Source organism: Schistocerca americana, chromosome 1, assembly GCF_021461395.2.
Source record: "Schistocerca americana isolate TAMUIC-IGC-003095 chromosome 1, iqSchAmer2.1, whole genome shotgun sequence".
Taxonomy (NCBI): domain Eukaryota; kingdom Metazoa; phylum Arthropoda; class Insecta; order Orthoptera; family Acrididae; genus Schistocerca; species Schistocerca americana.
In genome coordinates, this window is record NC_060119.1 from 1,031,142,612 (window position 1) to 1,031,286,790 (window position 144,179).

Consider the following 144,179-nt stretch of genomic DNA (forward strand, 5'->3'; position numbering starts at 1 on the left):
AAAGCAACATTTTTTCTTAATGGTGAAGTGAACAAACACAATGTGCGAATCTGGGCGGTAGAGAATCCTCATGCATTCATGCAGCAAATTCGCAATTCACCAAAAGTTAACGTGTTTTGTGCAATCTCACGGTTTAAAGTTTACGGCCCCTTTTTCTTCTGCGAAAAAATCGTTACAGGACACGTGTATCTGGACATGCTGGAAAATTGGCTCATGCCACAACTGGAGACCGGCAGCGCCGACTTCATCTTTCAACAGGATGGTGCTCCACCGCACTTCCATCATGATGTTCGGCATTTCTTTAACAGGAGATTGGATAACCGATGGATCGGTCGTGGTGGAGATCATGATCAGCAATTCAAGTCATGGCCTCCACGCTCTCCTGACTTAACCCCATGCGATTTCTTTCTGTGGGGTTATGTGAAAGATTCAGTGTTTAAACCTCCTCTACCAAGAAACGTGCCAGAACTGCGAGCTCGCATCAACGATGCTTTCGAACTCACTGATGGGGACATGCTGCGCCGAGTGTGGGAGGAACTTGATTATCGGCTTGATGTCTGCTGAATCACTAAAGGGGCACATATCGAACATTTGTGAATGCCTAAAAAAAACTTTTTGAGTTTTTGTATGTGTGTGGAAAGCATTGTGAAAATATCTCAAATAATAAAGTTATTGTAGAGCTGTGATATCGCTTCAATTATTTGTAATAACCCTGTATAGGCTGTAACACCCTTGTAGGCTGTGTCCAGGTACATTTATGAATCTCTTTGCATTGAAAAAATCCATTCCTTATCTTCAGACTGTACTGTCAACATATTTCTATTAGCCCCTCTCCATTATCATTCACAATATGTTCCCCAAATTTACCTACAACTTTGCTAGCATACTGCTCACCCTCCCGTCCACTCTAATAAAAGATACAGCTTCTTCCTATTGCTAATGCCATCTAGGAGGTTTGTCAGATCGTTAAAGAAATTATTTTTCTCAGTGCCAGTAACATTATTTGTGGATGCATATACTGCAATGATTGCTACACTGTATATCCTTTTAGTTTCATATCCACATGTATCAGACATTCATTCACACAGTTACTAATGCAGCATTTTTTATGTACTGCAGTGGATATCCCCTTGTTTGCCCAACACTCTTTGTTCACTCCACTGTAAATACTTACCTTTTTTTGTTTCTGTTAGTGCTAGTATGTCTACAGTGTTCCAGTGGATTACCTTGGATACTAACTGACCTAGCTTGATACAAGTAAGTCGATTACTGTCATATTTACCTAATGGCCCATGTTGTTGCCGCCCACATAACCTCAAGAACGGAGCCTGCTAGGATGCCTACACTTTGTTTGGAATTTGGAAACCCACGCTCAGGAAATGACACAGTGTTCACGAAACAATTAGTTGTATACACCTAACTGACAAATTATTACAATTCATCTCATTTGTGTATAACAGAAGCTAACCACCAACTGTCAAATAATCTATATTAATCAAGTCTTCAGATCAAATTGTAATTCATGTAAACATTATTTTTCATAAATAATTTTAATTTTTGTTTATGCATAAAATGAAGTATTAAAAACTGAAAGTTAAATTAAAATTACATTAATTAAAAACCAAAGTTGTTATTTTTCATTGAGCAAAAATCTGAGTGTGAATACCTGACACAAAACTTTATACACACATCAAAAAAGGTTTTGCATCTCCCCGGTTCCCAGAACTCCTGAAGATAGATGTTGACTGTGGATACTGTATCACAGAGACAGTCCCTTGACTGTCACTAAACCTGCCCAAAGATTGTAAACAACAATGCATGAGCAGTGCCTATTAGATGGAGGGGATCTGACAGCTGATCAGTTCCAGTCATTCCATCAGGAAGGAGGTATACGGCTCATGTTGTCTGTAGTTCAACCATGCCTAGATGGTCAAAACTGCTGCAGTTCGATCACATCTGCATTGTTACTTTGTGCCAGGAAGGGCTCTCAACAAGGGAAGTGTCCAAGCATCTCAGAGTGAACCAAAGCGATGTTGTTCAGACACGGAGGAAATACAGAGAGACAGGAACTGTTGATGACATGCCTCACCCAAGCCGCCCAAGGGCTACTACTACAGTGGATGACTGCTACCTACAGATTATGGCTCGTAGGAACCCTGACAGCAACATCACCATGTTGAATAATGCTTTTCGTGTAGCCATAGGATGTCGTGTTGTGACTCAAACTGTGCGCAACAGGCTGCATGATGTGCACCTTCACTCCCGATGTCCATGGCAAGATCCATCTTTGCAACCAAGATGACATGCAGTGTGGTACAGGTGGTCCCAAAAACATGCCAAATGGAATGCTCAGTATTGGCATCGTGTTCTTTTCACTGATGAGTGTGGCATATGCCTTTAATCAGACGATCATTGAAGACGTGTTTGGAGGCAACCTGGTCAGACTGAATGCCTTGACACACTGTCCAGTGAGTGCAGCAAGGTGAAGATTCCCTGCTGTTTTGGGGTGGCATTAAGTGGGGCCAACACAACACCGCTGGTGGTCATGGAAGGTGCTGTAACAGCTGTGTGATACGTGAATGCCATCCTCTTACCAGTAGTGCAACCATATTGGCAGCATATTGACAAGGCATTCGTCTTCATGGATGACAATTCGCACCCCCATCATGCACATCTTTTAAATGACTTCCTGCAGGATAATGATAGTAACAGCTGTGCAATACGTGAATGCCATCCTCTTACCAGTAGTGCAACCATATTGGCAGCATATTGCCAAGGCATTCGTCTTCATGGATGACAATTCGCACCCCCATCATGCACATCTTTTGAATGACCTCCTTCAGGATAATGATATTGCTCGACTAGAGTAGCCAAAATGTTTTCCAGACATGAACCCTATCAAACATGCATGGAGTAGATTGAAAAGGGCTGTTTATGGATGACGTGACCCACCAACCACTCTGAGGGATCTACGTGCGGAGTGGGACAATCTGGGCCAACAGTGCCTTAATGAACTTGTGGATAGTATACCATGATGAATAAAGGCACGCATCAATGCAAGAGGACGTGCTACTGGGTATTAGAGGTACCGGTGTGTACAGTAACAATCTGGACCACCACCTCTGAAGGTCTCACTGTATGGTGGTACAACATGCAATGTGTTTTTTCATGAGCAATAAAAAGGGCAGAAATTATGTTTATGTTGATCTATATTCCAATTTTCTGTACAGGTTCTAGAACTCTTGGAACCAAGGTGATGGAAAACTTTTTTTGACGTGTGTAGTCAAAATGGACAAGTATGCAAAATGCCACAGAATCTCCAGGAATGGAGTCACTCTAAGGAATATCGTAATTATTTTCATGTGAGATATTATAACACAACCTGCATGAGCAGTGATGCTGGGCAATTTTAGAGATGCATTGATTACAATACTGGAAGAAGAGCAGTTAAGCTGATTTGGCAGTAGCATGAATGTGGTGTATGGAGAAAAGTTAGGGTTCGACCAGATTACAGCCAAGCATCCCAAATCACTGAAGGATTTTGGAGAAGCTTGAAGTATGAGAGTTGTCCTATTATCCAGAGTTTCATACTTGTAATTGTATGAAATAAATTAAATGCAATGAAATGTCATTTGTGATTTTTGGCTCTTTGACCAAGGCTCTTTGTTTATACAGATCATGTAACAATAACAGGGGGTGCAGGTAATTGCAAATTCATTATTAAATGAATCCAGATATGAACCCTATCAAGCATGCATGGGGTAGATTGAAAAGGGCTGTTTATGGACGATGGACCCACCAACCACTCTGAGGGATCTACGTGAGGAGTGGGACAATCTGAACCAACAGTGCCTTGATGAACTTGTGGATAGTATCTCCAGGAATGGAGTCACTGTAAGGAATATCACAATTATTTTCATGTGAGATATTATAACACAACCTGCATGAGCAGTGATGCTGGCACTTTTAGAGATGCATTGATTACAATACTGGAAGAAGAGCAGTTAAGCTGATTTGGCAGTAGCATGAATTAGGTGTATGGAGAAAAGTTAGGGCTCGACCAGATTACAGCCAAGCATTGTTGAAAAGACTACTGAAATTATGCCACCCTTTGAATGCTATGAAAAGCCTCAAATTAATCGCTCTGTGGAATGTGTTAATGCAGAACTAGGAGAAGCCTCAGGAGATGGCACATACAGGTGTAATTGGTGTTCCATCCCTCACTCAGTTACATTGTAGCATAGTTACAGTATGACTGCTTTTGGTAACAGGATATTTACACATCTAATTTATCAGAAGCATCCGGTCTGATTAAAGTAGTATATATATTATCCTAGTGGGATGACCTCTCTCTTTTCTTTTCTTTTTTAGTAAACTGATGTGAAAGATGAGCTGTGAAAGAAACACTGCTACTGACAAAACCAAGTAGTGCTGTTTGAACAAAGCCATGGGTTTCCTAGCAATATACTCCACAGCTACACTGTATTTACTTTGTCACAATTAGCTTCAAGCCGAAAGCCTCATTAGTGCTATTCAGCAATCAGACAGGGACATATGTTTAATGTCATCTGCCTTGTGTAGTGCCACATAGTGCAGTAACTGCTTATTTCTGGCCTGAACAAGCAAGAGCATTTGATAAAGGAGCTCTGACCTTTAAACTCAACCTTTGCATGCATAGCCCAGATGAGAGCTGAACAGGTTTTAATTTCACAAAGAAGAAGTATATGATAACCATACATTAAATGAAAAACACTATTTGTGGTCCAGTTCGATCAGTTAAAATGGTGTTACTACCTAGATAAATTAATCAAGAAAATCATTTCAGTAGGGTCTGTTCTCAAAAGCATCTCTCATTCTACTGACATAAAGACAAGGGAGTTGTCCTATTTTCCTGAGTTTCGTTCTTGTAATTGTATGAAATAAATCAAATGCAATGAAATGAAATCAACATAAACTGTTCAAATGTGTTGAACTTGCAAGGTAATGAATATACAGTGACAGTTGAATAATTATGCTAGGAAAGTACTAATTTTCCATGAACACACTGCCTACTCGTCTAGGGTTCCAAGTGGAGTTATTTATCCTGGTAAAGAGATATTCAGCAAGCTACAAGCTAATATTAACCAAGGAATTTGGGATCCCTACCATTTCAAAAGAAAACTTTAAATATACATTATTTGCTACTACTAAAAATTATTTTATTTTCTAGACTGAATAGTTCTGTTAGCTACACGGAAAGTAGCAATGTCCATTGTAAAGCTGCAGGGCAAGTACAGTAGCATGAACAGGCCTCAGAAGTTACAGCTATAGGTAACTATTATCTCTGAAAAACATCAATTAAATAATTAAATATTAAGCTATGAACAGAATATAAACTATTTAATATAACTGAGAAACCAGTAGCTATTTTTATGCAAGTGGTTTCCTTTTAATATACTTGGTTGCATTTAGTTGGTGCATACAAGATATTAATGAAATGAAAGCGGTATAGTGGTGGAAAAATCATAATTGTGGTATACAGATTAGAGTGATTGTTTTCATTAATATATACCGTCACTTGCACAACATCCATGAAGATTCACCTTCTTGATGAGATCTACAGAATATGGTGAATGAAAGAATCAACACCAAGCATTTGACATTAGTGAGCACTCTTTCTTACCATTGTGACTGTTGTTTGCAGCTGTCATTACTTTGTGCCATCAACTCCAGCTTTGTGAAATGAGTGTATTTTGTAAAACCACATTTTTTTTTCAATTTCAGATAATACATGCTTTATTTTTTCAGCTTTTGGAAACTTTATAATTGATGGGAATGGAAAACCTGAGAGTTTGCCAACAGAAACATTAGAAAAACTGTTTGGATTTAATGCAGGCTATACAAATCATGAAGAAGTTAGCACCCACATGCGAAGAAGTCTCCTTTCTAGCGCATGGAGTGTAGCTGTGGTTTCACGGCTATTCCAAGGTCTCAAATTATTCTTCCAATCAGGAAATAATATGCAGCAAGAGAAGAATAATTGTTGAAACTGGTTACTAGAGAAAAAACAATAATTGTTAACAATAAGACACCACTGAACTTTTTGTTAAAATTTGAGGGTATAATACATTGGTAGATAACACAATGGCAAGACCACATTGTGGTGACGCATCGCACCTCTAATTGACTTTACAAAGAGTGTAAACTGTAAATAATCCCCCACTGATAAAGAACTATCAGAATTTACTTTAGTCTTATTATCCTCCTTTTATCTCTTCTCCGATTGTTTCTCCATTTCACATCTCCTTTTATCTTTAATTTTCTTTAAGGTCCTCTGCCTGCCTCTTCTTCTTTTGTTTTTTTGATTTCATCTTGGTATACCTTTCAGCTGAATTAAACCATAGAAACTCCACGTAGGAATATGAACAATGCAGGAAAAGATAGATTCTACTTATTGCGAAGAAGACACTTTAAGTTGCAATCAGACACAATTAAAAGACGCTTACACAAAGCTTTTGGCAACAGCCTTCATCAGCAAAAGAAATACAGAGAAGCATGCACCATTCATACAAACAAGCACATGCACATGAATGCCAACTCCAACAGCTGTCTGGTCTCTTAAAAGTGTAGTTAGTCAGTAACCCAACCTCCAGGAATCAAATAACTTGATAACCAGAAATTTTAGCCATTGAACTTTGCTAATAAATCATCATAAAATTACAATGCTTCTTCACTGAACATTCACATTGTTTCAGTATGATTTTATTCCCAATGATAGCAACAACAGTGAAAAGCAACAACACAAGTAATTTAAAAGTCCTTTGATGAAATATTATATGCTCTGCAATGCAAAGTCAGTATAAAATTAACACTCTTACAGGGAGGATCTTATTATTAGTAGGTAGGAGTAATACTGATTATGTCTAACAGCCAAAGTGCAATGTTGCTGCATGAGAAATTTTAAAAGAATCACTGATTTTGTGTCTCATTATGTATAAAATTTCAGCAAAGAAGTTTTGAATTGTGTTGGCTTTTATTTGTTTTTGTTGTTGCTGTGAATAAAATTATACTGAATTTGTTCTTTAACAAGGGTATTAGGAATGATAATATGGACAATTATGATGGATAGTCCTTATTATGTGGGATTGAAGTATTTTATTGAATGTAAGTTGAAATTTAACAATTGAATGTTTTTAACAGTTGTGTACAATTGTGAGTGGTTTCCACACAAATACATAAGTGATTTTCAAGTAAATTGTAAATGATGAGATCATGAATGTAAATGAAGAAAATCTGAGACTCATTTTTTACAGAATTGCCTTTTAATTAGTTCCTTTTTTGATTAATGAACTCATTCTGCTTTGCCTCTAAGCTTAAAATTACCAATGAATACCCATTGAGATACAAGTTACTATATTTACTACTGGTACTCCTTATTATTTACTTGTTCCTCAAAAATAATATTAAGAGAGAACAAAAATTTACCAACAATATGCAGTATGAAAAACAGAAAATAGATGCTCATCAAAAGTTTATAAAAATTGTTTTCATTTAAAAATAATTTGCTATTTCTCTATGCATCTGGTCTCTTAGTATATGTATAGCTACAAATTTTCATTCATTTTTCCCCATCTGTAGAATATTCACAATCTACAGTACCAGTATACTGTGCATTGTGACTGGAATGGAACGTGAAGATCTGTTGTAGAATTTAAATAATAAGTGCAAATAATTGTAATTCTTCTATGTTACTCATTGTATTCTTTTTTTCCCTTTAATGAAATCTTGTTGATTTACAATAGCACAAAAAACTTTTATAATTCTCTTTCTTTCATTTTACTCAAATCTATTCTATATTCCAGACATATGATGGGAAAGGCAAAATTTAAAGTATGAAAAATCATTTGCGCTGCCCACAGTCTAGATATAATAAAAATTTGGTAAAGTCACAGTAACTGATCCATAACATCAAGGTCATTCATTCCATGGTTGTACCTTCTGACAATTTCAGGCCTTCAGATTTCAGTACATTTTCCATTTTTATCATCCCACCTTCCCACACAATCCTCATTCTGCATGGTAAAATTCTATCACAACAACTTTCTGTCAATCCATTTTAGAATGAAATCAGTATTCAGAATCCTACATATTCCCTATATGCCCTAGGTTCCATCTTCGACTCTTTGTCAGAAGTAAATGGGAAATTTCCAAAAGAAATTTTAAGAGGTGGATTCCCAAAGTAATTTATTCTTACGGTTACAACAGTGCATATTTTCTTCATACTCTCTTACAGAAGTTCATGATGACAGAAGGACCTAAGCGATTCAAGTCAAGATGAGCATGCCAGCAGTTTTGCTGAACCCATGACTGAATTGTGTTTGCACTGGCACTGTTGTGCTGAATGTTGAACTGTCACCAAGAAGCTCTTTCATCAGGATCACAGACTGGTTATTTTCAATATATGCATGCAAGGCAAAGCCCTGATGTGCTCCAGTCCAAACAGTGTTGGCTACTGAGATGGGGTCACCGATGGAACAAAGGGAGACAATGCGCAACTGCATCTCTCCACCACCACCCTATCAGTTGTCCCTCGAAACTGCTTAGTCAGTTCTGCTACACCCTTTATTTTAATAATGCTGCCTTAATACAAAAGAAAATCAGAGGCTGTCCCTGCTTTTTTCACACAAAATGATATCCAGAATTCTCCAAGGACAAGGTTTTCCATTTACACATTACTTAACATTTAATTTTCTATGAAACTGAATCTCCTGTTCATCAATACAAAATTACGCTCCCAGCTAAAACTACAATCACCTTGTTCCAGCTGTGTCATATATTAGACCCAACTTCTAACTGGTCTTTCCAAGTTATTTAATAAATGTGAATTATTTATCAGCTGAAAAAAATGCCTTGACACATTCATATTGAATGCATGTATCTCACCCATATTTATTATCCCAATACATCCTCGGGTAGGGTAGGTTTGTAGCACTAATCATTATAAATGCCAAATAAAGTTTTTATTTCCTCAGCATGTGTATGATTGAATGACCTCAATTTTTTCTGATTATCATACATAGAATGTTTAAAAAAAGTCCCACATATTCATATAGAAGATAAATCTGGCCCCTGTTGAGATATTGCTCATTGTGCGATGAATTACCAGCATTATTGGACAATGTTGCCCTTGCAGAAAGACTGTGTCTGTGCTTAATGCCTGGTACCTCACCACCCCTTTTTCTACAGATTGTGTGACAGTACATCACTGCAACATTTGATGAATGAGGTGACCATACTACCATGGTATTCATTCATCAATCCTGATCCTTTGGATTTATGGATATGGGGTGATTAAAAGTCATTCACTTATGCAGAAGCCATCAACAATGTGCAGAGGTTATAGCCACATATAACCATTGCATGTAAGAAATCCAAATGGATCCAGGTGATTCTCGAAAAGTACATGATTCACTGGGAAGAGGGCTGAATAGTGTGTCATGATGCATGATAACCACACATGGCACTGCCTGAAGTGTCTGCTTCTACATGACAAACAGATGGGAATTAAAGGACAGACTGGCTCATATGTCCACAGGTACTGGTTTCCAGACATATCATTACAGGAATTTTTCTTCTAGGTTTGATCATTACTACTTCCTGTAGGAATAAGTGATACTTTTATTTAAACAGCATGTATCAACAGTTGTGTGCTGAGATATATAGTAATATGCTGCACTAAAAGTGCAGTGAGCAGTGGAACCATCTAATATTCGCTTTTCTCATAAGCTGATACTTGATTTGGAACTGCCCTGAGTGTGTTACACATTATGATATGGTTTTAGTAGGTTTGTTTTACAGACATGGGTTACTAGGAAGACTGATGCAAAGAGAGCTGAATTCACGGAAATGAGGTTTATGAGAGTGTATGCTGAGAGAGAGAACAGAGTGGTAAGACGTGAAGTAGGACTGAAAGAAACAGTAAATGGTCAAGTTAACTGATATCAAGAAAAGTCACTATGATACACACAAAGAAAATCTCACAAAATAAGGAAGAGAGTTCATGGTCATGATACATGAATTGGGTTGGCAGTCACTAAAAGAAAGACTTTTTTTTTGTGGCAGGATCTTCTTGTGACATTTTGTCACCAACTTTCTCCCCTGACTGTGAAAATATTCTGCTGGCGCCAGCCTACATAGGGAGAAATGATTGTCATGATAAAATACAAGAAATCAGATCTTGCACAGAAAGATTTAAGTACTCATTTTTCCTGCATGCTGTTTGGCAGTGGAATAGTAGAGAAATAATTTGAAGGGACTTTGATGGACCCTCTGCCAGGCACTTAACGGTGAATTGCAAAGTAATCATGTAAATGTAGTTGAAGAGGACAGGTAGCCACATGCCAGACTGACTCCAAGGAAAGAGAAGAATTGGAAACCAAAAAAGTGGAGGACTGATGCTGGAACAAGCCTATCCAAAAAAAAAGTTTCAAATTAGTCCAATTTATGTTACTTTCACTATGTTAAATTTAGCTTGACAATGCCCAAACAGTTTATAGTGCTTTAATACAAATTAATTATTAATGGAGTTTCTAACAGCTCTGTCACTTTGTTAGGTATCTTGAATTGATCCACATGCATCAAGGTTTTCCTACAGGATGAAAGCTTTGGAATATTGTGAAAAAACTGTATTTGTCAGTTCAATGACTAAAATTTATCTATAAATCAGATTTACAAATCTTTTTACAGCTCACCAGTGAACTATCAATAAAGTTGGCACTTGCTGATTACTACTAATGCTAGTATTTTTTGTGTTAATTACATAAATTTCCTCAATTAGTTTTCCTCCACAATCTGCGACAAAGTAAGTATTTTAACATTAGAGTCATTGTAAAATTCTGATTAGTATTACTCCAGTGCTACCTTACTGGACTGAATTTTCACCTTATATTTATCTGTAATATTACCTTCAGCCTTTAGCATTACACACCTCAGAAATAGTTTTCTTCTTCAACACAAGCAAGGTATGAAGAACTCGACCCATATTTAAGAGTAGTTGTAGTTCAAATTCTGATCCAGTCATAGAGATTTAGGTTTTCTGTTCTCCCTCCTATTTTTATGTAAACGTGGCCAATTTCCTTCTCCATCCTTGTTCTACCTGCGTCTGAGCTCTATGTCTAATGATCTCATCACAAACAGAAAGTTAAAATATTCATCAAGTTAGCATACATTACATCCAAGTTATTATTCTTTTTCAAGTTAACAAGCATTACACCTAATTCTGGAGTAGCATTGACAGTCGAAGCCTTCTTATCTTCACAAGTTCTGAATGGTGTAGTATTTCAACTGTATTTGAATATTTCCTGTTATTCGTTTCGACTTGCGTTATATTTTTTTCTCTTTTGGTACTAGCCCAATTACATATTGTTCGACAAAACTGAAAGACAAGATTTATAATATTTACAAGGGATACATGATATAAACTAATAAGTTACTTATATCTTTTTTATTAGCACATGTGCTCAAATTGTTTTAGGATCTAAAACTAAGTAAAACCAAACATGTTGTTAATAACCATTATTTCTGTTCAAAACACAATATTTAATAGCTTCTCAATGTACTCCTGGTGTGCTTTTGTTTCACTTATCAATTTGGCTCACAGTAAAAACTTATACTCACATTTCAAAGACTGTGATTCAAATTCCATTTCTTAATGTAATAATGTAATTGGATAGATAAAAAGTCTACACACACGTATAACGGTACCTGGAGTTTCCTTTGTCTGGTATTGAACTTTTCAAGCTTTCAGAGTCATTAACACCTTCTTCTGACAGAGGGGTTGAGGGTGAAGGAAGAAGAGTGAAGGAAATGGACTCCTGAGGTTTAGGAAATGGGGAGGGTTTGGAAAAGTCACCCAGAACCCAGGATCAGGGTGGACTTACCTGACAGGATGAGAAGGGAAGACTAATTGTTCCAGACTGCACAGGATGAGATTTGAAAATCTGAGAGTTTTAACATGGAAGATGGGGCATGTATGAGTTAATAAAAGTGGAAAGCAAAGTTCATTGTATGTAGCAGAGGAAGGGGGCAGGAGTGGGGGGGAGGGGGGGGGGGGAATAGATTGGTCAGAAAATAAAAGATATAGATAACTAAAAGACAGTGGAGGCATGGATTAGGACATGTTATAACATCAGTTCCCACCTGCATAGTTCTGAGAAACTGGCATCTGTGGGAAGATGCCAGATGACCCATGTGCTAAAACAAGCATCAAGGTAGTGACTGTCATGTTGAAGAGCCTATACAGTATAATATTGTGTGTTGCCAAGGTACATCCTGTGCCTATGGCTATTCATCCTAACTGATAATTTGATGGCAATCATCCCAATGTAAAAGGCCAACCAGTGTTTACTTAACAGCTGGTGCATGACGTGTAATTTCACAGGTGGCTCTCCCTTTGATAGTATATTTTTGCCAATCACAAGGCTGGTATAGGTTGTGGTAGGAGGGTGCACAGGGAAAATCTTATAGCACAGTCGTTCAGAAGGGTAGGATCCATAAGGTAGGAAAATGGGTGCAGAAGGAGCATAGGATATACCTGTTCAAGAAAGCAGATAGAGATTTGCTTGATGCCTTCCTAAAAGACAGTCTCCACACCTTCCAAATTAACAATGTAAGTATAGACCAGATATGGCATAAATTCAAAGAAATTGTATCAAAGAAATTGAGAAATTTATACCGAATAAATTAACAAATGATGGAGATGACTCTCCTGGAATTCAAAACTGGTCAGAACACTGTTGCAGAAACAATGAAAAAAGCATACCAAATTTAAATGAATGCAAAATCCCCAAGACTGGTGATCTTTTACAGAAGCTTGAAATTCAGCACAGACTTCAACGCAAGATGCTTATAACCGTTTCCACAAAAAAAACTTTGTCTTGCAATCTGGCATAAAATCCAAAGAAATTCTGGTCATATGAAAAGTATCTAATGGGAAGGCAGAGTTAATGTGTTCTCTTTGTGATAGCAATAGGAATACTATAGGTGACAGTGCTGCTAAAGCAGAATTATTAAATTTAGCCTTCTGAAATTCCTTCACCAAAGAAGACAAAAGAAAATCTCCCACAGTTTGAATCAAGAACAGCTGCCAAAATGAGTAATTTAGAAGTAGGTTCCCTTGGAGAAGTGAAGCACACTAAATTACTTAATGAAAACAAGTCTTCTGGTCTAGAGATTGTGTACCAATTAGGTTCCTTTCAGAGAACACTGATGCAATAGCACCATATTACACATGCGAAGTTGCAGAGTTCACACCAATGTTTAAGTAAGGCAATAGGAGTAATCCACTAAATCACAGCCCCATATCATTAACATTGATGTGCAGAAGGGTTTTGGGACATTTATTGTGTTCAAACATTATGAATTACCTCAAAGAGGATGGTCTGTTGACACAAAGTCAACAAGGATTTAGAAAACATCGCTCTTGTGAAACACAACTAGATCTTTACTCACACAAAATTTTATGTGCTATCGACAAGGGACTGCAAATTGAATCCGTATTTCTAGATTTCCACATGGCTTCTGACACCATAACTTGCAAGCTGCTTATTATCAAATTGTATGATTATGGAATATCATTTCAGTTATGTGACTGGATTCGTGATTTCACATCAGAGTGTGATTTCCAGAGTAGCCATGTAGATGCAGGAGATCTGACAAGGATGATGATTGGGAGGGCAATGAGAAGCTATTCCAGGTGTGGTGGGCAAAATATAGGACAGAATTGATCTCATTTCAGGGCATAAATTTAAGAAGTCATGGGCTTATTGAAGTAGCATCTCAAATTTTATTTTTTTAAATGCCAGGACCTTAATAATGTGTGCAGTAAGCCAAGTGGAAAAAAATAACAGATTAAAAAATAGCTGAGCAGGCCTAAAAAGTTGAAACTCCTATGCTAGGTATTTGTTCAATAATTTAGTTGCGTGTCTATGTGTTATATCATTCTTTATCACATGAATCAGATTTAGTGTTTGTAAAATAAAGGGAAGTCAACCACTCACCTGTAGCTAACTGATGTGTCGCACATAGAAACATGCAACAGAAAACTGCATTTACGTTAGCTTTTGAGCTCTTAGTCTTTCTCTAGCAGAAGTACACACATGCAGGCACCCATGTGTACACACCCGCAGCTGCAGATTTGTATGCTCAGCTGTCTGTGTGATTGTGTTTGTGAATGTGTGTACTTTTACCAGAGAAAGTGCAAGAGCTCAAAAGCTAGTGTAACTACTGTTTTCTGTTGCATGTTCCTTCATGCCAAGCATCAGTCAGCTGTACATGAGTGGTTGCCTTTCCTTTATTTTGCACATTATTCCAGCCAAGAATTTCCATTGTTGTTAAACATTACATATTCCTTTTCTAGATACTTACCACATTAACATTCTCTGAAATTCATATTCGTATCCCATCAACAGTGTTTATGATCTATGTAGTCCATTTGTAAACACTGTAAGAACTACTTCTACAGGTGATATTTGCATGTCCTTTTTTTAAAAAAAATCACTGTGGGTTTTAATTTGATCAAAGCCAGTGTGAAAGATATTAGGTAATGGTATCACAGATGCTCTTATCTTGTATCATGCCATGTAACAATTAGTCAAGCTCGACAGCTCGATGTAGGAACTTGTTTGTCATATGTAGCACACTGTGTGGGAGCAGTCTGCAATTTAAGACACAAAAATCACTAAAAATTCTGGTGAGACAAAGTAGTTTTGGTAAATAGTAAAGTCAAACAGTGGGAAATCCAGGATGGAATATAACAGTATTATGAAAAGTATAGTTGTTACTCACCATATAGTGGAGATGCTGAGTCACAGATAGGCACAATAAAAAGACTGTAGGAAAGTGAGTTCCCAGTGAACAAGACCTTTGTCAAAAATAGACAACACACACACACACACACACACACACACACACATCTGCAGCTCACTCATAACACGACCACAGTCTCTGGCAGCTGAATCCACACTAAAGTCACCGCTATTTGGTAAATAGTAACTTAGAGAAGATTGTTTGAAACTAGAACTGTACTACTAAAAGAAGACTCATGCTAGAGGATAGTTCACAGTAAGTGAGGAAGACAGAAGATAAGTAATTGATGTACATTCATACCCAACTGCATCAATTAATTTATATGATAAAGTAATAATAAAAGGTCAGTCTAAGCATGAATGCCAGATGTTAGTTATAATATAAACAAAAGTACTATTCACTTCAATAAATGTCATACAAGTGAAATATAAACAATGACTAGGCACAAAATCAAAGAAACTGAACTGAACCATTAATAACGAATCAAAGTAAAATTCAGCAACCCAAGCACAAATACTTAATTATCAAAATAAAAAGTTGTGATTCTTGGTGTATGAAAATTCATATAATGTGGGTTGAAACAGTTAGAAATGGCTGGCCATCTACAATGTCACATCAGGTGAAATGCATCAGTCTACAAAGAAGACTGCTTGCTGAACATTGTCCCATCCTAGAACATTGTTTTGGTGTATGAGACTCATACCAGATGAGGCTAAAAGGGAATACTGAACATGTATAAAGGAGAGCATGTTTAGTCACAGGTTTGTTTGACATATGGGAGATTGATATGATAAATGCTGAAAATCCTGAATTTGGCGCTCTTTTAAGATAGATGGCAATTACATCACAAAAGCTTACTTACCAAACTCTAAGGAACAGTATTAAATGAAGAATTACAGGATTATATATTTGTGCAGTACAACAATATTGATAGAGAAACACCATTAGGAAATATAGTTTTTTATATTTAATATGTTCCTGGCAGTTTACACAGGTGTACTACACAGAGACATATAACACAAAATATGTAGCATTGATATAGTACATAGAGTATGTATAATAGGCACAGAGGCATATACACACAAACTCTCTGCTGATACACATAACTAATATTTAGTTCACCAAATCCCAACACCTCCCCTTGAACAAATATTATTATGTGCTTATAACATTACACTATCTCAAAGCACTATGCCTGAAACTTTATGTTTTTAAACCATACAGTTTTAATGATTTCTGGAATTTGTCTTTGCTAAGACACTTGATAATAAATCACAAAGCATTTCCTCTGTACACGAATAGTTTATATTATATCCTCCTGTTTTAGGTGGTACGTAATAAAATGGTGCCTAGTATGTATGTGCTTGGATTGAACACTTGTTATATTGTTCTGAGTTAACTTCATAGCTCCCTTTTCATCGGCTCAATACTCATATGTGGCTCACTTGTTGTATGGTGAAAGACAAAGGCATATAATCAGCGTCAACAATACTCAAAGCCTCTGTTGTTTGGTTCTTCTAAGATTAGGGTAAATACCCTAATCTTACATGTGTGCGGGCGCACATCAAGAGTCGTGGCACCCATCTAGCAGATAATTGGCGATCCTCCATGACCATTTTGTGCACTTTTGCAATGATTTCTGGAGTAGTGACACATCTTGGCCAAACACTGTGTGGATTGTCATCTAAGCTCTCACGACCAAATTTAAATTCATTTGTCCATTTGGCAACAGATGAATATGAAAGAGCAGTCCCCCAGTGTACTCTGGAAATCGGCATGAATGTCATTTGCTTTCTTACTTTTCTTTAGGAACTACTTAGTCACTGCTCGAATCATGATTTATTCCATCTTCACAAATCACTACACAGGAACTACAGAGCCACATCATCACCACAGCTCTCTTTCAAGAGCACTGATGTGGCATGTGTTTAGAGGCAACAGTCCAATGAATATCATGTGAACAACTCATTGCACTAGCACTGACCTCTCGTGGTGATTCCGAGAACTTTTCAAACCATCCTCGTAATATGTTTTTGCCCATTAACTAGTTACATATTGTCATCCTCATATACAATAGAGTCCATGCATATACTTAATTTTGACTGGTGTGTGTGTGTGGCATGAAATTATTTTTATTTCTCATGTTGTATGTATGGTTAAAATGCTTCTCCTCAAATAAATTTTGTGTGCTGTGTAGGAAGATTATAACTTCACAGATGTAGGAAGTAACTGTTGCTAAGAAAGCAATGCAGGAATGTACAGGTGACTACTGGTTCAGCGTTTCTGTGTCACTTCTAACCGGATTTTCTTGTGTGAAATTTTGCAGACTATCCTCTTTGCCTGGCATACATGTTCTTATGTTAGAATCACTCTCTCAGTATGCTCTCTATAAGCATTTGTAGACCAGTTAAGTTGCTCTTCAACAGTTGTTTAGTGGCATTTGACAGGGAATTGTATGAGAAAATTACTAATAAAAACAAGTCAATTTGTATAGCAGTGCTTCTCCTGTTAATTAACTGATGAGTCCTCAGAATCTGAATGACAGATATTGCAAATCATCTTGCAGTAGCACCATCTGAATATGGACTATGTATCTTGAAGGATAAAGGGGTTTTACATGGCTCCCACAGTTGGCTGTCATCATCATCTGTTGTAGAGTTATCAGTTCTCTCACCTCCTTTCAGCCTTGTTTCCTAAATCAACGTATTCTAAAGGCACACACATTTACAAATGTTCACTTTGTTCAACATTACATATATTGCCTGTTTCCATAATATCTACATCCACTCCACTGATAGGAGATACATAAAAAAAGAATGAGAAGATTAATAGAAAAGAAAAGGTAGCAGAAAGAAGAATGGTAAAATGAATAACTAGCAAAATGTCAAATGTGAGGAAAGTTAAAACAACAGGAAAAAATAAAAGTGATGTGTAGTGGCTCAGAAAAGTGGAAGCTGAAGTTAAAAAAGTAAAAGAAATTGAGGATCAAGCTATATGCCTCTACCGGTATGTTTTGATGGGGGCACCAGCATTGGGTACTTCAACAAATCTATGAAGAAGCAAGCACAACTACAGTTCCACTGTGGCAACAATTCTCATCTACAGGATCTTTCAACTGCTCGGACCATTGCCTATACTGACACCTTATGTATTTGTACATGTTACTGTAAGACTTGTCCCAGTGTGACACTGTTTTGAATCATCAGTGGGACATGATGTGAAAGGTATTCACCCCAAATCTTAACAACACTGAATAGACTGCCATACTACTTTCAAATAAAAAACCTTTGAAAAGTTCTGGAACCTGCAGGATAGAATGTACAAATAAACATAAAAAGATTAGCTGATCAACTTGCAGTGTAAGTGGCATCCTGCTTTAAATGAGTAAATGTTAAAAAGTTCTAAGATCAATTGAGCATAGTCATTATTATTCTTATCAATTTTGTTGATTAAATGAAGTGTTGAAACTACATCATTCATTAATCTAGGCATCATAATCTGCACATGAACTCAAATATACCAGAATATTTCAGGGACACTTTCCACCTGTACAATTTAGGAAAGCTGATTTTGGTAGGAAGGATACAGGTGGCACAGGCTGTGAAGCAGCCAGTGAAGTGAAGAATGTAGCGTTGGGCAGTGTGTTCAGCAACTGGGTGATCCAGCTGTCTCTTGTTCACAGTTGGTTGGTGGTGATGCCCAGATAGAATGCAGCACAATGGTTGCAGCTTAGTTTGTACACCACACTGTTTTCATAGGTAGCCCTGCCATTGATGGACAGGAGACAGCTGTGTCTGGGCTAAAGTAGATGCTAGTGTGAGTATGTGTGGGGCAGGTCTTGTGTCTAGGTCTACTGCAGCAATATGAACCATAATGCAAGGGGTTGAGAGCAGGGGTGGAGTAGGAATGGACAAGGATATTGTGTAGGTTCAGCTGGTGGCAGAGTACTACTGTTGGCGTGGTGGGCAGGATAGCGGGCAAGATATTCCTCATTTCAGGGCATGATGAGGGGTAGTCAAAATCCTGTTGGAGAATGTGATTCAGTTGCTGTAGTCATGGGTGGTATTGAGCCATAAGGGGAGTGGTCCTTTGTGGACAGATAGTGGGAATGTGGGAGACAGTAGGTGATTGGAGAGACTAGGCACAAGAGATCTGTTTCTGTAAAAGGTTAGGAGGCTAATTTCAGTCTGTGAAGGCCTCAATGAGACCTTTGGTACATTTGGAGAGGGACTCCTCCTCACTATAGATGCAATGGCTATGAATGGCTAGGCTGTATGGACATGGGTGGCAGGTGGCAAAGTGGAATTATTGCTGGTGGTTGGTATGTTTGATATGGACAGAAGTACTGATGTGGGTAGCCATCTTTGAGGTGGATGTCAACATCAAGAAAAGCAGCTTGATTGATTGAGGAGGATCTGGTGAAGTGAATGGAGGAGAAGGTGTTGAGGTTCTGGAGGAATGTGGGTACGGTGTCCTCGCCTTTGGCCCAGATAATGAAGATATCAATGTATCTGAACCAGGTGAGGCATTTGGGATTCTGGGTAGTTAGGAAAGATTCCTCTAGATGGCCCATGAATAGGTTGGCATAGGATAGTGCCATGTGGGTGCCAATTGCTGTACCATGGATATGTTTGTGTATGGTGCCTTCAAATGTGAAGTAATTGTGGATGAGGATATATTGGTCATCGTGACAAGGAAAGAGGTTGTAGCCTTTTGGGCATTGGGACAGGTAGTGTTCAATAGTGGCAAGGCCATGGGCATTAGGGATGTTAGTGTGCAGGGAGCTGGCATTAATAGTGATGAGAAAGGCGCTGGGTGGTAAAGGAACAGGAATTTTGGAGTCATGGGAGGAAATGATTGGTGTCTTTGATATAGGAGGGTAGGTTCTGGGTAAGGTGTTGGTCCACAAGAGCAGAGACTCTCTCAGTGGAGGCACCATAACCAGCCACATTAGGACATCCTTAGTGGTTCGGGTTATGGACTTTAGGGAACATGTAGAAGGCAGGAGTGTAGGGACTGGTAGGTATGAGGAGATAATATTCATGGGAGATGTTCTGTGATGGGCCTAGGATTTGAGGAGAGACTGGAGATCCTATTGTTTTTCTGGAATGGGGTCACTGTGGCAGAGTTTTCAGATGTATAAATCTGACAGCTGGTGGACTCTTTCCACAGAGATAAATGGAATGTGATATCAGCTGATATTCATAAGTGTAATGTAACCATTTTCTGATGTACTCTCCCAGTTTGTAATTGGTTTTGGTGATGAAGAATAAAATATTTAAATACTGCATCTACTTATTTTTGACAGTTACTTTACAAAGTACAGGGCTATTACAAATGATTGAAGCGATTTCATAAATTCACTGTAGCTCCATTCATTGACATATGGTCACGACACACTACAGATATGTAGAAAAACTCATAAAGTTTAGTTCGGCTGAAGCCGCACTTCAGGTTTCTGCCGCCAGAGCGCTCGAGAGCGCAATGAAACAAAATGGCGACAGGAGCCGAGAAAGTGTATGTCGTGCTTGAAATGTACTCACATCATTCAGTCATAACAGTGCAACGACACTTCAGGACGAAGTTCAACAAAGATCCACCAACTGCTAACTCCATTCGACAATGGTATGCGCAGTTTAAAGCTTCTGGATGCCTCTGTAAGGGGAAATCAACGGGTCGGCCTGCAGTGAGCGAAGAAACGGTTGAACGCGTGCGGGCAAGTTTCACGCGTAGCCCGCAGAAGTCGACGAATAAAGCAAGCGGGGAGCTAAACGTACCACAGCCGACGGTTTGGAAAATCTTATGGAAAAGGTTAAAGCAGAAGCCTTACCATTTACAATTGCTACAAGCCCTGACACCCGATGACAAAGTCAAACGCTTTGAATTTTCGGCGCGGTTGCAACAGCTCATGGAAGACGATGCGTTCAGTGCGAATCTTGTTTTCAGTGATGAAGCAACATTTTTTCTTAATGGTGAAGTGAACAGACACAATGTGCGAATCTGGGTGGTAGAGAATCCTCATGCATTCGTGCAGCAAATTCGCAATTCACCAAAAGTTAACGTGTTTTGTGCAATCTCACGGTTTAAAGTTTACGGCCCCTTTTTCTTCTGCGAAAAAATCATTACAGGACACGTGTATCTGGACATGCTGGAAAATTGGCTCATGCCACAACTGGAGACCGACAGCACCGACTTCATCTTTCAACAGGATGGTGCTCCACCGCACTTCCATCATGATGTTCGGCATTTCTTAAACAGGAGATTGGAAAACCGATGGATCGGTCGTGGTGGAGATCATGATCAGCAATTCATGTCATGGCCTCCACGCTCTCCCGACTTAACCCCATGCGATTTCTTTCTGTGGGGTTATGTGAAAGATTCAGTCCAGAATGAGATTTTCACTCTGCAGCGGAGTGTGCGCTGATATGAAACTTCCTGGCAGATTAAAACTGTGTGCCCGACCGAGACTCGAACTCGGGACCTTTGCCTTTCGCGGGCAAGTGCTCTACCAACTGAGCTACCGAAGCACGACTCACGCCCGGTACCCACAGCTTTACTTCTGCCAGTACCTCGTCTCCTACCTTCCAAACTTTACAGAAGCTCTCCTGCGAACCATGCAGAACTAGCACTCGTTGCCCGCGAAAGGCAAAGGTCCCGAGTTCGAGTCTCGGTCGGGCACACAGTTTTAATCTGCCAGGAAGTTTCATATCAGCGCACACTCCGCTGCAGAGTGAAAATCTCATTCTGGAAACATCCCCCAGGCTGTGGCTAAGCCATGTCTCCGCAATATCCTTTCTTTCAGGAGTGCTAGTTCTGCATGGTTCGCAGGAGAGCTTCTGTAAAGTTTGGAAGGTAGGAGACGAGGTACTGGCAGAAGTAAAGCTGTGGGTACCGGGCGTGAGTCGTGCTTCGGTAGCTCAGTTGGTAGAGCACTTGCCCGCGAAAGGCAAAGGTCCCGAGTTCGAGTCTCGGTCGGGCACACAGTTTTAATCTGCCAGGAAGTTTCGTTTGAAAGATTCAGTGTTTAAACCTCCTCTACCAAGAAACGTGCCAGAACTGCAAGCTCGCATCAACAATGCTTTCGAACTCATTGATGGGGACATGCTGCGCCGAGTGTGGGAGGAACTTTATTATCAGCTTGATGTCTGCCGAATCAGTAAAGGGGCACATATCAAACATTTGTGAATGCCTAAAAAAACTTTTTGAGTTTTTGTATGTGTGTGCAAAGCATTGTGAAAATATCTCAAATAATAAAGTTATTGTAGAGCTGTGAAATCGCTTCAATCATTTGTAATAACCCTGTACTTATCTTACCATACAGACATAGTCACAATCATCATCTCATCTAAATGGCTACATACATGTAGATATCCTGTTGGAGCTGTGAAGCCTCTAATCATTTCCATTAATAAAACTGTAATCATTTTATACCACTTATTATGTAAATGAAGGTTGAAAATACAATTATTAAAGCATCTTTCTATAAGTTATAAAAGGGTGGTCTGTAGAAAGTTGGACTTACCTCTGCAAGTGGCTGATGGGAAGCAATAAAGCAGGGATACTGCGTTCATTACAATTCTTGAGAATCGCATCTACCACAGATTCAGCTATTTGCTGAGCATTTAGTACAGGTAGGTAACTGTAAAAATTAATGCATGACACAAAAGAAATCTCTAGATCTGTAATTTCACAATTTTAAGGTCAACAAGCAGTCTTATAAATGAAATCTGGAATTTTATCATCTCCCTAAAGAGCACATCACATTTTCTTATGACATTAGCAAATGCATATACATCCCAACTGTGTTGTTTCAATGAATAAATTCAGCTTTGTACAGGAATTTCATAAATACATCATGAAATGGAGAAGCAGATTTTATACACCAGCCTAATAAGTCACATGCCAACAGCCGTGTCTCAGTGGTAACACCAGTTCCCGTCAGATCACCGAAGTTAAGCGCTGTCAGGCTGGGCTAGCACTTAGGTGGGTGACCATCCAGTCTGCCGGGTGCTGTTGGCAAGCAGGGGTGCACTCAGCCCATGTGAGGCAAACTGAGGAGCTATTTGATTGAGAAGTAGCAACTCCGGTCTCAGAAACTGACACATGGCCGGGAGAGTGGTGTGCTGACCACATTCCCCTACATATCCACATCCAGTGATGCCTATGGGCTGAGGATGACACGACAGTTGGTTTGTACCATTGGGCCATCATGGCCTGTTCAGGAGGAGTTTACTTTTTTTTTTTTAATTAGTCACATAGATGCTTTGGCCACTTTATAACAGAAGGAATGTACAATATCCCACATTCACTTTTATATTGAAGCCACTACCACACAGGAAATATGTTAATAAATTAAGTGTTACATATACTATTTTATGCAAGAAGACATCTTAACAGAAGGTGGATGTATGACTTTTTGACTTCTGAAAGCACGCAAGAACAACACGGCTGCCTTTGCTTCTAGATTGTAAAACATGGAGGAGAGCTAAGGAGGCTTTTATCCACCAGTAATTGACAAGTGATTCATAATAATATTAGATTTACAGACATGTAAATCAAACTACAATGAAGTGTACAGGATGAAATATTGAGGAAGAAGAAGCTATTGCTTTATTGCAACATAAAAACTAAACCATAACTCATATGAATCTGTTCAATAGCTCATTCAGCAACAGAATAAAACATACACAAAACAAAGATAAAACATAAATCAGCGACTAAAAATAGTAATCAACTGCACATATCATTACACAGCACATAACACTTCACTTCATCACTCTCCTCCTTAGTTTCAACGAGCTTAGTTTCTGTTGAGCTAGATGTATGTCCAGATTGGGTAAGAAAGGGTCATGCATAGGCTGCTGGTGGTACATTACAGAAAACCTCTGATGTCTGTTGTCGCTGAGCTGTGGTGGGCGATGGAGCAGCTGGAGTGTTTGTTGAGTCTTTGGTGTTTGTAGATCAGTGTGTACTGATGTAGAATGCATGGAAAGCTGATATGAGCCTGTCAACAGTGATGGTGTTTGCTATACCAATCATATCAACTCTGAATGTCTTGTCCTCCCTACTGATGACATGGTAAGGTTGATCGTAGGGTGGCTGCAATGGCTTGTGTACTGTGTCATGTCATGTGAATATATGATGGCACTTCCAAAGCTCATCAAAAACAAAAGGGTGACAGGTCTGCTGATCCCTTCCAGCAATGGGCCATAGTTGCCAGATTTGTGTACGCAGCTTTTGTACGAAATCTGATGGGTCAATGCAGTCATCTCGTACGTTGGCAAAGAACTCAGCAAACAGTGGTGTTGGCTGACTATAAACAAGCTTTGCAGTTGTGGCTTTCAGGTCTTATTTCAACAATGCATGGAGACCCAGTAGGTACAATAGGGATATTTTCAATTTGTGGTGTACATATTCAAATAAACAATTTTTTTGCTGGTTGATGGTAGCTCTTACCTGCTTTGTACCCAGAGGGTGGTGAGTGCTATGAACAGGTATGACTCAAATTGTCTTCCCTGATGTGTTGTAATTCATAGAGGCACACTGAAATAGGTGATCCATCCCTGAAAGGATACAGTCATGACACTTTTGCCAGTAACGTCCGTGATTGGGAACACCTCAGGCCTGTGTGTAAAACAATTGCTGGTTGTAAGGCAGTAGGTGTATAATTCCAATGGTGGCGGAGGTCTTACAAGGCACAGATGAACATGTTCAAATCTATAATTTGGAGGAAGAAATGTGCCAAGAGGTGACCTAATATGCCGACTAATTTTATTTTGTTGCAGGCCACATTTTGTCACACACATTGCTTGCAATTTTTGTTCTTGTGTGGCTAGAGAAAAGTTCGCTTTGCCATGTTGGTTGTGGCTCATACTCCAGGGTGTGACATGTTCATTAAAAAAAAAAAGTAAGCACTAATAATGCACCTTCTGTGATGACAGTCATCCACTTGGTGCGTAACAACTTGGTCAGTTCATCCTTCAGCTTCAGTGAATCACGCAAGAATTTCTTCTCTAGTGCAGCTAGGATGACATGATTATGAACAAACCAAAGGTCATAATTGGTTATGCCAAGAAATTGTCATATATCTTTAATTGTCATAGGCTGTGGGAAATTAAGCATAGTTTCTACTTTCTCTTTGGGGTCTTTATGTCTTACATTGACAGTATAGTCTAGGAACTCTACTTCAGCTGCTCTGAAGATGCACTTCAATGGGTTGATTGGCAGGCCAAGTACATGTAGCTGAGTGAAGATCTATCATGAGCATGACAGCTGTTCTGCCTCTGAGTCTGGCATAACCTGGATGTCATCGATATTCACATAACAAATCTCTAAGTCTCATGTGACTTCATCCATGAACGTTGAAATGTCTGGGCAACATTACAAAGTCCAAAATGCTTTGGAGTAAATTCATATAGTACAAACGATGTGCAGCTGGTGGTCTTAGCAACATTGTCTGGTGTACATAGCATTATACTCCATATAGCACTGCACTTCAAAGATAATTGGCTATAAGTGAGTAAGCAGAAGTGCTGTCATCCTTAACACTCCTCTTCCCCTCCCCCATTGACCATTAGGTTTTAAATTCATTACTTCAGTCTGGCCTCATTACTGCAGCATAGTTTATAGGTCTATGAATCTTTGCGCATAGCGGCTTCCTCTCCCTCTCTTTTTGTCTTGCCTTCCATCATTGCCCCCAATATCATCATGTGTCTGTGCAACATGTCATAAATCTTGCCTAAACTTGGTACATCGTCTCTGGCAAAATATCCTCATCCAACTTCCCATTGTATCTTCCCCTCTATTGGCCTTACTCCTGATTTCATTTTTCTTCCTTCCTTGTGTTTATTTTCTATTAATCTGTTCTACTCCATCGAGCTCATCTCCCCACCCTTCTGCCCCTCCAATGCCAATCTTATGCATCTGTGTGTAGATCTAATAACTCTGAAAAAGAATGCAACTCTGCAAGCTGAACCGCCCAGGATTTTCCAATATTACACTTAAATTATTTCTTTGAGATGTGCCATTTCACTGAGAAAAACTGTTTGAATATGTATAAGTAACACATACAAACAAATGAACAAAACTGAAAGGAAGTATTCCATCTACTCCAAATTTCTCAGTTGAGATAGTTTTTCAGTGAGATATAGCTCCAAACAGTACCAACAGCATTTTAATCGAGTGAAATTATATTACTCCAGAGACCTATGCAGACAGAAGTGATATATGAAAATTTTGTAGCAAGGCTGGGATTTTAACCCAGGTCTCCTGTTCACTAGGGGTGAGCAAGAGGATGTTAATTTTATCTGTGGTATTCAGCCATTTGACAAAAATCAAAAGTTAGTTGCGGAACAGTTTTACATATCACACCCTTCTCATCTATATCCCCTTCTTTCAAAGTAGTAAGGGTATCTCACACACACAGTACTTCCACCTGTCTCCTCCCATCAGTTTCATTTTACATCTGCCTATCACCCCTCTCCATCTTCCACCTGCTCCCTACACCTCACCCACCTCCCCCTCATCTCTGTCCATTTCTTCCTCTCCACATTCTTTGTCTACCCCCTCCTTCCCTTTCCCTCTCTCCATCTCCTCCTCCCCTGTCTCTCTGTCCATCTCTTTCTCACATCTCTCAGGCCCTCTCCTCATCCCCCCTCTCCATGACCATGTCCTCATCCCCATCTCTCTTTCAATATCCACTTCCATCTTTCCTCTTTCCATCTCCTGCTCCCCTCTCTCTGTCCATCACCACCTTTGCCCCCTCCCTCTGTCCATCTCCTCATTCCCCTCTATCTATCCATCCAGTCCTTCCCCTCCCTCCATACTGCTCCTCCTCCCCCTCAGGCTGTCCACCTCCTCCACTCCCCCTCTGTCTTTCCATTTCCTCCTCCTCCTCCACCTCTCTGTCCATCTCCTCCTCCCCAATCTCTCTGTCCATCTTTTCCTTCCCCTCTCTCTGTCCATCTCCTCATCCACCACCCTCCCCCCCCCCCCCATCCTTTGACCACTTCCTATGTCACCCTAATCCCAATGTGAGCCAGACAGTTCTTACCCCCAAAGCGATTCATTCCAGACAATAAGTATTGTGTTTATTAATCCAGTGGCATTGGCAGAGATGAGGAGCACACTTATGTAAAAGATACATCCACTTTTATAATATGTATAGACTAGCTTAGTAGTTCCTGCTGCTTTGCTCACATTTGGGTAGTAATTACATTAAAAATAATTTTAGAAACTTATTATGCCTACTGAAAAATTAATGTATTAATGAACCATTTATTTTTCTGTGGAATTCTGACAAAGTCAATTTGTTGAGGTAACCGTTAAACAGCTTTCTTTGATTTAGTTCACTAATTGCAACACCTTCCAAACTTTTAATGCTAATTAAGGCTTCAAAGTAATGATCTTTTCTGAATGAACTACTTCTGAACAAAACAAGATTCTGGTAGCTGGATTAAAAGGCCTTTGTTAATCATGCAATTTGCATTCTTGTGGTGATATTTCCACAGAAACTTTCATCCCATAACACATATTTCTTTATATCTAACCAACAATCGAAATATGAATTTTCTTAAAAATTTTCATCTCCCATTTCTCCCACTTGGGGGCTTTAATTTCCAAAAACAATGAAACACGTAATTTTTTATTTTTAACAAACATATCAAATACAATTATTCATGGATTTAATTTCGAAAATGTTTTCACAATGAACAATTTTATAAAACTATTTATCCCCTGTTTCACTCCCTTACATGGTTGAATTTCCAAAAGCACTGAAAAACTTTTTTTTATTTTTATTTCTAATTGAGAAATCAAACACCAATTTTCATAGATGTAGCTTTAAAAATTGTTTAGTAGTTCTTTAATAATGATTTACTTTCAAAAAAACATTCACTTACTATTTTACCTACTAAGAGTTGAATTTCCAAAAACAGAGAAAAACTTATGTTTTATATTTCTAACTGAATAGTCACATTAAAATTTTAATGCATTTAGCGTTTAAAAGGCTTACATATGAAAAATTTTCATAAAACATTTCATCCCTTATTTAGCCACCCTGGAGATTGATTTTCCAAAAACACCTTACCTCATGGAGTACTTTTTTTAGTCCTCACACTTGCTACCTGAAATGGTGCCATATTTTTGTCTGAAACATGTACCTGAACCTGCATTAAAATGTGATCAATCACCAACTGCTCATTCACAATACTCACGAAAGACTGGCTGCTAATTACACTACTCTAAGAACTTGCAGATATCAGTATGTATGGTGTGGTGCATAACAATTGATATATGGGATATTAGCTCTTAAACTCTTCTATTTTCAGATATGTTGCATATCCAATAATACATGCAGTTCACTTTGCTTACCAACTATCCCACTGAGTTCTGTTTCAGGGGCTTGCTTCCATGATCTATCTTCGCTGACAAGTAAAGACATTTGTAAGTAGTAACCTATACTAAAATAATGTGAAAATGGCAAATCTAAGAATTACGCATGTGACAAAAATTAAATTTGTCAGAAAATGAGCTTTCAGCCAACAAGGTCTTCGTCAGAGATAGAACATCCACACACGCACACACACACGCACACACACACACACACGCACACGCACACACACTCATGCAAACACACACACGTGACCACAGTCTCTGGCTGCTGAGGTGCCCTCAGCCTCTGTCTAACCTCTCAACTGCATGTAGTTTCCCTACCCTCTCTCCACCTCATCCTTGTATGATTTTACTGGCCACCACTCCTACCCTTCTATCCCTCCTGATCCTCGCCCCAGCCTCCTCCTTACCCCTACAAACCAATCGCTCTTCTTCCATCATGTGCAGCTGCTCGCAGTGTGGCCTCAGCAGTCAGAGACTGTTGTTGTGTGTGTGTGTGTGTGTGTGTGTGTGTATGTGTGTGTGTGTGTGTTTTCTATTTCTGATGAATACCTTGTTGGCTGAAAGCTTGTTTTCTGACTGTCTTTTAGTTGTGCCTATCTGCGACTGAGCATCTCCGCTATATGGGGAGTAGCAACTATCCTTTTCATAACATAGTTACATTACATTCTGGATTTTCCATTATAAAAATTAAATTTATAGCTTGGGTTATGTATAGAGCAGTATATATATGATTAGACACACATAACCATAAATAATCTGTCACAATAAGAATTCATTCCAGTGTGAAGCCCCCAACATGTTGCAATCAGAGACTCCAAACATAGTAGCAAGGAATCTAAGAATAATTTATTTCAGTGTCATGTTCCTCCAAAGAATTTTATGAGGCCACAAAGCATCAACAGTGGTTGCTGAACAGTTGTAACAAACAAGTGACCACAGGTTCTAATCTGTTGATATGTGGCACGTTGAGTTTCCTGATTGAGGAACAGCGTTTTGGGCTCTGAAGGCCTTCCTAATGTAGCATCTACTGTTGTGATCACCATGAATATGTAGGAGTCTAGACTGCATAATTGTATATCACATATGGTGCTGCTTCACTTGTCTTTCAACAATGTAGATTACTAGATTGCTGTTGTCATAGTTTACTTATTAATTCATTTAGCATCCATTTATCATGTACATGATATACGAGATGTGACAATAAAGTAATGAGATTGATGTGGCAAAAAATGTTGCTTACCATTCCAGTCAAGTTTAGTGTTGTCTCCTTCAAAGTAGTTCCCTTCTGATTGCACACACTTTTTCCAGCGCTTCTGCCATTGATGATAACATTTCTGGAACTCATCTTCTGTAATATCCTCCAAGACCATCATAACAGCTTTTTGGACGTCTTGTGTTGTTTGAAAATGGTGTCCCTTGACCGCTGTTTTGACTCTTAGAAAAAAGTCGCACGGAGTGATATCTGGTGAATAAGGTGGCTGTGGTAGTACTGAAATTTTTTTTGAGATTAAAAATTGCTGTACTGACAGAGCAGTATCGGATGGCCCTTCATCATGATACAGAATCCAACAATCAGCAATGTTGGCACGGACACGAAGAACTCTTTTACGAAGTCTTTCTAAAATTTCTCTGTATTAATATTGGTTAACTGTTTGTCCAGGAGGCACCCACTTTTTGTGAACAATTCCCTTGGAATCAAAGAAGCACACATTTCACTTTTGACTTTGACATTCGAGCTTTTTGTGGTCTGAGTGATCCCTTTGAGCACCATTGCGAACTTTGGCATTTTGTCTCCGGATCATAGTGAAAAAACCAACTTTCATCACAAGTGATAACACGGCTCAACAATTCTGGATTGATTTCCATTTGCTCTAACAGATCAGCTGCCACATTTTTCCGTTTCTTGCTGTTGTGGTGTGAGATGTTTGGGGACAATTTTTGCACAAATCTTTCTCACACCAAGATCTTCAGTTATTATTAGATGGACCATTTCTTGATTGATGTTCAGTTCTGTTGCAATCATTTTCACAGATAATCTTTGTTCAGATCATACGAGTTCATGCACCCTGGCCAAGTTGACATCTGTCCGAGAGGTTGATGGTTGTCCACTGCTGTCTTCATCTTCAACATTCGTTCTGCCTTCAGTAAACATTTTATGTCAACAAAAAACTTGAGTTCTTGACATAACCTCCTCTCCAAAGCTCTCCTGAAGCTTATCATAAGTTGTCCTCTCCATTTTTGGGTTACAAGCCCATTTTCAAGCACAAGTAATGTACTTGAAAATGGGATTATAGCCCAAAAAGTAGGTTGTGCCATAACATTAATAATAAAATTGTGAAGCAAGGCAAAAATAGTATTTATTTATTTAATTTGCAATGTTTCATCAAGAAAACCACAGTTGATTTGATTTAAATATTCTAGTTCATTAAGTATTAGAAAACAGAATTTTATGAACATACATATAGACACAAAAGACACATGGCTGAAAACTTAATGACACATCTTGATTTATTTTACCATAATAAGAAATATTGTAGTTAAATTAGTATTATAAAAAAGAATTTCATATGAAACAATGGAAAATCCAAGGTATCCATATATACGGCATAAAATGTACCTAATAACACACATTAATTAACAGGAGTAAAAAGAGCGAAGTTCTATTGAGTAATACTTTGATAATCATAAATTTCTGTGTAGAGAGATAATAACACACATTAATTAACAGGAGTACAATAGTAAGAAGAGCTAAGTTTTATTGAGAAACACTTTGACAATTATAAATTTTGATGCAGAGAGACTATGGGTCAGTACCTACAAATTTGAGCAATATTCAAAATATTCCTTAATGCAGTAGAAGCTGTGGATTAGTAGTAGTTCTTTTAGATCTATTTTAAATTTATTAAATCTGGTATTCTTTTGATCTTATCTGGCAATGCATTGAAGAGAATTTTTCGTTTATGTAGTACACTGCCCTGATATATTGATTTTGTTTGTACATCTCTATGAAAGTCATCCCTATTCTTTATTTCATAATTATGGACAACACTGGTTCAAAGCTGAAAACTTTCCATGAGTTTTAATGAAACAGATAGCAGTACTTTCAAATATAAATGTAAATGGCAGGGTTATGATTGTTAATTCTTTAAAAATACCTCTACATTATTCTTTGCAATGCCATTTATTAATCTGACAGCCTTTTCCTGAAGTTTAAATGACTGTTTTCAAAAGTGGTATTTCCCCTCAGAATAGTATACCATACTACTCATGTAGACTATGCATGTAGGCTGCAACAATATTTGTGCAGTCCTATTATGTAAGACCTGCTTTACATTTTGTTAAGCATTTCTATGTTTTTCTCCTAAAAATCATGATTCTTTTGTTGAATTTGGCTCTTCCCTAATGCAACCTGTACATTGATGCTATTATTTTCCTTATGTGGCTGAAGTTCATCCAAATGATTTTCTTATTATGAACAATTAGACAGTTAAATTTAAACCAACTTTTTGTAACTTCTACTGTTTCGTAAATTTTCTGCTGTAACTCATAACCATTTACTTCATAAAGAGTCAAGTACCATTTGCAAATAACACAGTATATGCAGTTGAAAATTGTTGTGGTAGGTCGGTATGAAAAACCTAAAACAATAAGACAACCATCGAATTTTTTGCAGTCTCTTCATTGCCTTTTTGGTAGCATATCAATCTGCAGTTGTGAAACTGATCTTACTAAGCACTGGACAGTGTTTCCTCAAAAATGGACAAAAAGCCACAATTGTGGTTTTACGTTTTCACATATTTATTATACTCAAGGTCCTTTTGTTTGGACAATGATCAATTTCTTAATTTCACAGAAAAAATAGCACATAAAACAGATTGTCACTCATAGATGAACAAGAGCCCAGTGTCAGAATTTATCAGCTACATCATAATACTATTAAAGCACAGTTTTCAGAACCACTTGCAAGAATGAAAATAGGCCTAACAGATCATCAAAACAAAATGATTGCATGTGATAAGAACACTATTCATATTTGCACGATACATTACAGGAAACAATAATGTCTTGCAGCAGTTACTAAAAGTAAGTCACACAGTTGTATTTCACTCAACACAGTACTTAACAAAAAGTCAATGCACTCAACAAAGAATCGTACCAGTGATAATAGTGGTCCAACCCTCCTTCCAGCAACAACACAATTCAGTCAATGATCTGTCGCGGGGCTCCGCACTTCCCCCACCACCCAGTGCTGCCCTTCCCCCACCACCGGCCGCAGACCGCTCAGAAGCGCCCAGTTGGAGGCTATGGGAGAGGGGTGGAGATTATCAGAGATCAATCATACACCAAGAACACCTGAAGATTGCAAGAAGTCGGCTTGCCGAAATATCGCGCCTTTTGGACTACGCTACCCGGCTGAATACCCGAGAAATTTTCAAGATTTCCGTATGCCAGGAAAACCTCAGATCACACATTTTGATTGATGATGACCAGATTAACCTGTATCCTTAAATTCAGCTGTACAGTCACATTTTGTTTTATCTATGAATATTGGTAAACAGTAGATTCACTTTTGCTGCCATACATGGTGGCACCTTCTACACATATATCAGTATTGTATGATCTGAGGAGATTAACCAGTTGCTGCCTTTCTGTACAGTTATCCCTGAAATTAACTTTGAAATCAAAAAGCACAACTGTTACTCTGAATGATTGTTTAGACAGTTCAAGAGGTTTTCCAGATTATCAGAGAGCATGGTCAAACTGTCAGATGGAGACCTATGCAATTACAATTTTACTTTGTTAGTTTGTATAAGCAATACTAAAAATGATTTTCAATACGTTTGAGATTTTCTATATGGTTGAGATTTTCTATATGTTTGAGATTTTTAAACCTTATTTCCTCACATTTCGCTGCCTCCCTCTATTTCCCTGCAAAACCTAATCATGCAAGTCAGGCTATAGAGGACACGTGTGTTATGAGTTGTGCATGTGTGAAAATGTGTGTTTTTTGTTATTTTGGAGAAAGGATTTTTTGGCTGAAAGCTTACATGTGTATCACTCTTTTCATTGTGCCTATCAGTTAATAGCGACTTTATCTTTTTCATAATGGAATTAGAGAATTATTCAATTCTACATGAAGCAGATATCTTGTCTTATTAATTATTTGAAGTAAAAATTATTGCCTTCTTTTCATCTCTGCCTTGATCTTCAAATCCTGAGTCCTGGACTTCATCTTTCTGTGTTCTTCTGCAATGGTTAGGACCATAAAATATCCTCCATGTGTTGTTTGGAAGCTGTTCTCTGCCTGGTTGTTCTCTGTGACCTGCTGCTTTCCTCTTTTGTCTTCTTTGATGCTTCTTGCCCAGGTGCCCCTTTTTTCCTTGGGGATATTGATTTCAGTGTTGCCTTCAGTTATTTGTGCCACATAAGGCGTATTTACATATTTTTTCAAGCTGTGATCACTGTTTTCATTCACAGTGCACTGGAATTCTCTGTAATCTGCTTCCATTTTATTTGTTCCATCCAGAATTATCAAAGAGTGAAATTAATTTTCTTCAGTGTTTCTAACAACATATTTCCATTGTGCACTTCTTTGACGGATAATGCAAAATATCTTAGCAGAAATGTTAGAATTAATAAACAGGCACAGTTTCATCTATGACTATCCAATAGTAATAAACTCTTATGTCATGATATAAAAACAGTTAAAACTTTCCTGCAATTACCACTATTTATTTTGAAGGAGTTACTGTTCTCACTCTGTCTTAACAGTTCAGGAGTATTTTGTTTACTTATTGAGTTCATAGCAGTTGATGTGTACTAAATTTATGCTGCTTTCACACCATTTTTGGTTTTACGCTTTCTGTGGAATGTTTTAGCACACAACTTTTGCCCATTTATCTGAAGAAGTCAAGTTTTCATAAGTGGATTTCATTGAAGCTCAATTCAACACCATCTTCCATTTTTCTAATGTCAGTTTAGTAATATACACTTTTAGAATCCTGATCCTAAGTTGCTAACCAGACACACATTCACATTCACATTCACATAGCTTCAATATCTCCACTTTCATATTTTATTGTGCACTCTTTTGTTTTTTAGGAGATACATGATGAACTTTCACACAGGCTGCCATCTGGATTTCAAGGTAGCATGTGCACTGATGCACCAAAGAAACTGGTATAGGCATGCATATTCAAATACAGAGATACATAAACAGGCAGAATACAGTGCTGCTATATAAGACAACAAGTATCTGGTGCATTTGTTAGATTTGTTGCAGCTGTTACAATGGCAAGTTATCAAGATGTAAGTGAATTTGAATGTGATGTTATAGTTGGCGCATGAGAGATTGGACACGGAATCTCTGAGGTAGCAATGAAGTGGGGAGTTTCCTGTACGACCATTTCACAAGTGTACTGTGAATATCAGGAATCCAGTAAAACATCAAATCTTTGACATAGCTGTGGCTGGAAAAAGATCCTGCAACAAAACCAACAATGACTGAAGAGAATTGTTCAATGTGACAGAAGTGCAACCCTTCTGCAAAAGCAGATTTCAATCTGCAAAAGCAGATTTCAATGCTGGGCCATCAACAACTGTCAGCATACAAACCATTCAACAAAACATCATCAATATGGGGTTTTGGAGCTGAAGGCCTACTCATGCACCTTTGATGACTGCACAACACAAAGCTTGATGTTCACCTGCACACATCAACACCGACATTGGACTATTGATGACTGGAAACATGTTGCCTAGTCAGACAAATCTCGTTTCAAATTGTATTGAGCAGATGGATGTGTACGGCTATGGAGACAACCTTATGAATCTGTGGATTCTGCACATCAGCAGGGGACTGTTCAAGCTGGTGGAGGCTCTGTAATGGTGTGGGCATGAGAAGTTGGAAGGATAAGGGTCCCCTGACATGTGTAGATACGACTCTGACAGGTGGCACATACGTAAGCATCCCATCTGATCACCTGCATCCATCCATGTCCATTGTGCATTCTGACCAACTTGCGTAATTCCAGCAGGGCAATGCATCATCCCATACATCAAGAATTGCTAGAGAGTGGCTCCAGAAACACTCTTCTGAGTTTAAAAGCTTCTGCTGGCCACCCAACTTCCCAGATATGATCATTATTGAGCACATCTGGGGAGTTTGGCAACATGTTGTTCAAAAAGAGATCTCCACCCCTCGTACTCTTACAGATTAATGGACAGCCCTGCAGGATTCATGGTGTAAATTTTTTCTAGCACTACTTCAGACATTAGCTGACTCCATGCCACATCGTGTTGCGGCACTTCTGTGTGCTCGTGGGGACCTTAGATGATATTAGGCAGGTGTACCAGTTTCTTTGGCTCTTCAATGTATATGGCTGTTACTTTAGAACAGACTGAAATAGGACTCACCATAAATCACTAATTTTTTCCATTCAGAAAAATATTGGCAATATTCACATTTACATTCCAATCTGATTTTTTTTATGGTTTCTCGACAACGGAAAGCAACAAAGTGATATGTGTGTACTGACAGTTCACATGGGAGAATCTAACAGTGGATTATTGGCACAGAAAAGTTCACATCGGTTGTGGTGCTGTAGTGTAAAGCCAACATTTGGCAAAGGTGTAACCCTGTTGTGATCATGTGGATATGATGGTGGTCATTCCATTTTGTGGTTACAACTCAGATCATTGTACTTGGCTTATTTTCACTGTCCATTATTTCTGTCAGCTTCTCAGAATATTCGCATCAGCCACTCATCACGACAATACTTTTTTTGCCATCTGCCCCTCCCTACCCTTTTATTGCAGTTACCTTTCTGACAGCAAACAATTTAGTCAGTATGTGTATGGTATGGAGTGCAACACGTGACAATGGATGCAGGGTAGCCATCAAACCTTGAAGCCTTGAAAACCAAGAAAAAGCCTTGAATTTGGAAAAAAAGAAAAAAATAGGAAAAACCTGGTAGAGAGCTTGAATTTGCGTGGGAAGCATGGATTTTTAAAATAATATTCATCAATTCATTTTTGCACACACAAACATTTTTTGAATTAGTTTATGGCCATTTTCAGAAGCATTCAAATAATAGGCTACGTATTTCTACATTATCTGAGTATTTCTGTCTTTATCTCAATGTCTTCTTCCATACAACTTGATGTAATTTCTTTCCTGACGTGGCTCTCTGTTCAAGAGATGCAATGTTATAGGGGCATCCTTTTGTGCGAAATCGTAGCTTGAATGAAATGCTTTATTTAGCTACACTAATTTCTCACATTTTGATAAATGACCCACACTTGGACAGCTCCCCACTATGAGATCTGTTCATCACAGGTAAGTTTTCTTTTGTTTGATTCTGAGTAGGAAAATCTCTCCCAGGAAACATATGCTTCTGAGGATTTTAATAATTCAAACTCAATTCTTTGTACGAGTTGGTATTGATGTTTTGTTAGTAATAATGATAGATAGATCCTGTGGCTGACTTTACATTGGCAGTGTTAATTGTAAACACAATTTCATGTAGTCTTGGTAGAGATTTTTTATCATGCTGATGGTCAGCCAAGAAAGATGTGAGCATAACCTCAAAAATATACAAATTCTGCGGGAAGGCAGGTTTCTTCAGTTCTGAATTATTCCTCCAACAGTAATTTTTTTAAACCATACATGCCGCCACACAGAATGTCATGAATGCGCAGAGCTGAAGTTGCATATAAGCAGTGCCAGAATGTTGCCCATCTGCAGAGCTGAAATCACGTATAAGCAGTGCCGTCTCCCACTTCTGGCCACTTAGAGTACGGCTGTCCAGTGTAAAAGAAATGAGAGCTAGCAGCCACGCCCAGCGAGAACCTACCCGTTAAAGTTTTTATACCACTGCCAAGCTGCCAGATTCGCGCATGCGCAGAGCTGTGGTAATCAGAGTGGGGTGCTTTTGCAGTTCCCACGTTCAGCTATTTCCCGATTACACTTCATTGTTAATAGTAAGGTAAACATATCAGATGTTCATCCACCACCATGTGTGGGAATCTAACTAGAAATGAGATGAGAAGCACTTAAGCAGGACCAAACAAACACAGATTTAATGTCATTGTAGCATGTGTACTAACACCGGATGTGTACGCGGGCAAGTAAAAAAAGATCCTGGTTTTTCCCAGATTTCCTGGTTAAAAATGCACTTTCTCCCAGGTAAAAATACACTTTTTCCATAATAAGTGACATTATACTTTTTCTCAGAACTGTAAAACTTATCAATCCATTGAAGCGTTATGGTTTTATGCACTAGCGTAGAATTTGTCGGCGCTTTACAAAGTGAAACTTAGGGGGAGAAAAACACCTTTTGGAAGATATGTCATGTGCAGCAACATGTACACTACATATTTTCGTATTACAAAAGTATAAATTCTAATTCCACCAAACACAGCATGGTACCTTCTGAAGCATTGAAATCGGGATTGTGATGCCCTATTGTAAGCCAGACACAGCTCATGTCACGTGATCTTGCCAACTGATGACAGTGGATATTCAGAGCATAGGACACATGATGCAGTCAACCAATAGCAACATAACTGTTAAGTAGCACTACCATACAAATAGGAAAAGTTAATGGTTTAAATTAATATACATCGTGTTGCTACAAGAAAAGCAAAGTTTTAACATATAACACTGGCCTCGAAGATTAATAAGCTTAAAGAGGATCTAAGCTTTCACATATAATGTTGATCTTTTTTGAGCATGTTATGCTTCAAGATACATCACACAAATGTGCCAGTAAACATTTTTATAACAACTTAAATGTCTGATCACCTTGGCTCGAAATTCTTCTAATGGTCGTCCTCAAAGAAGAAATTCGTTGTACATTCTCTCATATTATTCATCTTGCTTTAAAGGAAATTTACTTTGAAAGTAATGCTTTTCAAACCACCAAACATTGAAAGATTTTACATTATGTCATAAAAAAAAAGAAACAAGACATCAGAGGATACTCCAAGAGCATCGGCATTTTGTGAACCATACTAAAACGCATAATTCGGTTTAAAGTGCACATTTGTGTGTCCAGATTCGGATGTAAATTTTCTTGGAGTACCAGTACTGTATTATCTCATGTTTGGTTCTCTATTATGCCATATGTGTTAGAAGATGAAAACGTGCACTAGAAATGCAGCAAACAGTTGAAACTAGCAAATAGTATGAAATTAAACACTTTGTTTCAAATAAATGGACTGCCCTCAGTGGAAAAGATTAATAAAAGCCAAATTTCTTTAGCAAACTGACAAAAATAACTTCATTGTTCCGCAAGGCAATCAATGCTTGACTGTCAGAAAGGTGGAAATAAAATAAAACTAGTAACTTATTTTAGCCTACCGTAATTATGTGAATGTGTTTTAATTCACTTGATGGCTCCCAGCTGCTGAAATCCGTTTTGTTTTCATTTGAAGTGAGAGCAATAAACGAAGAGGAAACAGCGAAGTTACTAAATGTAAACATGGGTCACGTGGAGACTACCCACGTTTCCACTACAACTCAAGACTGCTCTGTATATCAGTCCCGGATCTACGATATTTCCAAACCGGGGCAATACTAGACAGTGCCCCCCCCCCCCTCCCCCTCTCCCTCCAGCGTTTGAGGTGTGACACCAAAAATTAAATAGACTTTTCAAAAAATGTTCATTTTGTAGCATACATCTTTCTGAAGAGTCTCAGGCATAAAACTTATGTCTTCGAAGAAATGTAAGCCATGTTATTATTTGCTCTTAAGTGTGTCGAAGTGCAGTGCCACGTCTCTTCACACAGTATTTTGCTCTGTTGAATTCAAACATGTTTATTTTGTAATGGATGCTATCAAACTATATTCACGACTGTGGAAATTAAAATGCCCTGTGGTGCCTCTCCTGCTCCCAGTTGGCCGGTTTGACATCCTGCCCTTCTTAAAAAGAAACTTCGCAGTTAATACTGGATGGGATTATTTGTAACCAGGAGAATACGAAATCTTCAGAAAATTTGCACTCTTTACTGCCTATTAGCTAATAACTCTCTCTTTTGTGACGTTAGATTAAATATAGGATACATAAAACCAGCAATGACAAGAGACAAGCAAGACAGTGCACATTTCTTCAATCCTTAAGTCCTAGCATTTTTTTCTCTCTCCATTCCATAATTTGTGTGATGTCCCCATTTCTTCTCCTTCCTCATTCTAACAAACAATCTTGTCATCACTAATTCTGTAACTATTCCTTTCAGTGTCAAAACTTGTTCTCCGGTTAACTTCACAAACCCTGCCACAATCACTGGTTTAGTTATCCAGCGTTTATTCTCCGGTTAGCTGTTGCTACATACTTGTACAACACGTTTCCCATGCTGCTCCCAGAATAGAACTTAGGCGCCTGCTATCCAGGGATTGTACAACTGGCCCTTACTAGTGTAGCAATCTGCCCAAAAACTTTGTCAAAATTTCATTTTCACGGATACACCGAGAAGATAACAAGTAATCTTTCTTACCTGTTATTCCTGTTACTCATTTATTTCCACTCTGGTAGTCTGAATCTATGGATTTCAGTAGTAATTATAACAATGCTAATCATTCATAAATCCATTCAACCACATAAACAAATAGCGACTGGCATTCACCCATTTGGCTTTATTCCACTCAGTTCGTATGGCCCCATCCCCTTTTGTTTGCAGGAAACTTTATTTCTAGATGCAACGGGGATTCCCCTGACAGGAGCATCACATACACTATGCACGCATTCAAAAATCAACTTGTTATTCATTCAGAAATCAACTTAGAATGTGTTCAAAAACCAACAAAGATTCGTTTCAAAATCATATGAATAATCGATAGACCAATGTGAGCTGGATGCTAGGCACTTTGTGAAAAAAGGTTTTTTTTTTCCTGAAGAATATGAATTTGGTGCCCCACACCCCCATGAAATTTACACCCAGGGCAGATACTTAGGTTTATTCCCGCCGCCTAGATCCAGGCCTGATGCGCATGTTTGAAGCTGGCAGCTTGGGCTCGCTAGTAAAATTTTTCCAGGTGGTATCTGGCTGCTTGCTGCTACAGTTTACACAGCTAACAGCCACATTTCTGTAGCCAAATGTGGGAGAAGGTACTACTCATACATGACTCAGCTACACATGCGCATGAGCTCGCTCTCAACTGCTCAAACGAATCTAATGTAAACAGTTGTGACGTCACGCTCATCGGAGGCAAAAAATGGCTCTGAGCACTATAGGACTTAACATCTGAGGTCATCAGTCCCCTAGAACTTAGAACTACTTAAACCTAACTAACCTAAGGACATCACACACATCCATGCCTGAAGCAGGATTCGAACCTGCGACCATAGCGGTCACGTGGTTCCAGACTGAAGTGCCTAGAACCGCTCAGCCACTCCGGCCGGCTCATCAGAGGCAATTTGTTGTTCTGAAGCATTGCATAGTCTTCCTAAAGTCTTTGACACATTTTGCTGTTGGTGGACGCTTGTATGAGCACTGTGTTTTTTTGTTGAATGTGAGACATTTCCTTTGCTACTTCAGTTTTATTTTCGTTTTTTTTTTTTCTCTCTCGATCGTCTTTTATTACTGCAGTATTACTCTGTGGTACTGGGATACAATAATATCCTTTGTTAGAATATTGGTTCTTATGAGTCAAAATTACAAAAATCGAACTGAAAATAAAACAATGAAAAATTTCCGGAATTCTAAAAAATTCCGGGTTTTTTTTTAAGTGCTTGCCCAGCCTAGTGCCATCTACTTTTTTCTGAAGTTGAAAGACAGTGACAGAGATGGATAGTGTGAATTGGCCTTGGAGTTGAAAAAGTTCATAAATTTTCAGAGTGCAGTGTTTTTCAGTCATGGCTAAACAGAGTATAAGTTGATACCAGAGAGTACATATTCAATTTATCCATGGGTTATGTGTGACACTAAATTACAAGTGAATGCATTATGCTCTTGGTGCAACACAATGATAAATATTTCGAGAATGGGGAAAAGTGCTTTGAGCAGCCATGCTAACATCCAAAAACAATAAACTTTTCACAAACAAATGGAAGTTTTTTCCGATAAATGTTACTATGCAACACCTAGAACCTGACACAATAAAAATGGCCCACAAAGCAATCAACAGCATAAGTCAGTTTTTTATAAGATTTAGTTGTTGCCACTATGTCATTGTCAGCCCTGGATCTATGACATTTCCGAACCGGGGCAAAAGCCATTCAGGTTTATTTGTCTCCGCCAGTATAGCCTAGTCCCCTTTTTTCTGCAGGAAACTTTATTTCTAGATTTGATGGGGATTCCCCTGGCAGGGGCATCACGTAAACTATGCACACATTCAAAAATCAACTTATAATTCCACTACTACAGTGGCACTCACCTGAAGATCGCCAGAAGACTCTGCGCCGAAATATCGTGGCAGGAAGTTACTGATATCCGGCAGTTCTCCCGTGTTTTTATGGAACAACTTACAATTCGTTCAGAAATCAACTTAGGATGTGTTCAAAAGCCAACAGGGATGAGTTTCAAAATCATATGAATAATCAACAGATCAATGTGCACAAGGTGTTTTTCTTCAAGAATACGAATCTGTCGCCCCCTGAAAATGCCGCCCGGACAGATACCCCGATTTGCCACCCCCCCCCCCCCCTCCAAATCCGGGGGAGGGGCTGAGCTGATGTATGGGAGGAAGAATCAATGGAAAATCCAAGATGGAATGTAACAATATTATGAAAAGGAAAGTTGCTACTCATCATATAGCGGAGATACTGGGTCGCAGATAGGCACAACAAAAAGACTGTTGTAAACAAAGCTTTCGGCCATTAAGGCCTTCATCAACAATAGAACACACACACACACACACGACTGCAGTCTCAGGCAACGTAAACCACAAGTGTTGGCCGAAGCAGCTAAAATTATGGCAGAGAAAGAACATTTGAGAAAGTTGTTTTGATCTAAATATTTTTGTAGGTTTTTGATCATATTGTTTGTAATACAATATAAATTTTAATATTTTATAAATTTTCCAAGTTATTTGTCTGTAAAACTTTTTTATTTATAGAACCAAAAGCAGAATTTGTTTATGTTCATGAAATATAGGTAGATATGTATGTATGTCAAGTGATTCCATAAAAAGAAAAGAATATAAACAAAGTTACACAAATGTAGCAAAGTCTCAATTATGTGGTTTGCAGATCACCTGTATAGATTTCATTGCCTTTTTAAAACTGTAAGAACAAAAAATGAAGCATCTAATTTGAACAAAATAATATTTCCATTTAAAATGCACTAGTGAGCATGTACTGGTAACATGAGGCCGTATCCTACATGTCTGTTGTTCCTGAAATGTTTTTTCCATTTCCCATTTCATCTCCTCTGAATTCCAGAATTCAAACCTTCCAACATTCTCCATTAGGCCTATGTGTTACCACGCACAGTGAGGCATTAAAATTCGTTGATGTGATGCTAGAGTTTTGGAGGACAGAACTTGTTTGACTACATGGATGTTTTAAAATCATCATTGGGAAGAATATAAATGAAAAACTGATACAGAAAAAAATAGCTGTTCTTTTCCTGAAAGCACAGGGTATCATGTGAAACAGTAGGTGTGTGTGTTTGTGTGTGTGTGTGTGTGTGTGTGTGTGTGTGTGTGTGTGTGTGTGTTACCTTAGTAACCATGTTACAATAGGGCCAGTCAAAGTCCAATGTGCAAGTTAGCTATGTAGAGGACCAGGAATATGTACGATGCGTGTTGTATGCATCAGACATCACTGACAGCTTATCTCGACAGCCTTGAAGGGGTGAGAATTCTGCTTTCTTGATGAATATTCAAACTTCTGTACATCACATAACAACTGATGGCTCACCATAAAATTTCCTCAAAAATAGCCCTTGCACTGATCTGTCACTCCATACTGCACAATGTGGATGAGTAGACAAATTGAGAAAAACAGTATGAGTAATGTACGATTTGTTGAAAAGTATTGGTTACAGAATCATACAATGACACTTTTTTGGTAAAGAAACAAATTGTAGGTTATTGTTGCCTTGAAAAACTTCAATGAGAAAGTTCTAGAAGGAACTTCAAGTACTCTTTCAGGATGAAATGTAATATTGTACAGCCATTAGTTCATGGGAAGTGGCTGTATTTTAGTGTTTCTGCCAGTTAGTGCTTCTGTCGTGCACTGACTGTTTAAACCATCAGATGATCATAAGAAGTCTAGCTTACACGAATGCAATTCGAGTACAACTGTTAAGTTTGACTTAGTCCATTACAGTGTAGGCTATGAGTTGTACATCATAACATGACATGGTTCAAATTGCACGACATATATTTTAAAAATATGTTTCTTGTTATTTCCAGCACAGTACGTTTGCTAACCTCATTTAGGTAAAAATAAGTTATGTGTCAACCTGGAAAATTATTATTTTAGGCTGGAAAAAAACCTTGATTTTGAAAATTAAGATTTGGTGACCAACATGGGATGGTTGAGTATGTACTAATTACTGTAAATTAACTTCTTGTAATAATATATTACTCACATATCACTGTTGTAGCAGCACATACTGATCCAGGCAAAATGTTATAGTATAGTACACACATTTTCCAGACCTGATAATTCCGCTTCGTATGATGTCACTCACATTATATGGCTTTAGGCCAGTCAGATAAAATGAACTGTTTGATACAACTTTTAGATTCAAGGCTTTTGATACCATTTTAGTTATGAAATACACAATGCAAAATTTTTGAGGAAGTACTTAGTACAATGAAGCATTTTCAGCAGTAATATTTTTCTCATTCATATGTAATTGACGAGACCATTCCATAACATACAAACCATAAAATAATATATCAGAAAATTGCTCATCCTAACAGTTTCACTTCAGAATAGAAATGAGTGGGAGCATAATTCTGAAGACAATAAAAAAAAATGAACCCTAGCATGTATCACATAAATTATGAAATTTTATGAGGGACATTCCATAGTGATTTATCTTTTATTTTTTGCCATCATTCATGACTTGCAATTTGATTCATCACTACAGTTGCAAGTATGTAGTACTTTTGTCTAACTGTAAGTGTGAGGACGGTCACGAGAAATGTAATCCCTGCACATACATCGTATATTCCTAACTGCTGTCATTATTTGAGTGACAATGTTGAGTTTTATCATCAAGGAATGGATGATGTGAGTGGACAACATAGAGTATGATCATCAAGGAAAGTGCTGGAAGATGTGGTTTCTGTGAGAGGAGGGTGCAAACACTGCAGATACTCACAGGTGATAAGTTGCAGTGTGTGGAGACTGTATAATAGATGAAAAGTGCTCTTGCACTTTATTGTATGATTATATGATAGCGGAACAAACACTGGTAGCAGTTACTTCTGTAAAATATCTGGGAGTATGCGTGCGGAACGATTTGAAGTGGAATGATCATATAAAATTAATTGTTGGTAAGGCGGGTACCAGGTTGAGATTCATTGGGAGAGTGCTTAGAAAATGTAGTCCATCAACAAAGGAGGTGGCTTACAAAACACTCATTCGACCTATACTTGAGTATTGCTCATCAGTGTGGGATCCGTACCAGATGGGTCTGACGGAGGAGATAGAGAAGATCCAAAGAAGAGCGGCGTGTTTCGTCACAGGGTTATTTGGTAACCGTGATAGCGTTACGGAGATGTTTAATAAACTCAAGTGGCAGACTCTGCAAGAGAGGCGCTCTGCATCGCGGTGTAGCTTGCTCGCCAGGTTTCGAGAGGGTGCATTTCTGGATGAGGTATTGAATATATTGCTTCCCCCTACTTATACCTCCCGAGGAGATCACGAATGTAAAATTAGAGAGATTAGAGCGCGCACGGAGGCTTTCAGACAGTCGTTCTTCCCACGAACCATACGCCACTGGAACAGGAAAGGGAGGTAATGACAGTGGCACGTAAAGTGCCCTCCGCCACACACCGTTGGGTGGCTTGCGGAGTATCAATGTAGATGTAGATGTAGATGTAGACAGCAATCGTCCCCATATGAGTGGGAAAAGCATGGGTGCCATCACTGAAATGGGGTTCCAGGTACTGCCAAACCCACCATATTTTCATTATTTGACCCCTCCTGATTACCATCTTTCCAGGGCTATGAAGAAACCTCTGCATGGACATCATTTTGCAGACTTCCATGAATTATGAGTAGCAGTCCTGCAGTGAGTATGACAGATGTCAGCAAACTAGGCCTACAGAAGTTAAACGGGCACTTTCAGGAAAAATACAGTGGGTGTACCAGTACTTGGAATTCACTTCGGCAATGGCAGCCAGCTTGTATGGGGCAAGCTACGTAGTGTTGCTAGAGCACTTTTCACGATGGTGCACACTCTCCACCCACTGCCACGTATCGTCTATGAATGTCCACAGTGTTTACACCCTCCTTCCACAGAAATCACATCTTCCAGCACTTTCCTTGATGATCATACTCTATGTTGTCCACTCACATCATGACAGCAATTGAGAAAATGGGCTGTACTGTGCAAGGATGAAGTTCTTTTAATTGCCATGCCACCTAGGTTACACCAAAGTACTGCATAGTGCAACAAGGAGTCAAATGTCCATAAATCATAGGAAAAATAAAGTGTATATCATTATGGAATCCACATATTTAGGTTGTTCCCAGTTAACATTTATTATTCATTGCCTAAAAAAACTTTCCTTTGCTTACATAAATTAAGTTAGCTTCATGAGAAATATTTTTATTCAATGTAAAATCACTTAGTAACAAAACATAAGTGATGTTTCAAAGAAGATTCTTTCTTGAACCTTCAATCTTTAATTAGTGATTATGTAACTTATCTTTTGTAGCCATTTTTGTTCTTGGATTTTTCTGTGCATGACAACATGTAATTTTATCTGAAATTTTGCAAATAGAAAAACTGGATTTCAGCCTAGTAATATGACAATGACGGTTTCCAGAATGTTCTTGTGAGCTTACAGAGGTTATAAATATTGCAAGCTCTGCATCTACATGGATACTCTGCATACCACATTTAAGTGCCTGGCAGAGGGTTCATGAAACCACCTTCACAATTCTCTATTATTCCAATCTTGTATTGTGCATGGAAAGAACGAACACCTATATCTTCCTGTACGAGCTCTGAGTTCCCTTATTTTATCATCATGATTGCTTCTCCCTATGTAGGCTGGTGTCAACAAAATATTTTTGTATTTAGAGGGGAAAGTTGGTGATTGGAATTTCGTGAGAAGATTCTGTTGCAATGAAAAATGCCTCTGTTTTAATGATGTCCAGCGTAAATCCCATATCATTTCAGTGGCACTCTCTCCCATATTTCATGATAATACAAAGTGTGCTGTCCTTCTTTGAACTTTTTCGATGTACTCCGTCAACTCTATGTGGTAAGGATCTCATACCATGCAGCTGTATTCTAAAAGAGGACGGACAAGACAAATGTAGCCTATCTTCTTAGTTGATGTGAGAATTTAGTATGGTACAGTTTGTAGGACAGTCTAGTGTATTTCTTCTTTGCAAGCAGTTTGTAAATAGCAGTTTATCTTTTGTATCTAAAATGTGTGGCAGAACACAGTTTTTTGTCTGTTCAATTTGGTTATTTTCAATAATCTTTACAGGAACATTTTGAAAATTTTTTCAATGTGACATTTTGTTTATATTAATGTATTTAAGATACTTCATTTGAAGTTAATCTTTGTGCAAACTTGTTTTCTTGTAAGCCCCAGACCTGGCTGGCTCTGGACAATGAGTATTTTTTTCTACAGAGACCATTGGTAAAAGATGAATTCTCAGTTTATTTACAGAATATTTTATTTGAACCTCACTTATGGGTATAAAATACTCCTGGTTAGCACTGTTTTTGTTAATAAGATGTTTAAACATTTTCCAACCTTAAGGTTCAAGAAAACATTATCTTCATATTTATTTTTCAAAGAGTGGTTTCATATTGCACTGTTAGACATCAGCATGGAAAACTGCTACTTTGTTTTGTGTTTACACTCCATCTAAAGTATCTTTATTGACCAAGGCTGGTATGACAACAGCCTTTACAATCACTCAAAAGTTGGGGCTATATGTATGCTACCACTGTAAAACTGTAATAAGTTATTGTTAACCCACTGTATTTATGGAATAGTCAATAAAGTTCATACTCAAAGGAATTTTCTTACATGTTGCATAATAGGTGTTTGTGTAAGGAGAGTTCCTTCTTTGCAGTCGTTTATAGTTCTAACATGCCTTTTATATCCTTTCATAATCACATTAAGGAACAATGGTGTGTTCTGATGGACAATTAACATGAGTACTGTCTGGAGAACCGAACTTCATCTTTGTTTTGTTAAGCTGGATGTATACAGGGTGTTACAAAAAGGTACGGCCAAACTTTCAGGAAACATTCCTCACACACAAAGAAAGAAAATTTGTTATGTGGACATGTGTCCGGAAACGCTTACTTTCCATGTTAGAGCTCATTTTATTACTTCTCTTCTAATCACATTAATCAGGGAATGGAAACACACAGCAACAGAATATACCAGTGTGACTTCAAACACTTTGTTACAGGAAATGTTCAAAACGTCCTCCATTAGCGAGGATACACGCATCCACCCTCCATCACATGGAATCCCTGATGCACTGATGCAGCCCTGAAGAATGGCATATTGTATCACAGCCGTCCACAATATGAGCACAAAGAGTCTCTACGTTTGGTACCGGGGTTGCGTAGACAAGAGCTTTCAAATGCCACCATAAATGAAAGTCAAGAGGGTTGAGGTCAGGAGAACGTGGAGGCCATGGAATTGGCCTGCCTCTACCAATCCTTCGGTCACCGAATCTGTTGTTAAGAAGCGTACGAACACTTCGACTGAAATGTGCAGCAGCTCCATTGTGCATGAACCACATGTTGTGTCGTACTTGTAAAGGCATATGTTCTAGCAGCACAGGTAGAGTATCCCGTATGAAATCATGATAACATGCTCCATTGAGCGTAGGTGGAAGAACATGGGGCCCAATCAAGATATCACCAACAATGCCTGCCCAAACGTTCACAGGAAATCTGTGTTGATGACGTGATTGCACAATTGTGTGCGGATTCTCGTCAGCCCACACATGTTGATTGTTAAAATTCACAATTTGATCACGTTGGAATCAAGCCTCATCCGTAAAGAGAATATTGGCACTGAAATGAGGATTGACACATTGTTGGATGAACCATTCGCAGAAGTGTACCCGTGGAGGCCAATCAGCTGCTGATAGTGCCTGCACACGCTGTACATGGTATGGAAACAACTGGTTCTCCCGTAGCACTCTTCATACAGTGACGTGGTCAACGTTACCTTGTACAGTAGCAACTTCTCTGACGCTGACATTAAGGTTATCGTCAACTGCACGAAGAATTGCCTCGTCCATTGCAGGTGTCCTCGTCGTTCTAGGTCTTCCCCAGTGAGTCATAGGCTGGATGTTCCGTGCTCCCTAAGACGCCGATCAACTGCTTCGAACGTCTTCCTGTAGGGACACCTTCGTTCTGGAAATCTGACTCGATACAAACGTACCGCGCCACGGCTATTGCCCCGTGCTAATCCATACATCAAATGGGCATCTGCCAACTCCGCATTTGTAAACATTGCACTGATCGCAAAACCACGTTCGTGATGAACATTAACCTGTTGATGCTACGTAATTGGGCCAACTGGCGGTGAATCGAGGAAGTACAGTACATACCGACGAAACTAAAATGAGCTCTAACATGGAAATTAAGCGTTTCCGGACACATGTCCACATAACATCTTTTCTTTATTTGTGTGTGAGGAACGTTTCCTGAAAGTTTGGCCGTACCTTTTTGTAACACCCTGTATGTTGCTAGTGATTGCAGATGCTCTATTAATGCATTAAATGCTCAAAGAGTTTCTGATCTTTCAATCAGCTACAGAAGCAGCTCATTCAAGGGTTCAATATTCTACATGGGAGAATAAGAATAATGAAACTGTAATTTAGTAGCTGTCATAGAGGCTGTCAGAAGTTAAGTGTTGCATTTCGTCCACCATGGACCTCCTTAGTGTAATGTTTATCTTCCATCTACCTTATATCTACTTGAGATACAAGAATTCAAGCCATCCTGGGCTTACATTTCAGCAAGGTAATGACCTCCCGTGTTGTTGTTGTTGTTGTCTTCAGTCCTGAGACTGGTTTGATGCAGCTCTCCATGCTACTCTATTCTGTGCAAGCTTCTTCATCACCCAGTACTTACTGCAACCTACATCCTTCTGAATCTGCTTACTGTATTCATCTTTTGGTCTCCCTCTTCGATTTTTATCCTCCACGCTGCCCTCCAATGCTAAATTTATGATCCCTTGATGCCTCAGAACATGTCCTACCAACCGGTCCCTTCTTCTTGTCAAGTTGTGCCACAAACTCCTCTTCTCCCCAATTCTATTCAATACCTCCTCATTAGTTATGTGATCTACCCATCTAATTTTCAGCATTTTTCTGTAGCACCACATTTCAAAAGCTTCTATTCTCTTCTTGTCCAAACTATTTATCGTCCATGTTTCACTTCCATACATGGCTACACTCCATACAAATACTTTCAGAAACGACTTCCTCGCACTTAAATCTATACCCGATGTTAACAAATTTCTCTTCTTCAGAAACGCTTTCCTTGCCATTACCAGTCTACATTTTATATCCTCTCTACTTCGACCATCATCAGTTATTTTGCTCCCCAAATAGCAAAACTCCTTTACTACTTTAAACAAATGTCTCATTTCATAATCTAATTCCCTCAGCATCACCTGACTTAATTCGACTACATTCCATTATCCTCGTTTTTTTTTTTGTTGATGTTCATCTTATATCCTCCTTTCAAGACACTGTCCATTCCATTCAACAGCTCTTCCAAGTCCTTTGCTGTCTCTGACAGAATTACAATGTCATCGGCAAACCTCAACGTTTTTATTTCTTTTCCATGGACTTTAATACCTACTTCGAATTTTTCTTTTGTTTCCTTCACTGCTTGCTCAATATACAGATTGAATAACATTGGGGACAGGTTACAACCCTGTCTCACTCCCTTCCCAACCGCTGCTTCCTTTTCATTCCCCTCGACTCTTATAACTGCCATCTGGTTTCTGTACAAATTGTAAATAGCTTTTCGCTCCCTGTATTTTACTCCTGCCACCTCTAGAATTTGAAAGAGAGTATTCCAGTCAACATTGTCAAAAGTTTTCTCTAAGTCTACAAATGCCAGAAATGTAGGTTTGCCTTTCCTTAGTCTAGCTTCTAAGATAAGTTGTAGAGTCAGTATTGCCTCACGTGTTTCAACATTTCTGCGGAATCCAAACTGATCTTCACCGAGGTTGGCTTCTACCAGTTTTTCCATTCGTCTGTAAAGAATTTGCGTTAGTATTTTGCAGCTGTGACTTATTAAACTGATAGTTCGGTAATTTTCACATCTATCAACACCTGCTTTCTTTGGGACTGGAATTATTATATTCTTCTTGAAGTCTGAGGGTATTTCACCTGACTCATACATCTTGCTCACCAGATGGTAGAGTTTTGTCAGGACTGGCTCTCCCAAGGCTGTCAGTAGTTCTAATGGAATGTTGTCTACTCCTGGGGCCTTGTTTCGACTCAGGTCTTTCAGTGCTCTGTCAAACTCTTCATGCAATATCATATCTCCCATTTCATCTTCATCTACATCCTCTTCCATTTCCATAATATTGTCCTCAAGTGCATCGCCCTTCCATAGACCCTCTATATACTCCATCCACCTTTCTGCTTTCCCTTCTTTGCTTAGAACTGGGTTTCCATTTGAGCTCTAGATATTCATACAAGTGGCTCTCTTTTCTCCAAAGGTCTCTTTAATTTTCCTGTAGGCAGTATCTATCTTACCCCTAGTGAGATAAGCCTCTACATACTTACATTTGTCCTCTAGCCATCCCTGCTTAGCCATTTTACACTTCCTGTCAATCTCATGTTTGAGACGTTTATATTCCTTTTTGCCTGCTTCATTTACTGCTTTTTTATATTTTCTCCTTTCATCAATTAAATTCAATATTTCTTCTGTTACCCAAGCATTTCTACAAGCCATGATCTTTTTACCTACTTGATCCTCTGCTGCCTTCACTACTTCATCCCTCAGAGCTACCCATTCTTCTTCTACTGTATTTCTTTCCCCCATTCCTGCCAATTGTTCCCTTATGCTCTCCCTGAAACTCTGTACAACCTCTGGTTTAGTCAGTTTATCCAGGTCTCATCTCCTTAAATTCCCACCTTTTTGCAGTTTCTTCAGTTTTAATCTACAGTTCATAACCAATAGATTGTGGTCAGAGTCCACATCTGCCCCTGGAAATGTCTTACAATTTAAAACCTGGTTCCTAAATCTCTGTCTTACCATTATATAATCTATCTGATACCTTCTAATATCTCCAGGATTCTTCCATGTATACATTTTCTTTTATGGTTCTTGAACCAAGTGTTAGCTATGATTAAGTTATGCTCTGTGCAAAATTCTACCAGATGGCTTCCTCTTTCATTTCTCTCCCCCAATCCATATTCACCTACTATGTTTCCTTCTCTCCCTTTTCCTACTCTCGAATTCCAGTCACCCATGACTATTAAATTTTCGTCTCCCTTCACTACCTGAATAATTTCTTTTATCTCATCATATAATTCATCAATTTCTTCATCATCTGCAGAGCTAGTTGGCATATAAACTTGTACTACTGTAGTAGGCATGGGCTTCGTGTCTATCTTGGCCACAATAATGCGTTCACTATGCTGTTGGTAGTAGCTTACCCGCACTCCTATTTTTATTCATCATTAAACCTACTCCTGCATTACCCCTATTTGATTTTGTATTTATAACACTGTATTCACCTGACCAAAAGTCTTGTTCCTCCTGCCACCGAACTTGACTAATTCCCACTATATCTAACTTCAACCTATCCATTTCTTTCCCGTACATGGTGAGAATTTCTACCACTTGTCTCCGTGCTTGCCAAACCCTACCTTAGCCAGCAAGGTTGATGGATCTTTCCACAACAGAGAACACTTGGAACATTATGGGCAGAGCCCTCCAACCAGTGCAGTATTCTGATGATCTAATGTGCTAACTGGGCAGAATTTGGCATTATATCATTCAAGAGAATATCCAACAACTCTATCAATCAGTGCCAAGCCAAATACCTACTTATAAGGGCCAGAGGTGGACAAATACATTACTGACTCGCTCAATTTGTGAAGCTCTTTCTCTTGAATAAATCACCCAATTTTTCTGACATTGTGATCATTTGTTTGTCTGTATGAGTTCATCGCATCTACCAACTTCAGTCCCTTTCAGATAATTCCTTTGTGGTGCATCGTTTCCTTTTATTCCTTCTTAGAGTGTACATATTTCAATAAAATATCTATACTACTCTGTAGCATAACATTTCAACTTTCAAGTCTGCAATGAGTTTTCAACAGAGCAAGATCTATGCCTGCCAATATGGAGGAATGTACTACAGCTGGTCTAGTGCACATTACCAGTTGAAAGATATACTGCATTCAGTTTGAATTTCATGTCTGGGAGTTGGAAAAATTTGGAAATTTGTGGTAAGTTCCTATGAAATCAAACTTCTGAGGTCATCGGTCCCTTCACTTACACAATACTTAACCTAACTTAAACTAACTTACACTAAGGACAACACACACACCCATGCCCAAGGGAGGACTTGAACCTCTGACGGGGAGAGCCACATTAACTTTGCCAAGGCACCTTAGACCGCGCAGCTACACCGCATGGCTCTGGGAGTTAATCTGATAACTATGCAATGACTGAAATTGATAATTAACTTATGTGGTAAATTTATGTGTGATATTAATGTATGTGTCAATTTTTAACAATGACCTGTAACAACAGTATTGATCAAGGAGAACAAAGTCGTACTGTGCCCTTCTAGCTTATGTTAATAATTCTATTAGAGCTGAATAACAGAGTGATATTCTGTTCAACTGTGTTGCTGTTGTATAAAGTGATCTGTTTAGTAATTTCTGTTGAAAAGTTATTTGACACCTGTGAAGAATTATGGACTATTTTGTCGGTGTCGGGTTACTGTATTCAGATTGCAACTATAGAATGATTACTGGGTGCAGTATGTAGCTATCCATTTATCTGTACCAAACTGAAGTACATGAGACCTAAATTGGTGTAAAGTGTCAGAATTTCAAGATTTAATGTGGACTACATTATCAAGAGTAGTTAACTTTCACCATGCATTTTTAGGCACTTTTCAAAGGAAGCACTGGTTACCAATGACATCAGTGCAGACAAATCGAGTAGGCATCTAATACAACAAACTTGTTTGGCAGCCATTGAGATTTCACGTGACCCAGAAACATAACGATACAGTTCTGCATTCTTCACAATCTCAGGCTTGTACCTGGTGTTATTTGCTGTTATACACATTGTTTCCATGTAGCCTAAACTGGTTTTCCTTGCATCCAAACTGGAAAATCTCCATTGTGAGTATGATAGTTATAAGCGTTTACATCGAGGTCACATTGCAGAAGTATGTTGTTGCACGGGGGGAGGGGGTGGAGAAGAAAGTGGCAGGCAGTTTCAACTCAAACTGATAATGTATCTGGCAGTCATCAGGGGCTGTCACCATATAAAGTTTTTTGTAGGCAACAGTGCAAGACATTGTGAACTTTTCTTTTTTATAGAAGTTCATCACTCTCAGTTATAAACCAGTCTACATACTTTTGTGTGGACATTCCATTGCTCAGTAAAGTGCAATCAAAGTTGTGGCTGTGTGGCCCATGAGGTGGCACTTATAGATCATGTAGAACAGACAATCACGTATAACAGGTGCCTCAGAAATTATTGTTTTTGATGGTGGTGAATCTGTCAGTTGAGAATGCTTTTAGTCTCAGCACATATTCTACTTTTGGATTTTCCTTGGGTATGCAGTGTACATCCTTGACTCTCAGTACCTTGTGCTGCCATTGATAAACTTGTATGGAGTTTGTGCCACTTTTTGAGTCTGGTTTGAGGAAAATAGTTGACTTCCAGGCTCCCCACAATTGCTAATCCCACAATTCTGTTCATCATTAAAGATTAAGTTAAGACTGAACTAGATTGACTAGGATAACAACAAGAATGAATCTTCACTCTGCAACAGAATGTGTGCTGATTTGAAAATCTGTGGCACATTAAAACTGTGTGCTGGTCCTAGACTTTATCCCGAGACCTTCGTCCTTCACAAGCAAGTGCTCTACTGACTGAGCTATCCAAGAAGCGGAGATGAGGTACTGTTGGAAGTAGAGTACTGACGGTAAGTCATGAGTCATGCTTGGATAACTCAGTCGGTAGAGCACTTGCTTGGGAAGGCAAAGGTCCCAGGCTGAACTCCTAGTCTGGCATAAAAAGTTTTACCCTGCCAGGCAGTTTCAGAACAACGACAAATTTTGTTCCCCCATTTCTTATAGTCATTGGGCTGTACCATTAGTGGCAGCCATATTTTCAGTTACCCCTTGACATAGACTCATGGGAGACATTAGTCTTGAACATGCTGTTCAGATTGTATCAATATAATAGGTTGCCTTTTGTGTGGCTAGCACTCCTGCCATATTCCACAGGTTTTTTGAGGTTTGTCTAAATATTCTCATCAATGTTCATAGAACAGCTGAACATTTGCACAATCTGTATCTGGTTTCTGTAGCCCTTGCACAGAAAGGCCTTACGTCCAACTTTTCCAAATGCACTTTCTTTCAACTAGCAGTCACTTATTTAGATTATATTCTCCATGAAGAAGGCTTTTAACTCACCACAGATATTGTAGAGGTAATTCAAAATAGCCCTTTGCCTAAATCTGTCATGGTCCTTCAAGTATTTCTAAGAAAAGTGAGTTACTATGTACAATTTATTCACCAGGTAGCCTCCATAGCCCACAGTTAAATTGTCTCTGTATAAAGGCAGTTCCTTTTCAATGTTCCAATGAGTGCTACTGCTCATTTCAGAAGTTAAATTTGGTCCACCAATCAGCACCCTATCTTGTGACTTACTAAACCTCTGCATCCCAATGTAGCCTAGGAACTGTTCTCTCATAAAACAGAAGAGGGTATGTTCATAGCAAACGCACTTACTACAGCTCAGGAACTACAATTACCCTACCAGAACTGTGAATGTAAGGTACTGACTAATCAATATGCATAACATTGTCCATGTCTGACAAGAGTGTCTGCAGCAGAAATGTGGCCTATATCACAGGCCGGTCCCTTGAACTTCCAGAGAGTGTAAATTTGAGGCTGCCTGTCAGCGGTCTCTTTCTCAATTACTGTTATCTGACTCATCTCTTACCTGTAGACTGACTGTGATGCCTGTTTACTGTGTGCTACAAATTGTGATCATGTGGTTTTCATCACCACTAGGATTATTGGAACTTTGATTTCTGAACACGTCGTATCACGTAAGTAGTGCTTGGACTTGATTCAACTTAATCAGAAACTGTCTCGTATTAATTTATATTGTAGCTCAGATGAAAATTCTACCAAAAACTATTACTGCTTGATTCACAGGCTAATACACTTTTAGTGTGTTTGCTACAGAAGTGACTTGTTTTTACTATATGTTTTTGGCCCTAAGTGAGGGATATAATAGTTACACCAGTCAAACTCATCATTGTCTGTAGTTTTTATAACTGCATGAAGTTATGAACTAGTTCAGACAGCAGAACAGTATCTTCAGTACAGTCAGGATGTTACAGTATTTTACAATTAGGATTCAGTACACCACAGACAACCAGATACCTCCTCCCACAATGAAATGTATACAACATAATTGGCCTAGACATTCATGTTTTCCCTGTAAGTCATGCTCCACCAACTTGTCTCAGCTGCTTTTCACATCACCACAAGCATGTATATTAGTAACTAATGTTTCTTCACCTCCCCACCACAAGCTTCCTCAGTCCTGCCACCAGTGTTTTTGACAGACTATCAGCAGAATTGTAAAAAACTTTTTCTTGAGTAACATTGATTATGTGCCTCATATAACACATGAAGCATATGGCAACAATCAGAGTTGAAAACTTGCTTATTGATTTACATATTTGTACCCGCCAGTCAAGGCAGATACAGGCATCTCAGTATAATTGATAAATTAGCAAATTTATCTCACCTTAGGCACTCCAAAGTTGGAAACACATAACCACCATTTATACTCATATGATATCAGAACTGACAATTAGTTATTGTGAGCAATAAGAGAAATTTTTAGAGCAGGAAACAATTTGTTGAAGAATTTATATTTTTTTAACTTGTTGGATTGGTAGTGTCAACGAGTTTAATCAAATTAATACATCATTCTTGTTTGCTGCAGAAATTCTAGGGATGTTTGCTTTCAGCTTGTCATGTATTCCAATGTGATTCTCATACTTTTACTTTTTGAAATAGAAGTTCAGTACACATGATCTTGAGCTTTCAAAGAAATACTGTACTAATATTGCCAACGTCAAGCCAAGTCAGAGCTAAAAACTGAGGAAGACTGACTAATATTAACATGTCCTTGGTTCTTGCCCCACCAGTTCTTAATTTATAATAATTTCTTTGGTCTCAACATTTTTTCTCTGTAACTACGCCTTTCTTTACTCTTTTTAGTTTTCTATGTCCATTACGTTCTGATCCTATCTCTGCCTCCACCACATATAATGTACTTACAAGGGGAGACCACGACAATGGGATCAAGGATTTACTTCAAGCTTTGTACACCCTTAGTAAGCTATTAAAACAACATAAGGTGTACTAGTGTGGCAATTCTGAGAAAATTGCAAGAGGAGTTTTATGTGTCTCTTATGTAACTGATGTATCTGTGCGTAGATGCCAGATGTTGGGGTTCATGGTGGTCAAGTGGTTTCCAGCACAGTAGCTCAATATGTTTGGTCAGAGGGTTAGCTGCCAACTGTAAATTAAAAATAAAAAAAAAGAACTGAGTGAATGAATCAACGGTGAACTTGGACAGGTGCCATCATGCGTCATCTGCCCCAAATGAATGCAACAAAAAAGTTAATGTTCGAGATGGACTTGTATGAGGTGATGGTTTGACTCCTGCTCAAACTTTCATTTTTGTGGTACAAGCGTAAATTCTGTGATATTAAAAAAAATTTGCACCTATACTATTCGTTCTTGTCACATAGCATCTCACAGGTTAACTGCCAAATGGGGCCTGCCTCTGTGTCTGCAGCTCAAAGAGTCAAAGTGCAAAATAGTTCTGGGTACCTCACCAGATTGCATGTATAAGGTATTTTGTAAATCATGACAGGCATACATTTTCAGGAAAACTCTGTGCATTGCTTCATTTACTTGTCAATAGCTACAAATATTTTTGTTCCGATAATTACATATAATTAAAAATAGTAAGTAATCAAATAACATTAAATTCACTAAAACTTCATGCAAAGATGTGTAGCTTTTTAAATTATATTACCTCTCAAATGTCATATAAATTAAATAATATGACCTGTGATGATAAAAATATAGATCAAAAATTAAGTTTGGGTGGGAGTCAAACCATCGCTTCATATACATTCATCATAAGAAACTCAAATGCTAACAGTGTAACCACCATGAACTCTACTGTCCAGCACCTATGCACGGTTACATCAGTTACATAATACAATGGAAAATCCAGGATGGAATGTAACAGTATTACAAAAAAGATAGTTGCCACTCACCATATAGTGGAGACGCTGAGTCGCAGCTAGGCACAACAATAAGACTGTCATAAATAAAGCTTTCGGCTCATAGGGCCTATGTTAAAAATAGATCACACACACACACACACACACAAACCCACACACAAATGAATGCAGTCTCAGGCAACTGGGGTAGCTACCCTGCTGTGTGGCTACAGTCACCTGAGTTTGGCAACTTTCTTTTTCATAATATTGTCAGTTACATAATAGATGCATAAAACTACTCTTGTGATTTTCTCAGAATTGCCAGAGTAGTGTTCCTTACTACTTGCACATTATGTTGTTTTAATGGTGTGCTAAAGGTATACAAAGTTTGAAGTAAATCTGTAATCCCTATGTCGTGGCTTCCCCTTGTAAGCTTCCTATTCTTATTAACCCTTGCATTCTGTTTTGGCAGTAATATCTGTCTTGATTATTGCTCTGTCTTCCAACTATAAGCCCTTTAGATTTACAAATATAGTCCAGTCCAGTCCCCAACAATCAGTCTTTCCTTCTCAACCCAACCAATAAGCCTCCCCTGACGCGGAGTTCTTGGTGACTTTTCCAAAATTCTCCATTTCCTACACTCACCAGTACTTTCTGTTCATCCTTCTATCTTCCCCATCTTCCAGAAGAAGAAGGAGCCCCTGATCTAAAGGCTTGCACATTCCTATCTTTTTGTATGTGTTAACTCCTTTGTGAGTAGATTTATTTATCTATCCAATTATGTTATATTTTCAAAAAAATTGGTTATTTTAATTGATAAATGACCTTGTGATGCACCAACATTATTACAAAGACAATTTCTATTAACATGTTCCTTTTTTTTTTATGACATTGCAAAGCATTCCAAATTTACTTTTCACTTCTCTTAATTTAACTTCTTCTTCTCTTTATTTACTGCCTTCACATTCACCCGGAAGATCTAGAACATTGATTAGCATAAATATCTTTCTAGTAAGAATAACTCTTCAAAATTTGATGTCCTTAAATTAAAAATGTTACACGATTTACGTGATGTTAGCAATACATCGTTATTTTTTATGTAGACTATGTCTATTATTATATGACTTATTCACCTATGTCACTTATAGGATATCAGTATAAATAAAAGAAAAATTAAACAATGGGAAGTCTAGGATGAAATAACAACAACATGAGAAGGATAGATTGTTAGTCACCACACGGAGGAGGCATCAAAGCCCAGAAAGGCACAATGAAAAGACTGCTAAGGTTTAACCTTTCAGACAAACTGGTCCTCCTTCAGACGCAGAAAACACAAAGATGTGTTGACATAAGAATGACACCTCACATATGGAGAGTTCCTGAGTGGCTGTAGACAGTAGATGTGTGTGTGTCTGTTTTCCACTTCTAAAGAAGGACCTTTATGTCTGAGATCTAAAAGCTTAGCATTTTTTTTGTTGTGTCTGTCTGTGACTCACTGTCACCTTTATTTGGTGAATCTGTCCTTTCAAATGAACATAACTGAACAGTACCAATGAAATACTGTGAGGCAATATAAGAATTGAACGATTAATTTGAAAAGTGAAACACACAAGTGTATTGTTCTGTATATAGTTTTGTGTATCATATTATAGGATATGGATATAATAGAAAGAAACATTCAACATGGGAAATATATTAAAAAACAAAGATGCTGTGACTTACCAAACGAGAAAGTGCTGGTAGATAGACACAATAAAAAACACACAAACACACACACAGATTTCAAGCTTTCGCAGCCCACAGTTGCTTCATCAGGAGGGAAGGAGAGGGAAAGACGAAATGATGTGGGTTTTAAGGGAGAGGGTAAGGAGTCATTCCAATCCCGGGAGTGGAAAGACTTACCTTAGGGGGAAAAAGGGACAGGTGTACACTCATACTCACACACATATCCATCCGCACATATACAGACACAAGCAGACATATGTAAAGGCAAAGAGTTTGGGCAGAGATGTCAGCCAAGGCAGAAGTACAGAGGCAAAGATATTGTTGAGTGACAAGTGATGTGCGAGGGGTGGCAACTTGAAATTAGCGGAGGTTGAGGCCTGGTGAGTAACGGGAAGAGAGGATATACTGAAGGGCAAGTTCCCATCTCTGGAGTTCTGATAGGTTGGTGTCAGTGGGAAGTATCCAGATAACCCGGATGGTGTAACACTGTGCCAAGATGTGCTGGCCGTGCACCAAGGCATGTTTAGCCACAGGGTGATCCTCATTACCAACAAACACTGTCTGCCTGAGTCCGTTCATGCGAATGGACAGTTTGTTGCTGGTCATTCCCACATAGAAGGCTTCACAGTGTATGCAGGTCAGTTGGTAAATCACGTGGGTGCTTTCACACGTGGCTCTGCCTTTGATCGTGTACACCTTCCGGGTTACAGGACTGGAGTAGGTGGTGGTGGGAGGGTTCATGGGACAGGTTTTACACCGGGGGCAGTTACAAGGGTAGGAGCCAGAGGATAGGGAAGGTAGTTTGGGGATTTCATAGGGATGAACCAAGAGGTTACGTAGGTTAGGTGGACGGCGGAAAGAAACTCTTGGTGGAGTGGGGAGGATTTCATGAAGGATGGATCTCATTTCAGGGCAGGATTTGAGAAAGTCGTATCCCTGCTGGAGAGCCACATTCAAAGTCTGATCCAGTCCCGGAAAGTATCCTGTCACAAGTGGGGCACTTTTGGCATTCTTCTGTGGGAGGTTCAGGGTTTGAGGGGATGAGAAAGTGGCTCTGGTTATTTGCTTCTGTACCAGGTCGGGAGGGTAGATGCGAGATGCGAAAGCTGTTTTCAGGTTATTGGTGTAATTTGCTCAGGGATTCAGGACTGGAGGAGATTCGCTTGCCACAAAGACCTAAGCTGTAGGGAAGGGACCGTTTGATATGGAATGGGTGGCAGCTGTCATAATGGAGGAAATGGAGAGGAAATTCTGGAGTTCTTCTTCACTGTGAGTCCAGATCATGAAGATGTCATCAATAAATCTGTACCAAACTTTGGGTTGGCAGGCCTGTGTAACCAAGAAGGCTTCCTCTAAGTGACCCATATATAGGTTGGCATACGAGGGGGCCATCCTGGTACCCATGGCTGTTCCCTTTAATTGTTGGTATGTCTGGCTTTCAAAAGTGAAGAAGTTGTGAGTTAGGATGAAGCTGGCTAAGGTAATGAGGAAAGAGGTTTTAGGTAGGGTGGCAGGTGATCGGCATGAAAGGAAGTGCTCCATCGCAGCGAGGCCCTGGACGTGTGGGATATTTGTGTATAGGGAAGTGGCATCAATGGTTACAAGGCTGGTTTCCTGTTAGTTTTGGTGTCTGGCTTAGTAATCAAGTTTTCTCCCTAATGATACACAGCAATGCTGGTGTGGCTGCTGTGGGTATTCGCTCTTCACGTTGACTTCGTCTCTGAAAACATCCATTTGAGAATGCAAGTCCTCATCACATGGGGAGAAGAAAATTAGGATTGACTTATGCCTGATACCTCGTACAGAAGATTTAGCCTCTTAGCTCAAGGACAGCTTACATTATTTGAAAACAGAGTAGATACAACATCTTTATATGAATAACAGCAATATTAATTTGTGTAGAACGCTACTCACCACATAGAGGAGGCACTGAACAGCAGACCAGCACATTTAAAAATAAACTGTCAATTATTATTCAGCTTTCACGCAAAGTCAAAAGATAAACAAACACACGCACACTGATACATGTGCAAGTTACATACACATGACCAAAACACCCTTTGGGTGCTGTGGCCTGACTATAGTGCATCCGTGTATTTCTTTATCTGGGGACAGACCTTGCCCAAACACTAAATAAGACCCAACAGTCTACTTTTCATTGTGCACATATACTACTCAGTGTCTCTTCTGAGTTGTGAATAGTAATCTATCCTAATTCATATTGTTATTCCATTACAACTGTCCCATTCTTCTCTTAATATGAGGATAATGCTGCTGCTATTACTCTCTTTGTTATGTTTCAGATACCTTCTGGCACTCACTATCCTGCCCAAATGAAGCTGTTAAAGAGTAGAATTTTGAAGGTGACTGAATGGACTGTTGTAGGCATCCAAGTGCAATCCAGTTACACTTTTATCTTGCCTATGTATTTGAAAAATCTTGTATTGAATTTTCATACACATCCTACCATATTATGTTTTTACTGTATTAAGAATGAACTGATTTAATGGAAATAGTGTATATTTTGACTGTATCTAAACAATGAATTTTATCACTGAATCAGTGGATAAATAAGTTTTAATTAAAAATTGTCAGTCATGTGGTAAAAAAACCTAAACTTAGGTATATCACTAGTTACCTGAGTAGCATTAAAAACTAATGCCATGCCACCTACACCCATATTCTGCAAACCACCGTAAGTTCAAATTCAGTCTTAACGGTTGCCATTTAGAAATGTACAAATGGTCAGCACGTAGCCAAACTCACATATACAGATCATGTATATATAATTTTAAACTGACTTGTTCCAGAATGAGGAGACAAGGTACTGGCAGAAGTAAAGCTATGAGGACAGGTCCTGAGTCATGCTTGGATAGCTCAGATGGTAGAGCACTTGCTTGCAGAAGATAAAATTCCCAAGTTCGAGTCTCAGTCCAGCACACAGTTTTCATCTGCCAGGAAGTTTCTTGACTTGTTCCACTTTGTTCCCAAAAACATTGTGGAATGATCCATGAAACAGGAATATTAGTGACTCACAACTCATTAACTTTTTGTGTATACCAAATGCCCTCTTACCGTGTCCCTTCAGCAAAGTATCGTAGTGACAAATGTAATTCCTGATATTTCCACATTTAGTGAAATACTTTCTGAGTTACAGAAGATTAATTGTATCTCATTATCACTAACACCCATGCTGTAATTAATCTACGTTTTATCAAATAGATGAGCTTGTCTCAACTTGGAGACTCTATGAAACTTAAAAATACCATACTTATTGGCAAGTTCAAATTAAGTGGCACACATTACCTAAATCTAGGTGTCTCCAAATTCCTTTTGGTGTTAATATTCCAAGTGTAAATTGTGGTAAATTTGATGCCAGTCATTCGCATGTCCTGTTGAATTTCTGCTTCCAGAGCTTCAATAAAACCTGAAGGAATAACATAGCAAATAGTAAACAGAGAACTGAATATAAGCTAACATTTTTCAGATATATTTCACACTACTTTACATGCTTAGTATTGTAGCATTACACAAAATTACAGTACCACAGGGATGTGGAGCGAAGCCAGTCTGAATTTTTGGATAGCGGATGCCAGTAGGAATCAAAATTACTAATCTTGTGTAGGTCGACAATGCACAATTTTTAAACTATGGAAACCTGGTGCTACATGCTCCGATTGGCCATGGGATTGCCCTGTTGCCAGATGCTCCGGACAATGCATGTTGTGAATGCTTTGCCTGCCAGAGATCATGATATGTCCAAGGTGGCCTGCATGCTTGGTGGTAGCACACCAGCCTTCCACATGCATAGCTGTATGTCCAGGAGAACATCTTCCAGCAGGCCATGTAAAGTTTCTTGCAAAAAGTGAAGGTAATTTGCCCCAGTAAATTGAGGAGGTAGACGGAGCAGCCAAATCAGATTGTCACCCACAATGCCAGCCCAAATGCTGAGTGAAAATTGTTCTTGGTGCCCATGGACATACGTGACATGAGGATTTACCCTTGCCCAGTAAAAAACATTTTGAGAGCTGTAAAGGCACTCATTTGTAAACAACACAATGGTGGGGAAGTCAGGACCTCATGTAACATGTAGCAGAAACCACCGGCAAAAGCCTAGTGTGTGTTCATAGTCCACCACAGGGCTTAGGTTTTCGACAGGGTGGGAACCAGTGGTCTTCCAGCATCACCGTGATATCCCACTAACGAGCCTGTTTCACCAAGTTGCCAGTGAATTGCTGTAAATGTTTCCATCTTGCTGGGTAATGTTCCTCATACAACCATCAAGGTCATGTCATAAGCTTTTCATAAATCAAATAAGACAGCAACCAGGTGTTGCGGCAACCACATCAAGCGGGTATTTGCCGGGCTTGAGCACTGGAATGATGGTGCTCTCTCGCCATTGCGATGGAAAGATGCCATTGCACCAGATCTGACTGAAGATGATGAGGAGATGTCACTTATAGTTGTACGAGAGTTGTTTGATCATCTGACTGTGGATCTGATATGGCCCCGGAGCTGTGTCGGGACAATGTGCAAGGACACTGAGGAGCTCCCACTGTGTAAATGGAGCATTGTACGGTTCACTGTGACATTCAGTGAACGAGAGGGCTTTCCTTTCCATCCACCATTTGAGGGTGCAAAATGCTGGGGGATAATTCTCCAACATGGAGGCTCAAGTATAGTGCTCAGCAAAGTGCTCGGCAATTTCATTTGAGCTGGTAGATAACACACCATTGATGTTAATGCCAGTGACACCTGTCGGGGTGTGGTATCCACAAACAAGTCTGATCTTTGTCCAGACTTGGGAAGGTGACGTATGGCACCCAACTGTCAAGACTTTCCAGACGGAGCAGCCAAATCAGATTGTCACCCACAATGCCAGCCCATTTGGTTTCCACCCTGTCGAAAACCTAAGCCCTGTGGTGGACTATGAACACACACTAGGCTTTTGCCGGTGGTTTCTGCTACATGTTACATGAGGTCCTGACTTCCCCACCATTGTGTTGTTTACAAATGAGTGCCTTTACAGCTCTCAAAATGTTTTTTACTGGGCAAGGGTAAATCCTCATGTCACGTATGTCCACGGGCACCAAGAACAATTTTCACTCAGACTTTCCCAACATTCCTGTTTCCGTCTTTTTATATCCTGGTGAACACGGGCACAGATCCGTTTAAAGCTATTAGGTGCTCTAGGGAAGGGTGCTAGTTATGTTGCTGTGGAGCTCAGCCTCAGCGATTTCCAGTGACCACCAAGGTACTGACTTTCGCCGGGGGCACCCTAAAGAATAAGGGATTATGAAACTTGAAACTTCCTGGCAGATACTGGCAGAAGTAAAGCTGTGAGTACCGGGCGTGAGTTGTGCTTTGGTAGCTCAGATGGTAGAGCACTTGCCCGCGAAAGGCAAAGGACCCGAGCTCGAGCCTTGGTCGGGCACACAGTTTTAATCTGCCAGGAAGTTTCATATCAGCACACACTCCGCTGCAGAGTGAAAATCTCATTCTGGAATAAGGGATCATGTTTTCCGCTGCAGAAACAATCGTTCTAGTGACCTGCTCAAATACCACATCGATGGTACCATGTGGGGAGATTAAGCTTTGACAACAGAGGTAGAAGCTTCCCAGTCTGCCTTGTTTATAGCCCATCTTGGTAGACGCCTGGGGGAGTGGCACTGGGGGAGTGGCGCTGGGGGGGAGTGACAGGAAGATGGGAAAGTGGTCACTACCACACAAGTGATCGTGGGCTCTCCAGTGGGCAGATGGGAGAAGTCCTGGATTGCAGAGGGATAAATAAATGGACAAGTAAGTGCCATGAGCCACACTGAAATGTGTGGGGGCTCCAGTATTTAAGAAGCAGAGATCGAGTTGAGACAGGAAAGTTTTGACATCTCTACCTCAGACAGTAAGCACAGTCCCACCCCACAAGGAGCTAAGGGCATTAAAATCTCCCAAAAGTAGGAAAGGTTCAGGGAGTTGATGAATCAGTGCAGCAAATGCATTCAGGGAAACTGCACCATCTGGAGGAAGAAATATATTGTGTCGTCCTTATCCTGACAGCTTCAAGAGGGATTTGAAGGCGCACAGGCTCACTGCATACTGAGTTCAGGACACAGACACTAACTTCTCCTGACACTCTATTATAGTAACTACAGTTTTTGTAATATCCCCTACAGCTACGGAAGGCAGGGGGTCCGCATTGCCAGGAACCAGGTTTACTAGAGGGCAATGCAGAAAGCAGGTGTAAAGCTTAACAGTTGCCGTAGCTCAGCCAGGTGGTGGAAAAAACTGCAGCAATTCCACTGAAGGATGTCGTTATCATGAGGCTGGGAAGGTATGAAGCATTCAAGGAGGCAGGTTACGCTTCAGGGTCACCTGCTGCCACTGACTGATTATTTGTATCCATTCCTATTGTGGATGAGGCATCAGTGAAATCCAGGTCCTCAGGGGACACTAGGATCTCCACTTCATCCTCAGGTGCAGAATTGGTGGGGAGTGGTGGTGTTGGGACCACCAGAGGGTTCTTTTTCTTAACAAACTTCTTTGTTTGCTTGTCCTCTCGCTTCTCTTTAGGGTCTTGCTGGGAGGACTTCTCCAAAGTGGCTTCAGGCATGGAGGAAGACCGTGAAGCTCTTCGTCCAGCAGCTTTTGGCTCCTTTAACCACTGGCGAGTGTCTGCTGTGGCATTAGTGGAGACCTTGGGAGAGAGGGTCCCAAGGGTTCAGAGGAGGCTGTTGCTTCTCTGGCTAGGGGGAGGGGGTTGATGTCCCCTGCGTTTGGGGAGAGCCTTGCTCCCAAAGTAGGCACTCTGGGAGCAATGGAAGGAGATTTTCCCTCAACCACCAGGAGGGGCAGATGTATTCTGGAAGCCCTGAGGGCCCTCTGTTCGTAGGACAGTGTGTGGTATGACTGGTACTTGCGACGGCGATGGTAATGTAGTTGCCGCATATGTGGACATTAACCGAACAGGGTGTAATCATTCAAATTTATGTTTAGCCTCTTGGTAAGTCAACTGGTCTGGGGGTCTTGTACTCCATGACTTTCCACTCCTTTTGAAGTACAGTGTAGTCTGGCAAGCAGGGAGAGTGCCGGAGTGCTGCTCTCCACAGTTGATACAAATGAGAGGAGGCACACATGGAGTATCTGTATACAGTGGACGTCCGCAGTCTCCACATGTGGTGCTGGAACTGCAGCGGAAAGACATGTGCCCAAATTTTCAGCACTTTAAAGCACTGCATAGGGGGACTATGGTTTAACATCATAGTTATAAACCATCATCTTGACCTTTTCAGGTAATGAATCACCCTCAAAGGCCAAGATGAAGGCATTGGTAGCAACCCTGTTGTCTTTGGGTCCCCTGTAAATGCGTCAGATGAAATGAACACCCCGCCATTCTGGATTGGCATGGAGCTCGTGGTGAAATGGCAAGAGGAGCTCATGATGGAAAATAATCCCCTAGACCATGTTGAGGCTTTTATGGGGAGTGACAGAAACAGAAATATCACCCAGCTGGTCACAAGTGAGTAACACCAAGTACCGGGCTGGGGATGCTGTCTAAATCAAGACTTCACCGTTTCTCATCTTGGACAGCATTGTCACTTCCCCAAACTTGTTCTTAACATGTTCAACAAAAAACTGAGGTTTTGTAGGTAGACAGGAGTCCCTGTCCTTTCTGCTGCAGACTAAATACTGAGGCAAATATGACTCTCTTCTTTCTGTGGCCCTACATTCCTCCCATGGTGTTGCGAGGGAGGGAAACGATTTAGGGTCATATCTGTCAGCATTGTACTCAATCTTGCCCTTCTTAGAGACTGCTGGCACCATATGGTCACCAGCAAAAGATCACTTAATCCGCTTCATTGCAAGTCATCTGCCCTGATGCCACCCACTCTGATCAGGGGCTCTCCCCACGGGTGCCACCCAGCAATAGAAAAGGCCATCTGGCATGATGGCTGTCGCTGGGAGTCCTGATACCGCAGGAAGACAGGCATCTACTCCTTGGCATACATGGGGAATTTATAGCTCAGGCATCAGCAGTGCGGTCCCTGTGTTGTCAGGGGGTTACCACCAAATGGGTGCATGATGACCCCGCCACAACAGGCTGGCTACGTGCACGGGGTGCAGAGAAATCCAATCTTATCATGGTGGGCAAAAGAGGATAGGAGGTGACAGAAGAAGAAGACGTATCCCGGAAAGTGTCCTTGCCCAAAGGTGGAGATGCAAAGCCACAAGAAGAGGTTCAGGAGATCAAAGCTAAGGGCACTATGGATAACTCATGCACCATGTAAGGCGTCCATCCCCATATGGCCTGCACGTCTGTAGAATTTGGAAAGTGGCAGGTAAAACCCATAAAATGGGACCTGAACTTATAGGGCCAAAAAGTGTGAGAGTCCATTTAGTCACCTCTTACAACAGGCAGGGATACCTCGAGCCTATCTAACCCCCGGACCTGCAGGGGCCAATAAATGTGGGAAACTAGAAGACGTTGTGTGTTAAACTTCTACTTAAAAAATTAAAAATGAGTATTTGATCAACAAATATGGACACTACTAATCCAACAAGTTCAAAAAAAAATTAATATACTTGAAATACATGAAATTTATTGCAGTTGTCAATATAAACCACTATCAGCTGTATTAGGGAATGATTACAATGAAATTTTGTGACAGACCAGGACTCAAACCCAGATATCTGAAAGAATATTGCATTGTTCTTAACAACACAGCCACTGCTAAGTTGTTATTGTTGTGGTCTTCAGTCCAGAGACTAGTTTGACGCAGCTCTCCAGGCTACACTATCCTGTGCAAGCCTCTTCATCTCTGAGTAACTACTGCAACCTACATCCTTCTGAATCTGCTTAGTGTACTCATCTCTTGGTCTCCCTCTACAATTTTTACCCTCCACACTGCCCTCCAGTACTAAACTGGTGATCCCTTGATGCCTCAGAATATGCCCCACTAACCAATCCCTTCTTCTAGTCAAGTTGTGCCACAAACTCCTCTTCTTCCCAATTCTATTCAATACCTCCTGATTAGTTATGTGATCTACCCATCTAATCTTCAGCATTCTTCTGTAGCACCACATTTCGAAAGCTTCTATTCTCTTCTTGTCTAAACTATTTATTGTCCATGTTTCACTTCCACACATGGCTACACTCCATACAAATACTTTGAGAAACGAATTCCTGACACTTAAATCAATACTCGATGTTAACAAATTTCTCTTCTTCAGAAACGCTTTCCTTGCCACTGCCAGTCTACATTTCATATCCTCTCTACTTCGACCATCACCAGTTATTTTGCTCCCCAACTAGCAAAATTCATCTACTACTTTAAGTGTCCCATTTCCTAATCTAATTACCTCAGCATCACCTGATTTAATTCAACTTCATTCCATTATCCTTGTTTCGGTTTTGTTGATGTTCATCTTATATCCTCCTTTCAAGACACTGTCCATTCCCTTCACCTGCTCTTCCAACTCCTTTGCTGTCTCTGACAGAATTACAATGTCATCGGCGAACCTTAAAGTTTTTATCTCTTCTCCATAGATTTTAATACCGACTCTGAATTTTTCTTTTGTTTCCTTTGCTGCTTGCTCAATATACAGATTGAATAGCATCGGGAAGAGGCTACAACCCTGTCTCACACCCTTCCCAACCATTGCTTCCCTTTCATGTCCCTCGACTCTTATAACTGCCATCTGGTTTCAGTACAAATTGTAAATAGCCTTTTGCTCCCTGTATTTTACCCCTGCCACTTTCAGAATTTGAAAGAGAGTATTCCAGTCAACATTGTCAAAAGCTTTCTGTAAGTGTACAAATGGTAGAAACGTAGGTTTGCCTTTTCTTAATCTAGCTACCAAGATAAGTCGTAGGGTCAGTATTGCCTCACGTGTTCCAATATTTCTACGGAATCCAAACTGATCTTCCCCGAGGTCGGCTTCTACCAGTTTTTGCATTCGTCTGTAAAGAATTCGCGTTAGTATTTTGCAGCTGTGACTTATTAAACTGATAGTTCGGTAATTTTCACATCTATCAACACCTGCTTTCTTTGGGATTGGAATTATTATACTGTTCTTGAGAAGTCTGAGGGTATTTCACCTGTCTCATACATTTTGCTCACCAGAGAGTAGAGTGTTGTCAGGACTGTCTCTCCCAAGGCTGTCAGTAGTTCTAATGGAATGTTGTCTACTCCCGGGGCCTTTTGACTTAGGTCTTTCAGTGCTCTGTCAAATTCTTCGCACTGTATCATATCTCCCATTTCATCTTCATCTACATCTTTTTCCATTTCCATAATATTGCCTTCAAGTACCTCCCCCTTGTATAGATCCTCTATATACTTCTTCCACCTTACTGCTTTCCCTTCTTTGCTTAGAACTGGGTTTTCATCTGAGCTCTTGATATTCATACAAGTGGTTCTCTTTTCTCCAAAGGTATCTTTAATTTTCCTGTAGGCAATATCTATCTTACCCCTAGTGAGATAAGCCTCTACATCCTTAAATTTGTCCTCTAGCCATGCCTGCTTAGCCATTTTGCACTTCCTGTCGATCTCATTTTTGAGACGTTTGTATTCCTTTTTGCCTGGTCTATTTACTGCATTCTTATATTTTCTCCTTTCATCAATGAAATTCAATATTTCTTCTGTCACCCAAGGATTTCTACTAGCCCTCGTCTTTTTACCTACTTGATCCTCTGCTGCCTTCACTACTACATCCCTCAGAGCTACCCATTCTTCTTCTACTGTATTTCTTTCCCCCATTCTTGTCAATTGTTCCTTTATGCTCCCCCTGAAACTCTGTACAACCTCTGGGTCTGTCAGTTATCCAGGTCCCATCTCCTTAAATTCCCACCTTTTTGCAGTTTCTTCAGTTTTAATCTACAGTTCATAACCAATAGATTGTGGTCAGAGTCCACATCTGCCCCTGGAAATGTCTCACAATTTAAAAGCTGGTTCTTAAATCTCTGTCTTACCATTATATAATCTATCTGAAACCTGTCAGTATCTCCATGCTTCTTCCATGTATACAACTATCTTTTATGATTCTTGAACCAAGTGTTAGCTATGATTAAGTTGTGCTCTGTGCAAAATTCTACCAGGCGGCTTCCTCTTTCATTTCTTTTACCCCCAATCCATATTCCCCTGCTACGTTTCCTTCTCTCCCTTTTCCCACTATCGAATTCCAGTCACCCATGACTATTAAATTTTCGTCTCTCTTCACTATCTGAATAATTTATTTCATTTCATCATACATTTCTTCAATTTCTTCGTCATCTAAATTTATAAATGTAAAAAATAAAAACATTAAAATGCTGCTATTGAACTGCTATTTCCAGAACAAATTATTCAAATCAATAGATAAAGGAAAGAACATTAGAATATCAAATGTATCACAGATGTTGAAGGTTGAAGTCATTAAAACTTACAGTGATTAAAAGGAATAATGGTAGAATGCACTCACTCTCTCTCTCTGTCTATCTGTCTTCTTGTGTGTGTGTGTGTGTGTGTGTGTGTGTGTGTGTGTGTGTGTGTGTGCGTGTGTGTGTGTACGTGTTGTGAGGCACATCACCATCTCATTCAAGAAAACGTGTGTGATGGACAGTAGGAGTACCAAACCCTCTTAAAATGGCCAAAGATCTGGCAGTGGGAAATACTTAACCTGCTTTTATTCGGACAGAAGCAGCTTATAGCGGGAGTATTAATGTACATACTGCTGGTAACTCGAAATGTAGCTGAGCTATGTTGGTGGAGTGTGACTTACAGGAAAAGATACATGACTAGAACAAGTTGTACATATTTTCACTGTGAGAAAAGATACCTGTCTATCTGTGGTGTTACTGGTTCCTAATTGAACAATACTGTGGCATCCTGACCATACTGAAGATACTATTTTGCTGTCTGAACTAATTCATAACTTCATGCAATTGTCAACACTGCAACAATGATGAGTTTTGACTGCTGTAAGTTATTATATTCTTCACCTAGAGCCAAGAAAATATATTTAAAATAAGTAACATCCGTAACAACAAATTAAAAGTGTCAATTAGTCTGTGAGTCAAACAGTAATAATTTTCAGTAGAATTTTCATCTGAGCCACAATATAAATTAATATGAGACAGTTCCTGATTAAGTTGATTGAAGTCCAAGCACTACTCAGGTGATAAGATATGTTTAGAAAGCAAAGTTCCAGTAAGCCTAGTGATGATGGACAACCACAATTTTGTAGCACACAGTAAACAGACATAGCAATCAGAATCCACATGTAAGAGATGAGTCAGATAACAGTAACTGAGCAAGAACCCACTGCCAGGCAGCCTCATATTTACCCTCTCTGGAAGTTCAAGGGATTGGCCTGTGTTATCAGCCATGTTTCTGCTGCAGGCACCCTTGCTGGACATGGACAATGTTATGCATATTGATTAGTTAGTATCTTCCATCCACACATGAACATGCAGGAGCTGGGTGATGTCAAGACAGAAGTCTCTTAGAAGATGTAGAGAGACACTAGTGACAATGGTGCTACATTTGGAAATTTTTGCATAGGTGTGGACATGTTCCTGTAGGATGCAGCAGGTCCAGTGATTCACCCATCACAGGTGTGTCCTACAACTAACAGGAAGGGAGGACCAGGCGGTCATCTTCTGTGACCTGGGAATGGAGAGAGCTACGATGTGATTGCAATGGTGGTACTGATGGTGGACTTCCTGCTGAGGGATGATGCTAACCAGTGTGCCACAATCCAAGTTGTTTGTTGTGCTGGCTCAGCTTCCCATGTGTTATAGCCACCAACACCACATGGCACCACTACTTTTCTACCACAGAGAGAGAGATTCATCCTGGATTCCATTCAAATGTCCATGTCCTCATCGAGATATCAACTGTGGCTGGATCCTCATTTGTCACCTCTCATGCAAAAGCATTGTGGTACCATTTTCCAACAGGACAATGTTCATCCACACATGAAATGTCTCTATGAATTGTGTGTGTGTTGCTGAGATACTCCTGAGATTCCTAGAGCTGAATGTGTGTGGACCAGCTTGGACTTCAACTCTAACCTGTTACAACTGTTGTGGGCTGCCTTACATCAGGAGAGGATACGATCATTTCATAACACTGTTCTCAACCAAATCAGTGCATGCATCCAGACCACAGTGGGTGCAACATCACACTGACAAATGGGCTCATACTGCCAAGTTCTTTGTAAATTTAATTCGATAGTATAATCACTGAAATAACGTCATATATCCTCTTAACCCATAAAGTTTCTCCTCCTTTTCAGTAGGCTTCACTTTGTCAGACTGTGTATTTTACATATATACAGGGTGGTCGGAAAACGTGTAAAACACTCTTAGGGGTGTTGCAGGGCAGGTTGCACCCTGACATAAATGTTAGGGAAAAGTTCGATACGTTGCACAGTTTATGAGTTATTAAGCACTGAATGTAGCCAATCGGGGCGTCACGCGCTCCCATTCAAGCGGCCTGCCAGGGGCGGTGTTACCTAACAAGTGCTTTGTTTGGTTAGCAGAAATTTGAATTCACGTTCACATTGACCTTATTGGCTAAAGTCAATGCTAAATAACTCGGAAAGGGCGCAACATATCGCATTTTTTTCTTAACATTTATGTCTCAGTACAATCTGCCGTACAACATCACAACAAGCGTATCAGACATTTTCTGACCATCCTGTGTGTGTCTATATATATATATATATATATATATATATATATATCATTCCACGCGGGAAAAATATATTTAAAAACAAAGATGATGTGACTTACCAAACGAAAGCGTTGGCACGTCGATAGACACAAAAACAAACACAAACATACACACAAAATTCAAGCTTTCGCAACCAACGGTTGCTTTGTCAGGAAAGAGGGAAGGAGAGGGAAAGACAAAAGGATGTGGATTTTAAGGGAGAGGGTAAGGAGTCATTCCAATCCCGGGAGCGGAAAAACTTACCTTAGGGGGAAAAAAGGACAGGTATACACTCGCGCACACACACACATATCCATCCGCCATACACAGACAGAAACAGACATTTGTAAAGATATATATATATATATATATATATATATATATATATATATATATATATATATATATAAAATCAAAGATGAGGTGACTTACCGAACAAAAGCGCTGGCAGGTCGATAGACACACAAACAAACACAAACATACACGCAAAATTCAAGCTTTCGCAACAAACTGTTGCCTCATCAGGAAAGAGGGAAGGAGAGGGGAAGACGAAAGGAAGTGGGTTTTAAGGGAGAGGGTAAGGAGTCATTCCAATCCCGGGAGCGGAAAGACTTACCTTAGGGGGAAAAAAGGACAGGTATACACTCGCACACACGCACATATCCATCCACACATACAGACACAAGCAGACATATATTTGGTCTTTAAATATGTCTGCTTGTGTCTGTATGTGTGGATGGATATGTGCGTGTGTGCGAGTGTATACCTGTCCTTTTTTCCCCCTAAGGTAAGTCTTTCCGCTCCCGGGATTGGAATGACTCCTTACCCTCTCCCTTAAAACCCACTTCCTTTCGTCTTCCCCTCTCCTTCCCTCTTTCCTGATGAGGCAACAGTTTGTTGCAAAAGCTTGAATTTTGCGTGTATGTTTGTGTTTGTTTGTGTGTCTATCGACCTGCCAGCGCTTTCGTTCGGTAAGTCACCTCATCTTTGATTTTATATATAATTTTTCCCACGTGGAATGTTTCCTTCTATTATATATATATATATATATATATATATATATATATATATATATATATAATAGAGGGAAACATTCCACGTGGGAAAAATATATCTAAAAACAAAGATGATGTAACCTACCAAACGAAAGCGTTGGTATGTTGATAGACACACAAATGAACACAAGCACTGACACAAAATTCAAGCTTTCACAACCCACATTTGCTTCATCAGGAGAGAGGGAAGGAGAGGGAAAGACAAAAGGATGTGGGTTTTAAGGGAGAGGGTAAGGAGTCATTCCAATCCCGGGAGCAGAAAGACTTACCTTAGGGGGAAAAAAGGACAGGTATACAACTGCGCACACACACACATATCAATCCACACATATACAGACACAAGCAGACATTTTTAATGGCAAAATATATATGCGACGTCTGTTCTTTTGGACATGTCTGAAAGAACAGACACCACATATATGTTGAAGGTTGAAGTTATTAGTCACTGAGCTGGAGAAAGCTGAGAAGCATGGCAGGGTAATGTGGGAGTAGCTGAAGGGAGAGCAGGGAGGGGCAGGGTGTCATGGACAATGGAAACGAACAGTTAAATATGTGACCTGCATGATTTACTGGAACTATCAGGGGAAGATTTATATGAATGTGTGGTGTCCATTCTCTCAGACATGTCTGAAATAACAGACACCAGGCAGAATCCACAGATATGAAGATTTAATCTTTTTATGTTGCTGTTTGGGATTGGATGCATCATTACATGAATGCATCCTTCACTCACACCAATACATGATTAAATCAGATAGCAGTGTAAATAATTTAGATTAGATTATGGCAATGAACTAATAGAATACTAAAAGGAATATCATGAAAATCTAAAAAAGAATAGTACTGTAAGAGCTACGTAAAAAATAAAAAAAATAAAACCTTTCAAAACTAGGAATGTGTAGAGATTTTCTGAATACAAGTCCATTGCCTTTATCATTGTGCTACCTCACTTGGCAAAGCACAAAGGAAAAGAACTGATAAAATTGCAACATGATAGAGGATACCTCGTACGGCATATTGCGCAGCACAGAAGGGGACCATGTTAGGCTCTGGTCTGAGAGAGTTCCCTGATACCAGCGTCACCACATGGCCACGACCTTTTTCAATCATGGCGGGTAGGAATGCCTCCAGGGTCTGAAAAAGAGCACAGTACTGACATTATGTGTGTGCACTATTTACTTCTTAAAATCTGGAAGAATAGAAACAGGTTGCTATGTGTTTTCATTCTAAGTGAAGTGTTATGACAAACACAAGTTTGGATGATTTGTCATCAGGCAACATGACATAGGCCTTAGTAGTATGACCAAGCTAAAATTCTGGGCTGACAGCCGTAAATTATGATTTTTGTTTGTATCCTTAAGTATTTTGGTTGAATGCTTCTGTGAAGGCCATGGCTGATTTCCTCTCCCCATACTTTCTCAACTAAGTTATCACTCGATCTTTAATGACATGTGTTCCAGTGAAATTTTTTTGGTAGTTTTTGGAAGTAAATTTGATTTCAATATGCCATTGACTTACATGATGACATATTGATAAGATAATAAACTTGGGTAGTTTCTTCACATTATTGTTTTAATACACCAATATGGAATCCTAACTGCTTGAAGTGTAGTAATTTTAATTTATTTTTGTTATAAGGCTCTCAGCAAAGATGTGTACTATTTATTCAATTTTCCATAAGTCTGTTGCTCAGTATGCCATAAACGGAAGAAGTGTGTTTCCCAATTATATCAGTTTTGTGGATAAATAATGCAGCTGCAGCCTTGTTCTTAATGAATGCTGGCTGTCCTTTTATACCACAGTGTTTGAGTAATCTGCAAGAAAAGCTGTTTCAGTTTTAGGCCTATACAAGCTGACAAAAGTCATGGAATAGCAGCACAGAGGCAACACAAAGAAATGTTTCTTGATGTTCATAGAGGCCAATCCAATGAGAGAGGCCCAAACTTCCAATAATAGGTCCTAGCAGGTACAGCAGCTTACTGCTTAACACACTTGCACACCTGGCTCAGGAAGCCAGAGATCTTGAGCTAGTGAGAGGAGCTGTCATTTGCACTCATGTGAAGAGTTTTCCAATGTGATTATGGCTGCACGACAAATTAACAGAATGTGAATGCGGAATGGTAGTTGAAGCTAGACACATGGGACATTCCATTTTTGAAATCATTAGGAAATTGAATATTCTGAAATCCACAGTGTGAAGAGTGTGCCGAGAATACCAAATTTCAGACATTGTCTCTTACCCACCAAGGACAATGTTGTGGCGGGTGGCCTTCACTTAATGACTAAGAGCAGTTGCTTTTGCGTAGAGTTGTCAGTGCTAACAGAGAAGCAACACTGTGTGATATAACCATACATCTCAATATAGGACACACAACCAGGGGTGATTCTAGAAGTCGGTCAAGGGGGGGTTAATGGGGAAGGGGGGGAGGGGGGGAGGGGGGGGGGGAATGAAATATTGCTTAACAAAAGGAGAGTTGGGGTCCTCCACCTCCAAACTGGTAAAATTTGGTGTTGCTTAAAGTAGTTTTTGGCAACTGTTTTGGAGTTCAGGATTAAAAAAAAAAAAAAAAAAACTTAGCTATTTTAACATTGGAGATTTTATAAATTACATATACCATAAAAAACGTCAACTTACAACAAAAAAGGTTTCATTAATTTCTGGATGCAGAAGATGAATGAATGTAAAAACTTTAACTTGATATATATATATATATATATATATATATATATATATATATATATATATATATATATATATATGTTCGGATATTTGCAAGAGCCAATCCATTTTTCTCACCCGCCCCATTGTGTTACGCAAAGAAGACTATTCATCTCAAAGTAGAGAAGCTTCATTCAGGAGTGCTTGTGGTGACAGGAATAGTCCCAAATATTTGAAGTAAAACATACACATCTGGGAAAAAACTGCTTGTCACAGTTCTTTAAAGCTTCAGTTGCTGTTTCAGTCTTTTATTTTCATCAACCCACTTTTTCATCCATAGTTTCATCTCTCTTTTCATTAAAAGCGAAGAACTCTCCAAAAACTGTCACTATAATTGGCTTTGACAAATTCCTCTTACTCCCACGTGTAGTTTATATCTACCAGTCGGTAGGTGGCGTGCGTCCGCTGGTGTTGTCAGCACTGCAACGCATCTACAGAAAGTGTGTGCACGGGAAAATAATACGATTTGACACAGATGTCCGGCGATTTTGAAGTTTTTGTATGGGGTCCGCAATTTAAGTGTTGGTAGGCATACCCAGCATATTTAGCTTTCTTGATTATTGTAAGAGGTACATTAATATACACCCAATGTATATTAATAAATAATAAGATGCCCATTTTAAGTTAAATGATATTTACTGGTTTGGATAGTAAGCTATTTGCCACTCTTATTCTTTTGTTAAAATGTGTTTGAAATACATCGCAACCTATATTGCTACATAATTATATTAAAAAAATGATTGAAACTGTTGAAGTAATATATCTGCTGATTTCTGAAGTCATTTTGGCCAATGCAATATGGTAATATGGTACTCCATTGGATGATTCGGGGGGAGGGGGGGGGGGGTGTCTATAGCCCCCCTTTGCCTCTGCCCCTGCACACAACGAACGTATCTCTTATGACAGTATGGCGCAATTTAGTATTAATGGACTATGACTGCAGACAAGCGACGTGACAGCTTTTACTGCATCACATGACCTGCAGCACCTTCCCTGGGCTCGTGACCATACTGGTTGGACCACAGATGACTGGAAAACCATGGCCTGATCGGATGAGTCCCAACTGTAGTAGGTAAGAACTAGTAGTAGGGTTCAAGTTCGCACAGACTCCAGGAATCCGTGGACTCAGGTCATCAACAAAGTGACGTGCAACCTGGTGGTGGCTCCGCAATGGCGTGGGCTGTGTATACACGGAATGGACTGAGTCCTCTGGTCCAACTGAACCGATCATGGACTGGAAATGGTTATGTTCAGCTACGTGGAGACCATTTGCAGCCATCCACGAACATCGTGTTCCAAACAATGAAGTACTTTTTATGGATGACAATGTGCTGTGTCACCTGGCCACAATTGTTCGAGACTGGTTTGAAGAACAATCTGGACAATGGCCTATGCAAGTGAATAACACGGCCACCCAGATCACCCGAAACGAATCCCATAGAACATTTATAGGACATAATCATGAGATCAGTTTGTGCACAAAATCCTGAAGGCAATGCTTTTTAAACCACAGACAGCTAGAGAGGTTGCATGGCTCAGTACTTCTGCAGGAGATTTCCGAGTCCTTGCTGAGACCAAGCTATACCGAGCTGCTACACACACTGGGCAAAAGAAGGTCTGACATGATATTAGGAGGTGTCCCTTGACTTTTGTCACTTCAGTGGACTTAACAGTTAATTACTTCTGCTTGCTAGTTTTGAATCATGCTGAATTAAGCAGAATGTGTGTTTGACATTTTCTACCACTGCATAATGGAGATGGTAATTGATTAATTCGTTAGTTAATTTCCTTATTTCTCTCACAGGGCTGAAGAAAAGTTGATAAATAGTAGAAGTAAGGATTGGCTGTAAGTAGACGAAGAACAAAAAACTCCATCTCGAGCAATTGCCTAGCAGTAACTGCATTGCATGTCATTTGAACAAAAAACGGTTACTGATATTCTTATTACAACATGCAGTCTTTTACTGACTGTCATCCCACAAGGAAGTTAAATAGGTGACTATTAGAGGTGGGGAGGTGGTACCTATATTACCTTCATGTAATGTTATTATGTGGTTACTGAGCACAACACTGATCATCTCCACACTAGAGATGGGCAGGAGATCTTTGTACTCAAGAACGAAAAGGAATCAAAAACGAATACAAGAATAAAAAACTTTAACAAGTAGGTACAGCAATCCGCTATTTTTTCATTTTTAAGAAAACTATTTACGTACCTTTATTAAGTTAAAGAAGGATGTCGACTGTTTGTCTACGATAAGTTGACGACTGGTGCAGTGGCTGTCGGGAACAGTCGCGCCTCGCACTGACACTTCCGTCGGATGGGCAATCACTTAACTTGTTGACATATTCATACTAGAGAGTTTTACCTACAACTTACGTATTATATATTTTTCGGTGTGCAACTTACAACATTATGAATCGGAAGTCAAAAACTGACTTTTAGAATCTGTTTGCACATTGCATTTATTGATCACAGGACAGCAGTAATGTGTTGACTGTACGTGAAAGAATTGTCAAAATGATGTTCACTAAAGAGCAGTCATTTGTGTTTGATTCAAGATCATCATCATCATCACATGAGGGCGTGGTATTGATGATAACTTCATTGATGGCCATTTCCAATATTCCACCTTGTGTCCAATATTCTTGCTCCAGTTGCTGTGCTTTCTTGCAGTAACTTCGCCAGCACTGTGCAGTAACTGAAAGGAAAGTGGCAACAACAAGATTCTGCAATTCTTCTTCGACATGTCACCAGTGACATCATTCTCCCTGAAATTGTGTTTTATTTTGGCCCATGCTGATTGTGTCAGATTTAGATCGCAGCTGTTTATTAAGCATTATATATATTTTCTGGCTATAAACTTCAGCCACTGAAGTAAGCAGCTATCACTTCAGAGCACGATTCCAATACTTCACTAGAAGACGAATTCCTTCCTATGTACAAGCAAAGACTTTGAAACACCCTGTATCTAGAGGACCTTTGAACAGCTTTGCTGTGAGTGTTCTACACATATTCTTGCCATGAACCGCTATCAGTACTAGATATGAAATGAAATGATCGTCTAGCATCGATGGTCGGGAGGCCCTGTCCGTGAAAGTTCGGCCACCGGATTGCAGGTCTTATTCCAGGTGACGCCATATTGAGCGACTTGAGTGACGGTGATGGAGGAGGACAACACAACACCAGCCCACGAGCGGAGAAAATCTGCAACCCGGCTGGGAATCGATCCTGGGCCTGCCGCATAGTAGGCAAACATTATCACTCAGATATGCAGGCAGACAGTACTGGACACACTTCTTACTAATATGTTGGCATGAAGGGAAACACTGACATATCTAACAAATGGAGTCGACACATTCTCTACAATTTAGATGGGCATATGGGCATCTGCTGTCACAATTAACAACCATCACAGTACTATAAATGATTATTTTGTGAGTACGGAGAGGACACATAAACGTGTCCTGGAAACTGTTTTTGACATTTTGAGAAAATATGATCAGAGCAGCAATGAGATAATTAGAAAACTATCTAAAATGGGCCTTAACACGTGAAAAAATTCGTTAAAGGCAACACCGATTAGCCCCGTTAGTGGATCCTCAATTTTTCATTTATTTGGATGAGACGTTGTTCAGCCTTTAGAGGCAAGTGAACTTACAGAAAAAAGTCTCTGTTATGCATCAGAAAATTCTCATCAGTACGATCAACAGCCATTGCATTATGTTAAGACCAATGTTTGGTGTGCATTTCTGGAACAATTTTATTTTTGTCCACCCTGTACTTGCCACTTGATTCATAAGACCTAGCTTAGCGCCCACTGCTTCGCTCACGTAGACTGCACGATCTGCACATTTTTTTGTCCTTTTTTAATCTAATTTTTATGTTTTTCACGAATTGCAACATCTTCTAAACTTTTCACGCTAATCAAAGCCATAGAAACATGGTCTTTTCCGAATGTACTTCTGACCAGAAAACGAATATGCTAGCTGTAGTCCTAGATTTTTGTTAATCATGTCTTTTGCCTTCTTGTGGTAATATTAACATAGAAACTTTCATCCACTAACTCATATTTCTTTATATCTCACCGAGAAGCGAAATACCAATTTTCATAAATTTAGTTTTAAAAATTTTTAATATAACAAAATATTTTCTTAAAAACTTTCATTCCTTACTTTACTCCCTTAGTGGTAGAATTTTCAAAAATACTGAAACACGTATTTTTTTTTTTATTTCTGACTAATGAGGAGGTGTGTCCAGTGGTGGATTGACTTTTTGAAACTATGCGTATGGTTATGTTGTTTAAAATCCCAAGTATCGCACACTGCAGTCATTCACCCTGGTGGGCCCTCATTTGCAAGCAATTGATGAAAACAATTTCAGAGTTTTGCGTGCAACTGAACAGTGTAAAATAATATCTGTTGCGTGCACTGATTGAGTGCTGTAATGTGTAGGGTAAAGGTTTCATGTGCAAGAGGTTATGAGCTCGAATCACATCATGTGCATTAAATTCCTTTATTTTTAAATTCTTATCAGAATGATTGATCATCGTTTTTATTCAATTAATTGATTTAAATGTAATTTCTTGTTTATATTCCCTTGTCACATAATTGTAATCATAATATCAACTTCTTCATGTTTCAGTTGCATAATGTGCTGGAAAACCGTCATGCTGAAGCCACATACGATGTCGAGCATCCAGGGCAACATCCTGCTTTAATACTGGTAGTTGCTGTTCCAAATACGTTCAATACTTGCGTCCATTCAATGTGCCGTCGATAAAATACGGACCAATGAGCTTGTTTCTCGTGATGCCACACCATACGTTAACCCACCATGGATGTTAATGGTCAGCCTCCCGTAACCAGTGGGGGACTGTCTACACTCCAGCAATGCGTGTTATGCCGGTTAACGCTTCCATGATTTGTGAATGAAGACTCATCGGAAAATAGTACCTCGGCAAAGAACGTGGGGATCACGTGTGTTTGTTGACGTGCCCATTCACAAAGCACTACTCGTTTATGGAAATCACCCCTTGAAGTACTTGATGCAGTGACACATGGTATGGATGGTAGTTATGACGATGCAGTATCGTAACAATACCTCCAACGGTCATACCCAGAATCGCTGTGTAACTTCCGGACGCTGCTAGTGCAGCTATTTCATTAGCTTGTTTGCTTCATTTCCGTTTCCTGGTCTGTACGCTGTCAGCAGACATAAAGGCGTTCACATCCTTGTAAAAGAACGAATGAGAGCGAGCTTTCTCCATAAAATGCTCGATATACAAGACAACAGCAGTCTCAAATATTCATGATCCATGGAACTAGTATTAATCTAATCTAATCTCATCAACATCTCTCCTACGTTCTCCGTAAATCAGGATCATTTCTTTTTTTTCTTCTGTGGTTATAGCATTCACCGCCCACTTGCACATCTGTTTTCCAAATGATAGGTAGGAGTGCGCAAATATTGTAATGTCTAGAGCCACTATCTATTCTACATTTGTACAACACGTGAACTCCTCCCTCGGTGTACTGCCTATTATGATATGTCAAAGTTCACTACACGGCCACAGTGACGTGTCGAGTAATCCAGTGTTCAATATGTTGGAGGAATAGAACATTGTGAATGGGGTTTCCAATTAGAAGTTATGAAATTCTGGTCTGTCCTACCCTTGTAGTACAGAGGTGGGGTTCCACGTGGTATTGGATATTCAAGGGTCATTGAGTGGCATGTCGTAAATTAAAATTGTGTAGCCATTTCTATGCCTCCGCTTACAGCGCCTTTTATGGTGAAACAAAGAAAAAGTTTGAGACAAAACATATTTAGATATTGCTGTAGAATTGTAATCTGCAATAAAAAAACGGGGCTTCCCATTGAAGATTTTAAAGGTATCCCCTGCCGCCCACGCACGAGGTGGGTAGCGGTTTGAGTGCATTTAGTTGGATGTACCCTTCTGAGACAAACGAACTAGAATTAAAACCTTTTTTGGTTGCAATGTGCAGTTTCCGAGATATTTAAAAGCCTTCAGTTAAAATAAAACACCTTTTACAGGGTGTATATTAATAAAACTGACAAACAGCAGGGACGGATTCCTGGCCAGAAATGTGGGAAAAAAGGTCCCATGAACATATGTCTGGAAATGGTCGAGAGGTGACACAGCTATACCAATACAAGTACCCTTACAGACACCAACCACATCACACAACATTTCAAGACCCTTTTCTGGTGTTTGTCTTATCATGGGTTGTCTCAGACTGACAAACCTGCAGGGAAGCTGCGAACTGTGTGTACACCAGATTTGGAGGACTGGGTTCTACAGGATATTGAGACAAACCCTAATACAAGCTCCAGGCAAGTGGCCTGCCAGTACAGTGTAAGCCAAAGTACGATTACGGGTATACTGAATGACAACCGCTACTATCCGTATCATTTGCATCAAGTGCAAGGATTATCAGCAGCATATTTTCTTCTACGGGAAGGATGTTGTCGACAGTTTTTGCATTAGACCATCACAACTGTGGGATTTCTGTCATCAGTCGTTTTTACTGGCATCATCAGTCTGCATAATCATCATCTCTGAGCTACAGACACAGCACTGGTCTGAGGAACTTTCCTTCATCAGCGTCATCTACCATGGCAACTGTGCATTTCCTGACACTTTTTCACAGGACCTTTTTTCATTCATTTACAGTCTGAATTTGCCATTGCAGTTTGTTGGTTTTACTAATGTTCAACCTGTATAGATATATCCATAGTGATGGTGAACGAGTGATCTAATGTTGAAGACTGACCCAGCAGAGGGAGTAGAGGCTGGCGGCCACGGTGCGCTCGATGAGCTCCGGCGACTGCTGCAGCAGCGGTAGGCGTGGCGCTAGTGCCCCCGCCCCGCCCACCAGCAGCGTGACCACGCCCACGTCGCGCCTCATCCGTGCCGCTGCCACCTGCACCTCATCGCGGTTCGATGCGTCCACTGCGTACCCCGTCGCCTGCAGTGGGAGGAGGCTCCGTGCCGCAACAAGTTCGATCAATAGGAAGTTTTATAAAAGGTTGTTCAAGGTTGAATGAGTTTTGTAACCAGCAATTCTGGATTTCTTGAAGAAAAAATATAAAGCTGGCATTTGAAGAGATGGGGCTGTGGCGCACACACACTGATTGCTTTCACTAAAGCATCTGAGTGCATTCCTCGTGAGTCCTGACTCCAAAAATTAAAATAAACTCTAAGACAAAAAAAGACACATCACGGTTTCAACTGAGTGGGACGGGTATCAGTAAATGTGTTGTACATGTACAGACAAACGAATGATTATAATTTCAGAAAGGTGAGATGATTTACTCAAGAGAAAGAGCTTCATAAACAGAGCAAGCAAGAAACGCATTGGTCCACCTCTTCCCCTTACAGTTATTCGGCTTGGCATTTTGGCACGGTTTTGACGATCTAACGCATCAAAAATGATTCAAATGGCTTTAAGCACTATGGGACTTAACATCTGGGGTCTTCAGTCCCCTAGACTTAGAACTACTTAAACCTAACTAACCTAAGGACACCACACATGTCCATGCCCAAGGCAGGATTCGAACCTGTGACCGCAGCAGCAGCGTGGTTCCGGACTGAAGTGCCTAGAACCGCTCAGTCACAGCGGCCGGCTCTAACACATCAATTGGACAGTATATGGCAAGATATTCCTCAAGAGGATATCTGAGGAATATCGTGCCATATACTGTCCAATTGATGCTTCAGATCGTCAGAATTTGGGCTGGCTGGAGGGCTCTGCCAATAATGGTCCAATCGTTCTTAACTGGAGAGAGATCTGGCGACCTTGCTCGCTAAGGTAGGCTTTGTCAAGCATGGAGAGAAGCAGCAGAAGTTCTCGCCATGTGCGGGCAGGCATTATCCTACTGAAATGTAAGCCCAGGATGGTTTGCCATGAAGAGCAACAAAACAGGGCGTAGAATATCATCGACGTACCGCTATGCTGTAAGTGTGCTGCAGATGATGACCGAAGGGGTCCTGCCATGAGAAGAAACTGCATGCCTGATAAACACTCCTGGCTGTCTGGCCATGTAGCGAGAGACAGTCAGGCTGGTATTCCACCGCTGTCTGGGGCATCTCTGAACACTTCTTCAATGATCATTCAGTCTCAGTTCAAAGCAGGACTCATCACTGAAGAAAAGTCGACTCCAGTCAATGAGGTCCAGGCCAAAGACGTGTCTGGAGATGGCCACAACAGTGGGACACCATCCTCATTGTCATCCAACAATCAGACTGACGATCTGTGGTCCCATTTCTTTTCATAGCTGGACCCTTACAGCACAGCAGAATGTTGACAATATTCTATGCAGCATTTTGTTGCCATTAATGGCATAACAGGTGCAAATCCACAGAGGTTCAAGAAAAAATTTGAAGAGATTTTTTGACTGTTAGGAAACTGAATGGATTTACTGAATTTTCTCTAAAACTAGTAAATCTGTCATAAAACTAAAATAAAAATGGTAGATGAAATGTATCTATAGTAAAATGCGTAACTGTGTGTCCTCAGAGTCTTTCGTGATGGTATATGTGAATAAAACATTCTCGGTTTTCCAGTAGTGTCAATTCGAATAAAATCCTCGAGCTTTCGATGGCCATCTCCACCATTGTCGTCAGGAGTTCACTGACTGCCGGTTTCTCGCTACGGTTTCTCGCTTATATAGGCATGATGATATCATAAGTAGCCAATCAGATTGAACCAATGCGGCGCGCGCGCGTAAGCTCTTCGAGTGTCCGGTGTGTATGGCGTACCCTGTGACTGTGGCAGCATGCATATTGGACAAACAATTTGCACAGTTGTGGAGCGTTGTACTGAGCACAAGCGCCATATAAATCAAAAGGAGCTTGACAAGTTGGCCATTGCGGAGCATTGCCTAAAAAACAGACATGAAATACAGTTCGAAAATACAAAAGAGTTGGCTCATGCGTCTACATATTGGGACTCTGGTATAAAGGAAATGGCCGAGATTCGTTTAAACAACAACAGTTTCAACAGAGACCAGGGATACACACTCAGCAGGGCATGGGGACAGATGTTGGACATCGAAAGAAAGCAAAGACAGATGCACAACGCGGGAGCAGTAGTTTCAAACGTGGCGCCTGCCCCTGGCGCCACCTGACGTCACTGGTCTGCCACAGGCAATAGCTCCGCCAGCTGCCCCTGTTGACATACGCACGCGCCACATTGGATCGATCTGATTGGCTGCTCATGATGTCATCATGCCTACATAAGAGAGCAACCGTAGTAGCTCTGGCAGTCAGCAAACTCCTGCCGACGATGGCGGAGATGGCCATGAAAGCTCGAGGATTTTATTCAAATTGACGCGGCTGGAAAACCGAGAACGTTTTATTCAAAATGCGTAACTGTTTTATAATGTCATACATTACACTGAGGTGGCCTAAGTCATGGATGACTCCCATTATCGTGTCTGACCTGCTTTAGGCCAGCATAGTGCAGCAACTCAGCGTGGTGTGGACTCAACAAGTCGTCGGATGTCCCCTGCGGAAATATTGAGTCATGCAACCTCTATAAGCCACGTATAATTCAGAAGGTGTTGCTGCTGCAGAATTTTGTGCTCGAGTTGATTTCTCGATTATGTCCTATATATGTTCTATGGGACACACAATTCGATCGAAATGTCCACACCTTCCTTCAAACCAGCTGCGAGTAATTATGGTCCAGTGATATGGCACACTGTTATTTGTAAAAATTCCACTGTTCTTTGGGGACATGTTACCCATGAATGGCTGCAAATGGTCTCCAAGTAACCAAATATAACCATTTCCAGTCAATGATCGGTTCAGCTGGACCAGAAGACCCAGACCATTCCATGTACACGCAGCTTTCACCGTAATGGAGCCAGCACCAGCTTGCACAGTGCCCTGTTGACAACTTGGATATATGGATTTGTGGGGTCTGCTCCACACTTGAACTCTGTTGTCAACTCTTACAAACTGAAATTGGGACTCATCTGATCAGGTCACGGTTTAACAGTCATCTAGATTCCAACCGACAAGGCCGCGAGCCCAGGAGAGGTGCTGCAGGCGATGTCGTGCTATTAGCAAAGGCAGTCGTATCGATCGTCTCTTGCTGTACCCTATTAATGCCAAATTTCGCCACACTATCCTAACGAATATGTTCGTCATACGTCTCCCATTGATTTGTGTGGTTATTTCACGCAGTGTTGCTTGCCTGCTAGCACTGATAATTCTATGCAAATGTCACTGCTCTCAACCGTTAAGTGGAGGCTATCGGTCACTGCATTATCCATGGAGACAGGTAATGCCTGGAATGTGGTATTCTCGGCACACTCTTGACACTATGGATTGCAGAATACCGAATTCCCTAATGATTTCCGAAATGGAATGTCCCATGCATCTTGCTCTAACTACCATTCCGTGATCAAAGTCTGTTAATTTCCCTCAAGTGGCCATAACCACATCAGAAACCTTTTCACATGAATCAACTGAGTACAAATGACAGCTCCGCCAATGCACAGCCCTTTAATACCCTGTACGTGATACCACCGGCATCAGTTTATGAGCACAGCATTATCCCAAGACTTTTGTCACCTCAGTTTATTTGTATTGTACTTTATCAGTTTTGTAGTCTTTGACACAGTTTCCTCAGACATGGCTGGTGAATGACACAGACTTGGTAACAAATGATAATAAATGATTTAACTGAATGAGTTTAGCTTATTTTTAAACATACTAGTGTTATATTTGCAACATCAGACTAACTGAAGCTGCATTAGTTTTTAAACCATCCCGATTTATACTGTCTGTGGTTTCCCAGAGCTATTTCAATTAAGTGCTGGGACGGCCAACCACATCGTGAGTTGATCAATGACGGTAAATTTATTGTGCTGAGTGAAGAGCTATAAAATCTCGAGTATGTTAAACACAGCACGTGCACAGAAATAGGGACTGTGGTGCAGTCTGAAGTAATCAGATTCGCCACGTTCACACATTTGTACTAATAGGTTTGTGTCTTCCTAGCTTTTATTTTATCACTTACTTTTCTTTTCAGGACACACTGCGAAGATTGCATGAAGATTTGAACCTTTGCCTATAAAGGTTGTCCCAAAAGATAGGCCAAATATTCGGAAGCAAGAAATTAACTCTGTTTACTAGTAACAATACTTGGACAAAGAAAGAGCTTGAACTTTTTAGAGATAAAAATTTACACAGGTAAAAGTTATGAATGAAGTTCTTTTCAGCAGTGAAAAGCTCAACTCAAGTGAAGTAGAAAAAGGGTTTCGTTTGTATTTGAGACTTATAATGAAAACAAGGCACAGAGGATAAAGCAAAGAAATGGTATGGGCTGACTTCTAAGTACTATTGCATGAGTTTCTATGTGAAAATGATAATATTTTAGTAATTTTTGTTCTTTTTTCGTATTTTTTCAGTTTTCGGCGGTGTGGAAGGGTTTACCACATACCTTTCTCAAGAAAATTCACTATGAATTTGGTTTTTGTTATTAATAAACTTATTATCATATCTGATTCATTGATGATATTACTGTTATACCTCACATAGGGAGATGATAGCACTCACAATAATGCTCAGAATGACTATGTAGTACCACACTGCGTGGTACCTATGGACAAACACAGAGTTTCAGTCGAAGCAGTGAGCAGAATCCAAAAGCTTGGTCAGGTACAAACACAGAACTATGAGAGTGTGACAGCATAATGCTCAGAATGACTATGTAGTACTACACTGCGTAGTACCTATGGACAAACACAGAGTTTCCGTCCAAGCAGTGAGCAGAATCCAAAAGCTTGGTCAGGTACAGGTCAGGTACAAACACAGAACTATGAGAGCATGACAGCATTAAGTATTCACACAGAAATGCATAGGAGAAGTAAACCAGAACCAACTCTAGAGCTAGGATTTGACTGGCCACACAATTGCAAGACTACACCAGAAAAGCTAAGGTTCCAAAGGCATTGCCCACTATATGCGACAGCCACATCACTTACAATGGAGTTCTGGATCGTTCCACCTGGGTGCTCTCCACTGCGTCGTCAGGGGCGACACTGACCATGGCGACAGGCTAATGCTCCACAAGAGACTGGGGATCGATAACTGATGAGAACTGGGAGGACGAGGAAGCACTTTCTGTTAGCTGCAGTGAAGGAGGGATGTACTCCGCCTCCATCAGATCATCCCAGGCAAATAGGTTTCCTGGATGGCAAGTTTCTACAGGCGACAGGATAAATTACATTGTGAGAGGCAAACACACATTGGGAACAAATGCGGTTGCTGCTTGGTGCTGGGCCTGTTTGTCTGAGCTTTGGCACCTCCTTCACAGTTTGATGCAAGCGTAATAGGTATGTGTGGGGACTCCGGTGCTGTTGACCAACTGACACTATAAAAAGTTGTCGCCCCTGGTGTCCCACCACTATGCCTTTCATCCATTCTGGTGTCTGCCTGAACATGTTTGCCAAGACAGCGGAACCTCTCGGGACCTGCTGGCATGGCCTGTGGACCAGGGACATGCAGCACTGGTAGCTATAAGTTGAAGAGACCACATTGTTGACTGCCGTGTAACGCTTCTCCCAGACTGCGCTAACTGATTAGAGTTGCTCAGTAAGATACCAAAAAACTGGGCGCTGCACCTCCTCTAGATACAGAAAATATTGTTTTCTTTAACTATGACTTGAACATTGACGAATCACGACACATATGTGGTTGATGCCAAACAGAACAGCACGCTGGTCAGGTGCTGAATTCCATTTCAGTGCAGAAAACTTCAAAATCCTCTGACATGAACGGCCTACCATTGTCTGAGACTAGGTTGCACAACACACCCTAGACAACAAAAATGGTAGCTAAGGCCCAAATTGAAGTGTGCAATGTCATGGAGGAACATTGAGCAACATATGACAAATCAGGCTAGTTGTCTGTCACCATGGCTTCCAAACAGGGACTGGTGCAGTCCACGTGCACCTGGTCCCATGGACGCTCTGTCATAGACTGTGGACAAAATTTTTGTGTGGGATCATGCGGTTGCAGGCACATGCTGACAGACATACTACATGCGCTCGAAGGAAAAATAAATTACTAGCCAATAGAAATGCAGCTGGGACAGTGTTTTCATGGGTGATATCCCCCAAAGGAAAGCATGTAACATCTGCAGAATGTATTGTTGCAGTGACAGTGGAATAACTATGCAGCAATTCTGATATTCTATAGCTAGCAGTACGACATCTACTAACTATTGTGAAGTTTGAAATATGTCCGGAGTACGGGTCTGACCCCACGGGAGAACGCTCTGGCCATCCTTGCTGGACCACTTGAATTACTCAATGCAAGAATGAATCCTCATTCATAGCTGCCTTAACTTCGCGTGCTGCCAAAGGAAATTCATTAATGGTATCTTAAGTGTTCTGGTCCAGTGCAAAACAAAAGTCCTCCTGCCATCTTAAGGTTATGTCAGGACCCACTGGCAAGCGAGATAAGGCATCCACATTCACATGATGTTATGTGGACCTGTAGTGAAGGTCATAGGAAAAATTACACAGAAGCAAGGCCCAAAGCTGTAAATGCTGTGCCATTCTGTCTGGGAGCTTGGACCAGCTACCAGTCATCTCACACAGTAGTACCTGAGAGGCAAAGTAGCTTTATTGACAACTTCAAACCCAACAATAGTAAAAGTATCACTTATGAAAATGTTTTCTATTAACTTGAACTGACAATCAGAAGCGTGAGCTGCCGTTCCACATTTCTGTATTTGGTCACTAGAGAAACCATTGCCCAGTATAAGGTACTACCTGGCGCGTAGAAAGCTCCAAGGGGGAGGCACCCCAGCTGGTGATAAGTGTCTTAACTGATCAGAATGGATGAAGCCCCTGCGTCTAATTGAAACTTCTTGTAACACTCTGTTATCTCTATGTCTACCAGGATTTAGCGAGGCTGTAGTCTCACAGACATGTTCACAGCCTCAACTGCGAACACAGTAATCTTTTCCCATTGTGCTGCACACTGCTGTTGCTTGCGAGAAGCTGCTAAATTTTCTGGTGTATGGCAAGCTCAAAAAGTTGCAAAGAAATAGGGGAATTTTCTCCTCTCACATAATGACCAACAATCTGGGCAAGACTGCCACACCCGTGGCGACAAGTCCAGTACAGGGGGAGATGACGTTCTGTGCCTGCGGTGAACTCAGTGGGTGACTCACACAGCAGTGACTGAGAGCAGTCCCCTGAGGCCTCCATCTTTGTAGCTGACTGGTGTCGGGATGCCAGAAAATGTATCTATTTCTAAGCACAACTGACTGACTCGAGGATGTGATTGCTGAAGCCTGAATAGTCTCCAATGGGGATCCGTCCTGCTGGTGTGAGTAATGAATTTTCGCCACCTGCCAATGGTCTGAAAACACGTTTTGTGCTGCAGTAGTCAACACTGTCAGATTCTGCTGTTTGCGTTATCTCGTGTAATGTCTGATCCAAATATGCTAATGGCTTAGTTTGTACTGCCCTGTCTGGAGTCAGCCACACCACAACATTGCAAATTAGGGAGTCAGTGAAAGACACTTTAGACTCAAAAGGACTCAACTACAAACTTCCAAGTTGGCTATCCACACTGCACATGAGTGTCCGGGATGATTGCGATGTTTACTGAACTATAAATGGGCAGCCACCATGTGTATTTGCAGTAGTGCGGTAGTGTGTTAGTAATGTACATAACTCTGAAAATGCTGTAAGGATCCGTTATGAGCCACAATTCCTGCACCATTTTGTACACAATACTACTACTACGTGACAGCAACAGAATGCTCTGATCTACAGGCTTTGTGAAGCACCTCACTGCCGGTAAACCTCTATGTGGTTAAATAACTTTCCTGCCCTCCCATGGCCTCATCAAAATCTTCAAATGGGGCTTGTGGCGGAGGCTGCACCGCTGGTGCACACGTTGCCATTTGCTGTCAGCAAACTGGTGTTGCAACTACTGTCGTTGTAACTGTTGTTGCTGCTGCTGCACTAACCATCCATTACATTACTGCATTTGGCCTTCCGTGGCCGTTATCAGAAACATGCAGTGACATCACAGTAAACAAGTACAGTGGTGACAAAAGAAAGTGCACCACACTGGTAATCAAATGACTTCAAGACAGTTCTGCATATACTGTCAAGTGGTTCAGTGTGTCCTCATGAAGTACCATGACAAAAATTCCTGATAAACCAACCAAGACACCTTCACTCCCAGGTGCAATAATACTGTGGTTGACTAATAATTGCTGCTGCTGTCTCCAACATCCACAGAAACCTGGGGGACACATTCCATCCCAGGAAGGGGGAGTTAACGGCGTGGCGACAGGAAGGACAAACGGCCACACCTTACGCTAACCACACCAAACCCATAAATAGATGTGATGACCCTGTGCTGATGCAAAACAAAGGCACAAGAAAAAGAAGGAGACCTTGTTTACTTTTTAACTGTTAGATAACATAGGATAACTTCCTATGTTAGCAGATGGCATGACAGTCCCCTTTCCTGCACATGTGCAGTCTGCAGCAAACTCAAATTTTAGAACTCCATACTTGGCACAGTCACTTGATCACTGACATTGCTGATTCACTCACAACGTAGCTGATGGCTGATTTACACACACGCAACTGACATGAAGCCACAACGTATAAAATGGGCTTTAACGTCAGCAGATCCTATTGACTAGTATGGGGGTTGTACAGAACTGTAAAAAACTGGGCTGCCTTCCTATGTGACGCACGATATGGAGAATATTAACACATCTATCATGTACATGTTTCATGAGATGCAACACAATCGCAAATAAATCAGTGATTCAGAAAGGGTAGAATAAATTTATTTTACTTCTGTCTACGATCGCAAAACTTTTTTGACGTTAGACTACTTGGTTCGGTCAGTGATGACCATCTTCAGATCTGCAGAAAAACATTGGAAAACCAAATCCAACTAGTGGCAGTCTACTGCTCAAAATAATAAAATCACAGACGAAAATAAAAGAAATTTATTCTACCATGTTCATGTATTTTTGTGAGGAAACGTACTCCACTTACACAAGCTTGGTAAGCGTCTTAGGTGGTTTAGCATTTACCAGTAACTTCACGGTAAACTAGGAGCTAATACTCCATTATTTTAGGTTGGGACTTGCACCAAATGAGTGTAAAAACCTCCGCTGCACCTGTGCCTGTATACCTTGCCTCTGACACCGCGAATCAACCGGATGGTGTCGCCATTGGCTGCTGCGTCGAAATCCCAACAGACGACGTTGGCGCCTCTGGTGGCCAGAAGCAGCGCCACATCGCGGCCCAATCCGTGGCCTGCGCCCACTACCTGACAGAGTAATTAAACCAGTTACTCAGGTACATAAAAACTAATAACATTAAGCAACTGTAGAATGAGTAGAAGATAAGAGGGAGTGGGTGAATATAAGAAACTAGATCTCAAGTCCCAAATCCTACAAGTTGCTGAGTTTTCTGTTAGACAGGTTTTTAAATTCTGTGCCTCAACAGTGGATCTACTATTACTTTTAGTCCTTGCAGTTTAGAAATCAGCAACAACATATCTAAAGTTTCATCATGGAATTAGAGAGAAAGTGCTAGGAAAGTTACGCAATACTGAAACTCATTCAAAACCACTATTTCATTCTTCTGCAGAGTTCGAACTGTTGTGAAACTTCCTGACAGATTTCAGCTGTGTTACAGACTGGGAGTTGAAAATTAGTCCTTGCCTTTTGAGGACAAAGCTCTTACCATTGACCCACTTTAGCATCTTCATTTCTCTTGATACCTTTCTTTGCCCCGCGGGATTAGCCGAGCGGTCTAAGGCACTGCAGTCGTGGACTGTGCGGCTGGTCCTGGCAGAGGTTTGAGTCCTCCCTTGGGCATGGGTGTGTGTGTTTGTCCTTAGGATAATTTAGGTTAAGTAGTGTGTAAACTTAGGGACTGATAACCTTTGCAGTTAAGTCCCATAAGATTTCACACACACTTGAACATTTGATACCTTTCTTCTATTCTACAAACTTAAAAGGAGCCCTTCTGCACATCTTGATGGACTTACACTCTAGAAATGAAGGAGATTAGAACGTAGGAGTCAGGCACTGGCGTACGTGAAACTGCATTGGAGGGCCTTGTGTGGATAGCTCAGTTGGAAAGTACGTTTGCCACTATAGGCAACAGCCTGGAGACTTATTATTTGTTGCAACTTTAATATTAATTTTATTTCTGTTAGCATGAAGCGAGTGCACCTAAAGCTACTGACGTCCTGTGTTGAATTGGTGTCCCCCCGTAGCGTTTCTAACGCGGTTGAAGGTAACGCTGAAATACCAGTCGATGGTAGACCCAAATACCTTCGGATGAAAAAATGTTGTTTCTGTTTCTGTTGATGTGTAGTTTGATGCGGTCCAGATCCCTGAAACAGAATGAAGTGGTCCAGAGGAACGACACCGGACTTGTATCTAGGAAGATGTGGTCTCAAATCTCTGTCCAGCTCTCCAGATTTAAGTTTTTGTGATATCCCTGCATCGCGTAAGTCAATCGTCAGGAAGGGTCCTGTAACAAAATGGGTTATTTGACCTACTTTTTAAAAGTGGAATTGTCAAAATATAGTACAAGGGCTGATCTAAACTAGCTCCATATGTAATTTCGATATTTAAATCTGTTAATTTAGGAATGATTTACATTTCCATTGCAGCATAAGTAATTTAATGTAATGTGTGGCTCTTGGCAATGTAATTTCTGAAGACGCTGACAGTGATCAAGTGAAAGAAGTAAATATGAAGAAAAAGTGACATGTGATTTTTGGCTGCTCTGTAATTTTAATTTCTAATGGTTGTTGTTCCCCTGCAGTAAAATGCCTGTGCTGACTTCATTTGGTGGATAGAGAAGATCCAACGAAGAATGGAGCGTTTCGTGACCGGATCGCTTGGTCGCTACAGAGCGTTTCAGAGATGCTCAGCAAACGCCAATGGTAGATGATACAAGAGAAGCGTTGTTCATCACGGAGAGGTTTGCTGTTGAAATTTTGGAGAACGTATTTTTCGGGAAGAATCGGGCGACATGTAACTTCCTCCTACATACATCTAGTGAACTGACCACGATGAGGAAATTCGAGAAATTAGAGCTAATACAGAGGCTTACCAACAATCAACCTTGACAATTTGAGCGAATGATTTGGCCATCCAGATGGCCTGAGGTGAATCCCATTGTACATTTATGGGAGGTAATTTGAGACATCAATTCTTGCACAATATGGGTAACACTTTGTCAATTATGGACGGCTATAGAGGCTGAATATTTCTACAGGGGACTTCCAATGACTTGTAGAGACCTTGGCACGTCTAATTGCTGCATTATGCTGAGAAAAAGGAGGGCCAACATGGTATTAGGCGGTATCCCATGACTTTTGTCACCTAAGTGTATGTGATGGTTTAAATTACCTAATAATTTAAAAACGGTCTGTCGCTCAGCAGTAACCCTCAGCGTTCTTTCTTCTAGGATTGCTAGTCCCGCAGGAGACTTACTGAGAAGTTTGGAAGGTGGGAAACTGGTACTGACGGAAGTAAAGCTGTGAGGGCAGGCAGTGAGTCGTGCATGGATGGCTACATCGGTAGACAGAGCACTTGCCTGCGAAATGCCAAGGTACCAGGCCTGAGTCACGGTCCGGCACATAGTTTTCTATCAGGAAGTTTCAAAATGTCGCACACTCCACTACAGAGGGAAAATTAATTGTGGAAGATTGTGCTTCTTCGTTTCCTGCCCCTTCACGAAACTAATAAGAGACCACACTGTCATTGTAGCTCACTTCTGTATCTAGAAGTACCAGGCCCAGTCTGCTCAAAATGAGAGCTACTAACATAAATTATATGTTTGCTGATTCTGCAGACGTTGTCTTAACCTTACATATATCCCAGTCGCTAAAATTAAAGCAGGTGGCCAGCGTCTGAAAATCCCAGGCGTGATCATGGATCCGTCGTTTGTAGCACACAGTGCAAAATCCCAAACGCTTATTGAATCGATGTCTGGTATCACTTCAGAGCTCTTAAAATGACAGTTTAATAGCACTCTAAATAGGAAAAGAGCAGAAAGCGTCACAAGTAGTATTTATTAATAGCTCCATTACTTCGTTCTGTCATTGAGAAGTCTTAAACACCGTTATGATTGCTTCAGTGATTCATGGGCGTCGCGTCGGATCATTTTGTGAAAGCTGCTCAGCATTTCAACGAGACAGCTGCTTGTTATCTTCACACGCTTACCAACATGTCGCAGCAGCTGCTCGCTGCTGGTTCGGTAAAGAAGCACAGGCACCAACGGGCGAGGCTTCAACGTCACAGTAGTCGGATAATTGAGGACTTCAACATCCAAAGCCCTCTGCTAGAAAAACGGGCCATTGTCTTCGCATATGCGACGTGGGAAAAGCACAGCCGCAATTTACGGCCCAGCGCATGTGAGCAGAGTTTTTGCGCCCAGTCTCTGTTAGCTCACTAGATCACTAGATTGATTCGTCTGCGCCTGACGATACCTTAACACCGCCAATGCCGGTTCCCATGTCTTACTAAGTTGAAATTCCGTGTCTCTGCTGATAAAGTCGTTGTTTATACGTATTTAGACTGCTTCCTTAATGATGGAATCCAAGTATTTGGAGGCGGACGAAAGGCTCTTTGTCTCTCCGTAGTTCATGATATATCATATGTCACAACAGTGTTCAGCAACAGCAGACTTTTGTTGCTTATCTAATCTGGCATAATGTCGGTGTTCATTGCATCTATCTTTAACAGTGCGACACATCTAGCCAATGTACGATTTATGGCTCTGAGCACTATGGGACTTAACTTCTGAGGTCATCAGTCCCCTAGAACTTAGAACTACTTAAACCTAACTAACCTAAGGACATCACACACATCCATGCAGCATTTGCACGGTTCCAGACTGTGGCACCTATAACCGCTCGGCTACTCTGGCCAGCAGTACAATTTACCGCACTGGCATGGGGTGTTAGTTTCCGGTAGACCACCTAGGTCTAAGGAGACCAGGCATGTTTTTTAACTAAGGTCCATTTGAACGTAAGTACACAGTGAAATGTTATTTCAAAAAAGTAAATTTATTTTCAGAAAGTACATACTTCACTCTATTTTTCGACATAGTTCCATATTTGTTCAAACACGTTTCATACCTCTCAACCAATTTTAAAACACCCTCTTCATAAAAACTTGCCACATGCTCCGATAACCAAGAGTTTACTGCCGTTTTCACGTTGTCGTCATCATTGTAACGGTTGCCACTGAGTTGTTGTTTGAGGTGGAGGAACAGTTGGTAATCGCTCGGCGCAATATCAGGACTGTAGGGTGGGTGGTATAAAACTTCCGAGCCAAAAATGTCCAATAAAGCGCGGGTCTGACCTTGCATTGTCATGGAGAAGAACAATTCCCTTGTCAGCATGCCGCGTCTTTTGTTTCGAATATCTCTGCATAGTTTTCTCTGCGTTTAGCATGCTTCTGCATTGATAGTGTTTCCTCGTTGCATGAAGTCACCCAACAAAACACCATGCATATCCAAAACACCGAAGCCACGATTCTGCGCTGGGACAGAGTTTGTTTGTCCTTCACCTTTACAGGCGAGTGTCTGTGTCTCCATTCCATGCTCTGTTGCTTCGATTTGGGCGTGATATGCGAAACCCATGTTTCGTCTCCAGTTACGATCTGACTCAAGAAGCCATCAACTTCTTCTTGATAACGAGTCAAGAACTCCATCGCGCACTCAAACCTTTCGATTTTGTGGTCCTCTGTTAGGAGTTTCGGGGCCCAACGGGAGCACAGTTTTCTGAACTTTACATGTTCAGAAACAATGTTGTAAAGCACTGATCTCGACACGTCAGGAAATACGTTTGACAGACCTGTTATTGTGAAGCGCCTGTTCTCACGAATCCTCGCTTCAGCTGAAGCCACCAAATCGTCTGTAATCAAAGAAGGGCCACCAGAGCGGTCCTCATCATGGACGTTGTCACGGGAATCTTTGAATTACGCACTTTGCTTTCACTCATAACAGTATCACGGTACACTTCGCAAATCTGTCGATGAATTTCTTCAGCAGTCAGATTACTTGCTGAGGAAAACCGTATCACTGAGCGAACCTCACACGCGGCGGGCGAATTGATCGTCTTAAAATATTTTGAAAGCACAGAACAGAACCGCACAGGTTAGTTACAGAGCTGAAACTGAGCACAGTTGTTCCCAAGGTATGCTGCCACACGACGCACGCGCTCGTTGCGGTATGCGCGCGAACTACTAGTGTCTACAACAAAACGGATCTTACTTAAAAAAAAACATGCCTCGTATATAACAAGTGCCAGTGTGGGAAATCGTACGATGACGAGACATGTGGCTCTGTCACAGGTAAATGCGCTGCACATAGACATCACACGAGATCAGGTCAGCCAGAAAAGTCTGCTGTTGCCGAACACTGTCTTGACACGGGACATACATAGCATGAACTATGGAGAGACAAAGACCCTTTCGCTCACGTACTGGGACACCACAGTAAAGGAGCAGTCGAAATACCTACAATCAACGACCTGATCAATAGACACGGCATTTCAACTTACGAGACATGGCAACCAGCAATGGTGGTATTAAGTCTGAACACTAAAACTAGGCCCCAACAGTCTGCACTCTCGAGCGCTGGGCCCTGATTTGCGGCAGCGCCTTTCCCGCGTCGCGCATGCGACCATGAGATGTTTTCATCTGAAGCACCGGTAGATTCCATTCGCTTGTTCAGAAGGGTCGGCCATCTGTCAGGTGCCATATGTCCAGCAACGAGTACGGTACTTCCCCTACCGCTCCCATGCACCGCATAAAAAAAAAGTCATCGTTCACTTTTTCCCAGCGAAAACAAATCAGTACATTGTGTAGCGACCGACGTGTTAAGTGTTACTGACGTTCTAAGTGCAAAATAAATTCTAGTTTCTGTGTGAGAATACTACGCCATGCCGAAAACAGCTAGTTCAAAGTCTACTCATATAAGGCAGTGGCTGCAAGATTTTCCGAATTATACAACAGATGGGAAAATTATTTTCTGCCAAGCATGCAACAAGGAGGTTAGTTGATGTTTTTCTTGGACTTCTTATTTTCCTATCACTTAGGATTCTTTTTTATTGCAATCCTTTAGTAACACGAAATACTCTTCATATGCGATTCTAAACTGCATTTCCCTTTTCTCTCGTATTAGGTTTCGAGTGTTAAGAAATCTCACTTCAGCATGCAGATGGAATCGCACATAAAGCTAATGGTGAACGAAAGTCAAAATTGAAGCAAACTCTTTTAACCAATAAATCTGTTTAATCCTCCGAAAAAAACAAGTTCTGCATTGATTTGTGTCATGCACTTGTGGCAGCAAACATCCCCTTTCGGAAACTAGAAAACCCTATTTTCAGAGGTTTTCTTGAGAAGTACTGCCATCAGTCTGTTCGTGCAGAGTCAACTTTACGTAAGAATTATGTGGATTCAGATTACAATGCTGCACTACACAGAATCCGAGAAGATGTTGTAGAATCTTGTATATGGATTTCTGTGGATGGAACTACTGACAGTCTTGCATGTTACATTGCGAACCTGATTATTGGCAAGCTAGATCCAAATGCTCCATCCAGGGCTCATTTGATTTACTCAAAACAGCTTGCAAAAACTAACCGCCGGCCGCGGTGGTCTAGCGGTTCTAGGCGCTCAGTCCGGAACCGCGCGACTGCTACGGTGGCAGGTTCGAATCCTGCCTTGGGCATGGATGTGTGTGATGTCCTTCGGTTAGTTAGGTTTAAGTAGTTCTAAGTTCTAGGGGACTGATGACCACAGATGTTAAGTCCCATAGTGCTCAGAGCCAAACTAACCAACAAACAATAGCACAGTTTGCGAACAATGGGCTTAAGGTGCTATACCCAAACGGAGTGGATGAGAATAAGGTGCTTCTGGCCGTCACTGATGCTGCTGCATATATGATAGCAGCGTTTCAACTATTAAAAGAATTCTACCCATTGATGCTGCACGTAACTTGTGTAGTGCATGGGATCAACCGCATAGCAGAGCAAGTACGGCTACAATTTCCTAAAGTAAATAAAGTAATATGTATGGTGAAGAAAATTTTTGTTAAGGCAGCATCAAGAATACAGGCATTCAAAGAACAGCTTCCAGATGTCCCATTGCCGCCAGAGCCTGTTGTCACCCGCTGGGGCACGTGGCTGATAGCAGCAGAATACTATAGTACGCATCTCTCAGCTGTCCAGAAGCTGGTTGAAAATATACCGGAGGATGCTGCATCTGTAACTGCAGCAATGTAGTTACTCAAAGATACCTCTTTAAAAAGGGATTTATCTTACATTAGGGCCCACTACACATTTATGGCAAGAATAATTTCACAATTAGAAGACTCAGGGAGACCTATCTACGTCAATATTTCCTTGCTCGAAGAAGTCAAAATGAACATTAATGAAGCGCCAGGAGAAGTAGGGGAAAAAGTACGGGCAAAAATGCAAACGGTTTTGCAGAAGAACATTGGCCTGAAGGCGTTGTGTGCAGCTGACGACATACTTGGAAAATCCAGCACTCCTAACTGCAGCATTCCTGTCCAACATGTGCCGAAAATGAGGTACGCCCCTGTCACATCTGTTGATGTATAACGTTCTTTTACAGCGTATAGATTGATTCTGACTGACAAGCGTCACAGTTTTTCAATAGAAAACCTAGAAAAGATTTTGGTTATTTATTGTGAAGCCAACTATGGTCAGAATATGTGAAACTACGAATGTATTAATTAAACCATTGCCACATCTTTTTTACGGAGATCTTTATCTTGCAGGAACTCAAAAATATTTGGAGTTATGTTCAACATTAATCTTGTAGATTGTTGTGCTCTGTAACTGTGTAAATATTCATTCTCCTTGTTTTAATGACTAATAAGATGTTCATACTGTCAACACTGTGTATTTTAATTTATTTTCATTTTCTCTGCAACATTTTTATTAGAGACTATTTTAGGTTTTATATAGCCTAAGTGAACTACTGAAGGAGCCTATTTTAGGTGCCTAAAACACACTTTTTTACGACCTAAAAATCCGTGGTCTACTTATGATACACTTCATATCTGAGACTGTGCAAACACAGAGCTTTTCACGTGGGATCATGTCAAAGTTGTACTGCAAAAACTTCAACTCGGAGACAGCCGCTTCCGCCATACTCATCTGACGACGGCAGTGTTTTGTTTGCTTATTTAATTATTGCTTGTATACAAATAAGTCCGCTGCCAAGAAACAAATCCAGTCAGTAGAATTTAGTGATTACGATACTAATTCGGAAAAGGAAACTAAAAGTGATGAAGATGTGACAGGTGATGAGGATCTAGAAGCATATTCCTTCGGTAAGAACAGAAAAATGTTTTAGATGGAGAAAACAGAAGCCGCTAACTAACATAAGAACAAGCCAACTCAACATCGTCTTGCAACTTCCAAAAATCATGGAGAAACTTGCTGTTTTGGATGTGTCAGCCTCAAATACAGAAATAATTTTTTGAAAAACAAAAAACATCAGCCTTCGGTTGTCCTTGTTTGAAGTGGAAAACGAGATATCCGTGTCAACAGTGTGGTGTTCCGATTTGGTTGTAGAAATATAGGGGTCTGCGTGAAATGCATGCAGGCTGCAATTAAAATTTCATTTAGGGTCTCAGAAGAATACATAAAGTAATTACTTTCTTCTTCATTATTAAAATAAAAATTTGGCGAAATTTGTCCGTTGATAGAATTATTGGGTGGCTATAAGGCTGATACGACGTATAGTAAATTCAAAGCTGATTCCAGATACAATTTGTCGTAACTGAAATTTGTTTTTCTGTACAGGTATGTTGCGAATCTGTAATATTATCTCCCTGATAATAATCTGTGAGTGAGTAGGGAGGTAACTATGTGCTGTTATTTCAGTAATACATAAAATAAAAATAAACTGCAAATTTTTCTGTGGTTTAGTTTTCAAAGTATTTAAAATTCTGCATTGTTCACAAAATGAAAATTTCCATAAAGTCTGTTTCCAAGCAGTGTAGTGAACAACAGGAAATAATGAAAACATATATTCAACAAAACAAAGGCGATTGGGAGACCCCTCCACAGTAACTGTGTTCCTGTCAACATCCATAGTAGCTAAGGGTTAAACTCGAAGAGGGCACCAGAGCTGCTGAAATAAGACTGGTGACAGCATTTGCTGAGGACTCAGTATCCTTGTCAACAACAGCTCACGTAGGTGAGCACATAAAAGACATTTTGAATATATTATTTGAAAACGGTGCAATTGTTAATAAAGGGGGAATCATACTACCCAATACGTGATTTGTTCTTTTTTTTGTCAGTCTAGAATCTTTGGCATCCGTTGGGACTTTCAAGGTGAAGGTTGGGACTTATCACATGTTGTGTAGGGACATGGTCGAAAATCAGTTGGCAACACTGATTGACACCTGGTTATAGATTATAGATGAAACTGGCAGATTCCAAACGAGAAAAGAACGATAAGAAGAAAAATAAGGGCAAATAAAAAGTTAATATGGTAATGAATATAACGCCACAAAACATTAGAAATTGAAAAAAATACGTTTAAATCAATTAATTCAAAAAAATCATAATAGAAATCTCTTGATTTGATTTAGAAATAAAATAATTTTCGCCGTGTTTCGATCCTACGACCTTCTGCACAGCACGTTAATCTGCTAACCAGTGCAAGACTACGTTGCCTGAAGTTGTCTCATTTACGATTCTGACATTCAAGTTCCAACGATGATTTGCAGCCTCAAAGATTTAGGCTTCACATAATGTGCGAAACGTTTCCAATTTAAGCTGATCTCTGTGATTAAAATAAGTGTAGATGTAGCGTAGAATCGCGTCTAGTGGGGAATGATCCAGTAGTGTCTTATTAGTGCTATATATGAAATAAGTGTATACCGTTAGCATCATTTTGTGTGTGTGTGTGTGTGTGTGTGTGTGTGTGTGTGTGTGTGCCGGCCGCGGTGGCCGTGAGGTTCTAGGCGCTGCAGTCCGGAACCGCGGGACTGCTACGGTCGCAGGTTCGAATCCTGCCTCGGGCATGGATGTGTGTGATGTCTTTAGGTTAGTTAGGTTTAAGTATTTCTAAGTTCTAGGGGACTGATGACCTAAGATGTTAAGTCCCATAGTGCTCAGAGCCATTTGTGTGTGTGTGTGTGTGTGTGTGTGTGTGTGTGTGTGTGTATCATGTGTGACGAAATGTGTTTGTATCATGTGTGACGAAATATAATATTAAAGGGCCAGATTCATGATTCGGTGTCCAAATGCAACAAGAATTAAAGCCGGACAAGGTGAACTGACCAATTGTTGTGGTAGTCGGGCAACGGCGAACGGTTCAGGCGCGACATTGAGCGCTCTGATTGGAGGAAGCCACTCCTGTCCGTGAATTGTCAACTATGAAGTAATTTTAATCGGACTGCAGAGTCGCAGAGATTCATTGCTATAAATTCGTTGGTATTCTGTTACGATAACTATTTCTACTCCCATTTCCCAATGCCCCACCTTGCAGACGCCCAAGTAACAGGCATGTATGTGGACGGACACTCACCAGCGCGACCTCGCCAGCGATGCTCTTGGGTAGTGGCGGGGGCAGCAGCGTCCGAAGCAGCGCAGTGAACAGCACCCACAGAACCCCCACTGCTAGAGAGATGGCGTCGCCCACCAGTCGCACGCCGTGCACCGTCGCTCTCGCTGTGGACACACACGTACACACTCCAGCGCGAGATCCGAGAAAACTATTACCTGTAGGCTGACCAGAGAACTCCGCCGTATCGAGGCAGTGACGAAATTGTCTCCCGTGAAAAGCACAGGCACAGGAGAGAGCTAAAAACTGATCAAAATGGAAAGAAAGACGTTTTAAGAATTAATAGGGTGAGGTACGTGAGTTACGTTACCCCTCAAGTTCTTATCTTCTGCCTACGAGAAGAAACCTTCAATGTTGCCAACTCTCCAAAACTAAATACACTGATCAGCCAGAACATTATGACCTCCTACCTAATAGCCATTATGTCCACCTTTGGGGAGAAGTGGGGAGGGGGGGGGGGGGTGGAAAGCGGAGCAGCACATCAATTGGAACTTGTCACTGCGCTCCTCAAAACCGCTCCATACTCTTCACACTCCTGGCCTTGTGACATGATGCATTATCCTGTTGAAAAATACCACTGCTGTCAGTAGACGTGATCGTGATGAAGGGGTGTACGTGGTCTGCAACCAGTGTACCTTACTCCTTGGCCGTCATTGTGCCTTGCACGCACTCCACTGGACTCATGGATGCCCAAGTGAATGTTCCCCAGAGCACAATGGATCCGCCACCAGCTTGTCTCCGTGCCACAGTATAGGTATCATGGAGCTGTATCCCTGGAAGACGGCGGATTTGCCCCCTCCCATTGGCACGATGGCCATCGGCGTTGCAGCAGTGGTAACACCGGTTCCCGTCAGATCACCGAAGTTAAGCACTGTCGGGCTGGGCTAGCACTTGGATGGGTGATCATCCGGTCTGCCGAGCACTGTTGGCAAGTAGGGTGTACTCAGCCCTTGTGAAGCAAATTGAGGAGCTGTTTGATTGAGAAGTAGCGGCTCCGGTCTCGGAAACTGACATACGGCCGGGAGAGCGGAGTGCTGACCACATGCCCCTCCATATCCGCATCCAGTGACGCCTGTGGGCTGAGGATGACACGGCGGCCAGTCGGTACCTTTGGGCCTTCATGGCCTGTGCGGGAGGAGTTTAGTTTTTAGTTTATTGGCATGAGGAAGAAGGTATCGGGATTCACCAGACCATGCAACGCTCGACCACTACACCAACATTCAGTACCGATAGTCACGCGGTCATTTCAGCGTAGCTGCCGATGCCGTGGTGTTAACATTGGCACGCGCATAGGTCGTCGGCTGCGGGGCCCATAGTTAGGAGTGTTCAGTGCACTGTGTGTTCAGACGCATTTGTATTCTGCCAGCATTAAAGTCTGATGTTAGTTCAGCCTCAGTCCGCGCCTGTCCTGTTTTACCAGTCTGCCCAGCCTGGGACGTCCGAGATCTGTTAAGAGGGGTGACGGCTCGACTTGGTTCCACCTTGGTTCCGCCACGTGTTCAAGACTCTCACCACAGTACTCCTTGAACACCTGACAAGTCGTGCAAATTCCAAAAATGTTATCCGGGCCAACACAGTCCGCCCTCGGTCAAACTCAGATCGCGCGCCTACCCATTGTACACAAGTACAACACGCTCACTGTAAAACATGCACCGTGCGTGTGTCTGACTAGCAGTCCTAGGTCGGTGGTCATAATGTTCTGGTTGATCAGTGTAACCTAAATGTGTCTGCGAAAAAGGCAGAGAAAGTTGAAATAAAACAATGTGAATTATTGTGCAGTTTTATTTTGCAGTAATTTTAATGTGTAAGGTCTTTAAAGGGGAGAGCCGTATACGAAAACGTAATGAGGTAGATAGAGAAGCCAAAATGTAATGAACGCTAATATTATTTTGATTTTTTAAACTTTGGAATCGAGTTATCTAAAAGTAATCTACTCAGATTTACTCGTATCAAATGTTTAATCCAGCTTAAACGGTTCAAATGGCTCTGAGCACTATGGGACTTAACATCTGAGGTCATTAGTCCCGTAGAACTTAGAACTACTTAAACCTAACTAACCTAAGGAGATCACACACATCCATGCCCGAGGCAGGATTCGAACCTGCGACCGTAGCGGTCGCGCGGTTCCAGACTGAAGCGTCTAGAACCGCTCGGCCACAACGGCCGTCAATCCAGCTTAAAACAAAACTCAGGAAATAACTGTTCCACAAGATTTTGCATCATATCTTACGAAGTTTCATTTTCATGACTTTAATAGGCGGAGTGAAAATGTATAGATGTTCTAAAACGTAAAGCTTCCAAAAAAGTAAAAAAGAATAAAAATTTAGAGGCGTACCTTCTGCGTCTCATTAGGGAAATGATTTCTGGCTACACTCTTACTTCAAATGCAGATATAACAATTAGAGATTTTATTTCTATGATATGCTTATAAAATATCAGCACATTTTTAAAACCTCGATATTTTGATCCGAAAACGTATTTAAACAAACATCTTCATGCATGTTTCTTTCGCTGAACTTCCTTTTTCTCACAATAAAAATATAAATACCAGGGCAAACTTCGCAATATCTGCACTGTAAGATTACATTATTCTTACACTCGCAAACTAATGCAACGAGTAGAACTTCACTGTTCCTCTCGTCAGTTTAGGCGCTGGCGCATTGTGTATTGCAACAGTGAAGCTCATGTCTTCTGATTCATCCTGCATACTTTTGATTCACCCTGAATACATCAAAGTATGATTTGCTAGAAACAGCTTTCTTCGTTATTGTTTAGTTACAAATCTCTGCTGATGACAGCAACAAACTTTTCAGAAAGACTCTCAACTGTTTACATTTAGGAGTTATGTTTTTGCTCTTGGATATGCTGACTAGCCTAGAACATACACCAACACAGCTTTAATTTGCTTTGTTATGCTTTTTAATTCAACCTACTACCACATTTTCATGGAATAGTGAAGCATATTTCGAAATTTTAGTTCGAGACAAATAATTTTTCTTTAATCAACATGGATTTTAATGCTTTTCAATAAAGAAAACAACTAGAAAAGAAACCAAATGATTGTGAAAAAGGTCATGCTTCCAGACCCCAGCTAATTCACTCATTTGCCAGGTAAATATTATTAAAAAGAATCCAGTTAGCAATCACTGGCAACTCTGGAAAACCTGTCCCTTGGTCTGTGACTGAAATCCCACGCTGTTGTGGCAACAGTGCGTTTGGTCCACGCAACTGCTGCGTGTACTTCTTGTTGCAACTTCCCTACGGTGGTGAAGGATCTCAAAGGTCAGCGAGCGGGTGTTGAATTCTGTTTGACCGAAGAAGTCCGATTTTTTCCAGCTGACGAAAGGTACTAGAAGCGACGATGAAGAAAGCAATCAATATGTGTAGGCAGCGGCACCAGAGGGGGGCGGCAGTGATAGTCTACGCAGCTGGCCCTAGTGAGAATTCAGAGTACCTAGTAAAAGTCTTTATTACTATTAATGGATTAAATGCGCTCAGACTGAGCATTAATATACAGATTTATGCAAGTTTATAAGTTTTGGTACTTGCTATAGATTGTTTTAGTTTCCATTCTCTTCGCTCTCGTTACAATGTGGTGTTTTTACACCCTTGTCTGCGCAGCACACATTCACACTTTTTAATTGGTTCGTGGAATTTGTTGCTGCTACATATTTTATGATGAAAACCGTGCATTGCGAGTATTACTGGTACATGTCTCTGCTTCCTACGTTCTCTGGTCTAGCTGACATCCTGCACAGCTGGTAAATTGCACAATTTTGGGTCTATCTCTTACTTCTTAATCAGCTGCTGATGTGGTCCTGTGACAGGTAGGCAGTGTTCTAATCTGATGTCCTCTGTGAAATACGTCTGTTTCATGAGTTCAAATGCAGGTCGATATGGCGCTCTTTTTCCCACTCCTGGTATCCGTTTCACGAAAGTTGTCTTGAATTTTTTTATTCTTTTCATACTGATGGTCTACAGCTTTTTCCATATGATATCGGAAAATGAAATGTGATTATGGCATTTGTGACCGGGAGACCTCTACTGAAATGTTCTATCGCCTGGTACATGTCTTTTTATTTGGTGTCACTTCGGCGACTTGGCCGTCGACGATGATGAAAAGGTAATGAGGGCAAAAAACACACACACAGTCCCAATCGGAGAAAATCCCTAAGTCGGCCAGGAATCGAATACAGAGCCCTATGTTCGAGAACCAGTAATGCTAACCACAAGACCATGAGCTATTAACGCAGCGCTCGTCAACTTATTCTGCTCAAGAGCCAATACTCACATTGTGGGTCAGTATCTTGGGCAGTATATAAACCGGTCTTGTTATTAATTGACAACCTACGTAAATTAATATGTCGTGAGCCACCAATAGACTAGCTATAGTGAGAGTAAGTTGGTCACTGACCCACTAGTATCAATCGTTAAAAGTCTGCAGCACCATTTGGAACACTTCTTGTTGACTGTTCTCTGTTGCAAATTGCTGCTACCCACAGCGAACCCAAAGATATGACACTGTAATTTCCTGGCAAAGTATTGTTTTGTTATCTGTGTGAGCGGATTGGTGTGTCGTCCGAACAAGACATAGCCAGGGAAAAAGCACCACAGGCGCATAGATGCGAGACGGTGCCAGTCCCATAGAGACTTGCGCGAGTTCTAATAGCGCCACAGGCGGCGCTGAGGATGAAGATATCGACTTCGCTTCGGCCAACTGCCGGCCGAATACGATCCGCCAATGACCGGACGACAACGGACAGAGTTAAATGGCTCTGAGCACTATGGGACTTAACTTCTGAGGTCATCAGTCCCCTAGAACTTAGAACTACTTAAACCTAACTAACCTAAGGACATCACACACATCCATGCTCGAGGCAGGACAACGGACAGAAGCCTACTCGGAAGACAGAAGAGCAGTTCTCGCCCACTTAGTTATAGATCATCGTCCAGGGCTGACATAGACAGGGAACGTCGTTTAGTGAACTCTTAGACGTGAAGAGACAGATGTAAATTGCATTTGTTACCTACTGAGAAGTTTACCTACGATTATTTGCACTTAGCCATTGAGGGCCCTTTTTGTGTTATGTGGTGCAGACTTCATTATTTACCAAGTCACAAAGATAAGTAAACCTTTTTAACTCATTTGTGTGACTTTATTACTAATTTGCTGGAGTGTTGTTGAACCTTCGTTCTCCTATTCTGTTACCTGACCCTTGGGCATAGCTCTGTAATAGTGGCAGGGAGAAATTGTCTTAGCGGTGTACTGCACCAGGAGCCGTTTCTCGAACTCACAAACTCGGCCCACCGTAACAACAGTGGCAACACGGCCTCCACAGCAGTAGCGACGAGGCCTTTTGTACCACCACAGCCTTAATCTGTTTTGAAGGTGTCTGTCTCTGTAATGCGCATTCGCAAATCCTGGTAATTACCGTCTCAAAATTTATACTATAGCAACTGATCGGTACCGGTCGCGCACGCCCTTGAGTTGTCAGTACTGCAAGACAAACATGAAAACATTCCCTCCTCTCACATCCTCTTAACCGCGCAGTGGCCGCACTGTTTATCCCTATGCCCCTGAGGTCAGCGGTCAGCTTAACTCACGGCTGATTTCACCAACCTCAATTAAAATTAAGCACATCTTTAAATATTACAATCTCTGTAAGTATTTTTGTTTGCTACTGGGCAGGAAAAATACACTCCTAAGAAGCCCTTAACGTTAGTTGACATTTTAGGATTCGGCTAAATGCACGTTATTATAAAATGGGCTGAGAACCGCAGGCCGCTCGAATATTTGATTCGGGTAGGATGCAGCCCGCGGGCCGCAGTTTGACCACTGTGCTAACGTAGGATCTCTCTTCCACACAATATGGCTCTGAGCACTATGGGACTTAACATCTGAGGTCATCAGTCCCCTAGAACTTAAAACTACTTAAACCTAACTAACCTAAGAACATCACACACATCCATGCCCGAGGCAGGATTCGAACCTGCGACCGTACCGTCGCGCGGTTCCAGACTGTAGCGCCTAGAACCGCTCGGCCATACGGGCTGGCTCCACACAATATGACTGACGCCACTGCTGCTTTAAACAGTGCCATTGCCGTACCTGTTGTTGATTGGAAAAATTTTTTTTTATTTATTTTATTTTTTTTTTTTTTTTAATCTCGAGGCTTTGATGGCTGTACATTTCCCTACTATCTTCAGTGGTTAATTGTATGCACTTATACTATCTTCGTGTTACAATTTCTGGCCCTTCCTGAACGTCTTTTGAATTGTCTTCTCTTGATTTACTTTTAGGTTATTTCTCTTTGCCACAATTAGTGCCTTCCGTACGTCCTCTCTTACTACTGATCCTATCAATATGTCGTCTGCGCACAGAGACATTCCTGCTTTTAAGTCTTCCTCCATTATATTTGTCACATTGCTGTATAGTCTTGAAGTGGGTTGGATTTCTTCGTTATAACTCCTCTCACATTTCAGTACTGTAGTTTATTTGGATCAGTTTTCGTTGAAGGTATTCCTCGAATGCTCTCGCTAGTGGGTCTCCCTCTCTGGTCATGCTGTAAATTTCTCCACCATTTTTCCTCTATTTAGTGAGTCGAACGCTTTCTTGAGATCTACAAGGATATTTTGTGCCTCAGTCTGTCTTCTACATGGTTCGATAAGTATTTCATTGCTTATAACGTGTCCCTGCCCATCTTCGAGCCATGGCGACCTGACAAGAATTGTACAGCAGCTCCAAGAATCGCCTAGATGGCGTGAACAGAATTTTTCAGTTCGACTGGCTGTCATTATGTCCATTGTTGATTTTTTCTAAAACGGTTAAAGGTGCGTTTCGTAAGTTGTGTGTGCGTTTCCGACCACGTGTAACGATTGGCAGTCATCAGAAGACATCCATTAAACAATTTCAAAGTTCCACGAATCTTCAAAAATACATGTGAATTCCGAATGGCATAAAGATCCAGCTGAAAAGTCAAATCTGTAGTGAAAACAAAACTAAGATTGTAGATGAAATTGTTAACGAGAATATTGCGAAATTAATACTAACTAATCACACTAAGTGGAAACCAACTGTTCCTTGCATATTGTTTTGTGCATTAAATGACTTGCCTTAAGACAAAAACAAATTCGAATGCTGTTTTTGATGAGCCTATTTATTGCAATTTAGAGCGGAACCAAGGGAGGAAAATTGCGGAAACATTTTTAAAGTGTCCAAAAAATGCCACCTATATTTATCGTAGAACCCAAAATGATTTAGACTATGAAACAAATTTTACAGTTTATTTATTAAAAATTATCCTACAGGTCGTGTGTGAGCGTGAAGACGATATAGTTTCCATATAAATAGATTTTAAAACTGATGTTAAAGCTTGTGGTAGTAGTAAAAAATCGCATACTATAATGTGGAAAACGTTATCCATGCGAAGTGCTTAACAGAAGGAAAACAATATATTAAGTGAATACGGCTTACGACGGAACCAAAGGAAAATAAAGTAATTGTGGGACTGTAATGTAACGCTATAATTATACTGTTAATTTGTTTATAACATTGATCTGGTATTAAAAGATCATTGTAGAAAACGATAAGAGAAAATCTTCAGCATATAAGAGAGTCCTCAAAATTTCTAAATTACACATATCTGGAAAATGTTTGTCCCTACTGACATGTAAAAGCTTGCAGGCACCCCCTGGTGGAGGGGACATATTTAGTCTATCCTACTAAGTTTCGGTTGCTACGATAGCCGTGAAGTAAAAAAGCATTGAAGAATAAGCTTTCTGTTGCTCAGGTGTATTAAGGGAACTGTCAAGTGTGCCTGTAGACGGCCACACACTATTCCAACCCTCGTGTAAACAAAAATATGCTCTACCCATGAGATCTCGTATAACTGATGCAGTAACTTTTTGAGAATGCATATTGCCCTAAGAACGAAATTTGACAGGAACTACATAAAACTTTTGCATATTAAACGATTAACAGATATTCTTTCAATGTTTCTTAGGTAGAATAATTTGTTAGCAAAATTGTAGGCATATTTCATTAGCATTATATAAATCTATATTATTAATATGAACGTGAAACTCAGCATTTAGATTTAACGATCAGAAATTACATCAATGTTTTATTAATTCCTGGGTATTCAACGAGCTATTCACAAGAAGTACTTTTATTAATACACCAATAATATTAGGTTGTCAGCGGAAACAAAAAAAAATCTGAAACAGAAAACTGCAAGAGCGAAAGAGAAAATCCTGTGAATGTAACAAAAATAATCAGTAAAAATGGCAAATTAATACTTCTGAAAGTGAAGAAACGGAAATAAACAAAAAATATCACAGTATCTCCTATCACGGCAATGTTAAATCTTCTTTTTAGTAGAATCTCAATCATTGTTAAAATGTTGCGAGTATGCTGTCATAAATACAAAGTCTACATCCCCAGGTTCTAGGAAGGGCAAGCGCCGCTGTTGCAGACAGCCTATGGCTCTGCCATTGATATTGGTTGCATAGCTCAAGCTTATGGTGTGGTAAAGAGCACTCACATTTTGTTGTTATTCTCGCTCAAACGAACGCTAAAGCAACGAAAACAGTAAGTTTTTTTAACACTGAGCTAAAAGTTTACCTCAATAGTGCTTCGCTCGAAGCAAGAAAATTCAATGAAAAATTGTAATAGAACACAATTTCTCAACTCTTAATTATAACTCCTTTACTTTAGTTCCTAATTAATAATTTATCCGCTATTAATAATTTATAAATAATATCTGTTCTTTGTGTTACATCACGCTAAAACAAATGTGCAATATCATTGCGGTACGGCACTTCTGAGAACTGCAGCCTTCTGATCGACATAGGCTCGCCATCATCTATAAGATGGAAATTTCTTGAATGAATTGTTTACTCTGAAGCAGAGTGTGCTCTGTTTTGAAACTTCCTGGCTGATGAAAACTGTGATGTCCTTTCTTCCAGGAGTTTTAATTTTTAAAAAATCTTTTCTGTTTCTCTTATCAATCTTAGTGTTGTGAATCAATTGGGAGCAGAGCATTCTTTCATATGCGGAAATACAGAAGCGTCCGATCTTACCCGTCGGCTTTGACCCATGACGTCACAAATACCGCGGAAACGACTATAAACAATTCCAATATGGCGGATATAAAAACATCGCATACGTATTGTAAACACTGAAATACACAAGTTTCACAAAAAGCCTAATGACTGTAACGGGACAAGCGTGGGAAATTAGGGGTTTTTGGGTGCGGAGAAACTAAATATACAGAAATGTAGGCACCGACCGCCATTCAAAACCACGCAAAACAACGAAATAAATCAACATCACAAAACTGACCAAATACCAAAAAACACATTCCTATCCATAATCGGACACTTCCCTTAACCTATATAGCTCAACAGAACCTACCGATCACATCCCCCAATAGAAAACTAAGAAACGAAAGCTTCCCTTACACCTACATACATCGGCACGGGTCAACAGAAGCGTCCGATCTTACCCGTCGGCTTTGACCCGTGACGTAAGCGTGTTGTGGTGTGTGCCGTCATTACGGCGCGGAGTTTGATTTGCGATTGTGGCGTGTTTGTAGATGTCTTGTTTTTGTTTGTCGTGCTCTCTGGTGGTGTGTTCATGGTTTTCGTTTGTTTCGTTTGTTTCGTGTGGTGGGGTCAGTTTTCTGTTGCTTGGTTTGGGTGGGTTGGGTTTTTATTTTAGTTCAGTATTTTTTCGTTGGTGTGTGTGTGTGTGTTTTTGTATGTGTATGTGTGTGTGTGTGTGTGTGTGTGTGTGCGTGCGTGCGTGTGTGCATTTGTGTGTGATTGTGGTGGCCAATCTAGTTTGTGGAGCTGGAACTTTTTTGAGGTAAGTTCCGTTTTTTTTTTTTTGTTATTTATGTATGTTTTGTGTATTGGGTATAGGTTGGAAACATCCGATCTCACGCGTCGGCTTTGACCCGTGACGTAAGGGACCTACACATTGATCTGTAGCGTAGCCCTGAATACGAGGTTAGGTTGGGAGTTTTTTTTTGGAATGCGGCCGCGGCAGCGGCCGCCTATGATTCGAAAATATTGATTTGACACTAATGAACATGTATACGTAATATGAAGCAATTTGATGAACATATTGATCTGTAGCGTAGCCCACTTGGCACTTATGCAGTTTAGCAGGTACGGAAAAAATTTTTCATTTTTTTTCAAAATTTGATCATCATGTGTCGTTATGCGGTGGGGGGAGTCTGCAGTGCCCCCCCATCCCCCCCACAGGCTTCATTAGTGTCAAATCAATATTTTCGAATCATAGGCGGCCGCTGCCGCGGCCGCATTCCAAAAAAAAACTCCCAACCTAACCTCAAGTGGGCTACGCTACAGATCAATATGTTCATCAAATTGCTTCATATTACGTATACATGTTCATTAGTGTCAAATCAATATTTTCGAATCATAGGCGGCCGCTGCCGCGGCCGCATTCCAAAAAAAAAACTCCCAACCTAACCTCAAGTGGGCTACGCTACAGATCAATATGTTCATCAAATTGCTTCATATTACGTATACATGTTCATTAGTGTCAAATCAATATTTTCGAATCATAGGCGGCCGCTGCCGCGGCCGCATTCCAAAAAAAAACTCCCAACCTAACCTCGTATTCAGGGCTACGCTACAGATCAATGTGTAGGTCCCTTACGTCACGGGTCAAAGCCGACGCGTGAGATCGGATGTTTCCAACCTATACCCAATACACAAAACATACATAAATAACCAAAAAAAAAAACGGAACTTACCTCAAAAAAGTTCCAGCTCCACAAACTAGATTGGCCACCACAATCACACACAAATGCACACACGCACGCACGCACACACACACACACACACACACACACATACAAAAACACACACACACACACCAACGAAAAAATACTGAACTAAAATAAAAACCCAACCCACCCAAACGTCAACCCCCTCCCCCACAACTCCAAAATACAACACACAAACACTATACAACAAAATAAACCACCCACCCACCTACCCAGCCCACCCTAACTAACCACTTTCGGTCTATACATTTTACCCACAGCCCTTAAAAAAACCCGAAGAATGCAATAGCCCTCTGGGACACTCTTCCGCCAACAGTACTCATGTAAATGAGACTGAAGGTTGGAAGAGCGCCTCTTCCCCCTCCCAAGAACTGACTTAACCGCTCCCCACATCCCCTCAATTGTGTTAGTGCAAGCCCCAGTATCATAATTCTTAAACTCTAGACTGTGGTTCACTACTAAATGATTAAATCCCCTCTCACCCAACCCCCTATATGAAGAAAACGCATCTGAAACTACTGTGGACCCCGGCTCTACATACTCCTCAATTAACCCCACTAATTCAGGCTTCGACCTCCCCTCCACAACCCTAAAAACACATTCAGTACCCCCACCCCCCTGAACAACAGCCCCCCACACCCAAAGACCAGCCACAGACTTCCCCCTCCCATACTTCCTTTTACCAAACTGCGACTCATCCACCTCCACAAGCACCCCATGCCCACCCAACTTACCCCTGTACTTAATAAATTCGGAACACACCTCACGACAAAAGGAATACCAGTCTAAAACAGTCCTCTCACTCACACCAGTCTCAAACGCGCAAAAACTCTGCCCGCAACTATAACAAAAATAATACGTAATAAGCACAATCTCTCGCATGGCCAATCTAGACTTCTCGAACCAGGTACCACGCCTTACAGAACGCCATACGCCATCTTTCCGGCAACACCACATGTATCCGTCCCTGGTCCGAGAGTCCGGAACTTTAACCAATTTCATAGGTTCACCGCACACACCGCACTTCACGACCTCGGCAATTAAGCCAAATAGCTGAAGAAATTTAATCAGCTCTAAAGCTGTCTCCCCCATCATCGCCCTCAACCGAACACTGTTAAGGCGGTCTTTCATATCCATTCCTGAACAAAAAACCACAACCAAATACACTCAATAACAAACTCACCCGACGTACAGCAATGAGCATTAAATTAACCATTAACTCACTAATAGAAATTCCGCTTCAAATCCAACACTTGAGCAACAGAAAACTGACCCCACCACACGAAACAAACGAAAACCATGAACACACCACCAGAGAGCACGACAAACAAAAACAAGACATCTACAAACACGCCACAATCGCAAATCAAACTCCGCGCCGTAATGACGTCACACACCACAACACGCTTACGTCACGGGTCAAAGCCGACGGGTAAGATCGGACGCTTCTGTTGACCCTCATATGCTTCCATCTCTATTCCCCCACGAATGGCTTTTGCAATAATCACTGCTTAACTCATGCCCGTTTCCTACTTTGGACTTCATTCTCTCGAGCGGCATTTATGAGTGAAGCGTAAAAGTGGAGAAATGTTGATCAGTGTAAACTTACTGACCGTGTTCGTTGACTTCAGAAAGGCTGCATTGTAGGTTATGGAAGCAGCTTTCATTCATATTGACTGTCTAACTCGATTTTTTCAGAGGGATAACCAAGCGTGTAATGTAGGCCGGAAAGTTATCAAAAGAGACAGAGGTATCTTCAGAGAACTGACTTATTCCTAATATTTATGAATATTAATGGTTTGTTTTACAACAAAAGTTGTTAGCACAAATTGTCCACTGATGATATAGTCACCTGTGACAAGTTATCGACCGAAGAAAGCTGCACAAATGAGAATTCTTCAGAGCTTGGCAAGACTGCAGACTGGTGTAGGAACTGACAATTGGGTTTAACAGTAGTAAAATGTAATGTTGAGCAAGAAATCTAAAAATACGTTTGTCATTTATTAAGGATTAACAGGCCACAACAACTAACAGTTACGACAAATATCTGGCAAGTACAGTTTGTGAGTATCTATGAACAGTCATGTGTCAAAATCCAGCGGAAACGCTACTATTAATTACGACCCAATAAACATAATAAAAGTTGCTTTTATATCAAAGTCCGTCTTTGTGTAGAATATGAAGGCGGCCAACACTAAGAACACGGTGCAATGACAGTACCTCTTCCTTGCGCTCCATCGTGATATGCAAAGTATGACAGTTAACGCTAATGTTCAGATGAGAAAATAACTTACCAATAACTGTGGCAGTCATTTCACTGGAATAATTTAGCATCCGAAAATCTACATGAAACTGAATATATACTCTTTGGAAGAATGCAGATGTGCCAAAGATTGTAATAAGAAATGAAATATCCATGGAAATGTCAGTTATCATCAAAGATTCCAGATGATAGAAGAATCACATACATCCATTAAGACTTCACGGCAGGCCACAAAGAATCGATAATTCGAAATTTGCAAATAAAATCGATGGTGATCTCTGTTACTGACGAAAAACAATGAAAACTCAAACGGTTTCTGTGTATTAAACCAACATATGCTGCTTCTGTAACAATATTCACCCCATCTGCCGGTACTACTGAGTCGTTTTATTTTATTCAGATTTCCGCAACTTTCTCTTCTAGTTCAGGTCATCAATAGGATGCAACGGCCTATTTTGTCGTATTATCCCCTGAAATTGTATTTGAATGTAACGGAAAGCCACTTTATGTGCAAGAAGCGCAAAAAGCGCTTTTCAGAGTAATAAGACAGATTGACACGAATATTTTGTAGTGGATAGTAAATTAACAGCAACAGGCTCTTTTTGAGTAGGTGCCAGACAACACTCTTAACAGCCTTCAGTCGGTTATGGAGTACACGTTTATTACTATCGTTCGCCGGCTGGAGTGGCCGTGCGGTTCTAGGCGCTACAGTCTGGAACCGCGCACCGCTACGGTCGCAGGTTCGAATCCTGCCTCGGGCATGGATGTGTGTGATGTCCTTAGGTTAGTTAGGTTTAATTATTTCTAAGTTCTAGGCGACTGATGGCCTCAGAAGTTAAGTCGCATAGTGCTCAGAGCCATATTACTATCGTTCACGATGTGAGTTGATCATATGTGCAGAGACCTCTAAGACGTGATGTTTGACATTACTAGATAGTTTAAGAGAACAATAACATAATGTGTCGTACTAATTATTAATGTAGATGGCGTGATGTCACTGGACCAAACGAAATCTAGAAAGTACGCCAACTTCATTTACGCTTTACGGCAGTAATTCTAGTGATGAGAGCAACCGAATGAAAACAATCGATTCCGTCGGTTGTAGTCTGTAGTATCGGCTGGACTGTTCATTCATCTTTCGAGTGAAACCAGTCTGTGGGCGCAACCGAATGAAAACAGTCGATTCAGTAGGTTGTAGTTTTACGGACCCTTATATTACCATTCATTCTCCCCTTTCGAGTGAATCCATCTGTGAAAGCGACCGAATGGAAACAAACGACACTCAGTGGCGTGGAGTAGAAGAAATCATACGGATGGATTAGAAAGTGATCCTCAAAACAAATTCAGTGCGATACACAGTATCTGCAAGAATGGTTCACATTATAAAACCATATTAATTAAAGGCATGCAAAGGAAATTGATGAATGATGACAAATGTTTTCGCAAAACAATCCTTCTGACAAGTGAGTGTACACTGATGTACCAAAACATTATGGCCACCAGATGAATACCTTGTTTGTCCGTCCTTGGAAAGAAATACATCAAAGTTTTGCGTATCAGGGATCCGACAGTTTGTTGGTAGGTTTGTGGAGATACGTGGCATTAGATGTCTATGAAAGGGTCACGTAATTCGCATAAAGAACGGGCCGCTGATTTGTGTTGATCGCACCCGATAGTGATCCGGATGGGTTCCATAGTATTTACATCAGTAGAATTTGGTCGCAACGTAAGTTTACTATAATGCCACTCACACCAATGTAGCACGGTTACTGCTCCGAGACACGGACAATAATACTGCTGGAAGATGACACCGTCGTCGGGGAGGGAATGCTGTCAGCGTGCCTTCGATTACTACCACAGGTTCCATGCAAGCGCAGGAGAATGTCTCCCATAGCATAATACTGCTCCCACCAAACTGCATCCGTGGTGCGCTGCACGTTTCGAGACCCCATTCACCTCGATGACGGCGTTTGTGGACACGGCCACCGACCTAGTGTAGCAAAAATGTGTTTCAACCGAAGAGCTGACGTTTTTCCGTTGATCGACGGTCGAATCTCGATGGTCCAGTGCCTACTACAATCGTAATTGACGTTGGCGTTAGGTAGAAGTGTGAAGACATAGGGGTGATCTGCTGCGAAGCTCCATGTCCAACGGTGTGCTCCGAAACACTTGTACGTGCACCAGCATTGTGATCTTTCGGCACAGATGCCACAGACCAACATCTATCCTACTTTACAGAGCAGACAAGCTTCCGAACCCCGAAATTCTATGAAGAGTCGTGGACGTCCAACCATTTAGTGCCTAGTGGTAGTTTCACTGTCTTTCTGCCTCTTTCCGTAGATGCCCCCCAACAGTAGCAAGTGAACATGTGACCAGCTACGCCGTTTTCGAGATACTCATTCACAGGCTCTGCGTAATAATAATCTGCTCTGTATCAAAGTCGCTTATCCCAATTGATTTCCCCATTTGCAGCCCATGTCTTTGCTAGGGTAATCCCACGTCCTTGTCTGCTCCGCTTAGATACTTTTGTTAACGCGTCACATGGCCGCAACGCCACCAGACGGCGTAAAAAAAAAAAAAAAAAAAAAAAAAGTTCAAATGGCTCTAAGCACTATGGGAGGTAAAATCTGAGGTCATCAGTTCCCTCGACTTAGAACTACTTAAATCTAACTACCCTGAGCACATCACACACATCCATGCCCGAGGCAGGATTCGAAACTGCGACCGTATCAGCAGCGCGGTTCCGGACTGAAGCCCGTAGAACCGCTCGGTCACAGCGGTCGGCCCAGGCGGCGTCCAATGTCGCGGTGGGCAGTGGTCATAACTTTTGGCTTATCAGTGCATATGCGTGAAGAGGAAATGATTAAGTCACCAAACAATCAAAAAAGTGTATCTTACGTGGTTTCGGTTCAGGCCACATTAGCATTTACCGAATTAGAATTATCGGTGGTGGTTGCAAACTAGTGGGAAAAGAGAGTCAGAGCTTCAATAAATTCAAATAAAAAAATAAATATTCATTTATTTAAACATAAATTCTTAATGTAGCGCCAGTTGTTACACTTTTAAAATCGACAAAAATTCATGTTCAATGTCGGAAGTACGAGAAGTTCCTATTTACTTAATTTTATAAATAGATTTTGAAAATAGTTTTGGAAATATACTTTTCATCCCGTCTCCTAAACATGTTGGCAACCCTAGTCATGGTTCGTGTTCAGTATAACCGAAAAGGCTGCAAAAATATGTAAATGAAATCACTCAAACCTGAAGACTGAGTGAAAACTGCCATAACTGTCAGAGACTTCTGTTAAGCGGTTGTCTCGCATTAAGTGAAAGCACTCAAATCTGGAGAGTGAGGGAAAATATTCATACAGCTGACATGGCCGCAAAGAGTAGTTTTATTCCATTATTTCTTTCGACTGAAAAAAACGACTGAACTAAAAAACAATCGACTTGGTACTGGGTTGTTAAAACCAGTGTTGTCCCCGTTCTAAGCTATTCCCCACCATGGAATGACACAGAGCAACATACAGCTAGACTAAGGTAGAATCACGCCCTAACAATAACTGTCAGTAGCCAATGCTTTGATACTTAACAATAAGAAGTGCATATGCGTCCTCAACAAGGAACAACAGGGGGTAGGGTGGGAGGGATGCTCGTCCCTCCTGGAACCTGGGGGTATATACACTCCTGGAAATTGAAATAAGAACACCGTGAATTCATTGTCCCAGGAAGGGGAAACTTTATTGACACATTCCTGGGGTCAGATACATCACATGATCACACTGACAGAACCACAGGCACATAGACACAGGCAACAGAGCATGCACAATGTCGGCACTAGTACAGTGTATATCCACCTTTCGCAGCAATGCAGGCTGCTATTCTCCCATGGAGACGATCCTAGAGATGCTGGATGTAGTCGTGTGGAACAGCTTGCCATGCCATTTCCACCTGGCGCCTCAGTTGGACCAGCGTTCGTGCTGGACGTGCAGACCGCGTGAGACGACGCTTCATCCAGTCCCAAACATGCTCAATGGGGGACAGATCCGGAGATCTTGCTGGCCAGGGTAGTTGACTTACACCTTCTAGAGCACGTTGGGGGGCACGGGATACATGCGGACGTGCATTGTCCTGTTGGAACAGCAAGTTCCCTTGCCGGTCTAGGAATGGTAGAACGATGGGATCGATGACGGTTTGGATGTACCGTGCACTATTCAGTGTCCCCTCGACGATCACCAGTGGTGTACGGCCAGTGTAGGACATCGCTCCCCACACCATGATGCCGGGTGTTGGCCCTGTGTGCCTCGGTCGTATGCAGTCCTGATTGTGGCGCTCGCCTGCACGGCGCCAAACACGCATACGACCATCATAGGCACCAAGGCAGAAGCGACTCTCATCGCTGAAGACGACACGTCTCCATTCGTCCCTCCATTCACGCCTGTCGCGACACCACTGGAGGCGGGCTGCACGATGTTGGGGCGTGATCGGAAGACGGCCTAACGGTGTGCGGGACCGTAGCCCAGCTTCATGGAGACGGTTGCGAATGGTCCTCGCCGATACCCCAGGAGCAACAGTATCCCTAATTTGCTGGGGAGTGGCGGTGCGGTCCCCTACGGCACTGCGTAGGATCCTACGGTCTTGGCGTGCATCCGTGCGTCGCTGCGGTCCGGTCCCAGGTCGACGGGCACGTGCACCTTCCGCCGACCACTGGCGACAACATCGATGTACTGTGGAGACCTCACGCCCCACGTGTTGAGCAATTCGGCGGTACGTCCACCCGGCCTCCCGCATGCCCACTATACGCCCTCGCTCAAAGTCCGTCAACTGCACATACGGTTCACGTCCACGCTGTCGCGGCATGCTACCAGTGTTAAAGACTGCGATGGAGCTCCGTATGCCACGGCAAACTGGCTGACACTGACGGCGGCGGTGCACAAATGCTGCGCAGCTAGCGCCATTCGACGGCCAACACCGCGGTTCCTGGTGTGTCCGCTGTGCCGTGCGTGTGATCATTGCTTGTACAGCCCTCTCGCAGTGTCCGGAGCAAGTATGGTGGGTCTGACACACTGGTGTCAATGTGTTCTTTTTTCCATTTCCAGGAGTGTATTTTTCATTCCTTACAATATTCTCGCGCAATTTAGCAATGATTATCTGAGACCTTTCTAAATAACGGACTTAGCATAGCTGAGATAGGAAATAGTGCAGTTTCAAGTTTAATTATGTTTCTCCACTCTCAGAAGTATTAACTTGGAATTTTTCCTGATTATTTTTCCTGCATTCCAATAGAATGCTTTCCAGTGTTCTGACTTTTTTTCGTTTTCAGATTTTTAATTTTCAGTGACAGCCCAACATTATTGGTATATTAATAAAAATACTTTGTGTTGTGGTCTTCAGTCCTGAGACTGGTCTGATGTACTTATTGCGAATAATTCATTGAATGCCACGTAATTAATCGAAAATTGATGTAATTTCTAAATCAAAATGGTGGATTTCATATTCATATTAATAATATACAGTATATATTACACAAATGAAATGTGATTACGATTTTGTTATCGAAGTATTTGTCGTGCATAAATACAATTTACTTGTTCAAAGAAATGTTAGCGTTTAATTACGAGTTGTAATCACAAGACTGCAATGATTGTTTACCTGCAATTTTTTTGTAGTTCAGAGGCAGCGCAAAGAATCAGACAATTTGCATTGCTCACATAAAATTTAGCAGACGATGGATGCACTGTACACATCACTCCGACACCGCCCCACCCCTTCCCTCCTTTCCCCACCACGTGTCAATGTTATTTGAGGTTGAAATGTATGCGACGTCCAAAACCGGTTGTGACTTGACCTTTATTTGGAGGCACAGTCTGTGGAAGACTGGGAGTGTCAGGTGTTCTCGTGGAATGGACTGTAGCCACAGTCGGTAGCGTCTTGTTGTTATCAGCTGTCTCTGAAATGGTGTAAGCCACAGCTGGGACTTGAGTCTGTCGATGGATATCACGGCAAAGGAAACCAATGACATCAACTTCAAATTCTCTGCCGTGGCATGCCAATACCGTGTGCGGACCCAGGGCCGGCCTTAGCCATCCAGGTGCCCCGGGCGAGTCGTCCAGTCGGCGCCCTTTATTGTATAAATAGCGAACCTGGCAGTGCTTTGCAACACGGTATTTGACTGTTTTCTAGAAATCGTCTTAAGTGGTTAATGGCGTCATCTTATGATCATAACATGGTTTTTTCCATCGTAAATTTGAGTAATTTATTTTTTTAAATGGAAATGAAATCCAAATAATCTGAAAGCCCGCTAAGACGCTCCATGTGAGTCTCGTGTAGCCTGTGACGTCAGTCCAGCATGCTGCTGTCGCTGCCGTAACAGTCAATATAGCAGTGATATATTGTTTGGGCATTCACGTTTTGGGAAATTGTCTAAAAATATTGCGTAGTACTGCACTGTACATCTACAAAAACTCCAGAAAATTGTTTTTGCGTGTTCCAAACAAAGAAAAGATGCGTAAAATGTGGTTGAAACAGGCTCGTATATCCCAAATATTTCTTTTCTTTTCTGTAGCACCCCTGTACTAAAGCGAACAAAACAAAACAAAAATTATTCAAATTGGTCAAGCCATTTCTTTGTTTTGGTGAGACTAACACACAACAATTGATTTTTATATATAGGAGGTAATATGTATAACGAAAAAACACTAATTTTGAATTGGGTACCATATTTTTATTGAATTTAATATAACTGTAAGCCATAAACCTATATTTTCTGTCAGTCATCTGAACACAAAACATATTACGCCTAATGAAAAACAATTATAAACAACTAAAATTTTGCTTTTCTCGCTTTTCTGTCGGCAAAGTCTCTGATCAGATTAGCAAAGTCCAGGTTTTCTGCAACTTCATTTACAATGGACAGTGAGGCCAAATTGGTTAGTCTTGTTTGAGACATTGTAGACCGCAAGTACGTTTTTATCAACTTCAGTTTGGAAAAACTGCGTTCGCCGCTTGCGACAGTCACTGGTATTGTTAGCAAAATACGTAACGTTATCCAGATGTTGGGATATAACTCTTGAAGATTATGCTTTTTTATGAAGTTTAAGGCTTCAATAGGCATTGCCTGGCTGTCTTCGAGATAGTGTTGCAGGTCTAAAATTTCGTCGCACAGCAAATTTCCATCAATATCTCACTTCATGTTGACAGTTAACTTTTCTTGTAATTTAGAACAGCATTGTGTTAGTTCTTCTTTATTTTGATTTTTTTTAATGTCAAACAAGAAACTCCACGTCACAGAAAATTCTTGCATCTGTTCAAATCTTTCTTTCATGGATATGCGCACAGTGTCCAACAGTGCATTGAAAAACTCTACTTTAAACTTCTTTTTTGGGTCAGTTATTTGATCATCAACAGCCTCTTCACCCGGCCTGCGTTTAATACGTCTTAATCGCATTTGTGGTTTAGATGATGGCTGCGTATCAAGATCCGAAGCCAGTTCAGTTGCTGTTACAATAGCTTGTTCGAAACCTGTTTGTCTATATGTTTCCAAATAAGAGCAACATTTGTCAAGGATTCCCATAAACTCGACAAAGTTGATTGTGGGTGACTGACTTGCTTTACTCACAACGTTAATTTGAAACAGAACATCATACCATGTCACGAGAGAAACAATGAAGCTGAAGTCTTTTAATTGTCCTCCTAGTGTTGTCGCTTCGTGTGACACCGCAGCATCGCTTTGTTCAGTAGCATCGGCCAAGGAAACCAAAGCGTCATGCATTTCGCATAATTGATAACGGACCGCTTTGACGCTATCAATTCGAGCTTCCCGGCGTGTGTCACTTACATTTTTCAGGGTGTATATCTTCAAATGGTCGGTCAAAATTTTCCATCTATTTACCGATCCAGCAAATAGATTAAACATTTTTTGTAACATTCCGAACAGTGTCACGGATTTTACTGATGATTTTGCCGCATCACACAATACCAAATTATAACTATGGCATCCACATGGCACAAAAAAAGCTAGTGGATTTAACTTCTTAATTCTGTTCTGGACGCCTTTATTTTTCCCCTTCATGCTCGCGCCGTTATCGTAGCCCTGTCCTCTGCAGTCATTAATGATAAGGTCAAGATCACTCAATGTTTTAAAATGCTTTCTGTGAGACCTTCACCGGTTATATCATCTATTTGCAGAAATGAGATGAAATGTTCTTTTACACTTGCGCTATCCTCTGTTACGTCTTAAAGTTATCGGAAGTTGCTCTTTGTGGCTTATATCTGGAGTACAGTCAGCTATGATTGCATAATACTTTGAACCCTTTATGCGGGATACGATTGTAGACATAACGTGTGATGCCATGAGTTCTATTAATTCATTTTGTATATTTTTGCCGCAATAATGGTCAGCCAAATCACCATTCAATGCCAGTCTGACGTGCTCTTCCATGATTGGATCAAACTTTGCCAATAACTGTACAAGACCTAAGAATTTTCCATTATTTGGGGTAAATAATTTATCTGATAACCCTCTGAATGCCGTATTATTTTCAGCCAAATACAAAGTAATGTGCATCAATCTTTGAAGCACATTGCTCCATCGTAAACTTTCTTTAGAAATTAGCTTTTGTTCTTCCTTGTCAATAGTTAATCCAGCTTTAAACCTGATTTCAGCTTCAGTCCATTGAGTAAATGCTTTTTTGTGGTTAGGACTATTTTCATGCAGTTTCAGAGCTTCACTTAAATGTTTCCAATTTCTGAAACCCACAGTGGTAGTCAAATTAGTAGTTGATTTTAAATCAAACAGTCGACAATAAAAGCAAAAGACACTGTCGTTTGATACAGAATAAACTAGCCACCGTCGTCTGATAGTTTCTTCGTTTGATAGTTTTCTTGTGTAATGAGTTGAAGAGAAATGACGCCCATTTTCATCTTTTGGAAAGTTATTTAGACATACTTGTGAGGGTTCACATATTATAATGCGATCTATATCTCTAGCATTAAGTACTTTTGGCCACGTACCTACATCAGAAACATTGTATTCTTTTATTGCAAGAACGTTGATACTTTCATCGACCACAGATGTCATGTGTTGATTTTGACTTGGAGAAATATCAGAGGATTCATGCAAAGATGTACTGCGCTGGTCAATTTGATCACCTTCAATAGGTGATTGTATATTTTTTGTGTATAATTGTTCACAGTCTGAAGAAATATTTGCTGATACATGGACTTTTGATTCAATATCTGAAGTATTTGCCTTAGAATTTCCTTTAAGGTACTTATAAATATTCATGTGCTTTTTAGTTTCTTCAAGAACTTTTCCTTTTTCAGCTTTTCTTTTCCAATTTTCTGAACCAGAAAGCTTTTTTTTAATCATTTACTTCTCTTCTGGCATGATTTAATAATTTGACAAATTATTGCTTGGACACTGCTCTATTTCGCGACCACAACATTTGATCTATAACAAATAAAGAAATTCACCTATCAGTAGACGTAACTAGAAAAAAACCTGAACTGAAAGATAAAAATGTTTTTCGCACTTACCAGAAAATTAAAATGTTGACACAGTCACGACACTCGTTTCACTCACAATTATTCAGCCACGAAAACATGACCGCTGCCTCCGACTCTTACTGACAATTACTGACATGTGGGTGCAAATCGTAGCGCTGCCAACATATGCAGTCTAACAAACATTGTGTGGCGCTGTATTATTTCAGTACGTTAGGGGAGAATTCTCTATGAATGAAGTGCACGCATTGCATGATCTATTAATTAATGTACATGAGTCATTAAGTCACAAATATTCGATATAAATACATTCGTATTAATTAAATCATAATGTAATGTATATTTCACAGTCTGTATTTTCTTTTATTTGGAGCGACCGGTAGTTTCTGTTGTGTTTCTGTTGTGAATGAGAGATGGTGCGGCTGCATGGGCTCTTCCTTGTTGCAGTTCTTGAAACAAATAAGAGAGGCGCTTTGGTAGAGCCCGTGCTAGCCCGCGTCAAACATGGATGGTTGCAGACAATACGAAGATTGCATTCAGCATAATTTCTCTTCTGCTACCCCGAATTCATCGCGCATTCGTGAGATTAGTGACGTATGTTGAATGAGACTGAATAATATTTTAGTTTCGCGAAATGGGTGATTGTAAATTGTAATTTTTTTTTTTACATGCGTTTAGTACGTGGCGCCCCTTGGGCCCCGGCGCCCTGGGCGACCGCCCGGGTCGCCCCACCCTAAAGCCGGCGCTGTGCGGACCATCATATAGTGGTTGGAGAATGGCATCGTGTCAGACGGTAACCTGTTTGGCTCAGTAAGTCATAGGAAACGGATGGCCGTAGTGTAGAATATTCTTTTGAAATTGCGGGACGGAGCTTGCGAATCTGAGATTGAAGATGTTGCGCAAAGTTCTAGGGTCCAATAATACTGTTTGATGTGTCAGTTAAGAACTCTCCTGGTAGTTCAAGTGTTTATCCATACACCAACCCAGCAGTTGTTGCACTGAGATGATCTTCGAAATCTGTCCAGAGATCTAGTAGGGCAATAGGACGACTGTTAGTCCAGCACTCTGTTCAAGGCATCTAAGTGCTGATGGAGCCATTCCACAGTTTTAGCTGCGGGGTGTTACACAGTTTCGAATACGGTCCACACTAAGCAGTGCTGAGATTGCTTGAAAGAGATATGACTCGAATTACTTGCCCTGATCGCTAGTGACGCAGATAGGAACGCCAAAACATGGGACCAACTCACAAAGGAAGGTTGTAGCTATAGTTGCTGTCATTGCGTCTTTTATAGGACAGGTCTCAGTCCAACAAGAGAAACGGTCAACTACTGTCAGGCAGTATTGGTATCCATCTGACGTTTGTAAAGGTTGACTCAGGGGGATGAAAGTGCAACGTCCAGTCGTGGAATAATCAGTGCGGTGTTCCTTGATGGCACGATGATTATCAAATGGTATGTGAAGGTTTTGGAGGATGATTTCATCCCCGTTATCCAAAGTGACCCTCATTTCGACAAGATGTAGTTCATGCAAGACAGAGCTCGACCCCAATCGAAGCAGGAGAGTGTTTGATGTCCTGGAGAAGCACTTTGGGCACCGCATTCTGGCTCTGTGGTACCACTAGCATGGGCCTCTATTGGTCGCCATATTCTCTGGATCTGAACACATGAGACTCCTTTTTGTGGTGCTATATTAAAGACAAGGTATACAGCAATAACCCCGAAACCATTTCTAAGCTGAAACCAACCATTCAGGAGCTCATCGACAGCATCGAAGATGTTCCGACACTTCAGCAGGTCATGCAGAATTTCGCTATTCGTCCGCACCGCATCATCGCCAATGATGGCAAGCATATTGAACATGTCACAACCTGAACCCGAACATCTGTAGTGACGTTTACATGTTGAATAAAGTGTGTGCACGCCGTAGTTTGTACCTAATTTATGTTTTTTTCATATAGTTCAATAATTGTCACCCTGTATGTTTGGCCCAACAAACGTCTTGTTCATTAGTCATACAGTAGCACTTACCTCTGGGCGAGAAAGGTTGTGAAGAAAGAAAATTGGTTGTTTCCGAAAATCTGCCGGAGCTAGCGGTCCTGCTTGTGGCATTCATAGGCCTACATCGCGGTATAACATGACATTCAAGTTCGGTATTCGAATAAGACAGCTGTAAGCGTGACGATGTTTCAAGGCATGCGTTGAGTTTGCTGTCTCCTTCCTGGTCACTGGCAAGTACGATGAAGTCAAGTTCTTCGTGATGGAGTTAGAGCGACGTAGTGCATCTGCTGGTCCATCCTGCTCACCACTAACATGAAGTCCAAATGCTACAACTGGCACAGTATGCTGTGTTTAGCTTCCGACAGAAACTGAAGACGGTTTATGGTCTGTGATAAGCGTGAAACGTCTACCTTCAAGCATATTCATAAACGTTTTGGTTGATGCTTATGCCGCATGGAGCTCAAGGTCGATCGATGAAAAATTTTCTTGTGAAGGATAATTTTTTACTGAAGAAAGCTGGAGGTTGCCAGTCATATTGCACATGTTGCTGTTACACAGCTCCAGCTGCAGTTGATGATGCATCCACCATAAATCCAAGAGGTGCACCAGGAAGAGGATGAGCCAACAAAGCTGCCTGTGCAATAGCAGTTTCCATTCTGGTCAAGGATGCTTCGGTGCTTCTTTTTTACCAATCCAGTGTAACATGTCTCCAGAATTAGGCAAACCTTTCAGCAGTTCGCTGAAACATGCCGTCAACAATGTAGGATTGCACACAAAACGTCAATAATAGTTTGTCAACCCTAATAAACGGCGTAATTCTCATATTTAATTAGGCAGGGGAAATTGAGAAATAGCTTCCACTCTGCACTGAGGTGGCAGGATACTTTGTGCACTGGTAAGGTGCCCTAAGAAATTTACTTCCGTCTCTCGGAAGACACACTGTCTCCAATGACATCACTGTCGATGGAACGTTAAACTCTAATCTTCCTTCCTTCTGAAGAAACATATTCACGCATTAAGCATTAAACCTGTTCGTGAAGTCTAGTGAACAGCTTCTGTTTATGGGCTAGATTCTCTGCCTCGCTGGACGACAGTACAACGCCTTGAATGTAGATGTAACAGAACTCCAAGCCTCTAGTTACTTCATCTCTGAAACGGTGGAAAGTTTCCGTTGCACTGTAGTCTGAATGGCATTCACACAAATGTTTAAGAGTCCAAATGGGGTGGAAACAGCCATTTTGTGTATATCATCCAGCGTAGTTGGTATATGATCAAAATCAAAACGAGGTCTATCACGCCGAATACAGTCTTACCATGAATTAGAGATGGGAAAAACTTTTCTTTTCAGAGATCGGATCAGAACTGGTCACTCATTGGAATGAACTAATTCTTTTTCATGACTCACCTCTCACAAAATGAGTAAAAGAAAGTCACACTGGTTTTTTAATTCAGGTCACTGGACTTGTATTTTTATCTGATTTGGTCCTATTTTGAAAGAGCATATAATGAGCAGTAATAATTTTGTGTTATTTCCCTAGTAATTTTGAGATATAAAAGTTTTAAATGTCGTTTGCTGTAAAAATTGTAAATACTACAATAAAATCCTAAATATTTTTATCAAGTGGAAAAATTTTGAAAATGAAGACTGATTCTTGTCATATTTTGATACATTTATTGGAAAAAATACAATGTAAGAATTATAACGTGACTGTAATGAAAGTGTATCTGCAGTCAGAATTTACAATCAGTATTACCATATATGAAGCCAAAAGGAAAAATTAATCAACATTGTCATTTTCAAATAAAATCTGACCCATTTTATTCGATGTGAGTCTGTTTCTCTTTTCAGTGCATATTTGTCCTACTTTTGAAAATATTCGTTCACAGGGCACTGATATTGTTGTTCTACATAGCACTTCTAGAATCAGTTGATACGGCTTTGACCACAGCGATTTTCTTGTTTCTCACCAATCTGCATGCTTAGTTGGGTGGTAACGTGCTTGCCTCATGTGCAGCGGGCCCGTGTTCGATTCCCGACTGGGTTGGAGATTTTCTGTTTGTTGTGTTGTCCTCATCATCATTTCATCCTCATCACCGGCGCGCATGTCGCTCAATGTGGCGTCGACTGAAGTAAGACTTGAACTTCGCGGCCGAACTTTTCCGGATGGGGCCTTCCGGGCAACGGTGCCATACGCTCATTTCATTTTTTTGTTTTCCACCAGTTTTAGGGACTGCTGTTTCTGGGCAAATATCCATCTGCTAAATATTTGTCCAAATCGACAATTGCTGCACTTTCCGGCTTGTGACTTGCTTGAAGCTGACCAATAATTTCATCAAACTCCTCCCAGGTTGAAGAAGTCTCATGCACTACGGTGGTAACTGGTTGAGAAATAAGCCGTGTTTCATCCTGTTGAACAACCAACGGTTTCATTTCTGCACTAGCCTTCATATAGCACTCCTGAACTATTTTGTCTGCTGCCTTTTGAATCTGGGATCCAGTAAAGTTGCCTAACGAATCAATTCGTTCCTGGAGATAACCCCAAACCACTCTCATAACCCTTTAAGTAAATTCCAAACTAGTGACTCTATTTCTTGAGGACATTCTTTATTTTTGTCTTTAAAAGATTTCCGCTGCTGTTCCATTAATCTTGGCAGTATTTTCATTTTTGAATTTAAGACTGTTTTCTCTTAGAACACTTCTTTGATTACCTCATCGACAACTTTCAAAATCTGTAAAGCCTGTTGCATTATCTCCCTGTCAGTATCTTTTAAGTTTAAGGTGATAGATTTTCTACCTAGAATAGTGAGGCAAGAAATTATGTGATCTGTATCTAAAGTAGACCTTAGTCTTTGCAACATTTCGTAAGTAGGGTTCCATTTGTTTGGGACATATTGTTTCAGTTTTAGTCGGCCACTTTTTAATATTTTTCTTTTCAGTAAATTTGCTTAAAGAAAAAGGCCTTTCCTTAAGAAACATAATTATTTTGACTTCGTCAACGGTTTTCTGTACAGACTTCTGAATTGCGTTTTACACAGCGAGGTTTAAAAAATGTAAAAAGTATGGAATATGTGGAAATTTGAGAAGATGACAGGTAATTTGATATTTGACGCATTGTCTGCTATCGTGGAGGTGATTTTAAAATCGATGTTATATTTGACAATAACAGACTTTAGCCAGTTTGAGATGTTCTCAGCAGTGCGTCTGTCTTCGAATTGTGAGCACTGTAACATGTATGACTTTAGTTCACTCTTCTCATCTATGCAATGCGCAGTGAGGGCACAGAAACTTAGGTTATTTACACTCGTCCACACATCAGACGTAAGGCAGACTACCATTACGGTGGCCAATCATTTTTGATCTTCTCGAATAACTAGTGATACAAACCAGGAATGAGATGGTATTCTTCGCAAATCATTTTTAAAATCTGTACATCGAATGCTATCCTTTTAATTAATGTGAGCAGCTTTATAATATTAAAACCTTTACTTAATGGTTGTTGTAAATGAAAAACAGTTTGCAGTGAAGGCATCACAAAAGGAAATAAATCAGGACTAGGTCCAGAACCTGACGACAGTTATGGGCTGGATACAGCTTGAGGCTTACTTTGCCTTTCTGAGAGGACACGTTCACCAGAGGTGCAAGCACAAGTCAGTGAGGACGGTTCACAAGAAATGAGTTCTCGAATTTCTGCATCGATTGATGGCGATCTTGATCGTCTTCCTGACCCACATCATTACAGAAGTATTACAGGATGCCTCGTTTTAGAAGTCCCTTCAAGATTGATGACGAGATAGAAGCCATGGTAATTATCTGCTGACAGTAGCGGCATTTTCACTTTTCTCCCATTTTGGTAAAATTTTACCGTGCGTCGTTCGTAATTCTTCTAGTAGAAGGTAATGTGCTTGACATATTATTGTGCTGCACTGAAAAGTACGCTGGAAAAATTAAAATATTTAATTTTAACAGAGAGATTTTAAATTGTAAAATTTTAGAGTGAAAACAAATATAAATGCAGCAGATTCTATAATCAGAAGTTATAGGGTAGGATGTAGTATGTTATGATATGCGGAATTTAGACCCACAGTCGTGAAGTTTGTATCATATACGAAAAAGTCTGAAACAGCCGTAGAGATTAATTGTGTTCTTCGGAATTAGTTGAAAGTGATGACCAACTGTGTTCTACAGTAACAATACAGACACAATGGTAGAGCATGGGGATGCATGAGTAGACAAGTTCGTAGATCCCAAAGTACGGGCTTTAGAGTCTACTTGCACTGCTTTTTTTCATCCTTTATCCGCACCATTATCCTCCCATCTCTCGTTCACACGCGATGTAGCCCAAGTTAGGATATCACACGTTATTCAAAACTTTTATCTTTCAGCAGTGAAATTCTCGCATATTATCTTTCTTCTAACGAACGTGGGCACCTGGCTCAAGCCAAGCATGCTCTCCCGTTCCATCTATATAGACTCCATAATCCTAAGTCATTACAGAAAGAAAAGATGAGGAGGTGGAGCAGTGGCCTACAAACGCTGTGACTAATTACCGCATGTGGTACTCACATCCAATTGTAATTAAGACAAACAAGTCGAATATCCCTACGTTCGTAAGTAGCAAATTCCTTAGCAATATCTACTTAATCTGCTTCCTCTACAGACCTCTAAAAATAGGAAGGATGGCCTGTTTCGAAATTGACCTTTTTAAATTCTATTCGACTTAGGAACATAAAGTAATACTAGTAACAGATAAGTATTCTTCCCCTTCACTTTCAAATTCACTTGTGTAGTTTTTCTTCAAATGTAACTATATTTCAGCTTGCACCTACCTATAATGCACCCTATAGTCACACCTTCATACAAATATCTGCCACGAAATACACAAGCAAAGAAATTTGTACCTGGAATCAGCTCACATCATCATATTCATGACTTTCTCTCTAAAATATCCAAGAAATGAAGTGTAACTGACAACATACAGAGACTTTAAGTGTATCAGTGTACCGGAACATGCATCGGAGGTGCAAGAAATAATCTGCGAGACGACTTCCTCTCCATTCCTGGACTTGAAAGACAAGCTCCATGGATTTACTACCAAACTATTTCAATTACACAATAAATATGCTCCCTCAGAGATCGGAAACTGAAGGAAAAACCTGCACCTTGGCTAACGGAAAACAGTTCCTGAATCTCGGAGACACCACACATTGGACTTACAAATGACCTCCTACCATCGAAAATAAAACTGATTATAAGCAAAAAGCAATGACAATCAATCAGTCTGAGAGAAACCATAACTAAGGCATGCCAATACATTAATCTAAAACATAAAGCCCAGGTGCTCTATGGAAAAACTTGTGTGACAGAGAAGAATAAGCGAAGTAGAAACTGCAGCTGATCATTTTGTTCCAGCCAAGGAACTAGATGACTACTTCACTTTAGTGACAAGAGCCATTAAACTATAAGCAAAACATAGACCTACTGATTATTTCACGAAGGTAAATCATAGCAGTCGCGATAAATCGTGTCTTTAGGTGACAACGCCATCGAAAAAGTCTTCAGATCAGCATTTAATGTACAGGACAGCATCACAGTGCAAGTGATCAAACTTATTGCTGACCCACTACTGTTCAAATTAACTACTGCTCCCTAGGCCTTAAAGCTCTTCCATGAGCAACACAGCACAAACACTCACTCCCATGAGAGTACAAGAGTAGTATGACAACCAGAGCACCACCCCATACTGCATTCTTGCCAAATTTATTCAAGATGGTAGATCCAAGTTGGCAGCAATAGATGTGGCAATGTTGCAATTACTTCATGGTGGGAAGTTCAGATTTTGGTGGGAAAAATAGGTCAGTTGGACTACCTCCAGAAACCTAACCCCCTCCCTCCCCTCCCCCTCACCACCCTTCCCTAAGAAGATGGTGGGAAGATCAAATTTTGGCGGGAAGAATATCACTTCGGCTACCTCCACTAACCTAAGACAATGGTAGAAAAATTTTCGTGGCAAAAATGTTCACTTGGACTACCTCCACTAACCTAAGAAAATGGCGGGATAATTTTGGCGGAAAAAAGGTCGCTTGGGCTACCTCCACTAACCAAAGTCATCCAACCACCACGTTTTCCTTGGAAATGGCAGGAAAAGGGCTCGGCCTGTGCGCTGGTGGATAGGATGGACATAAGTCTTTATTTTGCATGCAGTCTTTATTTAAACAATTTGAGTTGTCATAGGTAGTTGCTCCATCCAGTGTGTACACTATGAGGTCCTGAGTCCAACTTCACTAGCACACAGTACTGCGACCAGAGGTGCTGTGGTGCAATGATGGTCTGGGGAAAAATGGTGGGAAAAGGACTCAGACTGTGTCCAGCTGCTAGAGAGAGGAAGGGGTGTACTTTATTTATTTTCAGTGGGAAGTGGGAACAATTTCTTTAGGGACGGATTTCACGTAGTTTATTTATTACGCTGGTACAGAATGCTCACCCTGATGTGCTTTTGTTCACAATAACTAACCTAAAGACCAGCAAGCTACTCGTAAATTACCGAAATAATGCAGTACACTGATGTACAGACATGCAAACAACTCGTAAATTGTCAAAATAATGCGTGTAAATGGCTCTGCGCACACACACTCAATAATTATAAACTGCCGAAATAAAGCATTGCACAGCCTACAGACCTGCAAACTGATCGTAAATTTCGAAAACAATGGAGTACACTGATGAACAGAGATGCAAACAACTCGTAAATTGTCAAAATAATGCATGTAAAACGCTCTGAAGACATGCTAACTACTTGTAAACTTTCGAAATAATGCATTGCATAGTTTACAAACATATTCATAAAATAATGCCGTACACTGACGTACAGACATGATCACTAAGCGCAAAATTGTCACAAATAATGCGTGTATGATGCTCTGCAAACACGTTCACAATGCTTAAACAGCCGAAAACAATGCAGTGCACAACCACTCGTTGCACGTAAAAACGCTTTCGAACTATCGTTAAGAAATTCGACCGCATCGTATCTGCGAACTGTTCCCTACAGAAGCCCCAAAGTGCGCATGCTGTGGCAGTGCGAGTTTGTCGGTCCAACATTTGAGACACGTCTGGCCCTGTACATGTTTACCTAACCATAGTTGCTGGTGCGATGACGCAGAGATGTTTGCCTAGCGACTCAACCACACAGGCGCAACTAAAAGGTTGTCAATGTTACACTGACGTCTCATGTCTATGTAAATAAGAACTAAGTCTCCCTCTCAGAAATTGTAAAGTGTCTCTGAAATAGTTAACGCTCGCTTTTGTTGTTGTAGGAGTTTTCGTGATGTCTCAGCTTGTCTTCCTGGAAATTCTTGTCCTAGCAGGGCCTGTTTACAAGACTAGCCTGGAATGAGTCTGTAGAAGCTCCTATGCCCCAGCACAAAGGATGTCTTGTCAATGAATGGAGATTATGATTGGCTCTTACTGAATGTTTGTTGTTGTTGTGGTCTTCAGTCCTGAGACTGGTTTGATGCAGCCCTCCGTGCTACTCTATCCTGTGCAAGCTTCTTCATCTCCCAGTACCTACTGCAACCAACATCCTTCTGAATCTGCTTAGTGTACTCATCTCTTGGTCTCCCTCTACAATTTTTACCCTCCACACTGCCCTCCAATACTAAATTGGTGATCCCTTGATGTCTCAGAACATGTCCTACCAACCGATCCCTTCTTCTAGTCAAGTTGTGCCACAAACTTCTCTTCTCCCCAATTCTATTCAATACCTCCTCATTAGTTAGGTGATCAGCCCATCTAATCTTCAGCATCCTTCTGTAGCACCACATTTTGAAAGCTTCTATTCTCTTCTTGTCTAAGCTATTTATCGTCCACGTTTCACTTCCATACATGGCTACACTCCATACAAATACTTTGAGAAACGACTTCCTGACACTTAAATCAATACTCGATGTTAACAAATTTCTCTTCTTCAGAAACGGTTTCCTTGCCATTGCCAGTCTACATTTTATATGCTCTCTACTTCGACCATCGTCAGTTATTTTGCTCCCCAAATAGCAAAACTCCTTTACTACTTTAAGTGTCTCATTTCCTAATCTAATTCCCTCAGCATCACCTGACTTAATTCGACTACATTCCGTTATCCTCGTTTTGTTTTTGTTGATGTTCATCTTATATCCTCCTTTCAAGACACTGTCCATTCCGTTCAACTGCTCTTCCAAGTCCTTTGCTGTCTCTGACAGAATTACAATGTCATCGGCGAACCTCAAAGTTTTTATTTCTTCTCCATGGATTTTAATACCTACTCCAAACTTTTCTTTTGTTTTCTTTATTGCTTGCTCAATTTACAGATTGAATAACATCGGGGATAGGCTGCAACCCTGTCTCACTCCCTTCCCAACCACTGCTTCCCTTTCATACCCCTCAACTCTTATAACTGCCATCTGCTTTCTGCACAAATTGTAAATAGCCTTTCGCTCTCTGTATTTTACCCCTGCCACCTTCAGAATTTGAAAGAGAGTATTCCAATCAACATTGTCAAAAGCTTTCTTTAAGTCTACAAATGCTAGAAACGTAGGTTTGCCTTTCCTTAATCTTTCTTCTAAGATAGGTCGTAGGGTCAGTATTGCCTCACGTGTTCCAACATTTCTACAGAATCCAAACTGATCTTCACCGAGGTCGGCTTCTATCAGTTTTTCCATTCGTCTGTAAAGAATTCGCGTTAGTATTTTGCAGCTGTGACTTATTAAAGTGATAGTTCGGTAATTTTCACATCTGTCAACACCTGCTTTCTTTGGGATTGAGATTATTATATTCTTCTTGAAGTCTGAGAGAATTTCGCCTGTCTCATGCATCTTGCTCACCAGATGGTAGAGTTTTGTCAGGACTGGCTCTCCCAAGGTTGGCAGTAGTTCTAATGGAATGTTGTCTACTCCCGGGGCCTTGTTTCGACTTAGGTCTTTCAGTGCTCTGTCGAACTCTTCACGCAGTATCATATCTCCCATTTCATCTTCATCTACCTCCTCTTCCATTTCCATAATATTGTCCTCAAGTACATCACCCTTTTATAGGCCCTGTACATAGTCCTTCCACCTTTCTGCTTTCCCTTCTTTGCTTAGAACTGGGTTTCCATCTGAGCTCTTGATAATCATACAAGTTGCTCTCTTTTCTCCAAAAGTCTCTTTAATTTTCCTGTAGGCAGTATCTATCTTACCCCTAGTGAGATAAGCCTCTACATCCTTACATTTGTCCTCTAGCCATCTCTGCTTAGCCATTTTGCACTTCCTGTCGATATCATTTTTGAGACGTTTGTATTCCTTTTTGCCTGCTTCATTTACTGCATTTTTGTATTTTCTCCTTTCATCAATTAAATCCAATATTTCTTTTGTTACCCAAGTGTTTCTACTAGCCCTCATCTTTTTACCTATTTGATCCTCTGCTGCCTTCACTATTTCATCCCTCAAAGCTACCCATTCTTCTTCTACTGTATTTCTTTCCCCCATGCCTGTCAATTGTTCCCTTATGCTCTCACTGAAACTCTGTACAATCTCTGGTTCTTTCAGTTTATCCAGGTCCCATCTCCTTAAATTCCCACCTTTTTGCAGTTTCTTCAGTTTTAATCTACAGTTCATAACCAACAGATTGTGGTCAGAGTCCACATCTGCCCCTGGAAATGTCTTAAATTTAAAATCTGGTTCCTAAATCTCTGTCTTACCATTATATAATCTATCTGAAACCTTTTAGTATCTCCAGGGTTCTTCCATGTATACAACCTTCTTTCATGATTCTTAAACCAGGTATTAGCTATGATTAAGTTATGCTCTGCACAAAATTCTGCCAGGCGGCTTCCTCTTTCATTTCTTAGCCCAATCCATATTCACCTACTATGTTTTCTTCTCTCCCTTTTCCTACTGACGAATTCCAGTCACCCATGACTATTAAATTTTCGTCTCCCTTCACTAACTGAATAATTTCTTTTATCTCATCATACATTTCATCAATTTCTTCGTCATCTGCAGAGCTAGTTGGCATATAAACTTGTACTACTGTAGTAGGCGTGGGCTTCATGTCTATCTTGGCCACAATAATGCGTTCACTATGCTGTTTGTAGTAGCTTACCCAAACCCCTGATTTATTATTAATTATTAAACCTACTCCTGCATTACCCATATTTGATTTTGTATTTATAACCCAGTATTCAACTGACCAGAAGTCTTGTTCCTCCTGCCACTGAACTTCACTAATTCCCACTATATCTAACTTTAACCTATCCATTTCCCTTTTTAAATTTTCTAACCTACCCGCCCGATTAAGGGACCTGACATTCCACGCTCCGATCCATAGAACGCCAGTTTTCTTTCTCCTGATAACGACGTCCTCTTGAGTAGTCCCCGCCCGGAGATCCGAATAGGGGACTATTTTACCTCCGGAATACTTTACCGAAGTGGACGCCGTCATCATTTAATCATACAGTAAAAGCTGCATGCCCTCGGGAAATATTATGGCCGTAGTTTCCCCTTGCTTTCAGCTGTTCGCAGTACCGGAACAGCAAGGCCATTTTGGTTAGTGTTACAAGGCCAGGTCAGTCAATCATACAGACTGTTGCCCCTGCAACTACTGAAAAGTCTGCTTCCCCTCTTCAGGAACCACACGTTTGTCTGGCCTCTCAAGATACCCCTCTGTTGTGGTTGCACCTATGGTACGGTTATCTGTATCGTTGAGGCACGCAAGCCTCCCCACCAACGGCAAGGTCCATGGTTCATGGGGGGGGGCTCTTACTGAATATACCCGCTAAATTACTAATGCGGTCAGTGTGGGTGCACTGTCCGCCACTTTTCCCTGCAGTGGCAAAAGTATTTTGTACAGATCGCCATATCACACTGAAAGTTACACCTTGCAAATCATCGCTTCTGCATGCTGCGTATAGCTATCGAACATCAGAAACTCGTACATATACTGTGAAGACAGACAGCATAGGCACAGGGACCGTATATAGCCCTTGCAGCACTAGATATTTCCTGTGAGCTCGGTAGGTCATCCACTGTAGCCGATGGTCATTAGTCATTTGCCCCCGCACACACACCCTAGCCCAATGTGTGACCAGAGCACCCAAAGCAGATTGAGATCACTCTCCAAATTGTTGTATGAATGCTGAGTCAGTTCCCCTCAGCACAAAGGCATTACTGTTTCTGGCCCCGACTTGTTTGCTTTCTACACCAATCTCAAGACTCTGGAATTACAAGAACATATGTATTTTCACATGGTTTGCCCAGAATATCATACCATTTGCATGACACTTCTCAATATCAAGCACATATCAGTATGCTGCCAATTGCTTGCACAGTATAATTCTGAAGATATAGACTCACAATTATTTCTCTAGAAAGCCAAAATTTTAGCGAGGTGCAGCGTGCTGTAAACCACTGAATATCTAGAAACTTATCACGGCTGTGAAGATCATTACATGACAACTCGAAAAAAATAGAGGAAAGAAATATTTCCACTCACAAATACTGATGTCAGTGATATAACAGATTCCAAATCACTCCTATAATTTACAAAGTAAACTAAACAGAACCAACAAATGTATGTTCCACCCATCTTTCACCTGCTAGATGCACACACCACGGTTGATGTTCTATCAACCAAATAAAGGCAGACTTGTGCAGAAGCAGTCAATTGGACAATTTACATTATAGGGAATAATGGTACAGCACAAACAGATGCCCATATTGAATCTTCTCAAATTTCCACAGAGAACACAAGTGATCAGGAAGGGTGTTCATCACATAGTGAGTATTGGTTCATTATTCAGCCATCTAGAAAGTGACACGGTTAAGTCAGCGACATTCCTGTGCCCCAATCAGTCTTTCATTCGGACGGCTGCTGCCATTAGCTGGAAATGTGAATCATTCCTGCCACAGGCCACCGCTGCCATGTAATCCTTGCACACCAGACAGAATCGTCCTAGGAAACCAGCCACATATATTTCATCATTGTACTTACAATTAAATATTACGGTTACGGTCTTAATTGGATGGTATCTGACAATGAGCGATGTATCGGAAATACTCCTGATGACAGCAGTGGCTCTGGAAATAGAAATATCTCTGCCGTTCTTATGACTTGACATACTTTTCCGAGTAAAAAAAGAAATTTCATTCCCTTTGTGGCTAGTGTAGTATTCCACATCAGATCCATACCTTCCTTACGACTGGACATAGTCATTTTCTTTCCGCATGTCAGAACACACGTACTTTATAAGCCTGATACTCAAGGTAAACTTACCATGCATCCCCTGCTACTAAATATAATACTTCGCCAAGAACTGATTGCTGGCAATACAAAACAATACTGAGTGAAAATCAGTGATGGGTGGACATGTCTCATGGGTTTCTTTTTTTTTAATTATTATTATTATTTTTTTTTTTTTTTGCGAGTGGTGCCACAGTGTCTTATAAAGAGAAATGCAACTGTCTTACAAGCCGCCAGATGTTAAAAAAACAATCGCAATGACTATGTTACTACCACAAGAGGTCTTGGTTCTATAGGTGCTCACAAGTATCGCTAACAATACCTGTGTCAAGAACTATACAGGCCTTATAAATTGAGGTATGGCATTACTTTAAATGAAGTGGTTTTTCCAGACATATACCACAACACTGAATGTAGACTGTGATCACCAGAGTGTATATTAACAGACCAACAGTGCAGCTACACGTCGCTGATGGTGTAAGCTCATAATAAAATCACAGAATTTAGAAAGTTATTCGGCTAAGGAATGTGGTATGAAGTCAGTATTTGCAACTCCCTCATGCCGCTGCTATATATTTCTCCAGTATTTGTAGTGCATTCTTTCTTGAGGCCACGTCAGAGGTTCTGTGATATACCCACTGGGTCATAGGTGATGGTTGATGAGAATAATCACATACAGTAGATGGTATACTGATTGAGGTCATAAGAAATGTATACTAGCTTTTAAGATCTCTAGTGCTTGCTCTCCAGTAGAAATGCTATCTGTGATTTGGAATCAAGCCTTTCCATTCAACCACATACCTGTGCTGGATCCTATGGAGAAGTCTTTTAATGATTACAACCACTAGTTGACACTTGATTAATTAACCTGATTAGTTAACTAGTTGACACTTGATTAATTACTATCTAGTACAAATATCATCATCATCATCATCATCATCACCGTCATTGAAATAATAGAGGCCATTTCTGTGTCAGAAGGGGAGGGCTGTGGAGAACGGGGAGGGAGGGGGGAGAGTCATTAAAGTCAAATTGCAGTAATGACAAAGGTTTAACATTATATTGCATATAAGATTAATCTGCCACACCTTGAAGCAAAGGAGCTCCTTGCCAACTGTTGACTGCACTTGGGAGGATCCTGTATTAACATATGTCATGCTATTTACAATTTTTTTGCAGTTTATTCTTTAGTTTGTCTGCAAGCTGAGAATTCATATTCATACAGCAACAGATGTTAATAATTTGTCAGTAAAAATAATGTATTCTTGCTGTCAGTGGTTTGTGAATTATCATTGTTGTTGTTATGTGTGCACGATGGGTATTAACAGTACCAGTTGGTCAGCAATGAGGGTGCCCATGTCGCCTGCCACCCCTACCCCCCTCCTCCCCTGCACCCCACTCACTGCCTCTGCAGCTCATAGAGAAAGTAAAAAACAGTTTAGTCAGTTTTTTTTCTCAAGAAAATAACTTTAAAGTTGGTCCTACGTAGGCTTTTAACAGGATTGGAACTGGCTGCTTGCAAGTCACCACTCACCTTCCAAAATATTTAAAATACCCTGTACCCCAGGCCTAGGGCCCCTCCCCCCCCCCCCCCCCCCCGCCCCCGCCCCCGCCCCCGCCCCCTTCCTCTACAAAATATCATATGGGTGCTCATGGTTGGCAATATTCTTGGGATGCACACACATTTAGACATGTGTTTTTGAATAAAACCAAGAAATAGCAGACAACTTAGGATGAGGTTCAGTTTAATTATTTTGCTGCAGCTACAGTGTAAACGTACCTGAATTTCCAGTGTGAAGAAATTCATTGTATTTTGGCATTTGATTTTTTCCAATAAAAGTGTTTGAATTGGTTTTTGGAGAAGAAATTATTCTTTCAGTAAACAATAATTTTTTGATCCACCACTGTTGCCAGTTAAGTCGTTGATTGTTCATGTGATATTTCATTACTGCAGGAACATACATATTGGCTGATTGGAAAAATGGGTCTGGAGAGGAGTATTTTAACAGCATCACTAATATCTTTATGGTAATGTTACAAATGGCAATGCTGGTTTTAGAACATGAATTATGCAAAGAAGCTCCAGAGCTAAGGTCTGATCACTGACATGAAGAAATGGTGAGTATGAAATAAAGTTTTCTTGTAATGCTGTCTATTATGCCTGGTGGATTGTAACAGTGGGAACAATAACCAATTTTAATATTTCTGCAATTATGTACATCTTAATAGCTGATATAGTAGTATCAAAAATGTGTAACAGATATGTTAACAGTGACTTAATTGTTGAAAGAGGCAGTAATAACCAAGAAACTGAAGCAGATAGTGTGTAGAGTAGATGACATTTGTAATATGACTGATGAAAACTCAGATTCAGTTGTGATGGAGAATGTAAATTCAGATTCTAATATGTTAAATCCAGGCACTACAATGAATGATTCTGGTGTTAGAAACATTGGTAGTATTGGCAGTATTTAAAACAGATGAATGTAGACTTGCATAGAATTTAAGGGAACATAATGCCATTATGCAAGTTAATCAATAAATAAGATGTAAACTCATGCAAAGGCATCAGTAAAACAGACAAAAACATGCATGAGTTAAAGTAAATGAAGTACAAAATGAAGGGAAGTGAGAAGCATTTTACACAAAAGAGAGACACAAGCTTGTAGAATTGACAAATACTGAACATTCTGCTGGCATTCAGGAGAAAAAAAAAGGTAAAGAGAGAGAATCTGAGGTTTAAAACGTTCCAATTCAAATTAATCTTACAGGAACAGGATGTTCATCACATTTCTTAACCAGACTGTGTAATTCATAATGACACTTATTACACAAAAGTTAAGTAATGAAAGTAATTCAAATGTCAAGTTGCTCTCTGATGTACAGCAGTCATTTGATCTTGAAATTAGTGTTATTAACTGGATCAACTGTTCAAAAGCATACAAAATGACAGTGCTGTCATGGACTGAAATGATATCAAAGGAGATGGATTCTTTAATGCATTAATGCTACAATGATAACTGTTACTGCAAAAAATTAATTGAGAATGTTGTCACCAATGGAAAATTGAAAGAGTTTTCCCTGAATGGTAAACACATTATGATGGATATTATTAATGAATGTGAAGATGCATCTCCACGAATAACACTTGTATTTGAGCACAACATGTGTGTCACAGAAGAAGAAGAACAAGAAGAAGAAGAACAAGAAGAAGAAGAACAAGAAGAAGAAGAAGAAGATCGAAAGTATCCAGACACCCTTATGTAATGTGGGATTGACCACTAGATGCCATTAGAGGTAGACCCACCAGTATAAAATGGGCTGTGGAGTATTGTGTTGTGTGTAGAGAAGCAAGAACAGCAGAATGGATTTGTCAGGAAAGATTAGTATTTCCAATCAAGGACAAGTCATTGGATGTCACCTGACTGAAAAATTCATCCAAAGCTTTTCAACCTTCTGAAGCTGTCTTTGCCAACAGCTGCTGACATGAAGTGGAAATGTGAAGGATGAACTGCAGTTAAACAAGACCAGACATACTTCATGTATTGAGAGAAAGGGGCTGTTGTAAATTACAGAGGGTGGTTGTAAAATAA

At 40.6% G+C, this 144,179-nt stretch overlaps 1 protein-coding gene across 1 annotated transcript; it reads right to left on the minus strand.

The window, feature by feature from the left end:
- Nucleotides 1–14,629: 14,629 nt before the first annotated feature.
- LOC124596086 (retinol dehydrogenase 10-like) lies at nt 14,630–116,888 on the minus strand. The gene is made up of 5 exons (XM_047135080.1): nt 116,870–116,888; nt 103,723–103,865; nt 93,306–93,443; nt 83,884–84,078; nt 14,630–14,692 (listed from the first exon to the last, which is right to left on the minus strand). Exons 1-5 carry the CDS (start codon nt 116,886–116,888, stop codon nt 14,630–14,632), a joined length of 558 nt encoding a protein of 185 aa, XP_046991036.1.
- Between the last annotated feature and the right edge of the window lie 27,291 nt (nt 116,889–144,179).

Excerpts from the sequence above, each read along its gene's own strand:
- LOC124596086 (XM_047135080.1), bottom strand. Across the intron at positions 93,444-103,722 it reads TCGCTGGCGAGGTCGCGCTG|GTAGTGGGCGCAGGCCACGG; the intron begins GTGAGTGTCCGT and ends TTACTCTGTCAG. Across the intron at positions 84,079-93,305 it reads TTCGCGGTGTCAGAGGCAAG|GCGACGGGGTACGCAGTGGA; the intron begins GTATACAGGCAC and ends CTCCCACTGCAG.